Source organism: Anguilla rostrata, chromosome 16 (assembly GCF_018555375.3).
Source record: "Anguilla rostrata isolate EN2019 chromosome 16, ASM1855537v3, whole genome shotgun sequence".
Classification (NCBI taxonomy): domain Eukaryota; kingdom Metazoa; phylum Chordata; class Actinopteri; order Anguilliformes; family Anguillidae; genus Anguilla; species Anguilla rostrata.
Window position 1 is genome coordinate 7,695,287 of NC_057948.1, and position 142,536 is coordinate 7,837,822.

General features: G+C 44.7%; 6 protein-coding genes, 1 long non-coding RNA gene and 2 other non-coding genes across 11 annotated transcripts in view; all 9 read left to right on the top strand.

The window, feature by feature from the left end:
* Positions 1–19,777: 19,777 nt before the first annotated feature.
* On the top strand, positions 19,778–27,379 carry rcn1 (reticulocalbin 1, EF-hand calcium binding domain). Its single transcript, XM_064312685.1, has 6 exons — positions 19,778–20,675; positions 21,658–21,851; positions 22,203–22,381; positions 23,877–23,937; positions 25,752–25,951; positions 26,905–27,379. Exons 1-6 carry the CDS (start codon positions 20,455–20,457, stop codon positions 27,010–27,012), a joined length of 963 nt encoding a protein of 320 aa, XP_064168755.1. The 5' UTR covers positions 19,778–20,454; the 3' UTR covers positions 27,013–27,379.
* A 36,657-nt stretch (positions 27,380–64,036) lies between these two features.
* Positions 64,037–65,593, top strand: LOC135241981 (uncharacterized). Its single transcript, XR_010326188.1, has 2 exons — positions 64,037–64,269; positions 64,893–65,593. It is a non-coding gene; the product is annotated as an uncharacterized LOC135241981 (long non-coding RNA).
* Positions 64,585–64,725, top strand: LOC135242780 (U4 spliceosomal RNA). The gene has a single exon (XR_010326460.1). It is a non-coding gene; the product is annotated as a U4 spliceosomal RNA (small nuclear RNA).
* Positions 65,446–65,586, top strand: LOC135242781 (U4 spliceosomal RNA). Its single transcript, XR_010326461.1, has one exon. It is a non-coding gene; the product is annotated as a U4 spliceosomal RNA (small nuclear RNA).
* A 5,554-nt stretch (positions 65,594–71,147) lies between the features above and the next one.
* fbxo3 (F-box protein 3) lies at positions 71,148–83,869 on the top strand. Of its 2 annotated transcripts, none has more exons than XM_064312360.1 (11): positions 71,148–71,307; positions 72,107–72,196; positions 73,935–74,098; positions 76,046–76,160; positions 76,479–76,683; positions 76,965–77,010; positions 77,491–77,575; positions 78,401–78,523; positions 79,232–79,347; positions 79,745–79,935; positions 81,013–83,869. In XM_064312360.1, exons 1-11 carry the CDS (start codon positions 71,216–71,218, stop codon positions 81,142–81,144), a joined length of 1,359 nt encoding a protein of 452 aa, XP_064168430.1. In that variant the 5' UTR covers positions 71,148–71,215; the 3' UTR covers positions 81,145–83,869. The 2 variants fall into 2 exon arrangements, with proteins under 2 accessions (XP_064168430.1, XP_064168431.1); XM_064312361.1 differs by having other exon boundaries at positions 81,016–83,869.
* Positions 83,870–85,436: 1,567 nt separating this feature from the next.
* Positions 85,437–114,115, top strand: nup160 (nucleoporin 160). The gene is made up of 36 exons (XM_064312555.1): positions 85,437–85,540; positions 85,979–86,092; positions 86,683–86,791; positions 88,147–88,357; positions 88,964–89,186; positions 89,956–90,031; positions 90,568–90,682; positions 91,551–91,787; positions 92,871–92,968; positions 93,931–94,015; positions 94,365–94,433; positions 95,049–95,132; positions 95,439–95,609; positions 96,444–96,543; positions 97,429–97,594; positions 98,472–98,605; positions 99,305–99,465; positions 99,954–100,090; positions 101,104–101,174; positions 102,750–102,909; positions 103,485–103,554; positions 103,887–103,985; positions 104,498–104,617; positions 105,288–105,383; positions 106,126–106,220; positions 106,540–106,636; positions 107,334–107,439; positions 107,622–107,782; positions 108,640–108,700; positions 109,344–109,454; positions 109,840–109,963; positions 110,321–110,422; positions 110,520–110,661; positions 111,404–111,529; positions 113,008–113,112; positions 113,464–114,115. The coding sequence occupies exons 2-36, from the start codon at positions 86,002–86,004 to the stop codon at positions 113,545–113,547; spliced, it is 4,197 nt and encodes a 1,398-aa protein (XP_064168625.1). The 5' UTR covers positions 85,437–85,540; positions 85,979–86,001; the 3' UTR covers positions 113,548–114,115.
* Positions 114,116–115,723: 1,608 nt separating this feature from the next.
* Positions 115,724–128,287, top strand: agbl2 (AGBL carboxypeptidase 2). Of its 2 annotated transcripts, none has more exons than XM_064313189.1 (18): positions 115,724–115,894; positions 116,118–116,154; positions 116,311–116,374; positions 116,907–117,062; positions 117,529–117,714; positions 118,733–118,840; positions 119,643–119,784; positions 120,089–120,544; positions 121,107–121,436; positions 122,044–122,203; positions 122,943–123,069; positions 123,447–123,547; positions 124,020–124,132; positions 124,562–124,628; positions 125,198–125,311; positions 126,216–126,290; positions 126,595–126,667; positions 127,754–128,287. In XM_064313189.1, exons 1-18 carry the CDS (start codon positions 115,869–115,871, stop codon positions 128,164–128,166), a joined length of 2,748 nt encoding a protein of 915 aa, XP_064169259.1. In that variant the 5' UTR covers positions 115,724–115,868; the 3' UTR covers positions 128,167–128,287. The 2 variants fall into 2 exon arrangements, with proteins under 2 accessions (XP_064169259.1, XP_064169260.1); XM_064313190.1 differs by having other exon boundaries at positions 126,216–126,294; positions 126,598–126,667; positions 127,754–127,893.
* A 423-nt stretch (positions 128,288–128,710) lies between these two features.
* LOC135242614 (uncharacterized) lies at positions 128,711–132,744 on the top strand. Its single transcript, XM_064313764.1, has 4 exons — positions 128,711–128,725; positions 129,029–129,236; positions 129,944–130,079; positions 130,486–132,744. The coding sequence occupies exons 1-4, from the start codon at positions 128,711–128,713 to the stop codon at positions 130,778–130,780; spliced, it is 654 nt and encodes a 217-aa protein (XP_064169834.1). The 3' UTR covers positions 130,781–132,744.
* A 375-nt stretch (positions 132,745–133,119) lies between these two features.
* Positions 133,120–142,536, top strand: part of mtch2 (mitochondrial carrier homolog 2) — a 15,169-nt gene continuing 5,752 nt past the window's right edge. Inside the window, exons 1-7 of the mRNA XM_064312347.1 lie at positions 133,120–133,278; positions 136,087–136,171; positions 139,242–139,348; positions 139,713–139,739; positions 140,017–140,073; positions 141,036–141,093; positions 141,403–141,454. Coding sequence (XP_064168417.1) covers positions 133,192–133,278; positions 136,087–136,171; positions 139,242–139,348; positions 139,713–139,739; positions 140,017–140,073; positions 141,036–141,093; positions 141,403–141,454 — 473 coding nt within the window. The 5' untranslated portion in view covers positions 133,120–133,191. The remainder of the gene's footprint in view (positions 133,279–136,086; positions 136,172–139,241; positions 139,349–139,712; positions 139,740–140,016; positions 140,074–141,035; positions 141,094–141,402; positions 141,455–142,536) is intronic.

Genomic DNA, 142,536 nt, shown 5'->3' on the forward strand with positions numbered 1-142,536 from the left:
GTGACTGTTTGTGTGTATGCATATGTGTATGTGTGTGTGTGGGTGTATGTGTGTGTGTGCACGTGCACGTTTGTGTGTATGCATATGCACACATGTTTGTGCGTGTGTGTGTGTGTGTCTGCATATGCATCCGTGTGCGTATTGCAGCTGTGTTTAATTCCACGCCACAGAACTCATCTGTCTGCCTGTATCTAACCCCCATTCCACAACGAGGAAGTTTTAGTACGGGCAGTCTCTCTCTCTCTCTCTCTCACTGTCTCTCTCCCTTTCTCTCTGTCTCTCACTCTCCTTGAGTCTCTCATTCAATTCTCAATCTCTTCATCATTGCATGTATCCTTTACTTATGCCAAGCCTCTAGGAACTTCCTTGTCGCCATCATCCAGTGTCTGCTCTCTCTCTCTCTCTCTGTCTCCCTCTCCCTCTGTCTCTCTCCCTCTCTGTCTCTCTCTCTTTCTCTCTCGCAGTTTGTTCTGCCCTGCTCTTAAGTGCTGAAAGCTCAGGGTCGATGCTGCTGATGAATTAAAGGCAGTGTTGGAAGAGAAGGCTTCCCTGCCCGAGGCTCTTCCGTGGGAGTCGTTTGGTTTGGAGATAATTAGAAGAACAAAGTGAGATCAGTTCTGATGAAACACGATTGCTGCCTTTCATTTAATTGAATTTAATCTAATTAACTTCTCATTAATGCTGGAAACATCAAATAAACAAAGCCCGTGCTTGGTTGTACATAGAATTCCAACCACATTTACATCTTGAAAGAACATGAAATAGTTCGAATGCAAGTAAACTCCATATATATTTTTTATTGGTCATATTTTATTTGCAGTGAATATTCCCTACAGTCATGGAAACATCGGGATCCAAATTAGAAATTTAGTACCTTTCAGGGACCTGTAAAAGTTCTGTAAATCACTCTAGATAAGACCATATGTTAAATGCTCGTAATTTACATTTACATTACACACTAGCGTAGCCTTGAGGCCTACAGACCCAAGATTCCAGGACCCACCTCATACACTCCCATGACCCATTTTGCATCCCGACCCATATTGCCCTGTTCTATGGTCTATGCAGGGACTGGGTCATGTTGGTTTAAGATTACTGTGTGGTCTGTCTGGTAGCGATTGGTCGCTGCAGCCAATTGCAGGCTTTTTTAGCAATATGTACGGTCCATCTTAGATAAAATTTTAAAAAAATGAATTCCATAAACATTTTTTGTATGGTATGTTTAACACTGTCATAAAGGCACTTCACAGAATAACAGGAAATAAGAAAAATTTAGGGAAGACAAAGCCTGAACCCCTCACCTATCCAACATGTGAGGTAAAATCGTCCCCCGTGGGAAGTAAAAAAAGAAAAGAAAGAAACAGCTACCTGGTGGGAGGAAATCTCAGGAGGAACCCAAATATTAGAGGGGGAGCCCAACCTCTGCTGGCCGACCCAGTGCCAGTAATTAAGGACAAGCTAAACGGTAATAGACGGGTGAAAGTTTTTCTCACAACTCCATGCCTTTGGTCATTACACACTGTACCATTGACCTCTAATGAAGTTCCTGGGTTGAGGATAAAACTTAACACTAGTCATTGTTAAAGCCTTGTTAAAACTGGCATGGTATCGTACAGCTATCTGTAACCATGGTGTCTTTGCCGTTTGAGTTTCCTCTCGTGGTCGCCGCGGCGCCGTGACCTCTGGAGAAAGTTTTCTCCGGGTCTTTCCTGACTCTAAAGGTCACGGCGGTGTTATTGTGCCTGCGTGCCAGAGCCATATGCAGAGAGAGCGAAAGCGCAACTTGGAACAAAAGTCGATTCACCCGCTAGGCAGCATATGCCGCGCCGCCGCCAACCCCAACGGGCGCGGTGCAGAATCGCGGGCAGATGTGCTCCCTGCCCACTGTCTACTTTCCAACCACCCCCCCGCCCCACCGCCCCCCCTCCCTACGCACCTTTTAATGCCCGAGCCGATTCCGGAACCGTCCAGCTGTGACTCCTGCACATAGTCGTTGGGTTCCCATGAAGGGTTTCCTCGTCGCTCGAATTTGGCGGGGCCTTTCGAAGCTTGACTGTGTTCGTTTCTGAATGGGGCATGTGGGCGTGTTGGGACGGGTGGGAGGGGGGGCGGGACGGGGGCAGGGACGAGCGTAGCAACCCAGCTTTCGGCGGAGAGGTTTCCGGAGGGACGCGGTGGCAGGGGTGGGGGCGGAAGGCCACATCTGGAAGGACCGGGGGGGTCTGGGTAATGAGCCGAAGGGAGCGCGAGCCCTGCCGTCCCGGTCCGGCGCACGGGGCGCGGCCTTCGCTTCGCGTGCGGGGGGCGGAGCCAAGGCAGAGACGCCCGCCCTCCTCCGCCGCCGCTTCCCCCCTCCGCACACTCTGATGGAGAGATGGATGGAGAGAGGGGGAAAAGAGAGGTGTGCAGACATGGCAGGTAGATGGGCCTCTAGAAGCCCTTCTGTGGAGCAGGGTGCGGTATTTGGAGGGAGGCGTACGTGACTAACGAGCTCTCGCCATAGCAGCAGCCTGAACTTACGTCGGTCGAGTGAGCGACCTGTTCCCACGTCAACGGTGACCGTAAAATTTTCAGATCAGAGTTTATGGGGTGGCAGTGACCTTCCGGGGAAGTGGCTCAGCTTGATTCGCACGCACTTTGACCTTTGAACTTTGCGGCTGATCCAAGTGATATTTTCCCGACAAACTTTCTCGCTTTGTAGCACAATGTGAGAACAGTGAGTTTCTCTGAGGTTATTGTTCTAAAGTCAAATCTGATTGGCTATGCCATCCCCTTTCATTCCCTACGAACTATCCACTAAATTCCCTATCTGGTTAAATAAACATCACATAAAATAATGTTTTATTTTATAATAGTTTTTGCTCTGTGGTGTGTGTGTGGGCAGGGGCGTGTGTGACGTGGTGCTCTGTGCAGTGTGTGTGTAGTTCTCTGTGGTGTGTGTGTGTGGTGTGGTGCTCTGTGGTGTGTGTGTGGGCGGGGGCGTGTGTATCGTGGTGCTCTGTGGTGTGTGTGTATGTAGTGCTCTGTGGAGTGTGTGTGCCGTGGTGCTCTACAGTGTGTGTGTGAAGAGTGTGTGTGTGGAGTGCTCTGTGGTGTGTGTGTGTGTATGTCGTGGTGCTCTGTGGAGTGTGTGTGAAGCGTGTGTGTACAGTGCTCTGTGGTGTGTATATGTTGTGGTGCTCCGTGGAGTGTGTGTGTGTGTGTGTGTGTGGTGTGGGATGTGTGTGTGTGTGCGTGTGTGTGTGGTGTGGGATGTGTGTGGTGTGTGTGTGTGTGTGTGTGTGTGTGTATGTTGTGGTACTCCATGGAGTGTATGTGTGTGTGTGTGTGGTGTGTGTGCGTGTGTGTGCGTGTGTGTGTGTGTGGTGTGTGTATGTTGTGGTGCTCTGTGGTGTGTGTGTGTGTGTGTGTGTAGTGTTCTGTAGTGTGTGTGTGTGGTGTGTGTGTGTGTGTGTGTGTGTGGTGTGGGATGTGTGTGTTGTGTGTGTGTATGTTGTGGCGCTCCAGTGAGCCGCAGTGAGCATGTGCAGGCTGCTCCTGTTGTAGGTGGGCGGAGTCACTGGGGCTGTGCTTGCCACAGCTGTACCTGCCCCACTCTCATCACCATGCCAGCCATCCCCTATGCCAGTCTGTTCTGTCCCCACACCTGCCCCTCGCCCATCTGTCCACCCGCTTATACACGTACGCAAGCATACACACACACACACATACATATTTACACACATATATACACACACACTCACACACACATACATATTTACACACATATATACACACACACTCACACACGTACATATTTACACACACACACACACACACACACACGTACATATTTATACACATATACACACACACACACATGCATACATATACACACACATACACATACAGTACACACGCACACATACATACACACACGTATGCACATACAATCACACATAAGCACACACACTCACGCACATAAGCACTCACACATACGTGCACACACACACATACTTATTTTATTATTATTTAACCATTATTTAACCAGGAAAACCCCACTGAGGTTCAAATCTTTTTTGCAAGGGGGACCTGGCATGAAACACAAAGTTACCCAACAAGTCTTACACCTAACAAAATGTACAAACATTGGGGAATGAGACAGAGTGTAACAATAATTAGAAGTACAGAAGAGGTTAAAAGCAGGAGCATACTTCGGTCACTGAGTCATGAATTGCATACGCACCTGTGCACAGGTACAAAACACAAATTTACACACAAAAATAAACGCTAATCTCAGAGTCCCTCGCTCATAGTTGACGTGTCTCAGTTAAAGGGTCAGCGGTAAAAGTCACACTCCAAAGTTGGAACAGAGAATGCTCGTGTGCCACCCATCCAATGCGGGTGGGTGTGTGGTGGCGAGTAGCCTTGCTTCCCTCCCCAGGTTTTTCTTGGAAGCGGGTCTGTCGTGAGGGGAGGGGGGACGGCGGGCTCACAAGGCTTGCCGAGCATCTGTCCCTGATATTTCCAGCTGCACGGAAAAGGAAACAACAGTCCCACCCGGGGGAAGGTTCCAGAAACGGCAGCCAAGTCCGAGCGGACCGGCTGACAGACGGCGGTGAGAACAGGGAGGGGAGGATGGGCACGGAAAAACACGAGGAGGGGTCCCCGTAAGGAAGGCGACACGGGAAAAAAGTCTCCGTGTTGTGCAAGTGTCCAACAAACCAGTGCATACAGCAATCACTCTTAGCCAGAACGGGTAACGCAGATTACATTTTTACACACAACTCAGGTACACAGCTCGATATTCACACGTATTGTACTTTGCTCAAAAGGAAAATATCTGAAAAGTGCTTTGCACACATTCAGGTGAAGCAGTGAAGAAAAAATGTTATTATAATTACAACAGCGGTACAAGCCACACTTGGGAATTGAACTGCATTAATTGTACCTGAGTTACATAGTCCCAGCATTTCAGGGCTTTATAACGTTTGGGACATATTAATGTTACGTAAATGAAAGTAGTTATGTTTCGTACTTACTTGAATAATCTTTGCATGCAATGACTGCTTGAAGTCGCTGAGAATCTTTTGTGGTGACGCTCTGCTCGGCCTGTATGCAGCCATCTTCAGCTCCTGCTTGTTTCAGGGGGTAGTTTCCTTTTGTTTTTTCTTCAGATTATGAAACGCATGTTCAATTGGAATCTGATTCGGTAATTGACATGGCCAGGCAAGAATTGTCCAGGTTTTGACTTTGAAAAACTTAATTGTTGCTTTATCAGTATGTTTGGTATCATTGTCTTGCTGTAGGATGAAGCACCATCCAATGAATTTGGGGGCATTTGATTAACTTGAGCAGATAAGATGCTTCTATACACTTCTGAATTAATTCTGCTGCTGCTATCAGCTGTTACATCATCAATGAAGACAGGTGAGCCAGTACCTGTGGCAGCCATACATGCCCAAACCATTACTTTGGATCTTGGGCAGTTCCTTATGGCCTCCACACTTTGCTCTTTCTATCACTCCGATACAAATCAATCTTGGTCTCATCAAGACTTTTTTTCCCCAGAACTCTGCAGGCTATATTTATTTGCAGACTGAAACCTGGGCATGATGTTTTGGCACCTAACTAGTGGTTTGCATTTGGTTTGCGTTTTGCGTTTTACCTCTGTATTTCTGTTTGTGAAGTCTTCTGTGGACAGTAGACTCTGACACATCCGCTACTGCCTCCTGAAGAGTGTTTCCCATTCTGTCAGACAGGTATTTGGGCGTTTTTTACTCTCCCATGAATCCCACTTTTGCTCGGTCTCTTTCTTATTGTGGAGTCATGAATACTGACCTTAGCTAAGGCTAGAGAGGCCTGCAGTTCTTTGAATGTTCTTCTGGAATCCTTTTTGACTTCCTGGATAAATTGTCGCTTCAGGCTGGCCACTTCTAGGAAGTTTCACTACCGTTCCGAGTGTTCTTCATTTGGAGATAATGGCTCACTGTGGTTCGGTGGAGTCCCGGAGCCTTAGAAATGGCTTTGTAACCCTTTCTGCACTTTTTTTCTTCCTCATCTCTTCTGGAATTTTCTTTGATCATGGCAGAGTGTGGTTGTAGAAACTTTGTGGTGACTACTTCACTCTAGGGGTAAGGTTCAATATGAGTCAGGTTTAGATACAGAAGGGCTGGCTGGAATCAAGCCTGTCTGTGTTCAATCAGCTGAATCTAATTATCAATTAAATTGGGTTCATTGGTAGATTGAGTAACTAGGGGGAAGCATATCTATGGGGAAAGTGACCACCGGAACCCCATGAACGCTGTGCACATTCGCCTCACGGAGGTTGCAACGGATATGACTAATAATGGCCATTTGAAATGGATATTTGCACATTTTGTGTCATTCCAGCTGCGTTTTAATCATTAAGACTTCTTTGCTGAAAGTGAAAATTGGTTCCGTTTGTACGTAAAGACTCCGCTTGACCCCATGTTATCAGAAGGCGCGTCTTGACCTCATTAGTCCAGTGGCTGTTTCGACAGCGTTTTTCATGCTGTCATCTGTCCGTACGCATCAGTCCACGGGACGGGGACCGTTCTCCCTCGCCGAACGCCGCCATCTGTCAGCGCGCCCCGTGGTACGCGCCAGTGTGGTCTCCCTTCCCACACCACAGGCCTCTGAATTCACCCTCTTCGGCTGGGGACTGCGGTGTTGCAGGGCTTTGGTCCGCGGCTGTGCTTTTCTGGTATTTTAGCCGCCGTGCGCTAAACATAAAAAAGGGTTTGTAAAGCGTCATTTCTTCAAATATTTTCTGTTCGATTTCTGAAGTCAACAGCATTAAAATAAATGACACCCCTCTTCTTTTTCTTTTTCTATGCTGAAAGTAATAGGAAGTAATCTGAAGTATTCATTTTTTTAATCGTTATTTTTAGGGAAGGCATTTATCCATTTGTCTATGCGCCCCAAAGCGATCTGCATTTTTTCGCACCACATCTTCTGAGTGGCCGTTCTCCTCGTGCTGAATTTTGAAGCGGCCTTCTTAAAAAAAAAAGATCTGAAAGAAAGCGCGCCTCTGTGCTCGTACGTGCTTTAAGCGGTGGAAGAACGAAGGGCGCGGCAGCGTGCCGGGGAGGGCCGGGGACTCCTGAAGCCCCTCCGCTGCGCGCCGCAGCTCTGCCAGTCAGCATATGGGGCTCGCGATGCCATCACTCACGCTCACCTGAAACACCCGCGGCACAGCTGCTCCCGCCATGTTGGATGAGGGTTTTTTTTAGCTGAGCTCGCCGAACCCAGATGTGCTCGCGCGCTCGGACGACAGGCCACGGGCCGGGAATATTATGCGTCTATGTTGCACACAACAACAACGGGGGAAAAAAAAAACAGAAAAAAAAAACACCAGGCCTCTGGTTAAAAAAATAAATGAGATAAAATTAATTAAACTTTGCGTGGTCGGACGAAGCATAACAGCATACAGGGCTGTAGCGTAACAGCATGGCCGTGCGGAGCGGCGTGGAGGCTTCATGCTTGTCTGTGCGTGCCATTCGTGTCACACAGAGGCCTCGTATCTCCAAAATAATAATAATAACAAATACTTTAATAAACTGTTGCTATTTTCTAATTGAAAATGTTCATCTAACTCCATGTACTGTAAAGAACTTTACTAATCAATTAGTAAATTTGGTTCAAACAACCATGTTACTGAATTGTAGTGCGGTGTTATTCAGTTTGTATATACCGACAGGGACGATACAGATTTCTAACTGCTTATATGAACTTTTGACAAGCTGGTTGGTCTGCAGGTTGGCCCTGAATTGGTGTAGTCCCCTTCACCAAGAGTGTTTTGAGATTGGGAAAGATGCTCTATAAACCTTAAACACATCGTTAAGTGTGGTCATGTTTGTTTAGAGTGTGGTACCTTCTTGTCGCCAGGGGTATTCAGGTGGCATTCAGGATTTTCTTTGTTTCTGAAAACTTTAATGAAAAGGGTTTACAGTCCCCACAGGAACTGAATGAACCTAAGCAGCTCAGATGAGTAGTCTCCTCGCAGCTTGATTTCTGGGCATCTGTACTCTGTGTGTAAAACTCGATGCATCCAGACCGTTGAGATGTGAGCATAGTGGGGACCAGCATCGTGGGGACCAACGTAATGGGGACCAGCATAATGGGGGCCAGCATCGTGGGAACCAGCATAGTGGGGACCAGTATAGTGGGGACCAGCACAATGGGGGCCAGCATCGTGGGAACCAGCATAGTGGGGACCAGCATAATGTGGACCAGGATAGTGGGGACGCCTCTGTCTGCGTCGTGCTCCCTGTATGAGACGCGTTTTTAACTGAAGAGCTCGTGCGGCGCCGGGCCGGGAGGTAGCCGGGCTCAGCGGTAACGCTCCACTGGCTGGTGATCACGGCTGCCGAGCGTTTGAAGGTGAACATGATGGGCTTGGGATGGCGCATATGGCGCCCGCACCCAGCCTGCCAGCTGCACCGCTCCCTCACTCCCTCTCTCTATCTCTCTCTCTCGCTCTCTCTCACTCCCTCTGTCTCGCTCTGTCTCGCTCTCTCTCGCTCTCTCTCTCTCTATCTCTCTCTCTCACTCCCTCTGTCTCGCTCCCTCTCTCTCTCTATCTCTCTGCTTCACTCCCTCTTTCTCGCTCTCTCTCTCCTCAAGCAGTCACATGCGATGATCACCCACACACACACACACACCCACACACAGATGCCTGCATGCACACACATACACACGCACACACATACACACACCCACGCACACACATACACATGCACACACACATTCACACACCCACGCACAAACATACACATGCACACACACATACACACACACACAGATGCATGCATGCACACACATACACATGCATACACACATACACACACCCACGCACGCACATACACATGCACACACACATACACACACCCACGCACACACATACACATGCATACACACATACACACACCCACGAACACACACACACACACACACACGCACAAAAATGTTGTCTACAAACTTCTTGCCAAAGAGTTGTTGAGGAACTTATTTGTGCCTGTGTATGTGCATGTGCATGTGTAATTGTGTCTGCTCTTCAGTATTATAAATACAGTTGTCTGCCTGTAATTGGGTTGCTGGGGCTGTTGCAGAGGGGAGTGCTCAGCCTTGTCTGGCCTGGCTGGATACAGTGGTCTGTGCGCTGGATGGAGGTTCCAACGTGTAGCCGCATGCAGTGAAGCACTGAGTGGTGACCACACAGCTCTTTCCCAGAGTTCGTCAGAATCATTAGGTCAGGGATGCTCAGATCTGACCTTTGAGGCCAGTAGTGCTGCTGGTTTTCATTCTTACCATCTAATTACAGCTGATGTAAACCTGGGGCACCAGGTCAGTTAAATTTCTGGCCAATCAGAGGCATTAATTGATCAATTAACCATCGGGTAGTGGTGGTACTACTGGCCCAGAGAGCCAGATTTCAGTTTCCCTGAATTGGAACCTAAGTTCCTTGGTTTCTCAGGCCTCAAAGCCTCAAGCATAAAGAATCCTCACTCCTCATTTTCCATGTGTCCACTCACCTGTCTCACCCTTCATCTCACAGGTCTGTGTGTCCCTGTGTACATGACTCTGTCCAACTTTACAGCTATCCCGTAAAATCAAAGGCAGCTCCTCTGTCCAACTTTACCACTATCCCGTGGAACCAAAGACAGTTCAGTTTAATTGAAATGTCTTTCTCGAAGTTTGCGCTCTCTTTAGGGTCAAAACTTACATTCAATTCTGTCTACATGATGAAGTATTTTAGTGGCAGCCTAAAGTAAATGCAAAAATATTTAATACAATAAATGCAAAGTGTTCTAAAAAATGAATAAAATGCGATTATTATATTTTTTTGTAAGTGCAAAAAATGGCAAAAATGTTCACCAAAAATAAAGTTTAAGGAGATATGAAGACGTTAAGAAATGACACATTAAACATTTGAAAAGATTTTTGAAAAGATTTGGCTCTTTTTTTGGCAGGGCAGTTTGGGACTGTATTTTATTCCTCTGCGAGTGTTCTGTGGCACTCTTTGGCGGTTTGGCAGTGGTGGCGTGTGGCACGGGAGTTCGGCCAGGCTTCCCTGGCGCGTGACCATTTCTGCAGCCGCGAATCAGGCTCACCTCGCCGCGTGGTGCCCCTGCCAGGCGGTGGAACGCCACTCACAGATATGGCTGCCATTTCACCCCTTCCAAACACACTTCACACAAATAAACATCCCATGCAATTACGCCGTTTGCCAGGGAACCCCAGCCAAAAATATATTACGGCCACTACACCTCAATCCTCTCTCTCTCTCTCTTTCTCTCTCTCTCTCTGTGAGTAAAAACAACAAAAAAAAGGTTCATAATTAATTAAGCAAACATTTGGGGGCTGGATCAAAATGACCAGTCTTTAATTTGTTAGCCACAAGATAAAACTGGCTTCCTGGCTCTATCAGTTCTCCAGGAGACAGACATGGAGACAGTAAATCAACCCTGCTAGCCAGGTGCTGCGAGTGCGATGGCTAGCAGATGTAGCCCCGCTAACTTGCAAGAAGTAGGTTCTTAATCACAGGTGTTCTAAACTAGCTAACATTTGGTAACACGGGTAATGTCCCAACCGCAGACTAAATTTAACAACGTGTCGGTGTTTTCAACAACTTCATTGAATTCTATTGATCCGTTCTATGAGTGCCATTTCCTTTTGAGTGTCTCCTCCTTTCTTTGGTTTGTCCTTTGTATCATACAGTGCTTGCCGTGATGTAGCATAACTTGAGTGTTCTTTGCTAATGCAACTTGTACTTATCCCGTAAAGTATTTCTGTTCATTAAGTGATTGTTGTGGTTAGTTTTCAGTCCACGCTTTAGCACTGTTTTTTTGTGTCCTGGGATGCTTCACCTCCCTCAGACAGACACTTTTTGTTCACCTCCTGATTTAGAAATGAAGCACTGGGGACAGGTGTTTTGGAAGGTGAAATCTGCATTTGGCACAACTGTTCATTATATCTTAATTTATATATGTAGGCTAAATAACTTGCTCTACTGTTTTGTGAACACGTGTGATTTTGTAATGCACTAATGCACAAAAATCTGATAATCAGCATTTAACAGAGTGGAAAAACAGATCAATCCAAAAACTGATCGAGGACTTCTCGTGAAGAAGAAGGCAAAATCATACGGGCAGATATTTGTTCTCGCACAGCGATTGAACAAAATGCAGCCCCTACAGACACAAGCCTGCGATTAGCACCACACATCACAAAACATTCTTTTAATTCCCTTAATGAAGTGTCTGGAACGTGCCACGTTTGGTTACGAAGATCCACTCCGGAAAACATATTCATGTAGTCTACTGAATGTCATGTTCCCAGAGGCTAACAAAATGTAGAATTAACACTCCTCCAGCTGGGCGATTATGCAGCCATCTAATGACACTTACAAGCACAGGGTAAAATAGGGCCCAGGGAGATGCTTTTAAAAAAGAGAATCCCCCCCCACACACACACACAGTCCCTATGATCACTGGGTAATGTGGAACACAGAGGCTAGTTAACACACACACACACACACACACACACACACACAGTCCCTGTGATCACTGGGTAACATGGAACGCAGAGGTAGTTAAATAATACGCTAAAGCCGTACGGATGCACCCTCTCTGCTGGTCCAAAACTTTACTTCATCTCCCTCGCGCGGCCTGCATTACTCAGCAGCCGGGAATAAATTACCGATGAAATGGCATCATATGTTTATAAATACACTAACATTATCATTTAGCTCCCCCATAAATCTCAGCCCCAACAACGGTTATTAAGGGCGGGGGAGGGGCGGGGGGGATTCCAAAGCACCCCCCTCCCCACACTTCCCAACCCCCCCATTCTCCCCCATTTCAACAATGATTTATACTCCCATGCATTCTCCCATGATGTGTTCCGGAGCCATCCATCTCCCCACTGCAGTTCTTCAAACATTATTCCCTCCGTTGATGCCCCTAATTTAAAATACATTTTAATTTAAAGATGGCTGGCACGGGGCAGAGCGGTACATTGACTAATCCCGGTTATACATCACGGCGCAAAAGGGGGGTCGGGGAGAAGGGTTTAATCTGGGGGGGGTGGCGGGTTCACCGATGGTCACCGGCGAACGGCGGTGTAATTACCAGATCAGCTCTACTAAAAATGCACTCAGAATGTTCCGTGACCTATCAGCCGCTAATCTCCACCGTGAAGTATGGCTTCATAACTATAAATTGCTGACTTAATTAAAACCGGGACCTTTCTGTCATTTAATTACGGGGAGAAAGGTTATTGCTTAAATGCAATTTTCCAAATGTGATTTCTTAACAGTTATTAACTGCTTCGCCATCATTTATTGTTTCAGATTTTTCAATTTGGAAATGGTCCCGGTGACAGAAGTAATGACTTTATGAAAAACTCAATCTCGATTTGCGCCCGCCTCGGCCATTTGTTTCCCACAAGTGGAGCAGACAGGCCGCCTGAAAATGTCACAGGAAGGATTCCTCTGATTGCATCCATTTTACAGTAGTAATTAAAAAAGAACTCGTTTTTTTTTTTTACACTTCCGCCCCCTTTGAGGTGATGAGAAGTTTATTAACATTTCTCAACTGGTCGGGCACGGAGTTAGCCGTTCGACAGAACGCGTGTCAGAGGGGACTGGGGTAGTGCTCTCTTGCGGGGGTCTTTTTTTCTGGTTTTCACTTTCCTGGTAGCAGAGCGCTCTTGCTTCGCGAGGTAGGGTCTAGTAAGAGATCTGGGTGGGAGTGTCCAAAGAAACAGGATTGGCTGGTTAACAGTGAATCTCCACTGAGACACCAATCCTGTTAATGGCTCCTCTTGGTCCAGGTTTCTAATAGGGGAGCCTAGTTTTCTGATATGGTGTGAATTTATAAGGGGCCATAAACATGCTAGCCCTCGTTGACCTCCGCTGCATGCTCCAATGTGCATTATTAACACTTTTACTGCATGGCTTATATTGAGTTTATTCCATTTAATCATTGCTCATGTACTTTGAAAATATTAGCACCAGAAATCACGTGGGATTTATGCGGTAAGAGTAAATTATTTTCTGTAAGGTACTTGAGGTTAGTTACTAATTGCCAAGTCTCTAGGAAAGGAAAACAAGGTTATCGTCTATGTGTGTGTGCGCGCGCGTATGTGTGTGTGTGTGTGTGTGTGTGTGCACATGTGTGTGTGTGTGTGTATGGGTGTGTGTGTGTGCGCGTATGCATGTGTGCGTATGTGTATTTTCATGCATTTTGCAAAAAATGGTTCACTGCTTAGAATTTTGCAAATGCGGCTCCTGACTACAGGTCCGAGTCAGCCTCCACTCCACATATCACAGAACCACATTTATATATAGCTGCAATTTCTGGAGCAATTAAAGGACACTTTAGCTCTCAGGAGAGCAGAGCGACACTCTGTTTATATCATTCGCAATTAATTACACACACGCCATTATGTAAAAGGATGAATGCAATGAGCAATTTCCTGTTTTGCGGCTGAAACGCATACCTGTCTTTGAAACCTTTAAAAGAACAGAAACCCGGGTATCTTATTGTATTGTGTCTTATTGCACGTCTCTTTGGATAAAAGCGCCTGCCAGATAAATGTAATGTATTCTCATTAACTAAGACACGTGAGTGTGTATGAGACAAAGAGACAAGGAGAGAGAGATTTTGAAACATTGTTTAAATCTGCAAGCACACATCGGCTTGATGAAAAGGCGATATTAAAAGCTTGGCATGGTGATGTCACTGTGCTTAAGGAATTAGGCTTGTGTCACTCCTTAAATGGAGAGCAGTGAGGAGTACCTATTGAGCTTTAGGCTGGGTGATAAGGTCTGCCCCTCTAAATGCTGAATATACTTTCTAGGAAATAGACCTTCTGCTGCCCCCACTTGAACACAAGTGCAGCTCAATCAGCCTCTCACAACATAGTACAGGCCTAGTACACGCACACACATGCACACACCCCCTCAAACTAACATGTGGGCTCAACCCCCTCCCCTGCAAACACGCACATATAAACACTCTCACACTTACACAGACACGCACACCCACACAAATCTTCAGCCATGCAGATATGCGTACATTCACATGCCCACAAGCACACCCACTCACACAAACACACAGAGACTAAGATTACATTACATTACAGGCATTTAGCAGACGCTCTTATCCAGAGGGACTTACACAACTTTTTACATAGCATTTAGATTGTGTCCATTTATACAGCTGGATATATACTGAAGCAATGCAGGTTAAGAACCTTGCTCAAGGGTACAACGGCAGTGTCCTACCCAGGAACCGAACCGATTACGTTTTGGTTACAAGACCAGTTCCTTACCCACTATGCTACACTGCCGCCCCGATAAACACGTCAATCAAGAACAACACTTTCTATACTATCTTCTGTCAAACACATATTTCTTTCTCTCTCCCTGTGTCTCACAAACACACACACACACACACACACACACACACACACTTTATAGCGCAGTGTCTGACGCGCCATTCCATTCCACAAAAAATTAATAGTTTACAGCAAGTCTGTAAACGTAGTCAGTACTCTCAACCCTCTACTCTTAGCACACCGACACAAGTGATCGTCAACAATTTCTGACGGAAATAATCATGTTGAACAACAAATTTAATCTCTCTTTTTTAATTATAAGATTTCCGAGGACCTATATAGTGTGTGGTTATCTTTTTTTATTTGGCAAACCCTCAAAAACTGTGCTGAGCAGGCTAACGTTAATGCAGGGGTCTCAAACTCCAGTCCTGGAAGGTCGCGGTCTCTGCTGGTTTTTGTGATTATCGTTCAATCAGCAGTTAATTTTGGCCTTGGAAACAAAGGTGTGCAGACTCTTTAGCCAATCAGAGACTTAAATTAAGCTCTTATTAAGTGCAGGAATACATAAAAAACCGGCAGACACAGGAATTTGAGTTTGAGGTGCCTTTGTAAATGGATCGCTGTGGAAATGTCCGCTGGGCTAAGCAGTGTTCAGGTACATATCTGTACAGACAGAGCCTACCGCAGGGCCAACATTCAACATAAGCTTTTGTTAATTGAACTAACTAAATGAATTTTATGCTTATGTATGTAGTCACCCACTATCCCCCCCTCACACACCACCCCCACCCCCAACACACACACACACGCACGCACACACGCACACACACACACACACGCGCACACATCCCTTCTTCCCGGCTCACGTTGGAAAGAATGCGTTAATCCAGCATGCTGACACCGTGTCACCCCAGCCATTGTCTCATGTCAAAGTCTTAATTACAGGTTTTGCTCTTAATATTTCCGTCATCTCTCTTCATCGCTCACTCTATTTTTGAAGCGCCGTCCGCGGCTAGAGCGATTAGCGACACTATGTGTCGTATCATTTGTCTGTTTGACAGCGAGAGCGAGTGAGCAGAATTAAAAAACTGGAATGAGGGGGGACGGGGGGAAGGGGGGAAGGAAGGGGGGGGTTGGGTGAGAGAAAAATCAGGCATGTTCAAATGAAATGAAAACAAGTCTTCATTATACAGTGTTTTAATTACTGGAATATCCGCAGAGCGTATGTTTAAATTGAAAATGACTGTTTTTTTTTCTTAAACTGTCCTCAGCATGCTGATTCAAATTGACCACCTAAAACTTATTAAAATAAATTAACAATTCGTTCATGATATTAAAGGCCAGCATTGTAGCTCCGAGCACAATTTTTCCAGTAAAATGTGTTGTATAGCCTATAGTAGGCTATATGTGGAAAAAAAACCCAAGTGGCTAACTCATTATGCTAATGATCTATGACTAACTTCATATTTTGTTGCATTTGAAGCATGATTGGAGGTGGCAGTCAAGGAAAGTCATTTGTGGGTTTTATGAACAATCTTTTCCCGGACAGTTCTTTAAACGTGAGGTATATTTAGAATAATTAAATTAGTAAAATGTTTTCTTACAGAAATGTGGGCCCTGGTTACTAAGGCATGGCATAATCCCTCTGAAAGGATACTTGCTGTTTCACTGGAAAATTCTTGTAGCACTTCAGCATGTTGTCCTGTAGATTTGGGTTTAAAGTCTACTCACTGACACCATTGCATAAGTATTTTTATTTTTTAATGTTGTGATTCTTTCTCACATTAAATCAAACCAAATGCTTTTGTGTAGCGCATTTTACAAGCTTTATGGGGGATCTGGGCCCAAACCCTCACAAGAGCAAGCCTAGGGCGACGGTGGCAAGGAAAAACTCCCTAGGTGGGACAGATAGGAAGAAACTATTCTGGACCAAGACCTTTTAAAGCCTTATAAGGTCGAAGAAGAACTTTGAAGTTAATTCGAAATTGAACAGGCAAGCAATTAAAAGACGCAATCACCAAATTAATATATTCATATTTCTTGGTACTTGTAAGAACCCTAGCCATTGAATTCTGCACCAGCTTGAGACTTTTCAAGGTCAGATTAGTACTACCAGACAACAAGATTCCACAGTAGCCTTAAAAAAGCATTAACTTTATTGATTGCATTAAAAGTAAGAGGGCGATGAACACCTAATAGGCAACTGTGTTGTTTTGCAGTTTTTGTGGTGACCTTGTATTATCTGTAGCCCTACTGTACAATGATAATACCTGTGGGGACAAAAAGCGCTGCTAGAATGCCAAGAAGTAATTCAGTATAGAAGATGTTTTGAAAATGGTCCTATATCTTGCTTGATATAAAAAAAAACAGTTCTGTAGCACTGTTCTTTATGAAGTTTATTAATATGGTGGTATATCCATAGAGGAAGGTAAAAGCATGTAGGCCACCTCTGTTTCAGTTTAGCCTACGAGGTTTCCTAATCCCCCAAGGGATGCTGACAGGACAAGTTAATTAAATAAATCACTTATTCATTCATCAACACAGGTGACCTCTGCCCGCGATTTAATTATGGCAGGACGCAGCACATGCAGTTGGCCTAACGCGTTTCTTCTTTCTACCTGATTTTCATCCGCATTATCAAGTATAACGGCAATTCCACACTTATTGCCATCACTGGCATTATTAGCCTTAGAAGGCCAGGGCTAGGCTAGGCTAGGCTAATCTGGCCCTTGAGGCCAGTGGTACTGCTGGATTTCGTTCTTATGATTTTTAACCTGGGAAACCAGGTGAGTTAAATCTCTGGCCATTCAGGTGTATCAATCAATCAATTAACTATCAGGTATGAAAGAAAACCCTAAAGTACTACTGGCCTTGAGGACCAGATGTGAGGATCCCTGATATAGGCGGATTGACTAATTAAGTAACCTAATCACCAAAATATTCCACCATCTTCAGTTTAATGACTCATAAAGTAGCCAACTCACAAAAATATTCCACCACCTTGAATTTAATCACATATAGGCTAATAGACCAATTAAGTAACCCAATCACCAAAATATTATAATATAATATTCCATCTTCAATTTAATCACATATAGGCTAATACATTCATACACTCGTTGCTAAATTACCAAAATTTTCTACTGAAACTGTCTACAATATTACGCTTGTTCTGTGGATTTGAAAATGAGGACTCATTCAATTCTGCTAAAAATCACAACATGGAAATGAATAAATGGTCTTTAATAATGCAACAGTAAATAAATAAATCATGACCAAATGGTTAATTTCAGTTTATTTAAATATTTTTAATCTCAATGGCATAATGTACATGTTCTTGTAATTTCCCTACCATAAACGCACCTTTGAAATGAAGTTTGGCTTCTGTAGCCTTGACCCTGCGCATCATGTCATTTGGGTCTCGGAACTGTATTATGTGATTAACCAATTCAGGCACACGCGCTGGCCAACTAGGGGGTGAATATATAACATCAGTCTAATAGAAATTAAACCGGCGGTCAACCTGCTGATTAAGAACATTGTGGTGTTTGTTTTTTTTCAGAAATATGTTCTAATGAAATGAAAAAGGATAAACACAAATTATAGAAACTGAATATTTTATTATTCATATTCTATATCCTTGGCCTAGCTACTAATACAAGCATGAGGATATTGTGTATTTAAAAACTGCATTCATTAAGCAAGCTAGAAAACTAATGAGCCAGCTTGCTATAACTGTTTGGAAGCATATACGTTTGTTCATACCAGGTTAAATATGGCAGCGTACAATAGTTCTTATTTCGATAAGCTAGTATGATGGAACCATGATGGTAGCTAGCTAATCAGTACAAGAAACAAGATTGTTAGCCAGCTGTAGTACGCACAGGAAACCTTATAAGGGAGTGAAGAAGCCAACCAGAACCATGTTCTCAGTGCCTATGGTGTTAGTGAGTAAGCTACCTAATAAACATAGGAAGCCAGCTTGGTATGACCTAATTCGCTATGTCACAAACAATTCACTCTGAGTTTGATGATAAAAGGCAAACCATTAATTTCTGGTGGCTGCTGCATCAGTGGAGATGGTCACATGATCAGTTTTGACCGATAGCATTTTGAGTCAGCATAGATACAGACAACGCAATGTGAACATATGAGACCCATATGGGACTTCTGTTATCATAAATGTATTAAAATTTTCTATTTTCCCAAATCATCTAGACCAAAAATAAATAATTTGTTTTACTGCTACATATTATGAAATTATGCCTGATGATGTTTTATTAAGCGTTTATTAAAGAGCTGAGTTGAGCTCTTTAATAAATGTTAGTGAAATCTGCAATGGAGAAAATGGGCAGATGTCCTTCTTTTTGAATTTATCAGATAATTTACTGAAATGCATTCATGTTGATGTGGAAAACACCCATATAAACTCCCCTATGAGTCAATAATTACCATTCCCATTGTGCAAACCATGGACGCATTAGACTGACAAACTTGTTATAATTTGTTGTCTCTCGGCTGTTATTACTTGCTTAAGTTAACTATGGCATTGTGCTTCGCTCACTATTAGCTCTATGTTTAGATCCAATGCCAACATTTAGGTCACATTTCATCTTACGTCAGACATTTTGTTTTGACCATTCCTCTCAAAAGGCTGCTACTGCTGGGAACAACATTGTATCAGCCAGGAGATCATCAAGGTAATGGACTAGCTAACACTTGTTCATTATGACCATACCAAACACTAATGAAAACTGGCTCTGTTGGCCTGACCCACCAAACCAGTTAGCTAAGAAATGTAGCCAAAACTGCTCATTTACAAAGGATTGGTAGCCTGGGGCTAACATTATAGGGTCAAACCCCATAATGTTTGTGTATTTATGATATGACCATGCTGCCAATAGGCATTGCATGAAGCATGATTGTAAGCTTGCTATTGTAAAACCAGTAAACTTTAAAAGCTAGCAATGAAGCAATGTGCTTACGTTGACTGCCTTCGTTCATAGGAAGTAACTTCTAATAATGAGCTATTTCACAAACCATTCATTCAATACCAGTAGAAATTCACTTCACTGAGGCTGTTGCATCAGTGGAGTCACTTGATCAGTACAGACTAACGGCATTCTGAAGCACTGGGGTATAGATATAGACAGCATATTTTTGACAGGGCTCTGTAGATTTTCTGTATAAAAAGATATTTAAATTTTCTGTTTTCCCAAAACTTCTGGACTAAAAAAATCATTGTTTCATAAACTGCTACACATAATGAAATGTATGATTCCAAAATGAAATGATGAGGTCTTCTTTGGTTGTGAAAGATTTTTTCAGAATTTAGTCCAATGGGCAGCAAACTATTTTGCACTGAACATGCGCAGTAATGGCTGTTTAACGTTACTTCCGGGTGCTTCCTTGCCTGGCCCACATAACAGTTCTGTGGCCTGCTCCCTCCTGAGGGTCCGTCCATTTTTGGGGGAATCCTTTTAGAATCCGGAAGTTCTGCGTTACGTCTTCTGCCAGCAAGCTCACTTGCTTGTCAGCTTGCAACGTGGCGCTCAAAGGCATCTCACGTTACAGACATTCCCCGACCAATGGCAGGCAGTTTAACATGAAACTCCGAGATATGAGAAACGTTATCGCTAAAGTGAATGGCTGTGTGGGAAACGCTGTAGGATGCGTAGGCTCTGCGACCAAGTACTGAATTTGGATCAGTATACGCCTCTTGATTGAAAAGCCTATCGTTTATAATTCAAGACAGACAAACTGATCCTGGATCGGTTGTTGGGCGAGAAGTTACAGTGCAACCTTCGAAAAAAATTGAAGCGCTAGGTTGTAATCTGTGGTCATTGATAGCAGTCAACCGGGTATGTTTGAAACGTAGAAGCAGGTTACAGCGTGAGCAAAGTGCAGTAAGTCAGGAAAATTGTAGCCTAATGTAGCTGGCTCGGGCACTGTTGCGATTCGGAATTGCAACACAATCGATACTGCCGTTACGCTTGGGTTGAATTGTATCGAGTTCTCAGTCTCCGCAGCCTTCGTTTCCTCTTGAGTGTGTTTGGTCGCCAAGTTTTTTGCACCCTGACATTTACTACAGCACAGGTATAATTTAAGATGGGGGTGTGGAGCTGTATGTACCTTATAGTGATGTGTACGTGGATGGTGTTCGGCAAACCCACTGTAAAGAAAGACCGGATTCACCACGACCCCGAACTGAGCAAACAGCAACACGAGGATAATCAGAGCTACCAATATGATCACGAGGCCTTTTTAGGAAGAGAAGAAGCCACTACATTTGATCAGTTGACCCCAGAGGAGAGCAAGGAGAGGCTTGGGTAAGACCATTTTATCTGGGTGTTTCGGATACCATAACGGTAATGTAAGGTCTCCGGATAAAGGGTCCTTATTTTAAGCAATGACACAATATTTTGCATATTTTGGATGTCAGAACTAATGTAGCCTATGTAGGCGACAGTATGACGGCTGTAGCGCGGTTCTACTGGCATAGGCTATTGGAAAATTATTAGTAATTCGAGTTAGAAATCAACAGTGCAATTCAGCCTACGTATGTTGCAACTTTATGAAACAGTCCAGCAAGTAGCGCGCTAAACTGTGTCATGCTCAAATCATGCTGCATTCCTGCACTGCAAAGACCAGAGTGGCACGTAACTTTGGTTCCCGCAAATGGCTCCTGAATACGATAGTTTCACTGAATTCTTTAAATAGCCTATTAAAAGGCATATAACGTCTTTTGTAAAAGTAAGCAATAGAATTATATTAAGATCGTACGGGGAATTGAATTGCCACCCAGTGTTTTTTCTTTCTTAAATAATGACTTGACAATGGCAGATAAACTGTTTTATTAGTATTATGGACTCCAACATTTACACGGACGGCTTTTATTCAACTATGTTCTCACATTACCACGGCCTGCTTGTCATACGGCCTTTAAACTCACCGTGTTTTGCTCAAATGGGTGGCTATGGAACTCCCTGAAACGCCTCAAATAGGACGGTCCCAGTAAACTTCTCAACGTGGCATAAATGTAAGGAGAAATCCAGACCCAGTTAGCCAGGGGTAGCGCACCAAGTACACACTTAGTAATTTGGTGCTATCACTTGACATTTCAAACATGTTATTAAATATTTTTTAAACCAACCGCCCACATTTTAGATCTTCTGATCTACACTGCAAGTGCTCTTGCAAATTAATATACCATTGACATTTGAACCTTGAAGGTTGTGATTGCCTCGTGCATTTATAAAACTGTTTGACGTGAACGATTAATTATAAATTCATACATTTATTTTCTTGCAGGAAAATCGTGAACCGCATAGATGGCGATAATGATGGGTACGTTACGACCGCTGAACTTAAGGCTTGGATCAAACGGGTGCAGAAGCGCTACGTTTACGAAAACGTCGCTAAGGTCTGGTCTGACTATGACCTGAACAAGGACAACCACATCTCATGGGACGAGTACAAAAAGGCAACATACGGCTACTATCTTGGTAAGACACTGACCAGTAAAATACTGCTTAACATGCATCTATTATTTTCTTCTTGTTCTCAAACAATATAGTGCAAAGAGATTGAAAGGAAACATGATCCTTTGTTTAACTGTGGACATATGAGATTAGTACAAAGTGTTGTGCGGGAGGGATCTTGATTGATGTTGGCAAACTTGGCAACCCTGAAGTCAACCAACAGACCGGCATAAATGGCAGGCGGCGCGAGTCTTCTGAGTTGATCGGCTCGATGCTCGAGAGCTTTTGGCTAGGCCAGGCCGGCGTTATCGTGGAAACACAGCTAACGACACGGTCCAAGTCTGAGCGTCGTGTTCTCGCCCCCCGCCCACGCAGCCAATCCGGAGGAGTTTGAGGACTCCAACGACCAGTTCAGCTTTAAGAAGATGCTGCCCCGGGACGAGCGGAGGTTCAAGGCGGCCGACCTCGACGGGGATCTGACGGCCAGCCGCGACGAATTCACCGCCTTCCTGCACCCGGAGGAGTTCGAGCACATGAAGGACATCGTGGTCCTCGTGAGTCACAGCTTTTACAGTCAGAGCTCCTGCCGAATGGGGGTGGGGGGGTTATCTCAAGTGTTTCTCCAGTAGACCTTGAATGGGTTTGAGTTGGTGGGGTTGGTGGGGGGTTGTTGAGGTTCTCGAAAGGTACAGTTTCTCCTGCAATGAGTCATGTTGAAAGAAGGTTGGGGGGTGGGGTTTGAGGTTGCGGTTGGGGCGGAGGGTTTAGGTCATTGGTTATCTTTCCAAATTAGTCTAATTTTAATTTACCTTGTAAATTGTTGGTTTTCTCTCTAAGTTTGAAGCATGCCACGTGGGACACCCTACCATGCTACTTCTTTTCTTAAAATATTATTTTAGTACTGTAGCAGAACAAAAAATTTGCATGGCAACTAGGAAAACAAATGCACTAGGCTAGTCAAAAAAAGTTGTAATACCATTACAGATTGTTCCTTTTTAATGTTTACTGAAAGTACGTTACTGTTCAGTTCCGTCTTGGACAAAACCACTCACGTGCTCGATTAAATCTAAACTCAACTTTCAAAAGAAAAAAAATCAAACTGCTGAAATGAACTTACATTTTGTGCTCCAATGCATTGTTCAGAACTGATTTTGTTGAATGATACATCCTCCTTTGCACAATAGTGTTATGTTTTTCTACACACTGGCGTTCAGTGAAATGTTTTGATTTACAATATGTACTACACATCAAAGTTCTTGGTTACTGCATACAGGATTTGGACAAAATAACTGTTTTCTCTGTCTAATTGACATCAGCACCAGGTAGCTATAGGATTTGTTAAACCTCCCTCCCCAGCAGAGGCAGAACAGAGGTGTGAAAAGCAAACTGTGTTTAGAGAGGCAGAACACTGCCACTTCCTTTCATACAACACAGAGTCTGCCGTCTTCCCTTTCTGTGCAACGGGAAGCTTTCTCTCTCATTTCCCCATTTCAAGAGACGGTCCTCAATGGATCCTCAATTTGACTACGGCGACGGCGTACGAAGTGCAGGAAGCATCTTGCACAGAGGTCGTACGATTGTGCTTCCTCATTTAACATTACTTAACAGCCATTTAGCAGACGCTCTTATCCAGAGCGACTTACACAACTTTTACACAGCATTTTTACATTGTATCCATTTATACAGCTGGATATATACTGGAGCAGTGCAGGTTAAGCACTTTGCTCAAGGGTACACCAGCAGTGTCCTACCCAGGAATTGAACCTATGACCTTTCGGTTACAAGCTCAGTTCCTTACCCGCTGTGCCACACTGCTGCCCATATTTTGTGTGGATTGATTCAGTTATGAGCTGTGAGCACGATCGAACCGTGCAGGTTCCGCTAGCTTTTCTGTCATAGCGTATGGCTAGTTTTGCCTAGTCTTGCATGCCTGTGCATGAAGCGTAGACTACACACGGAACAGCATGACTGGACACACCGGGCCGCTTCTCCTTTTTTTCCGCGCGCTTCCTGGCGCTTCGTTTAAGCTGACCTTGTCTCCGTGTTCAGGAAACGCTGGAAGACATCGACAAGAACGGCGACGGATTCGTGGACGAGGACGAGTACATAGGTGGGTTCAGGGCGCCGGCTCTGCTCTGCTCTGGTCTAAATGGGTACGGGATGGCCCCCTTGCCCTGACTGTGGGGGCACTGCTTACCAGCAGACTGGTTGGTAAGAGGAAAATGAAGGGAGTGATTTTTTTTTTTTTTTTTTTTTTTTTAATGCCTCAATTACCCTATGTGAACGCAGTGTGGTAAAGGGGGGGGGGGGCTGTAACCCTCCTCCTCTGTGTTATCAGTAATGGCGTCTGTGAGTCCCACACTGCGCCGCGGATGCCTCTGCCTCGTCGCGTCTCCCAGCCGCGTCAACCCCCGAGAGTTATTCCCCCGGCTTCCAGCTAATTAGAATTATCTTAATTCACAGGAATACAATTAATAGCTTACTGCAGGTCAGTGATTAAGAATTACCTGATAATGACCCTTAGTATCTAACTGCAGAAGGAGAAAAAATGATGACAGCTCCCCTTCCCCGCGGCTGCTTTCCATTTAGGACGCCCAATTGGAATGCTCTCCGTGCGCCGGCGACACAATGGAGAAGTACTATTTCCCCCTGTAATTAAAGTCCATTCAGCAAAATTACCTTCCTATAATTACTAGGTAGTTGTCAGCATTTGTTATAGGCTGAAAAAGTGTTGTCTCCCGGCTTGAAGCCTGGACACGGCGGACGAGCCGCTCCGAGAGCCCCGTTGTTGACACTTTCTGAAATCAGCCGTCGCGAGGTCGAGCCCCTTTGTTTTGTGCGGCGGCTGCCCTTCCTGTCAATATGTCCGCCGCGCCCGGACGTCTCTGGGGGTGGGTAGGGTGGTGGGGGGGGGTGGGGGGGGGGGAGACAGAGATGGAGGAGGAGGGGAGATGGAGGAGGAGGGATGGGCAAAAAAAAAAAAAAATAACACAGCAACACGTTTGATTAAATTAAGTTCCGGTGTCGGAAAACGTGTTTGCGTCTTGGCCTCGGACCTCTCGAAAGGCTAGGAATCGCGCAAGCTTTCTCTGAGCGGGTCAATCCCACTGCTCCCCGGGCAAAGAAATCGCCCGCTGGGAGTTTATTTATCAATATTTCAGCATGTCCTGATTTGTAATGATTTATGTTGGTTTGTTTAAGGTTGGTGTAAATGTTTGTTTTAACCGTGGCTTTATTTGAGTAACCCCTCAGCCCTGGACGTTTTGTTTGCTTGTGTCCTAATAATTCATTAGTGCTTTGTTTGTTTTCCACATGGATATGCTTTCAAAACGGATGTGATACTGTAGTGTAGAGTCTCAAACGAACTATACAGATATTCCAATTACATGGTTCTTCTGAATATATTCTTTCTTTCTTCTGAAAATATGGTGCAGTTTCAGTGGATGTTCAGAGCCAGTGAACATTTTTTCCGGTGAAACGTTGTCGAGGCATTCAGGTGAAAACCTGGCTAGATTTGGTTTGAAAACAAACAACGAACGATTTTCTAGCTGGCTTGGACATACCTAGTTACCTAGACCTAGGTGGGTCAACCTAGTCCCTTTATGTCAAAACATCTCTCAGCTTAGATTTCCACCCCTATCGACATCTAGATTTCAGCTTTTGCTCACTGGGGAAACAACCGGAAACTCCCGTTACCAACTAGAACTTCTTGTAGTTGAGAGAAAGGGAAAATGGCCCCTGGTGTAAGAGTTGATCTGGTTAGTCTAAAATCTGTTATGGTCTCCTTTACTATTACAGAGAATGATAAGCAAGCAATAGCTGTCCAGTCAGTTTCTTTGACCAGAATTAGGGTGTTGTTGGTGAAGCTTTGGGTGACGGCATAAATACCTAACCGATCTGTCCTCCCCCTTGCTCACGCCGCAGCGGACATGTTTGCACACGAAGAGGGGGGTCCGGAACCAGACTGGGTCGGGACCGAGCGGGACCAGTTCTCGGACTTCCGGGACCTGAACAAGGACGGGAAGATGGACAAGGAGGAGATCCGGCGCTGGATCCTCCCGGAGGACTACGACCACGCCCAGGCCGAGGCCCGGCACCTGGTGTACGAGTCCGACGTGGACAAGGTGCGTGCCGCTACCCGCTCTGCCAACCACGCCGGATTCCGGCTCCTCCTCCCCCCTCGCGGTCGCCGCCGGCGCCAGATTTTCCTGCCAAATGTCGGCCGGTGGCCGGTAAAGCCACCTGCTTCTCGGTGCGTGACCTGTATTTTAACACAAATCGCATCAGTGCAGTGAAGGTGACTGAGGTGAATGCAGCGATTCTAACCGGGAGAATACCTCCGTGAACTAACCCTAACCCTAACCCTAACCTCTCTCTGAAAATCTGACCAATTGGAAGCTGGCGCATCACCGGCATGCCTTGCGCCGCGATAGTAAGTGCGGTCTCCAGACAGTGCAAGCGGGAGTTTGGGCCCGCTGAGATCGGACCGTCGGGCTTCTGAGATGAGGCGCATCCCAGCTGCACATTTAACTGCAGTTCCCTTCCAATGGCGGTGATGGTGTTTGTTTTTGGTGATGAAGGTGCGCACATCTTAGACCCTGCAGCTAATTGCAGAGCCGTTAGTCCCCATTAGATCAACTGCAGCTACAGTGCTGTCAAAGCGTTCTGCAGGCTTGTGCAAAAGCAACTGGATGAGGGTTAAAGCGTCCAGTCCTTATGGAGAGCATAGGCAGGTGTCTGCTTTACTCTGGTGGGAAAAGCACTGAGTTAAAAGGAGTTCAGCATGTTCCGGGCTGTAGATCATATTACAGTCAAAAAGTTAGGGACCATTCAAGCTATTGTTCATCATAAATCTGACACCTAATGATTTGGGTCATCTTGCTGGTAATGTACAAATTGTTCTGAAACCTGAAACATGGGTGTTGCAGACTGATTCCACTTAAAGTCTCAAGCCAGAATTTCCACCTTTTATCTGTGAAACGGAGGATTGCACTCAAACTCGTGTGCACTGCCTGTGTAAAAGTGTGCACGTGGCACTTGTGTGGTTCATCTGGGGTTGAACCTCTTGGTTTTTTAGGACCAGATGTTGACCAAAGAGGAGATCCTGGACAACTGGAACATGTTTGTGGGGAGCCAGGCCACCAACTACGGGGAGGACCTGACCAGGGACCACGACGAGCTGTGAGGCGGGAAACCCGCTGCCCGACGAAGGAATCCTCGCGTCTCCGGGCGGGAAACGACGGCGCAGGCGGCGGCGGCGGCTAACCCGAACCCTCCCGCCGCTACCTCACCTGCCGAGCAGGGGCCACGTTGCCTCCCCCACCACCCGCCGTGTGGCCGCAGCTACACATTAGGGTTCCCATCGCCGACCTTCCACTCCGCGGAGGGGACTCGTCCCACGAGCAGAGCCACCGCGTGCCACTGGAACTCGTTTAAAGCGCTCGGGGACGGGTGCTGCTGTTAGCGAGCCACTTTGTTTATTCGTTTTAGGCCTGTGTGTTTGTGCGCTTTTACAAACCCGGTTCGCTATTGTGATTTGTTTAGATTTTTTTTTTTTTTAAATGTTATTTTTTTAGGCACATTAAGAATGTCAGGAGATTACTGTGTTCTGTCTTGTCTGAGCACAGCGAGAAAAGGTCATTTTATTTATTTGGTTGTATAACTTGAAGCGGCGTGTTGTGGAAATTATTCCAGATTGGATTCAGAGGTTTTTAATACTTTCACTCGTGTGTTTTATAATTACAGCAATTGTCAGTGCTTCACTTGAGTATCAAATATTATATATTTATACATACTGAAGAGTTGAAATGGTTTGTAATGAGTGCACTATCTGCTCTATTGGTCATTGGTTTGTTTCATTCGCATTTTATAGTTTTATGTTGTATACAGTTGTTTTATATTTCAGGAATGCATGTGTAATTGATATGTTTTACTTTCATGTAGATAACACGCCTTGTGGATACCCTTAAATGGTGAAATGTTGTTTTTATTTCAGGTAGGTATGTATAGTGAAATATCCCTTTAAGTACCTGTTCTGGTGCGTGGATGAGCAACATAGATACCCGGGCATGGTCTGGTATCAAATTCAGGCCATGACCGGTGTCAACAGTGGCCAGTAGGTCTGCAGGGCGATGCACGATTAGCTCTGTTGTCGCCTGAGAATGGCAGGGTTTCTGTCTGGCCTGACAGTGTCACAAGTGACTCACTAGTGACCCCCGCAGTTCAATCAGGTACCCGTAAGCCCGTCTGTCAAGCTGCACACGAAGCGTCTTCCTCCGACTCACGTCTGTGCGAGCCTGACTTACTAACTGCAACGTGGTGAGAAGCGGCAGCATTGCATGCTTTGGAGGAGAACTCGCGCTTGTCTGCGCTCTCCAGAAATAAGAGGAAGTTGCAGGAATGGGTGCTTATATGCGTGCCCAGTTGGGCACTCCAAACTGGGGAGAAGAAAGGCATAAAATAAAAAGTTCCCCCGTGTGGTGCTATTCTCAGGCTTTGTAGTCTAGCACCCTCATAACGAGCTTCCTGTCAAATGCTACTTGACATCACTAGTACATTATGGTATAGTCAGGTAGCAATATTGTGATGAGCAGTGCTTAAAATTGTGTAATATTGGAGAAGCGGCAGCTTCACTCTCTCGCATCCTGTGTTTCATGCTGGTCTTTGGATGGGTTTGTCATTATGTAGGGCTTTCTGGAGTGGCGGACCAGCTGTTATAATGCGTTCGCCTTCAAAGTTATTTTTGGCACCAGAACAAAACAGTCAATTGTAAAATGCAAAATTATTTGTAAAGAGAGTAAATTCGTCAGCACCTGAGCACTCTGCAGTGTATTTACACCGATGGAAAAGTCTTCCTCTCCAAGAACCTCTTCCAGCTCCGGCTCATTGAACGCAGCAGGGGACGTGCTAAATTTGGAAAGGCTAAGATCTGAAGATCTGCTGTCCTAGGGGACAGTCCTGGAGGGCTGATGACAGTTAGATCTTTCAAACAGCCCCTGTAGAAACGCCCTCCTCGTTCTCAAATAGCCACGCACCTCAGCTGCTGAACACTGCTCCGCGTCAGCCCGCAATTGTTCGACGTTGATGGATTGCCTGTAAATTGCCTGCAAACGACCATCATTACACCTTGGGCTTAAAGGACTTGACCAGAGTAATCCGTCTGTTACTCTGAAGGCCCTGTATTTTGCTGGCACTGTGTTTCAATGTAAGTTTACAGGGAACCATAGCAGCCTTCACAAATGTATGTGTAGGAACGGGTCAAGAGGCCTGAGTGTATCCTACTTTAGCCTATGCTCATTTTAAGTAGCCTCGCTCACTTTAAATACAACCAAAGGGCTGTACTTCTGTCCGCACACACGCACTGTGACAGTGTACTCCACGTTAAATGCATTTCCAGGCTACAGGGGTTGGACAAAATGATGGTAACACGACAAGAGAAAGGTCTTTATCTTTGAAGTAACTAAATCATAAGTACAAAGGTAGTTACGTAGGTGAGTTATCTTAAGTTGAATGGCAGTAGCAGAATGCCAGCTGTAAGCACTCTAACAATCTCCTTATGTGTCTGTTTCCAAAGCAACATGAGGCAACTTACAGGGTTCCATGAAGCTGGGTGTTCAGTGCCTGAATTGTGGTTACATTGGTCACAAAAACCTATGACAACATATGAATGTGAACAAACTGCATTGGCAGACAGTGGTTGCAAGGTTAAGCTCATTAACAGGGATAGTAGGCCCTTAACAGAATAGCTCCAGTGGGTCCCGAAATGACCCTGTACTGTATGTAGTTCATTAGGCTACGCTAGCATGTGTATTTCATGGGCTCCTGAAGGTTAACGCACAAAGGTGCACCAGATCTAAACCCCATTGTTTCTTTATGGGAAGTTCTGGAACACAGAGTCTGAAGTAGATTTCCACCTTTTTCATCCCTCAAAGAACTGTAGACTTTCCTTCTTGAAGAATGGTCCTACATCAATATTTTGGGATTCAATTTAAAAGGGCTAGTAGAATTTGGGGCATCACAATTGAAGCCACATTATCTGATGACATATGTTTCTGTTATATTGCAAAAAAAAATACACTGCATGAAGATATTAGAATATTTTTAAAATAAAAAACCCTAAAAAGAAACCATAAATTTCCAGAGAGATGGTGTGTTTTGCTGTTTGTTGACAGACTGGACGATCTGTGCTCGTCCTGTCTGTTAAAGTACGAAGCTGGAGAGGAAGAAAGCTAGTGGCTTTTGCGTGGCTAGCTGTGTGGTTATTTTTAAATGCGTTTCTTGGTTTAAGATGAGTATCAAATTATTCAGGCTAGGCTAATTTAATGACCACAGACAGGTCTTATATGAATGCCTATGTAAATCACATAGCTGCGCCCATAAAAACGAGAGAGTCAGTCTGAGAAGCGAGATAATGTAATAAATTATATTTTAATTTGAATATTAATATCGGACGTGGCAGCCTCCGCACAGGATCCACTCCTCTTGTAATCAGGATATTGGGATAATTTTGTTGATGGGATTTTAAACCTGGGAGAGAGGAAGAGGAGGAATTGTGCCTCTATGACTACACTGGCACAGTCAAGGTCAATTGACTAAATTGGGGAAAAGGGGAGGGAAAAAAACCCACAAAGCAGTTTTTAGTAGGCCCGAAAATGAAACACACATGTTTACACACATTGGTACCCAGGGCTTCATAATTACACTTCGGTTCACTGTATGGTCACATTAATCCTGCATTTGCTGAGGGTCCTGAAAGTGTAATGGGGAAAGAAAATGCTGTCGTTGGCACAAGCGCAGCTGGCGAATCTTTCAGCAAATGACCCTTATATCTGATGGCAACAGAGAAGCGTGGAGGAGCTCCTTTGTGGAAATGCAAGTTGCATATCCGTACACAATGCTGGTAGAAAAAAATAAATATCCCCCAGCACATTAGCTTTAACAGGATGCGGTATTGAAATTAAGATGGAAAGTAAAATAACTACAAATAATGTTCCTTCATTTTTTAGAACTCATTTAGAAGCTGTTTGTTTTTACTTTTATGTGGAAGGTTACATTACATTACATTACAGGCATTTATATTCCATCCATTTATGTGGTTGGATACATACTGCAGCAATGCAGGTTAAGTACCTTGCTCAAGAATACAAACAGCAGTGTGTTACCCAGGAATTGAACCTGAAAACTTTAGGCTACAAGACCAGCTCCTTACCCATTATAGTACAGTGCTGCCCAAGGTCGCACATATTCTTGCACACCAGTGATCTGATTGGAACAAATGAGTTTATACTTACCACAGGCTGTGTAAGAATACTCACCTGTTCTCCATTCACAATAAGCAGGGTCACCATTTTTTTCCCAAAGCAGTTGCATCTCACCTGCATTTCAGTCAAACCTCAGCATGAGGTGAGTAGAGCCTGATTGCATGTTTGGCAATCATCACTTTACCCCTCCTGAGTCATTCATGCTGAACCACAGAGGTGGCAATAGTATTTTTTTATATCATTGTTTTTAATATGTAGGAAGTAGCCTACAGAAAAAAAACAAAGCTATGATAAATCAGCTGTACAAGAAATGATAAATAGGAGGCGAGGGTGACTTTCTCACCTTTGACCTGGAACTTGTCATAATGCTGTTCTGTTTTCTTATGCAAATAACCAGTAATTGGTGAGTTCAGAAAACTAGAACTTGTAAAATCCTTGACTCTGGTTCCAGAGGGAGTTTTTCAAGGTAAGTGTGCATACTTGCTTGAGGTCAGAAACCCTAACAGTCTCAACTGAAAGAAATGTAGTTTCTTTAGGAGTGAAATCAGGGTTGAACTATGTTGTCATTTTTCTCTGAAACTGCTTTGGATGACCGTTTGGGTATGTATTGTTTTGACTGTCTACTGAGCCGGTTGCCTGCTTGTTAACAGGAGCTATGCCCCAAAACCCTTGTTGTGTAACAACTGAACATGGCGTTATTGATCGCTGAAAGCTACGATTGAACTTGAACAGTAGGCTAAGTCCCGCGGTGCAATTGGACTGCGATGCTTGTGATATGGCATCTAACAGAACTTTGGGACAAGAGAAGAGAAAACGTAAGAAAACCAAGGAATAGAAACTCCACAGATCAAAGGTAAGACATATTCATTCTCCCTATGACCTGTTTATATGGAGAATGTATTTCTGTCAGTCAGCAACCGCTAACTAGCGAACGTTTAGCTATGACCAAATGCGAGGGTTAGTGATTTGTAGATGTTTTCCGAGCCGGCTATTAGGCTAGCATCCTGACTAGCTCACACAAGACGACTGTATAATCACAGAAAAAGCCATGTTGCCCCCCAGCACCCAAGTAACATGTATTTAGCCTACATGTTAATTCTGAACGGCAAGAAAACATTTAATGGACAGGACTGCCATTAACCAACTGCATTTATCAGAAAATTCTAAGCAACATTATGATTTTGAAGAGAAGTATTGTCAAATATTCAGATAACAATATGACGTTTGTTGGTATTCTTTCCCGCCTATAATGTTGAGTGGTTTGCATCGTTAACGCCGCTCTATCGTTCAGTCACGATAGAACGGCCTTCAGCTGTAGGCCACTGAAGGCACAGTAATAAAAACACTGTTCAGTGCAAAATATGAGCTGCCAAATTTGCATAAGACATGCCAACAACTACTGTATCGTGTTAACCCACCCAAGAATCAAATATCCAAGGCAAAGGAATCGCAGCAAACAAGCACCCAACTTCGTAGTGAGACCTCATCAGTGTGACAGCTATCCATCTGAAACCAAGAAAGGATTAATAGCTAAAATGGTAATGACAGACATGGTAGAGGGTGCAGTGTTTTGGGAATGAACAGTTGCGCAAAACCATCACAGCTGCCTCTCTTCATACCATTCCATCCAAGCCTGACAATGTACCATCAATGTGTGGGCAGGACTGAATACTGAGTCTTATGTAACTGTAACTTGCCACTTCATTGAAGATTGGGTCGTGTGTTAACCTGTGCAGTGAGCGAAGAAGCATACAATCATTCTGGGAAAAATATAGCAATGCCTATGTTTTAACTTTTTTAAACATTTATATCTTGTGATCCACACTGATTCAAGTTGTGGCATGTTTTATTTGTGATATCCTACATCGGACAGTTAAAATAAAAATTAGTTAGTAATTGCCCTTTTCAAACAAATTGAATGCATTCTTTAATCTCCGTAACGCAATGTGAAACAAGAAGCTGTATGTTTACCTGCCAGCGAATTATACAGATCAGTGTGATGAACATTAGTGAGCACTTTTTGAAGATATTAATCTTGTGGTAGGCTATCAAGATAAATTACATACCCACAACTAACACAAAGCGGTGGATATTTAGCACAAGTAGGGAGATATTGTAGGTTTCTTCACGGCCATGGTTCTGAATCCTTTAAGGAGGACTCAGTTGTTTTGAATGAAGGCTGTGTAAATTTGTGGTTTGTACGTGCTCGTTTGGAACGGTGCTGTTTCTGTCTTGATGGGGTGCCTTGTCAAAATAAGTATCATGGTTGTATGCTATTGGCCCATATATGTCTATTTTGCTTGAATATGAGCACAACATTTTTGCGAGCTCAGTCACCTTAATAGCTGCTTAGCTTCATGTTGAAACTAGCCTGTTATAGGTCTGTGGTTAGGACAGGCCGTGTAAGCAAAAAAAAAAAAAAAGAAAGAAAAAAAGCAGTTTACTCTGCGTGTCTGTGTGTGTGCATGCGCGAAATTGCCTGTACCTACCTCACAATATGGGTTTAATCCAGGCCTGATTGCTGGAGTATGCCTCCCAGCAGACCCTTACTAAATCAGGTGTCATTTTGTCAATTGATGGTGATATAACAAACAAGCATAACTCCTGTACCGTTTGACTTGGATGCATGAAACAAATGTTGCTAAATCCTGTTCTCACACAGAACAAAAGTCAGTCAAGAAACCATAAGGCCACCCAATTTTATTATCTGTCATTTTGCATTTTCTGAAAACACTTATACTGGCCTCCTCCTCCATTGGTTTGTGTTCCACATGCACCCTCTTTAGCCTAAGCTCAATAAAATTCTTTACAGAATAGATATAACAGATAAATCTAAATATAACCAAATTATTATCCAATGAAATAACTTTTGAGCATGTCCTTACACTAATATGGACTCCCTATACCATCCTCCCAAACCATCTGACGTAAGTCATGAAAACATAAAGTGATGAAGCGTGGTATGCATATTGACAACCACGATTGGTCATTTTAGATTTAGTGTGTGAACACATTAAAGTTTAGGTAAAAGCATTAGGGATTAATAAATGAAAAGTTCATTGGTTTGTCAGTCAGTCATTCAACACAATGAGTCGAACTTTGTGCAAACTAGACATCTTTTTGTTGGGGAAGAAGCATTTTGTGTGTTTGAAAACGCGAAATGGTATAAAATCCAATATGGCAGTCCAATAAAATCCAATAAGTCATTGAACAGATTTGTTAATGAGGAGAAGTGCGATATTTTAAAGTAGGTTTCTAGTCTCTACATCAACTGTTATGACCGTTTTAATCTTGAAATTTCAAACGACAGTTATAGCTTCACCATCGGGCCACTCTGTTCAAAGATTACCGTGCCCTCTATCAGGGGCCAGGTTTTGTTAGAATTGGCCATGTGATCTGGGCAAAAGTAAGAAAACAGGAAAACTGGGCTGAATCCAAATGGCCGGTCTTCCCCGCGCTTGCAGGCCGGAGGATTTAACGGGTGCGTTCCCACGAAGTCCAGAGCGGCTAGGGCTGCCCAATTCCACTACTCATGCAGACTTCCAGAGAGTCCGTTTCGGTGCGGAACTTCGCCAGTGGGATTACCCAAAATTCACAGCAATAATAATGATGAGGACGGAGTGTAGCACAGTGGGTAAGGAACTAGACTTGTAACCGAAAGGTCGCAGGTTCGATTCCCGGGTAAGGACACTGCCGTTGTACCCTTGAGCAAGGTACTTAACCTGCATTGCTTCAGCATATATCCAGCTGTATAAATGGATGCAATGTAAAAATGCTTTGTAAAAAGTTGTGTAAGTCGCTCTGGATAAGAGCGTCTGCTAAATGCCTATAATGTAATGTAATGTAATGATGTGACGATTTAAAAAGACGAGAAGGAAGCAACGCCAAAAAAAGAGAAAATAATAATTAAAGCAAGGTGGGAAAAGAACCAAGGGAGGTTTTCCAATGCAAGGAATACAAAATTCATATTCATTCATGATTCATCTATTATTAATTTCAAATTTATTAGCGGCCATATCCACAACGAGTGACTTCCGAAGTCCAGTCTCGTTAGCGCATTTTATACCCTCCAAGCTCTGTGCTCTTGCATACTTCATGTAACGACACTGAACAGACAACTTCAGACAACGTCACAGTACGTAAGGCTGAAGTCTGCGAGGGCCGAGTCCGCTAGTTTGGAGTGCGGACATTTGCATTCAGTCTCTAGGTAATGATATGGCTGCCAGTTCAAGATGGTGGCAACCCTTGGGAGTCGGGACACGTATATATTTTTTGTAAACTGTGCAGCCAAATCTCTTTTTGAGATGAGGACTAGGCTATATCGATTCATTCAACTAATTGATTATTCTCAAACAAAGTCAATGCCATTTATGTGCCCATACAATGAACGTGTCGAAATAATGAACCAAGTATTTTTGTCCCATTGTCACTTTTAAGTGTATTGATCTTAGGGGCTTTGGGAGGGAGGGGTGTAATATGTCTAATTTCCCTTTAGTCTCTGTGGCTAATAAAGGAGTTCTGACAGGTCTGGACTCCTCCATATTGTCTGTGTTTCTCCAGATCACGCTCACACACTGCGGGAGTATCGGGAGGTCAGAGGCAGTGCAGGCAGACGTCTCCACGGTTACTCCCTCCTGCCCATCATGCCTTAGTCCGGAGGCCACGTTACATCATCCACTCCGGCAAGGTTCACCACAACCCAGTGCCTGCACCGCACAAATAAACATCTTCCCGAGAGGGATAGGGGAGGGGGAGAGAGAGAGATATGGCATGAGTGGATGACTGTGTGTCATGCAGGCATGTATTTGTTTCTATCTCTAAAGTCCTTAAATCTAATGGTTAGGCTGACTGAGTTCATTAAAAATATAATGATAACGTTAAGGTACTATCAGATAGAAATAACACTGAGCACACACTTTTTCAAAAGCCACAGTTAAAAAGGACAGAGAACCTGTTTCTTAAAAGCAAGCATCAGGTTTTAGAAGTGTGGGATGATGTTCTAGAACTGGTCTACATCTCAGGGCGTGTGGCTAAAGGGATTGCCCCAAAATAATTCAACAGGAATTATCATTGGAAGGGGGGAATGGTAGTAAGAAAGAGGGTCCCATTTGCATTATTTTCTTAAGGCCCTTTTGAAGAGTAGGTTTTTTGGAATGTTTATTTTCCCCTTCAAAATTCAGCGTTCTAGAACTCTGTTGCTTTCAGTTACCAGTAGTGATTGTTACATCAGCATTAGAATGTTCAGTGATGACCATTCTCATACATGTTTGTGGTCTTACATCTTAAACAGCTAGAGAAATGCAGTGCTTTCATCTGAACTCACTGCTACCATGCGAGAAGGACACCCCTTTGTGTATTACCACTGTGCATAGACCCTATTAAGAGCAGAGGAGGAGGGGAGGTTGTCAGGACTAACTGGACTGTATCTTAAGATCTTTTTCATTTCATTTTCCCTTCCTAATTCATGGACAACAAAATAGCTGATGAATTAAAGACAAGATATCATGCCATTACAGACTATATATTAAAACATTAATAATGTTAATAGGAAGGTAGGGGTTATTAAGACGTACACATAATATGCGTTCGGAGGCTTGATAATACATTAACCTATCTTGTTGATTTGCATTTCCCTGAGCTTGTGAAAAATGACCAGTTAGGAATGAGTCCAATTTTATTTTACAGGCTTGCGCTGCAAAATATTAACATGAACACACACACACACCACGATTATATTTTTATCTGGGAATTGCTTATGGCAATTCTCCCTGTTTGTAAGTGTCAAAATTAGCATTTTTTATTTATTCATTTATTTTTTAGCACCAGAAAACCTCCAATTAACATCTGGGAAACAATTACACAGTACGTACAGTATTAAATGGTGGAGATTTTTCTTTTCAGTGTACTAAAATTTAATGTCTAATGACCAAAAAAATATTAAGATTTTTTGAATTTGATTTTTAAAAACCGTTACTGTTTTGATTAGTCTAAACAGCTACTGTTTGCTTATTCTAGTGTGCAATTTTATTTTTGAAGGAAATTGGTTCATGTTAACAGAAATTGTGGCGTACTGCTGCATATGCCAGCAGTCGTTTCACATGCACCTTCCCAAACATGGGCATCATGATAATATTTCCTGTTTCATTCCCCAAATATGTCAGTGCAGAACAATGACACTGGCACCCACAATCGATTCCCAGACCAATTCAAGATCTGTTACTTAATCAAGCATCCTAGACGATTAGTCAATCATTCCAAAAGACAATTCCACGTTTGTTTTTTCCGACATCACTGCATTACGTTGCCTGGATATAGCAACGTATAGTGTTTAATTTTTTTGGATTACTAAAACCAGGCTTGAGTTAATAATGAATCTTTACCACTGATTAAAACATGAAGAAATTATTTCATTTTTTAAAGTAACTATCATACACAAATTGAAATGATCAATACCATATATTCTCAATGAATAATAAGAACAACAACAACAACAATAACAGAAACCATAATAATGGAGTTTCCCCCCGGACAATAGAGGACGAAGGAAGAGGGTAAACATTAGTGGTGTGAAGTGGGCTGTGGGATATGTGTGTGTATAACCGACACCTGACCTGCTGAGGACATCACTACACCATGCCAATTTAAAAATGTTTCACACATTTATTTAATGGTGCAACATAAGATTATGGAGATTTGAGCAGGGCTGTGACCCTTTTTTTTCCAGTACCAGTAGTAAGGCCAAAAATATTGCAGCATAGAGAAAAAAGTTGCAGCACAGACCTTTAGGATTCTTATGACAAATTACATGGTATGCTTTTTTATAAAAGAAACATTTGTGAGTGAATGGCAAGCATCATGTATCAAACCATTTCATTACAAATCATAACTGCCTGAAAATTCTTCTATGAAAATATTTTACCCACAGTTTATACTGTATTGTTGCATCTAGTTACATCTGGGCCATCAGTATCCAAGCATTATAGAAACTAGGCTCTGTGGCCCTCTTTGGTAGAATTTAAACATGTACAAATTCTGCTGTCCCCTCTTTGTAAGTGTATCAAGTTTTTAAGAGAAGTGTCAGGTTTTTCTTGCAGTTTTATCCTCTAAGGAACAAATAAATCATGCCCATTTTAGGTGAATAATAAAACGAAAGATTTTTGCGCATTTTAAAAATCATTGCTATGATTATAATCTTAAGACTTGTGATTTTTAATTATGAAAACTTTTTTTTAAAACTTAATTTCAAAAAGCAAAATTTCAAAAACTTATTTTTTTAAGAGAGGGCAAAATTTCCAATTTACCCTGGGTAAACACTCTGATATCTCAAATCTCGCTAGACATTGCTCTTCCGCTTGAAAGCTGCTCTCTCACAGTATGAGGCAGGAATTAGAGTTCTAAAGTGCCACTGCTCATGGGCATGCTAAGGAATGCTAGAGCCCATTTGAAATACGTCTCCCATAATTCAGGCAATTGTCAATTCCTATAAGGAAAATCCCATTGAACTTTGAGTCCTGCAGATCTGACATTAATAACAATAAAACTCAATTGAATCAAACAACTTGTTGCATAGGTGTGATAGGATAGGAATATTTATTTATGTCCACATTGGGGTTGGTCTATGGTTAGGGTTAAGAAAATGTAAGTGTTAGGGTTGAGCCAAGATTAGGGTTGTGATTAGGAGCTTGGGAAAGGTTTAGGACAAGAGTTAATCTTTGGTTTTGGATGAACCATGTTCTTTCACCAGTAGGATGTCACACTTTAGCCTAATATATTTGGATATTTTTTCACAGTGTCAACATTGTTTTAAAACACTGTTGTAACAACTTTGACACTGCACCTCAGAATAATGGCTTGCTTTGGCTTGAGACTTTGTGCGGATGTAAGCAGTTGGTGTACTTCACTAGAAAGTTGTTTTCAATGATACTGTGCACAACAATGTCTGTGGATGTTGACGAGTAACCATGTGGTTATATTTAGAATGAGACATTGCTATTGAGTTTTTCAAATGTATAGTTTTGGCACTTTGAGTGCCATAAAACATGGTCTTGTTGAGGTTGATTGCATCAGGCTGAACTGCAGCGAATATCTAGAAATCTTGTCAAATCTCAGCAAAAGTAGCTGGATGGATAGACATCACTCTGGGTAAGTTGGAAAATAATTTTTGGGTGAACTGCCCCTTTAATCAACAACCTATTAATAAATAAAAAACATACTGCACACATTTTATTTGAACCAAATTGTAGTAAAAATGAGAGGTGTTCTTGAACCTACAGCAAGTTTTTCCCACCACACCATTTTATCCTCCCATTTCAAGCACAAGATTATGGAAGACAAAATAATATTTTTGTGACTACTACCCTTCTTGGGTGACATATCTGTCACGTTAGGGAAAGTTCGCACCGCTTAAGTGCAAAAGGCTTGAAAGGTGCGCGTACTTGACATAAACACGGGAACCCGCCAACATCAATCTTTCACGAGGCTTCTGGAAAGGTCGCCGCAGAGAGAGAGAGAGCACCGCGCGCAGCCTCCTTTTCAGCAGAGCTCTACTCCCCCTGCTGGTGAACCAAGGGAAGACACCGCAGCGTGCCTTTTGAATAACCGAGAGGTTCGACATTGTTTCCAGGTCCACCGCCGCAAATGCGCCAAACGCCGTGAATTTTTATATTCCCATTAACCCACCACAGAGCCAGGAGGAGGATGCCTCTCCTGCTTGATGACTACACAATGAGGAGCAATATATTTTAATTTAAATACTATAAACCTATTGAGTGCTTAATTAACTTTAACCGTCTTTAGGGGAATGGAGCCAATTTGGAGAGGGTCACGAGGACTTGAATCAATATCAAGCAGTTTTACATAGTCAATCCATTCATGAGGCCTTCAGCAGCTGATTAACACGCAGAATTAACATGTTGGTAAAATTCATATTCGCCTCCCCGGGGAAATTAATATGCACGTGTGCCGAGCGTGATTAGCACAACTATTGTCTTACTTCAACAGTATCGTATAATTGAGTTTATACTGGTAAAATAAAGGAGCAGCAGTTGGATTAATTAGATTTAATTTTAGCCTAAGCATTTTGTAATTTAGTATGATACGTAAACAATGCGTTAAATTATCATTTCTAACGGGTAAAAAAAATGCTACACTAGAAAAAAAGTCAAACTAGAAGAACTAAGAATATACAGTGGGGATACTCAACATTTCTGTACGTCCAAATTTGTAAGCATCACGATCTTGTTTAAAAGGCAGAACAATTGACAGTTAAAACATCAGTATCGTATTTGGTAAAAATCTAAATGCCTCAATCTACACCAGATATCATCTCTCTTCAAGGGTTTAATGCAGAGAATTGGTAAGGGAGAAACCATCTACAGTGATACGCACCACCATTTTTATATTCATGTTTTTGTGTCTTATGCAAAGTGCAGAAAAAATATTAATCTAGTTCCTACATGCCATACACTTTATATAGCACAGGAAAATAACTGAAGTGTAAAATATGCAGATGCCTATGAGGTCTGAATGAGATGATCATATTTCAGATATCACTTTTAAAGTGAGTGAGTTTTAAGATAACAAGGCCCCAACAGTGCCACAAAAAACGGCTGTATAAACGTGTAAATTCTGAAACGGTACGAATTGCACGTAACCTGGAAAAGGGGCACCCACTAATTAAATTTAAGAAGTAAAATGAACTTACAGTTTTACACTCAAAATACGAAGGGATGTCATGCTCCCACATTGGCTCATTAACATCAGCCAGGTCTGGAGGTTCGTTTAATTTAGCAGTTTACACTCAAGTGAAGGTGCTTTTCGAAAGCTGTTAGCCGAAAAGCATTTGCACTGACTAATCTAAGTCAAACACCTATTTTGTGATTTCAGTAGGAGGAAGATGAGAAAATGTAAAGTCTTTTACGTATCTGGAGACATATATTTTTGTATAATTGGCACAGAAATTGTAATTTAGGTCTGTACAGCCCCTTCACTGTTTTGAATAGGGACAAACAATCATTCAGTTATAATATTGTCAGATTCATTTTTGCGTGCTCTGTGTGAATTTCAGCAATGAATGCACATGTGGGGGGGGGGGGGGGAAATATGCTGATAACAGTGCAGGTCAAACATTTGCATTAGGTCACTGATAAAACGAGGTCTGGGAACCAGAGTAGCCCAAGACTACAGGCTGAGCCCCCCTCCACTCAAACGCACACACACGCACACACACGCACATCTCATTCCCATGGGAATGGAGGGGGTGAGGGGGCGGGGGGTCCCCCCCCCACCTCAGCTCCAGACCCCAGCTCTCTCAGCTCCCAAACACTAATCTTGTCTCTCACATGATGTTAACAGATGTAATCCTATTAGGGCCGAGATCTGTCTGTCTCACCTTACTCACACAGAGCCCCTCGCCTGCCACGAACATCGGAGATCAGGAAAAACCTTACTTCAACTGCGCTAGACACCAGCTCGAAACTGCAACCTTTCCTTCAGGCCTAGAATAAAAGAACCCCCCTTTTTTTTTGCTATTCCTAACAATTCCAGGATTTCTTTTATTTAATTTTTTAAGATACAAGGTTCTTGACTCAGTACCCATACAGAGAGACTAAGGCTGCAGTTGAGCACTTTAAAAATGCATCCTTCATTCCCTGTACCCTTGTCTTTTTGTGACCCGGAAGCGGTTCATTGGCTGACATGCCTAGCCAAGTTCTGATTGCTTCATGATGTAACATGATGGGTGACAGGGAAGTTGGTGCATAAATATAACTAAGGTGGGAAGGAATTAAGGAACTACACATTTTGTAAATCGCAATGACAGATCACAGAGTACAGACGTACAGACACTGAACAGAAATACGTGATAACGTGAAGAAATAGCTTGTAGTTATGGGGAAATAATGTCAAATATATTCATTAAAGAGGCAGAATAAATCAATTATAAAACATTTTATTGATTTTTTTGAAAATTGAAAATTTTCTGTAGCACTTTTATTTACAGTATATAATAGAATTCTTACGAAGCGCTATTTCTAAAAGTCAGGTGAAAACATAACAGGATAAAAGCACGCATATGCTGGGGGTTTCATCGTCGCGCCTGAAAATAATTGCGAAGATGACGCTGGAACGAATGAGGACGTCGGAATTCTTTCACACGCTTTCCCATCTTCTCGCTTGATCTGTTCTCATCCTTCCAAGTCTTGTTTCCTTGTGCTGTGTTCCGTAGGTATTCAAAACAGAAACAAGGAAAGGATTTCCACGCGGCCAGCCTTTTTTGTTTTCGGCCCTGCCATGCCCAGGAAGTAACAGGTGCCCATTTGTGGACAAGTAGGCGTGGCCCCTCATTCACCCCCCATTAGGTAATGAGCAAATTGAGCCGGTGCTAATCGGTCCCCGCTGTAGCTGCCAATCATGAGCTCGATACCATGGCAATGGCGACACAAACAACGTCCCGCCCAGGCTAAACCACAGACGTGGCCGAGACTGTCATAGAGGACGTCAAGGTCACGAGGTCATGCTGTTCATTTAAAAAAAATGTAAATATGTCAGTAGTAGTATAATTACAAAATAAATCATTAACTATGGGGAAAATGTCCAGATGATCTGCTTCACACATTCCAACATTCAGAGAGAAATTGCTTTACATCCATGCCATAGAATGTACAAAGGTTCAGAAGCATATGTTCCATACAGGACTCTTGTTCCATGTGTGCCTCGTCTCTACTGGTAACTTAACTCAATTTCTCCATAGTCATGTCAGTCATCTTTATCTACTTCATATCATTGGAGGTTTTTTCAAATATATTCGCTATTTATACTGTAAGGAAGCAGTTAAAATGTTATTTATCTACCATTATTCAGTGACGTGTTTAAACCATGCCGTTCACCATATATGCTGTAGAGGTTAGCCAACCCCACAAGGGGGTGTCTCCGATTCTGAATACCGTATTCAAAAGTTAACCGATAATACATTGTATACAGACATTTGTTTTTCCCGAAGTTAACCAATGATACCAGCAAATATTTCAAAAATGTGAAGGGAAGTAGTACATACTGTATCTTAAAGTGTTGTTACATTTATTTATTTGGCCGACGCTTTTCTCCAAAGCGATGTACAAGAAGTGTATACCAAAGGTCATTGGAACAGCTACAAAACACAGGTCCGATAAGGTACAATACTCATTATGTAACAGTTATTCAGTCCAGTCCACACAGTAAGCATAGTTGTGTGACGAGGTAGCTAGACAAAAGGGACATTGGCTGCATCAGATCACAAAATCACGTTCGCCTCAGTTTCCATCTGATTGGCCTGCTGGTTTTGTTTCCATGTTGACAGTTTAAATTTGGGACTTGAGATCAGCTTGCCGCTGCCAGACAATATATTTGGGAAATCTGGCCACCTAAAACAGTAGCATGGTCTACTTTGCGTGTGTTTATTTTTTTTAATTTAGGATGAGTTAATGTTAGCTATTCATCTGTTTCTCAGCCTCAGAATATTTTCAGGCTTTTGAAAATCAATGACATCCCTCAACTCAAACCTGACTTGAATGTCATGATCAATAAACCTTCATTCTCAGAAGCACAAATTTTCTTTATGCCAACACCAAGAGTCAAGATGCATTTTGTCATCATGCTAGTCAAACTGAGAATTGATTTGACCATTACTATGAAGTAATAATAAAATAACCGATCCATTAAATGCTAGTGTCTTGGTTTCCATAGTAACCATGTTCATCATGTCACCAGAGCTTCTGATGACCTTAGTGATGAGGTCATGGCACTGTGCGCAAGTAAACATTGTCAATTACATTTCTGGCTGCCATCATATTGTTTTGGCTGATTTTTTGTGATTATGTTGATTAAATGTTGCACGTGAGGTTTTTCTTTCAATAACTGGCCTTCAGACTATTGTGTAAAGCAGGCCATTGCCCTCACCAGATTCATCTGCAGCTAAGATTGAGTTGTAGGAGTCAAAATGGGCTCTCTAAAATTTTAAATTAAGCACACATTAACACATGTGAAGGGAATTAAATTTTAATATAGCTATGAATCTTAATATAGTACAACCGCATTATAGTGCATTTTTCTCTTTTCTTAGTTTTGCTTAAATCTCATGGGCAATTCTATAAAAAAAAATTAAAGAAATACTTTTTAAAAACCCTGATAGAAGTTCTATTTGAGTGGCTACTACTTTTGGAAAAGATTGGCTGCTTGATGGCACTGCCACTGTATTGATGTTGTAATATTTATTAAATACTTGTAACTCTGGTCAAAGTTGACCAAGAGTCTTGAAACCAACCTCAAGATACCCACTCTTCCTCATCAACAAATCTGCTTAATGTCTGCCATATTCGATTTTCTGCCATTTTGCATTTTCTGAAAAACACTTAAAGTGCTTCTCCTACAGAAATGTCACTCTCACGGTTGTGTACACCCCCATTGCGTCACATCTTTTAGATATGCTGTCGTAGCGTAGCCCCCTGTGGCTCTTCCATTGCACTCAGGCCTCTGCGAACGCAACAGTTAATCTCATAATTATACAGCCCCTAACCTTCTCCTTCTCTGTTTTCTTCCCTGGGGCTTCTGCCCCGTCCCTCTCCTGGTTCAAGCCTAGGCTGTGATGCAACCTGGAGGCCTGGATGCATCCCCTCTCCCCTCTGAACTGTATACTAATACACATTTCTTTCCTTGGACTGCTATTTTATCAGCTAGACTAATACCTCAGACAGTAACCAGCAGGCCCGTTTGAATATTTGCTTCCTCACAGATCCCTCATTACGTTTGTTTGTACAAATCAGCCTTCACCATCCTTACCATTTGTACACCGGGCCGGGCAGTGGAGGACGCGCTCCACCTCTATAGTTGGGTTCCTCCCAAGATTCCTTCCCAATTGGGGAGTTTTTACTCACCTGTTTTTAATGTTTTTCTTCTGGCTGGGGAGTTATTTTTATGTCACTTTTTTTTTTTGGGAAAGGGGCTGGTCAGGCCTGGTTTTACTGTGTTCTCAGGAACGGGTCCTTGTGACAGTGTCTTTTGACAAAGCGCTAAACAAATAAAATTGAATTCGGGAAAAAAAAAAAAAAAAGTCGCACAAAAATGTGCATCCCATTTGTAACTGAGCCACGGTCAAGACAACAGCATAAACAATATACATTATTTTATACATTATTTTTTTTGTGCACTAAAAATACATTGCACAAAATACACCCCGAAATCAACATACACAGCCTCAATGTAGTTACAGAGCGAGTGGATTGTTTGTCCCGAGTTGAGACACAACAGCGGCTATATTTAGAGGCAATCGTGTTTTAATACCTGCAGGCAACATTATCCGCCCGGGATGGGCTGAGTCAACTTATCGCGACCTTCAGATTAACCCCGACCGATGTTATTAAACAAATGGCAAACGCAGACGTGCCGTCTGATATACTCGGCGCGCGCCAGGGAAACGCTCCAAATTCCCCTGCCAGTGAAGCTCGGCATCGCCCTGACAGCTACAGTTGTACCTGTCAGCTATCGTGTAAACTCGCAGCCCCGTCAGGCCGAGATGTTTCTCGCGAGGAAACAACACGGGCATATCTTCCCTCTGAATTACGACCGGAATGTGAAAGTGTACATCTTGTGTGCGGGCGTGTTTACAGGAGAGGGACCCGCGTAGGCTGTAGGCAAGGATATGAGAGCACACGTCAGCAAAAACTCCCACCGCTCATTTCTCCTCAAACAAACACTGTCATCTTTGAATCGTGTAACTTGTGTAACTGGCATTTAGCGGACGTTCTTATGTGGAGACCGGCCGCAGAAATGGCGAGAGAGAGGGGTGGTCATTTCAAGTGGCCCTCGTCTTTTTTTGTTGCAGTATTTTCTGAAATGAGAGAGAGTTGGAGGAGAGCGGCTGAGGGATGCGCGGGTTTCTCTGTGAAAGACATATTTGCAGATCTGCCCCACCCCACTCTACTCCACTCTGCCCCACCCCACTCTACTCCACTCTGCCCCACCCCACTCTACTCCACCCCACTCTACTCCACTCTGCCCCACCCCACTCTACTCCACCCCACTCTACTCCACTCTGCCCCACTCCACTCGACTCTGCCCCACTCTACTCTGCTCCACTCTACTCCACTCTGCCCCACTCCACTCTACTCTGCCCCACTCCACTCTACTCTGCCCCACTCTACTCTACTCCACCCCACTCTACTCTACTCCACCCCACTCTACTCTGCTCCACTCTACTCCACTCTGCCCCACTCCACTCTACTCTGCCCCACTCCACTCTACTCTGCCCCACTCTACTCTACTCCACCCCACTCTACTCTACTCCACCCCACTCTACTCTGCTCCACTCTACTCCACTCTGCCCCACTCCACTCTACTCTGCCCCACTCTACTCTACTCTACCCCACTCCACTCTACTCCAATCTACTCTACTCCACTCTACTCCACCCCACTCTGCCCCACCCCACTCTACTCCACTCTACTCCACCCCACTCTACTCTGCTCCACTCTACTCCACTCTGCCCCACTCCACTCTACTCTGCCCCACTCTACACTACTCTGCCCCAATCCAATCTACTCCACTCTACTCTACTCCAATCTACCCCACTCCACTCTGCCCCACTCCACTCTACTCCACCCCACTCTGCCCCACTCCACTCTACTCCACCCCACTCTGCCCCACTCCACTCTACTCTGCCCCACTCTACTCTACTCTACTCTACTCTGCCCCACTCTACTCCACTCCACTCTACTCTGCTCCACTCTGTCCTGCTCTGCCAGGGAGATAGAGCAGGATTCACACGGCACAGTGTCCTGCAGGGGAGCAGCAGTTTTAGCTGACAGCAGCGGGAGAGGCGAGATTAATGTAGTTTAAAAGCGTGTGCCGAGTGGCCCGCCGCCAGTCAGGGCCCTGTGAGCGAAGAGGATCCCTCTCCTTCCCGCTGTCTGTGTCTGTGCCTTGCCCGTCACACGGGGGAAGCGCGCTCTCTAAAGAGGGGCAGAGAGGAACCGCGCACGCACGCGAAACCAGCGCCCAGACCGAGACCAACCGGGGGTCCCGGCCGCCGGAGGTAATTAAAAATGTATTTTCCATACCTTAGTAATTGAATTGTGTACAAGCTGCGAGTTAATGAGGTCATCTACCCTCCAGTGATGTCAGGGAATCATGAATAATTATCTCTCAATTTTTCCTTATGTAGCAATTAATTTAAACTATTGGTGTGCGCCCCTCCAACACGCGCCCTCTATGCCCCCCCTCCCCCCCCTCATGGACCCTGCACCTGCCCTCCCCCCCCCCCCCACACCCCCGCCCCGCCCCCTCCGCGGGTTTCCCTGGCCGAGTCGGTGGCGATCAGAGCTAAGCGGAATTGACAGGCAATTGATACGGCGGCTGGCGAGGCGGCCGAGGCAATCAAGGGGCTGCAGCTGTCGCGGGCTAAAGCGCTTCCAGGTGACTGTCACCTGAGATTTCGCGTGCCGCCACTCCGAGGACGCGGGGCCCGGGGCCCGGCGTCTGATTGTGCATCTGGCGCGAGGCGGAGGCGGGGGCGAGGGAGGGGCCGAGCTGCCGCCGTCTTTGGGAGGGGGGGTGGGGGAGAGGAGATCGCAATGGAGGCGGCGGCGGCGGCATTGGGGGTGGGGCTAAGGTTGGGTCCTGGCCAGCTGTCGCTGCTCCCCGCGTCAGTCTACAGGAACAAGCCCTCGGAGCTGCGGGGGCAGCGTGGGGCTCAGGAAGGGGGCAGGAGCCCCCGGAGTCGCCCCCCACCCCATACTCTCAAACGCCCCCCCCCACCCCTCTCCGCAGCTGTAATCAAATCAGGAGCAACGCAGACAAACCACTGCTGTCGGTAACTGTGAGCGCGAACATACGGGGGCGGGGCAAACGAGCGCCCCCATTTGGACTGTACCACACCGGGCCAGCAGGTGGCACTGTTGTGATCAAATATGCATTTCAGGTGGAACGGTCCAAAAAATGAGCGCACATGCAAAATTTATCTAAAAAGGAAAGCTCGGCAGGCCAATACATTCACACAAATGTGGAAATGCGCTCACTCTGTGTGGAAAAAAATATTATTTCTGTTTTAGTGTATATTATTAGTTGTCGCCTCACAGCAAGAAGGTCTTGCTTTCGAATCTGGCTTGGGCCTTTCTGTGTGGAGCTTCGTGTTCTCCCTGTGTCCGCGTGGGTTTCCTCCAGGTACTTCGGTTTCCTTCCACAGTCCAAAGACATGCAAGTAGGCTAATTGGAGACTCTAAATTGCCCATAGGTATGAGTGTGTGTGAGTGAATGGTGTGTGTGCCCTGCGACCTGTCCAGGGTGTATTCCTGCCTCTCGCCCCAATGCACACTGGGATAGGGTCCGGCACCCCTCGCGACCCTGCCCAGGATCAGTGGGTGTAGATAATGGATGGATGTACATTTTTGATTGGTTCAGAGTTTTTCTGTGCAGTGAATGATATTTTAGACATTTACAGAAGTTTTGAATGACTTGCCAGATTACAATGGAGGTATCAGTGCATTTGGTGCTTGAGGTCTAAAACAAGAAAATGTGTTTCAAGGAATTCCAAAGCAGTGAGCACAGTCACATTATGCCTCCATGACTCACCATGTACATGCGTGTATGATCCAGGTATTCGTCAGGAATACTGTTTAATCTTCAGTTCCTTCACTCTCCAGGATTTCCGTCACAAGTTCCAGGATTCAAACTCAGTGATGGATCTTTACATTCTTACTTCTGTTGAACTGTTGTGATAAAAGTGATACTTCGTTACTTGAGCCCAGCTGTTATCTATCTTGCTGGAGCTCAGAGATGCACATTCTTCTGGTGTTGCGATTGTGATTAGACCCCAGTAGTTGCTGTTTCTGGCTACATGTTTATGCTTACTGAACAAATACTCAAACATGTATCTGTTCATACATACAGCTTTAGGAAGCATGTCATTATACAAGCTGCTTTAGTTACAGTACATGAAATGTATTTCTTTTCTTAAGACCAAAAACCCAGATTGCCTCTATAAAAACCAATGTAAACCCACAGAAACTTCTGAAAATATAAGAAAATATCCTTTATCCTATTCAGATACTGTTTGGGCCAATCAAAAACATACACTAAAAACTGAAATAACATTTTTCTTTAAACACTTGAAATGAACTACCACTAAAAACGTATTTAAACACGTCTGTGGATCAAACAGTGGAATTTTAGAGTGTATATACCTGCCAGGCCTCCAACCACTGTCAGCTACCTGAGATCAACAGTCGTAAAGAATGAGAGAGCGAGGCAGAGCTAATCTTAGAGTGGGAGAGAGCACACAGAGACCCTTTACAGCCAGGAACCAAGCATCCTGCCACTCATCCCACGTTTCCATGGCGCGCAGTTAACAAGACCCTCCCTGATTGGTCCTGTAGGCCTGTCGGCACTGCCCTGCCAGGTTGAGGCAGCTAGCGTCATGTCTGAAGAACAAGGGGTTAATGAGCTCTGTAATCCTGCCAGCCTCGTACATGCAGTAATTTGGTTCAGCGAGGTAATGGAGCTGTAACCTTATCTTAACCGATAGCCTCAATTAAATCCCCCCCCCCCCCCCTTGTCAAGGCAAGGCCCCCGATCCACAGACGGTTGACCCCTGTACTCCTCCTCCTCACGCGGGGTCGTGAATCCGCTTTCTTCGCAAATTGGGCTTTAATGCGTCTTCATTTGTTCCCACTGACCCCCGAAACCCCCCCACCCCACCACATTCTTATTTTTATGGTATCCCTTCGCCGGATTGCGCGGCGCACAGTTAGGGCACACCTCACCTCTCGCTCTTACGTTCCCCAGCGGTCCCGAACGCCGTGCTCTCTTTCTGCTGAGCCCGCAGAAACGCCGGGGCTCATGAATTATTCAGCGGCCAAAATGAATAGTGTTTTCGTCAATGAGCCTAACAAAAAGAAAACGTGTTCTCGCTCTGCATTAAATTACGGACTAAACAGGATTACCGCTGTGCTTCAGCGATATTCTAATGCAGTCCAGGCCAATTTGCCTGCTTGCCAAAGGAGGGTGGGTGCAGGCAAAGTCATTATGCTAATGGATGCGCAAAAATGTATTTAAGATGGATGCAAAAGTGAGCATTTTTGTTCATTTGCGTAACCGAGTCGACGTGAACGGTGTAGCATGAGTTAATTTTTAGATGTGGCAGATCTAATTTGAACCGGCTAAACTACAGCCAACTCCTGAAAATAAGCAGTTCATTCATCGCAAATCTCACTGCAATTACAATTTACAATATCTAAGAAAGAAAATGCATCCCCCTCCCCACAGACTCCAAGCTATCATTCTGTTCATCCATAAAAGATATCTTGTGCTTATGTGTATTGGGGTGTTTGTAGTAAAATATTCCCAATTCAAATTAGCTTCCCGTGGCCCATGGATAAACTCCCCTCCCTTGGCAGTGAGCAGCATGCGTTGGCATTTTTAATCAAAGTAAATGAATGTTCAGCTGAGCTAAACCTGTGCTGGGTTAAGCTGGGGTAGGCCTTTTTTGGTACCTTTAATTTAGTCATTTAATTGGGGATGCATTTCGGGGTGTACATACTGCACATATGCCTGCCCTGTAGGCTTAAATTTGAGAAAGTATTAAAGATCATTCAATATTTCATTAGAAGAATTCCATTCTAAAATAATTGCAACGGAGGTTCTCAGTAAAGAATCAAATTAAATATTAGCTTTGGAAATGGGTGTGGAAAGTAAGAAGAGGGCCTTGGTGTCCTCGGTGTCAGTTACGGCCCTGAATGTAAGAGAACACACACAGGGCAAAGGGGCAGGTAGTGAGGCACTCTGGATCTTCAGCTGTAGGTGGGTGTTTATTCACAGCGGGTGGAATGAAAGTGATGGTAGGAAACATTTTCAGTCATAAAAATATATAAATGAGATATATACAGTATAAATATACATAATATTGTAATTTAGGATTTAACTGCAGTGTGGGCTTCTGGGTGGGTTATATGTGGGATGAGCTCATGGTGTCGGTTCGAATCCGGAGTGTGCCAGTGCCGACTGGCTGGTAGCCCCGCAGGGTAACGTGCAATTGTGTCGCCCAGGTTGTGGAAGGGTTCAGCCGGTTAGGTGTCACCTTTTCATTGCTCTTCAGTGACCCCCGCTGAGGGATCGGGCACCCGTGGACTGCAAGTGAACGCTGTACAGAAAAGGTCTTCCTCTGACTCCACTCTGTGCGAGCTTAGCTGTCGTCTGCGGTGTGAAAAGAAGCAGTTGGTGACACTATGGATTTTGTAGGAGAACAGCGGATGTCTCAAGGAGGTTCAAAAAAATTCCACTAAAATATGGATAAAATGGAGGTCAGAACCCTAATGTGTTCTCACAAAGTGTTTTATATGGCAAGTGTCAGGACATACTTTGTAATAAAAAACCCATGGCAATGTTGCTTTTCTGGCACCAGCTGCAATATCGCAGCCAGCCACTGGGTAGGGATGAGCTCCAGAACTCATTTTGAACGCTGGGGGCCTGGGATGTCTACAATATTCCAAAAATTGGCAGTGGGGTTTGTGCATGAACGCGGATGCGGATTGGACATTCCAAATTAGGGTGGGAATTGGATATGGTCCACCCCACATTGGGTCCCAGATTTATAATAGATAATAGAACAGAAGTTTGGTTCCCAAACCTTCTCAAGGCGCCCTACCCATTCCCCAGACACAAATGTATTAAATTCTGCCACCAGCAGATTCAACTTTATGGGATATTGATAAGCTGAAGCAGGTGTGCTGGGGGTGGAGTTTTACAGATACATAAAATAGCTGGGAGGCTAAGAGGAGAGGATTCGAAATGGCTAAATTAACACAGTTTGACAGATGTAAAATCATAAAATTAAAAAAATTCAATTAAATTCTCAGTGAGCAATAGCCAGATTTTCAAAAAGGGGTGTTCAAGCTGTCATAAAAAGAAATCTGAAGAAACTGTTGAAAGTTGAGTCATCTGGCAGCAAAGTGCATCGACTGCGAGAAGTCTCACATGAAATGGTCTTGTGGGGCACGTTTCGGCTCAGAAACCACTCGTGCTAAAGGCAACAAGCAGAAGAGATTGCAGGATGCAACAGACCATAAAACATGGGGCGACCACCAGTGGCAGAAACTCTTATGGAGCGATGAGTCCAAATTAGAAATTGTTTGTTCACAAAGACGCCCGTTTGTCAGAAGAGTTGGCGAGAAGGACACTGATGCCCGTCTGGAGCCTTTAGCCAACAGCTTAGGGGATCTGATCAAAGTCAATGGAATTCTGAATGCTGAGGAAAATAAACTGTATCATGCTGTACCTTTGGGGAAATGACCAATTGGCAAAAACGTAATCTTTCAGCATGATGATGACCCCAAACACGCTGTGAACATGATGAAGAACGACTAATATTTTTAAAATTTGTCATTTTTTTTGCAGTGTCACCATCACTTCATATTCCTCTAAGATGTAAGATCACAAATGTGTGATTACAATGTTCTTAACTTAACATTCTAAAGCTGATGTCACAACCACTACAAGGTAATTGAATGCAATGGAGTTCTAGAACACTGAAACACATTCCAAAAACCCACACTTCAAATGGCTAACCTGGGTGTGGCCAGCCTTTCTGGTTGAGTCTTTGCCAGGAGACGGGAGGTGACTACCGCTCCCTGTCCTGTGGGAAGCTGGCAGGCCGTGGATGGGTCTAAGCCCCGCCCTGGATCTAGAGAGGCAGACGTCAGTTATCTGCCCGCCTCTCTTCTTAATCTAGTGCAATCAGTGCGCATTTCAGAGGACTTTTCCCGCCACTAAGGTGATAATTAGATAATGGGCAGAAATCAAGGCAATTACACCCAGGCAGCTGGCAGGCTGGAGCAGACCATGGCGAATACACAGCGTGCTGGCAAGTTAGTGGAGGGTGAAAATGTGGTGACATCACAAGGCCTAAAAAATTAAAGCAAAGCTGAAGGGTTGTATTAACTCAAGCACAAATCCATGGTAAATTAATCGACTCGGGCTTTGAATTAGGGTTATTCTTAAATGTTATTGCCCGTACTATACACCCATTGTTACATCAGGTGAAGTTAGTATCGTCCTGTGGTCTTAAAATATATCACATAGAATTTTCAGCACTAAACTGAAAATGGGGGTGGGGGACATTGGTCCCCTGATCCCACCTTGGTTTCCTGCACTCCTGTTTGGAGAAGTAAGTCTGAATATCAGAGAGTAGAGTTTAAGCACTAATTGCAGTGTCACCCCGTGCAGTAGGGTGGAGCAGGGTCAGGGTGGGGTACGAATGCATCAGAAAATGGAGGCGAATAAGAAGTACACTAGTCGCTGATTTATGAACCTAATGAAGGGCAAACGAGTGGCCTGAGCACTCACGGACGAGTTGCACATGTATAGCTCTAGAAACGCAGAAATGAAGCACTTTCCATAGCACGTCCTCCCTTGGCCTATCACGGTTTCTCGGGTGAGAGGAATCCGCAGGTTTGGTTACATGATAATCCGCATTGCCAAATTGTCCCTCGGGGTTGTTGGGGATGCGGGGCTGGGTGAGAGAAACTTCCAGATTTCCCATTCTTATCTCGTCTCTCGCTGCACCTGACGGACTGTCTGTACTTTTGGAAGGAAGCCGAGTACGCTAATAGCCGAGCTAAAAGCGCATCGGCTGTGCAAGCAAGACTTGACTTCCCCTTTCCGTTTCACGTACTTTCTACCCGCGTACGTTCTGCCATCTGATCCGCGCGGCATTATTTTGCTCCGAATCTCACGCCCGTTTTCCCCCGGCTGCCATTACTGCGTGCCCGGCGCGTAATAGACCCAGGCTGGAGTTCTGACGGATAACTTACACATGAGCGTCCGTGTGCGCGCGGCTCGCTGAGTGACACTCCCCGCCACGCAAAATGACAAAGCAAGGTGACAACGGGACTAAATGACTGGTCTTTTGTTCCATGTAATTTCAGCGCCCCCGACGACTCCTCTCTGTAGGCTAAAAGCGGCTGCGCTCTCCCGGTTCCAGCGAGGTGGAACGAAACGCAATTATAAATTAGGACATACAAGGAAGGACCACCTCAGAGAGTGGAAGAACACAGTTTGTGAAACATGCCTGGGTTATATAATGGCTTTTGTTTATTTTCTGTTCTGAGGCAAGTTGGCTTAGCGAGAGGTGTTTCTGTACATATATATTTTTTGTTGTTTTTTGGTCGGTTGAACAAACGATGAAAAAATATATTTATGCGTTAGTTGGATGTAAAAAATCATTTTTGAGCTGGCGCTGGTTGGTGACCTTAAATGTCCTGAAAAATAGTGTCTCACCAATGACTTCATGCAGGGAAAGTAGATGATTTCATTGGTGAGTTTTCAGCCAGGCTTTTGTCTGTACTCACCTGTAATATCTGGTCCAAACAGCATTAGTGCATATTAATCACATTTGATGTTAAATAAATTGAAATTCTGTCAGTCAGGTCCAAATTGCTCTGTTTAAATTAAATTCTGGCTTTAGTCAACAAGCTTGTGTTTGAGGGAAAAGGGAATTTGAAGTGAATAAACATCAGGTGGCTTGGCCTGTGATAATACCATACAGGTTTAATTAATTCATCTGCGTAGAAATAAATGTAGAAATGTGTATTGGTCGGCCTCGAAAAAAAAGAGTGTCAATGGGGTTTTTCCTGATTAAATAAAGGCAAATGAAGGTAATATTGATTCGCATTTCCAAGATTCAGAGGTTGCAAATAATTTACTTACATGCATGCAAAGTGTGGAGATTTAATTCAATGATGCATACATTCCATTTCCATGTCTCTTTTGTACTGGAGAGGCTGTTTTGACACATTCTCTACATGTAACTTAATTGCTCAGTGAGCATGTAAGCAACCTTTAGTTACTTAATGTGAAAAGATATTATGCAAGTTCTCTATTTACTCTGTAAACTGTAGAGTAAGTTTATAATGTTATATATCTACTGGTATTCTAAGGGTTGTTTTAGCCATGTTACTTGCTCTATACATTGTAGGTGCAAGTTAACATTAAATTAAGTAAGTTGCTATATAGCCACTGTTTTTGTATGCTAGCTAACATATGTTTATTGGCTAACAATGACAGTACAAAGCTTGAAATGGCCTTCAGAAATCTGCGTTTTAAAAATGCAGACAGTGAAAATTGCAGAGTTTTTACCTCTTTCATCTGTCTACTAAACAAAATGGCAAGTTTGCTGATCAATGAAGAAACTGTATTTTCACCAATACAGTTCGCCATATTAGTTTTCATTATGGAGTTTATGAATTAGCTTGCAAGCCACTTCAGCTAACTGTCATTCCTTGCTAATTTTACAGAATGGGTGAGAACAGTACCCATTTAGGCCTACTCATTTTTGCGCTGGCAATATAAGGTAACAGTGTAAGATTTAAACAATGGCAGTGATATGGAAGCCTATATTTTGGACAGTTAAGTGGTAAATTAATTAGCTTGCGAAGTATTCTGTGATGAGTTGCTTAGCTAACTGTCGTATAGATGTTGCCAGCATCAGATCACAAAATCACGGTCTCCCTGGTGCAGGCCAAATCTTTAGCTTTCTTATGATCGGCTGCATCTGTAATCTCTTCTCCCGTGTCCTTCCTGATCATGGCTTGTTGTATATTTACTTCAAAACTCTAATAGAGTATATTAGTGAAGTGGGTGATTAATGATTAGCAGGGTGAATATGTATTAGCGTGCTTATGTGTGTGCGCATGTGTGTGTATGTGTGTGAGGAAGATGGTTGGTACCTTTTCTCTCCCCCTATCCTGCACTTGTGTGTGTGAAGGAATGCATGGAACATGAGGAAAGAGTTGAACATCATACATTTAAATTCAGACATTACCTGTGTTAATGTGTGCCATTCATAGGCATGCTACGAGATGTTTAATACGAACACCTGTAAGTGGTGGATAGACGTTTCAGAACACAGTGATTAGTCAGAACGAGTATACAGGGGAGATAGATGTTAGCATTCCAATCATAGGGAAAATCACATACCCACAGTAGTGCACATTTACGAAAACATTCTCTGCTTACTGAAATTATTGAAAGAAGGTGTGTATTTAAGAACCAATGGAATAACTGACTAGATCAATGGGTTGCTTGAGTCAGTGGAAAGATGGCCCTGAAAGATGTTGGCGCAACATGGCCACAGCATAGTGGCAAAGCAGTCGGAATACTGTAGTGATGTTACTGTATTCTGATGTTATTTTCTTGCTGGCAACTGCTGACAAACACCAGGGTACGGTACGCGCAAGCGACGTAACGACACAGTAAAGACAAACTTTAGCGTCCCACGTGATCTGGGAACGAAACTTGCTTCAAAAAGCTTAAAGACTGCTGCGATTTAAATGTTCTAGAAGCACCTAATAGCTGGCCATGAACCTCAGGGTTTGACAAAGGCTTTTTACGCCTTAATTTGCTTTGAACCCAGTGCCTGATGAAGGCCATGATAATGCAAGACGGTAATGCAGCTTTCAGAAGCCGCTGTCACATTCCACATTCACTTATGAGAGGTGGGGGGGAAGTACCCCCTCCCATCATTATCACTTGACAACATTAATTCACTTGGAACAGAGGAAGAGTTCATGTGGACTATACTTAGAACTCAAATGGAGACCTGCTAGATTCTCCTCAAGCCAGGAAGTCAGCATTGAAAATCGTAGCTGACACTTAACATAATTGCGCTTCAGTGTAAAAGAAAGCAGATCGTCAGCGTCCTTGAGCGTCTCACCTTACCTCTGTCCTATCCTATTTTCCCATTCAGCTGGACCTGAAAGGCAAACACAAAGGACCGAAGGCTCGGTTGACGCTGAATGATAAATATGACATCTTAATGCGTCCGTGTTTTCACGCGACTACAATACGCCTTCGCTCGTTGGCGTGGGGGGGCGGTGGGGGGAAGGGGAAGAGGGGCGGGTTACGCGTTAAAAGGGCGAGGCCTTTCCTCTCTCCCAACGAGCCCTCGTCTTCAATCTTCTAGAATTCACCACCGAGCTCTTCTGCCATCCACAGGTTCCCACGTATCCACCATCAAAGCTGTCTCCTTGAAGCTTGTGAGCTTGTTCCCCGATGGCAAAAAACGAACAAAGCCAACATTTTTCTTCGTAGGTTCAGGTGTGGGTGAAAGCTCCAGTTAACTTGTTCTCTGCCTTCGCCCCTCCTGAGGAGAATGAAGTTGTAGCCAAGGTGCTTAATCCATCTCCCTAATCCATCATACCTCTATGGGTCCTTGCCGCCCTCCAGCCAACCACGCCTCCCTCCAGCCAACCACGCCGCCCTCCAGCCAACCATGCCACCCTCCAGCCAACCGCGCCGCCCTCCAGCCAACCGTGTGGCCTCCCATGCCGCCGCCGCCTCCTGCCATGTTGTTTGGGCGCCAGCCCGGTGCGGCGGGCACTCACCCCATTAACCTCTCTCACTTTGGGCCCGCTTCCTTCGCTCGGCCGGCTGGGAGACCCCGCTGGACTTTGAGCCCGGTCTCAGCAGGCGCCTCTGGGATCTGGGTCTGGAGCCTGGCCACGTCGCCGCGTCAACCTCCTCACGAGGGTTCCAGTCGCACCGCACGGCCGTCGGGAGAATGGCGCAAGGCTTGGTCAATTGGGGGCGGAGTTTCCCAAAGGTGCGGAATGTGATCAAAGGCCATTTAGACCAGTCCAGGGGAGGAATTGTTGGACGTATCATGTGACTAACACACCTGGTTGAGTGGACAAAGTTCTTGTTCTGAAGGTTTTGTAGGCATTTTAATATGTAATATGTAACTCTTTTTTTTCAGCTTCAGTTTAGGATCATGCTGAAGTGGAAAAAAAAAAGCCACATTAAATATAAGCATACCTCCGTGTAGACATACCGCACACAGCCCAGTGTGCAGACATACTGCACACTACCCAGTGTACAGACACACCGCACACAGCCCAGTGTGCAGACATACCGCATGCTACCCAGTGTACAGACATACCGCACACAGCCCAGTGTGCAGACATACCGCACTCTGCCCAATGTACAGACACACCGCACGCTGCCCAGTGTACAGACATACCGCACTCTGCCCAGTGTACAGACATACCACACACTACCCAGTGTGCAGACACGCCGCACACTGCCCAGTGTACAGACACATCGCACGCTGTCAAGTGTACAGACATACCGCACACTACGCAGTGTACAGACATACCACACACTACCCAGTGTACAGACATACCGCACACAGCCCAGTGTGCAGACATAACGCACACAGCCCAGTGTACTGACATACCACACACTACCCAGTGTACAGACACACAAGCACACTGCCCATTGTACAGACACACCGCACACTGCCCAGTGTACAGACACACCACACTCTGCCCAGTGAGAGTTGAGCTCTCCTCTCCTCAACACTTTCCCAGCCAAAGAGGCAGCCTTATTCTGCAGAGGGGGGACACAGTCAATGGGATTACATTTGACAAATTGTCTTCTAATTGAGGTTTACAGCACAGATCAGCCTTGACCCCACTGCTTCAGAGGAATCAATCAGATTTAAGGATCAGTTGGATAAACAAATCCGGCACAGAGAAAGGTGCCAACACACACACATGCATGCACACACACGCACACACACACTCATACACACACACACACACACACACACACACAATTCCTCCATCTGTAGTTGGAGACAGAGAAAAAAGGCTGGAGGCACAGGGAAGCTGTTGGAGCGCCCCCAAATCTGCCTCCCCCACCCCCCACCCCCATCCCCCCGAGGGACTGGGATCCCATCTGTTCTTCTCCACTCCTGATCTTTAAGTAGCACTCCACCAGGCCCTCTCCAGAGCCTCCAGTGAAGCACAACAGATGGACCCCTGACTCCGTGCACCTCCGCCACGCTTGTTTAATACCTTTTAATTATTGCCCAAAACTACATATGGAACATGCCCAAACCAGGGGCCACAGAGGAGGATCTCTGTCCCCCCGGTCTTTTCCCCCACGGGTCCCACTTTTCTCTTGTTAGATCACCCCTGTCCTCTTTAGACGTATCAGCACTGTGCCGTTGTACGCAAAGGTCGAGAAAATGGTGCCCAAGGGTCAGTAGTGATTGATTCTTCATTTGTAGTGTAGTATAATGGCTAAGGAGTTGGCCTTGTAGCCTAAAGGTCGCAGGTTTGATTCCCCGGTAGGACACTGCCGTTGTACCCTTGAGCAAGGTACTTAACCTGCATTGCTCCAGTATATATTCAGCTGTATAACTGGATACAGTGTAAGTCCGTCTGGATAAGAGCTTCTGCTAAATGCCTGTAAACTAAACTAAAGTAAGAATCAGTGAGCGAAGTGGAGGTTCCACGTGCCTCTCATAATGCCGGATGCGTTAATCACGGTGCACTGACTGGGAGGAGATGACACCTCTGGCCAGTTCAGGTTATTATAAATGTGACGCTCTTGAGTCCTGCATTATTGCCAGTGTTCATTAAACTCTCCACCTCCCAACCCCCTCTGACCTCCTAGAAGTGGGACTGAGATGCCGTTTCGTGCAACCAGTGGGACCTCTTCACAGGCCAGCCCAGGCTGTGAGTTTCCCCCGGCCTTGTAAATTTGACTACAGGCCTTGACCTAGAATCTTGCCAAAAGCCCGAAGCTGTTTGGGGGCACCTAGTCTCGGACCCAGGGGTGCAGCTGTCTTTGACCCTTCAAGGTAGGCATCTTGGCAGAATCAGACATCTTTATAATGTTGGATGGTGTGCGTTTGACTTATTGGAAAATTTTGTTGGAGACCCGAAGGCCAGGCAGAGTCACTTAACTTTTTTTCACAGAAGAGACGTTGGACTACCGTGGACCACGAGGACTCATGTTGGACAGCGTGATCATCTGAGAGGTGGGCAGATTTTGGCACCTCTGGGGTGGGTGCTTTGGCTCTCCTGGCCGAGTCGGTGCATTTCTGTAGACAGGTTAATCACACTGCCAAGACGATCCAGGCCAGGGGTGCCCAGTCTTATCCAAAAATGGTCGGAGTGGGTGCAGGTTTTAGCCTGGTACTGCTACACCTTTTTCCGCTAAACAAAATCTTGATTGAAGACCGTGATTACTTCATTACTTCCTTAAATCAGGTGTCGTAGTGCTGGGCTAAAACAAAAAACCTGCGCCCACTTTGGCCCTTTTCAGGTAATATTCCCTTGATCGAGATAGCCTGGTGTGTCTCCTCTCTTGACACTGAGCTAAATCGCTGAACGCTACAGCTGTAGGGAGACTCCACCTCTAAATGGGGACTGAAGTGCTCTTCGGCATGAGGTCATTAACCTGGGCAGTTCTTGGGGGTTTGCATTTCCACAGTCTCATTTCCCCTGTATGTGCAGTAGAACAGAAGCTCACCTCATAGAAAACCGCTGTGACAATCACAGTCTGCTGTCTGATGATCACAATCATGCTAACAAGTCAAGTCAAATTTATTTGTAAAGCACGTTTAAATGCAACCCACGTTGACTAAAGTGCTGTACAAACCATAACATGCTATTTTTTTTGGGGGGGGGGGGGGCAGGAGGTACAAGGCTAACAGCCAATTAGAAGTAGGTGGACTACAAATCGGCACGACATGTCTCCCCTCGTGCCTAGGGAGACACGGCCATCAGCATACCGAGCACACAGGCTGGATAAATTCAGCGTCGTGTGAAGCCATTAGCATTAGCATCGCCGTTTCTTTTTTTTAAAGGGGGGGGAGGGTTGTTCCTTCATATGTCATCTCCTGTGAATTAGGCTGCGTGACACATTTTCTTATCGGAGCTCAACTGAAGGCCAGATACGCCCGTGGCAGCCGATGGCACTCGACTGAACGACCGTCGGCTTGGCTGCGTTTATTACAAAAAATACACAGAGAGCCACTTCCTGTGCTCATCAACATTAAAAAAAACGACACAAGCGTTGCTTAATGATACCATGTCTTTGTACTGCGATCTTTTTCAGTTCTTTATGAGCAGGTGACCTGGTCAGCCGCTGTTGAATGATCGGACGGTCGGGCACGTTGGCTGCTCCCCGTTTACGGTTCTCGGCGTCCGGCTCCACCGGGTTTGCGTGCGTGCGTTAAAACCAGTCCTTCATTACTGAGCGTCGGAGACAGACAGCGCTCTCGCAGAAACAACCCTCAGCGCCAAACAGGGCTTCAGCTGCATTGTTTTCCCGTTTAATGGACTGTGCGCTGCGGAGACAGAACCTCTAACCACATCATGCGGTTTTTGTAATCCCGCTCTCGGGTTGTGCTCCTTTTACATTACATTACATTACAGGCATTTAGCAGACGCTCTTATCCAGAGCGACTTACACAACTTTTTTTACATAGCATTTTACATTGTATCCATTTATACAGCTGGATATATACTGAAGTAATTTTTGGTTAAGTACCTTGGCTCAAGGGTTCAACGGCAGTGTCCTACCCGGGAATCGAACCTGCGACCTTTCAGTTACAAGTCCAGTTCCTTACCCACTGTGCCACACTCCGTCCTCTTATGGACGCTTATGACGCGCTGTCACAGAGATGCATTAAACGTGCTGCCGCCCCTCTTTACCGCTCTACCCTCTCATTCTCATTTCGCCTCTCCGTGTTCTCACGCCTCTGCACCAAGTCACCCAGACGGGAGAGACGGCCTTAGCATCGAGGCTCACAATGGTAGACAAACAGCTCCCCCATGTGGCCAGAAGGGGTGTAACTGGCCACCCACACCTCTTGGTTCTTTCAGGAGACTGTTGGAATGTGGGGGGGTGGGGGGTGGGGGGGTGGGGGGGAGTCGAGCTGTTACAAGGAGCTGCTTCAGTGCATGATGGGGCTCTCACCAAAGAGCTGCAGGGGTGTGTGTGTGTGTGTGTGTGTGTGTTTGCATGCGTGTTTGTGTGCGTGAGAGTGCATGCATGTGTATGTGCAAATGCGTGTAAGTGTGCTTGCGTGTGTGTGTGTGAGTATGTATACATGCGTGTGTGTGTGTGTGTGTGTGTGTGTGTGGCAGACTTTCAGGAAGACACAAAGGGAGTTTTCCTGTGACGTTACTAGGTCAGGTCTGCCAGACGCCCAGCCAGGCATCTTGATTCCCTCCAGGGCTCTTGGCTCATGTGGAGGAGGCAGCTGATGCTCCTTGGTGAGGGGTTGAGTGGGCGTGGGGGAGGGGGGCATGGTGAACAGGGGGTCAGGGGGAGGGGGTTAGAGGGAGGGGGGTGAGGGGGTATGGGAGGGGGGGGGTGGAGGGGGTGGATGGGGATGAGGTGGCTGGAGGAGGGTGGCCATGGGATTTCCATTCACTGTTCTCCTGGCACTGGAAGTGGGAGCCGCAGTGCTCCCCACACAGCCACAGAGCTCACACACACTGTATCCCACACTGCGCAGCTCTGGTCGACACATGGTCCTCCATCCCTCCACACACACACCACCACCAGCACACTACATACACACATGCGCGCACTCATGCACTCACACACACACAATACTCCATACACAAACTCACACACACACACACACACTCATGCATTCACACACACACAAACACATGTGCACTCACGTCGTGGTCCTGTACAGCTTCATTGTAAAACTGTACCATGACCACCTTGTTTTCTGTGTCGGACAGGGGCTCTACGTCAAGATTACTGAGGGGAGCCTTACCCTTCCCCTCTCTATAGAGGTTCCAGAACCTCTCCAGGATGTTTGCAGTGCTGAAACGAATTCCAAAAATGTCAGCGTTTCCAGGAACCTTCACCAGGCAGTTCAGGTCGCCAGGCACAAAGCCCATGGCTCGCTGAAGCACTGCCCGGCTAAATTTAAGGCGGGTCAAACCTGTCACTCTCCTATTTGTGCTTGGGGCAGCGGCATTGCTTGCCCCCCCAGTAGCTGCTGGCTCAGCGGCGCCCCCTACGGCTGCGCCCTTCGCCCCTTGTGCCACCTGGGGGGGGGGGGGGCACTAGCATCGCTGCCCCCTTCTCCGCTGTTCTGGAGTGTCATCCTGGCGGCGTTGTGGCGTCGGACACCTGGCTGCACTCCTGAGGCCATCCTCTCTCCCACTCAGGCCAGACCTAGGCAGGTAGAAAAGAATGAAGCACAGGAACAGCGCTTAAAGGTTGATGGTCCGTCCCAGGGGGACCAAGCTATGCAGCAACAAGGGAGCTGATCTGAGGTCAAAGGGGGTGAAATGTTTCATTAACCTGAAATGTTCACAACTCAAATGAAATATGCCTGTAGTACATGGGGATTGACTTTTGTATAAAATGGGACTGACTGCTTAAGGTTCACACACATGTCGAACCTCAAGTGACCGTTTCTTTGTAACACTTGGGGCGGTGCTGAGCCATACTGCATGTTCTGCATTACCAAAATGCCTTTGTGTCTGCTTTGTAAAACTCATTACTTTTAATTGAAAGTTCATTAACTGAATGTCCACTCAAATGAAAATGTGTAGTACATGGTATTGACTTTGTATAAAATGGGACTGGCAATCCTTAGGTTCCACACACACAGTCGGAACCCTCACAAGTGACCGTTTCTTGTCTGTAACACTTGGGGCGATGCTGAGTCCCAGTACTGCACTTGCATACCATGCCCGTGTGTCTCTTTGAAAACTCATTCAACTTCGATAAAATGTTCTTACCTAAATCATTACGTAACGCATACCTAAGTATTTGTCACAACTCAATGAATGTTGATTTTTTGCAAACCATGTTGTAAAGTGTATGTTGCTGCGCCTTACTTGCGGTGGAATTATCTTTGCCAGTGCTTCGTAGCCGAGTACATCCAGGCTGATATTCTGGTGAAACTACCAATACCGCAACTGCTGAAATATTTGCTTTGGCATTTTGACAGTCTCTATGGACTGTATTGGTTTAATATAGATCACATGTGGATTGCTTTATAAAAGTTGTGGGTTGGATGCAGTGTTTTGCTATCATTTTTCAAGAAACGACATGGAGATGATGATGTTCATAAATGGACTGCAACCTAAGGTACACACAGTCGGAACCCTCACAAGTGACCGTTTCTTGTCTGTAACACTTGGGGGCGGTGCTGAGCCCAATACTGCATGTTCTGCATTACCAAAAAATGCCCTTTGTGTCCTGCTTTGTAAAAACTCATTGAACTTTTTATTGAAATGTTTCATTAACCTGAAATGTTCACAACTCAAATGAAAAATGCCTGTAGTACATGGGGATTGACTTTTGTATAAAATGGGACTGGCGTGCCCTTGAGGTTCCACACACAACTGTCACTGTCGGAACCCTCACAAGTGACCGTTTCTTGTCTGTAACACTTTGGGGCGATGCTGAGTCCCAGTACTGCATGCTTTGCATTACCCAACATGCCCGTTGTGTCCTAATTTGAAAATACTCATTCAACTTCTGATTAAAATGTTTCATTAACCTGAAATCAATTACGTAAAACAGCATACAGCTAAAGTATTTTGTCACAACTCAAATGGAAATGTGTGATTTTTTGCCCAAACGTACCATGTTGGTAAAGTGTATGTGTTCGGCTGCGCCTTTCACTTGCGGGTTGGGCAAACTTATCTTTGCGCAGTGGCAGTATCGTAGCCCATGAGGTACATCCGAGGCGTGATTATTGCTGGTTGAAAACTTAACCCAATACCCCGCCAAATCTGCTTGAAATATTAGCGGGTTTGGCAATTTTTGACAGTCTCATATGGGACTGATTATTTGGTTTAAATATAGAATACACATTGTAAGGGAATTGCTTTATAAAATAATAGTTGTTGGGTTGGGTATTGCAAGTGTTTTGCATATCATTTTTCAAGGGAAACGACATGTGTAGATGGTATGTATGTATGTATAAAATGGGACTGGCAACTTCTTAAGGTTCCACACACAGTCGGAACCCTCACAAGTGACCGTTTCTTGTCTGTAACACTTGGGGGCGGTGCTGAGCCCGATACTGCATGTTCTGCATTACCAAAAAATGCCCTTTGTGTCCTGCTTTGTAAAAACTCATTGAACTTTTTATTGAAATGTTTCATTAACCTGAAATGTTCACAACTCAAATGAAAAATGCCTGTAGTACATGGGGATTGACTTTTGTATAAAATGGGACTGGCAACTCCTTAAGGTTCCACACACAGTCGGAACCCTCACAAGTGACCGTTTCTTGTCTGTAACACTTTGGGGCGATGCTGAGTCCCAGTACTGCATGCTTTGCATTACCCAACATGCCCGTTGTGTCCTGCTTTGTAAAAACTCATTCAACTTCTGATTAAAATGTTTCATTAACCTGAAATCAATTACGTAAAACAGCATACAGCTAAAGTATTTTGTCCCAACTCAAATGGAAATGTGTGATTTTTTGCCCAAACGTACCATGTTGGTAAAGTGTATGTGTTCGGCTGCGCCTTTCACTTGCGGGTTGGGCAAACTTATCTTTGCGCAGTGGCAGTATCGTAGCCCATGAGGTACATCCGAGGCGTGATTATTGCTGGTTGAAAACTTAACCCAATACCCCGCCAAATCTGCTTGAAATATTAGCGGGTTTGGCAATTTTTGACAGTCTCATATGGGACTGATTATTTGGTTTAAATATAGAATACACATTGTAAGGGAATTGCTTTATTTTATAAATAGTTGTTGGGTTGGAGCACACCCAGTCGGAACCCTCACAAGTGACCGTTTCTTGTCTGTAACACTTGGGGGCGATGCTGAGCCCAATACTGCATGTTCTGCATTACCAAAAAATGCCCTTTGTGTCCTGCTTTGTAAAAACTCATTCATCTTTAATTGAAATACAATTAAATATGTTTAAAAATAGAAAACACATCGTAATATATTTGGTTACTTTTAAAACTTACCATTTTGGAAATATTCATGCATTACTGTCTCTTAATCCCATATTTTCCTGTTTCTTCCTCTGGAGTCCTCTAGTGCAGGACAGGGAGTTTGTATTTTACAGCCCCTGTGAAGACTGTACAACCACCGAGCCCCAGCTTCAGTGGAGGATAGTCAACACCATGAAGCAGGTCCAGTGGGAGGTGAGGAACATCAGTGCCTGCCAACAAACCTCAGTGGACCTGATCTCTCCCCCGAGAAGGATTCAGAACCTCCTCCAAGATGGCATTTCGGCAGGCATGCAATAATAAACAAAATGGTAGGACACTTAGCAGCAGCATGCACGGTGGCGATGTGGTGAAAATTGTGGAGATCACCACAACAATAACTAATGCGCAGAAGAACACAAGGTGCATCCTTTGTGGTAAGCAGGGAAATATCAACAAGGACTGCCCCGCCTCGGTACGCCGACAAACACACTACACACTCAGAGGGCTCATTCTAATCGCTTATTTTATCTGTCCTCTTCTACTCGGTCCTCACCTGACCCAGAAATTGAGTTTGGTCACCATCTTTAAGGACATTTGAGTCCATTAAATGTACATAAAATGCAACTGTACTGTGTATTTCACACAATTCACATGAGCTAGCATCTAAAATATACCAGTCCATTAAATGCTCCTTAGAGGAGCGAGGTGGTACCTGGAGCATCCTTCAGTGAGCACACACAAGTGCAACCTTTGTGGAACATGTATTCTAATGGAAGGTGTGATGTATAATTGACCTGTGGAACCACCTCTCCACATCTGTAATTGACATGGCTTAAAACTGACACTTGACTGGACAAGGATGTTCCATTTGCTTAATACATATTGCCTCCATTCCTTGGTCCTCACATCTCTGCCTCACTTCATTTCCTTGTGTCCTCCACTGCAACTATTGAAAATAAATGATTGGAATGAGCCCGCAGACACACAAGGTCTGGACAACAATGAGCACCAGAAAGAGACCAATCACTGCAGAGTACAGCTGACACAGGTACACATACCAAAATAGACCCAGTTCCACTCCCATGACAGTCTACTGCAGAAGAGACTGTAGTACCCTAGCAGGCCCCACTGCCAATGACCAAACACTCCTAAAACCCCTCCCACTAAGAGGCAAAGGAACCAAAGACAGAGACTGACACAACCTCAGATTCAGATGATAGCTTGCTTCATTGTGGGAACTCAGGAACATGCGTTTCATCGAACAGTATTAATAATAAACTGAACCTTGCATCCAGGACCAACAGACCCACAAATGTTAAAAATGAAGATGAGAAGCGGTATCAGCAGCACAGTGTCCAGATGATGATGACACAGCAGACACCTTATCTCCTGACATTACAAGGAAACGAAAAAGGGAGGCAAAGGATGTAGAGAGGAAAAGGACCACCAACGGCACAACAGCACCGCTATCAGAACAACAAGCGTCACATCCGGAAACACAATTACTAGAGCCAGAAAAAACAGTTACTACAGCCAGAGGCACTACAGTCACAAGCATACACTTCCAACAGCCAAACTCCCGAAAACCCACATCTGCCCCCAGAACCCAATGTACATTAGCTAGACCACAACCAGCACAAGCACAACCAGAAGCACAAACACAATCAGCACCTCAACAGACTAAAACAAATAAACGCAGGTTGATACACAGCACACCAGATGAAGACTATACACTGGAGATAGACCAAATTTGGGGAAAGGCTTTAAAACAAAGACACTTAGTCAGAGGTCATATTAGTTACTACCGGTCCCAAAAGCACAAGTGTCAAATGAGAACCTAAGACTGTACGTTGTCACCAGAAGGATCTTGCAGGACCAGCCCAGGTTTTTCAGGCAGCTACCAGTGTGGTTAGAGCAGGTAAAACATCAGGTAAGCCAGCCAGTTCCACCCAGCCTGACAGGCTGAAATACGTGCGTTAGCTGGCAGGAATCATAACTGAAAACTAAAATGAGTTCAGGCTGAGCATGCTTTGCTGTTGCTAACGTTACTGCTGTGAAGGTCCCCCACCTATTGCCAGGGAATTTGTCTGTTAGAAGCTCTGCAAAAGAGAGAGAGATGGTCTGTACCTATGGCAGCAGCAGCGACTGATTGTAGCTCAAATCTGCAAGTGTATTGTTCACATTGCAAAAGTGTTAATCAATAGGGAATTATCAGATGTGAAATCGTACGCATCTTTAAAAAAAACTGCATTATTTGCACGAAAAGCACAAGCAATTAGGTGAACTATTAGCCAAACTTGGTAGATCTTGCTGAAAAGCTGTTGGATGGGTGACGTACAGCATTGATGAGGAATAAGACATAAGGAGAACACTAAACTCGCTTTTTCACTGAAAAATATGACATTTATTTACATGGAAAAATAAACATGACTGGGTAACCGTAATAAGTACAAAAAAAGTTTTATGATGTGGGTTCCTGTGTAAGTGATTAGGGGATGGAGAGGCTTCTTTTATTTTACTGTCATTTATTGCCATGAGCACTGATAAGGGAACGGTGTTGTTAGCCAGAAAGGAATCAGTTGCAGGTGCTGACCTTGAATTTGAGGTGTGTTTTTGGCCCATTTTTAAAAATAAATTGCAGATTACCATTCTATGGGCACAGGTGCCCATACCACTAGGGGACAGGAGGGGTAGGTCTACACAGAGTTTAATAAAGGATTTATACAGCATATATAATGGCTTCATAAACTTGATATAATGGCTTCATAGATCCTACATAAGCAAATGTCATGCTTCATAAAGGGTGACATAACACTTTCGTATTCAGCATATTATGCCACCCAACAATGTCACCTGGCTAATGGCTAAACATTATAAAGGGTGACATAAAACATGCTTATGTAGAATGCTAGGCTAACTGTGACATACTCATGATGTCACTTGATGTCATGAAGCAATCCAAATCAAAGCAAGGGAAGTTAGTCCCTACCCCCAAGAGGTAGTACTAAATAGTTCATGGAAGAGGAAGAAACACATGGCAGGACTTATACTTTCTAACCTCTGGACTTACCACCTCTACTTCACAGATAGTCTTCTTCTCCAGTGCACACAGGAAAGGGATTACAGAAATGAAACATTTCACTACGGCAGAACGCAGCAATCAGAGCAGCATATGCACGTAGATTGGAAGAATGGAAGAAACCATGGGAATGGCACAGTTCACCAATAGAATGGTGGGAAATAATCAGGATATGCAAAAAAAAGTGAATTAGCTAGTTGTGGTGTCAACAGTAATGTTATCACATTCCTTAGCCTGGTGATGAGAGGCTCTATTTGGCCTCTCTCCTGTAGCCAGCTGGGTTGTTCTTGCCAGATGTATACTTGGCTATGAAGCTGTGAGGTCACGGAACACCATGCCAGGGGTGTGGCTTCATTACATGGGTCTTCAGCTTATCATCTGTGACTGGTGCTGTGGCACCCACAACCAGGTGTGATAGTCCTGATAAGCTTTCGGATGCCAAGTTGTTGCGGATTCTGGAACAAAATGTGAGCACTGTACCAGCATTTTTAGCAGGCTGTAGGCTTCTGTGATATTACAGGGAGGTGGGGGGTCCCGGACATAATCAAAATCATTATGGTGCAAGGTCTGGCCATCCTGGTCCAGAACGCTGGGAAGGTGGGAAAGGCCTCTGGTGCCTTTGCCAGGTACTATGCCACCCCCTTCCTATGGGCTATGGGCCTGGGTGTGCTGGACCTTACCATACCGTACAGCTGGGACTCCCCCCATGTCTATCTGGCCCTGAAGGACTTTGCTTTCGGGACGGGATTGCCCAGGGCTGGCCTGACCTTGTGGAGCTATAAAATCATTATGGCTCATTTAACATCCAAAGAAATAGCCACGCTCCCGAGGTCAGGGCCAGCCCGGGATCCGCAAGTCATCTGGGCAAATGTGACACACGAGTGTCTTACTAACAAGCAGAAAGACATTGCCTGGATGACAGCTCACAGGTGTCTCCCCACAAGAGTTTTCATGTACCGCAGGCACTTAGCCCTGTTCTGATACAGAACCTCCTCCAGGACAGCGTTTTGGTGGACTTTCGTAAGAACAAGGACCTGGCGAGAGAGAAATGGGGGGTGGACCACTGGAAAGAACTAATCATATAGTCCACCCCCCTAGGAGGGGCACCCGCTCTTCACCCCATCCCGAGCATACGTATTTCTGTTTATTTTTATAGAAAATAGTATTTATTGTAAATATTCTTAAAATAATTTTGTCTTGTGATTATTAGTTAAATATATATGCATGGTTGTTTGTGTTAGGTTTCCTTTTTTTGAGTGTTTTTTATGTTCTTGTAATTTAGTGAATGTCTACGTCTAAATGTATTTTTTGTTCCTTTTGACTTTTTAAAGGAATATGTTTTAAATATGTAAAATGTAAAAAAAAAACCAATAAAGACACATTACAGGGAGGTGGTAGGTTTTGAATGGCAGAAACTTTTTTTTTGGAAAGGATGTTGCAAAAAAGAAAAAAAAAATAGGTTGTCAATGACTGTTCTCGCACTTTCTTAATTCAAAGGAGATTCTTCTCACTGAGTCTCTGTTGCGCAGCTTCAAGACTCCAGCTGTGCTCCTCTTGAGTCTTTCCATTCATTAAAATGTTATGACTGAATCTTCACATTGAGATTCCTTCTAACACTGGTTGAATTAAATTTAAAAAACGCTTCAGCAGTACACATCTAGCATAGCTGCGTCCAGCTATGCTAGATGTGTACTGTAAGCCAGTGGTTCTCAAATTGGGGTCCACGGACATCAATGTAGCCAGGGGCTCTGTGAAAAATTCAAGGCTACATAGTTCTGATAGATTTGAAAAAAAAAAAAAAAAAAAAAGTTAATATATCATATATATTTATTAAAATCATTTAAAATAGCCTATACAGCAGTGTGAGAAATAGGCCTAATATGAATTTATTTGTTTGATACATATGTGAGGGGATCCTTGAAAAATGTTCTCCCATGAAAGGGTCCTTGGTGAAAAAAAGTTTGAGAACCCCTGCTGTAGGCGATTCAAGCGCCTATGAAAGCAACAGTGCTTACAAACGTTTCTATCTTTCTATCTGAATATAGAAAACTCCGAACAGGCTATTTTTGTCTATTTGTCCTGCTTTAAAAAGAACCTCCCCTCCCGTTTAATCAACAAAACTTTGCCAGTCTGCGTGATGACGACTGTGGGTCACCTCATGTCTACACGGGTTGCTTAGTTCCCTATCTGCTGTTTCACCCCATGTGCGGGCTATTTGATAACAAAGCAGCATGGGGCCCCGCCCGCTTGTCACTTCGGGAGGAGGAGGGATCCTACTCTAACCGACAGGTTCCAAGATGGCGGCGTCCATGGAGCTTAACTTGGAGTTATTACCTTCAGATCCTTTGCTGTTGATTTTGTCTTTCCTCGATTTTAGAGATTTTGTCAGGTAACTTTAACTACGATTAGTTTTGATGGTGACACCTACTCTCACGCCGCGCAAATAGTTTGCAAGCTAGCTAAATAACGGAAGAAAACACCAAAGAAGTAGCATTAGCTTCCCAGCTTCCATTATTGTTTCGTGATGCTAGCTTCCTACCTGGTAGTTAAGTTGTTTGCTGCTGCGGCACGGTTTGGAGTATTTCAAGTTGTTCGAGACATATTTCTTAACGACTTGCGTTCCCCTTTTACTTAGTTAACTGAATCAGTAAATAATTTAAACAGAAATAGTTCATAGTGTTAATTCTTCCAATCGAATTAGCTGCTTATAGTTAGCTGCCAAGCTAATTGTACGGTAAATTGGTCGATTAGCGGTTGTTTTGCCAGTTGGTAAACAGACGTGTAAAGACAAGTGTATGATATAGGCTAGCTATATCATCAGCTGGTTATGTTGCTGAATGTCAGGGGTTACAACGGTGGTTTCACTGTTGTAACAGAGCTTACGCCTAGACACAAGTCATTTCTGGGTTGCTAACTAGCTTAAATGTTGCATTATCTTGCTTTCCTTGTCTTTCTTATTACTTTTTAAAATGCTTTAATATTTACAATATTACTGGCAATACTGTAGAGGGCTTGTTAATGAGATTGCGTCAACCATCTCGTGCAAGTTTATTTCTGTTTTACGTGTCAGTCCGTTTGATTATTGATCATTTGCCGTGGCCAGTGAATACTCTTGCCACCAAGCAATTGTTTATTTGAAGTGGTTAAATCGGTGCAAATGGTTTTGTTAACTAAGCCTACTTTTTCAGCTGCAGTTACGTGAGCCGTCGACTTCATGAGCTGTGCAATCACAACCCACTCTGGAAGGGACTCTGCCAGAAGTACTGGCTTTTATCTGAGTACGTAGTTTCTTAATCATTAAAATGTGAAGTGTTTTATGCTTTAGACATTTGTGGTAATTATACCCTTTGGTGTGTGGTTAATGTATGCAGCGCTAGTGTTAGCTGGGGCCGGTACTCTGAGTGCTTGTGTTATGGTTATGTATTCAAGTTACACAATATGCTATTTCTTTGAAAGCAACACATTTTTTAGCATTTCCTCATCGGAAATCAAACATGACTGTGTTACGACCTGATGTAACTTGCAAATAAACAGTGGGTTCATAACACTGATTCACCATGACATTTGAAAATGAACATGTCAGTTGTTAGTTAAAACTAAAAGCTAGTTTATCAAATAGTGACACTTAATGCAAAAAACCTTGTCGTGAGTTTCAATATTTTTTATATTTCGGTTGGGATTGGTTATAGATTATGTACCAGTGTTCATTTGTGCAAAACATACCTTACCATTGAACCGGTAACTGAGATCGTTTCTGTTTTCCTCTATTAAGTTAGAAACAAATAAACATGGTAAACATGGAATCACGCAGAACTTAAAAACAATTTAAAAGTCTTTCTTTACAGGCATGGAGGAATACTTGCTAAGTATGATCTTTATACCAGGGTGTTTACCTATTAAGCTTGTGATGGTACCCAATGTTTTACCTAGTCCATCATCTCTCTTGTCCATCAATTGATGAATTGAGCCCTTACTTCACCATTTAAACTTGAACCAAGCTGGTCCAAACAGTACACAAATGGGTCTGTGAGCTCATCAATAAAAACAGAATGACAGTATTGAAGGACAAAGTGTGACTGAAGTAGTATTTTGAATGATCTGGTGTCATAAGCCAGATCTGTGATAATTTGAAACTAATTCACATGAATTCACAGTCATGCCTACAGGATTATAAGGCATGACTGCTATATTTCCTATTTAAATGTCATAAGTTTTGTCAACATATAGGGCGTGGCTGTGGTAGTGTGTTAACTGCCATGTATGTTGGTCAAAGCCAGTAGATTCAATAGTAGATAACAAGGCTGATCTGAGTTGGTCAATTTCATTATCCATGAGAATATTAAAATCCCCTACTATTATAACCTTGTCTGTATTAACAACCAGGTTAGGTAAGTCATAAGCAAAGTTGAGAAAACCCACATTCAGAGGTTTCTATGTAGACACTATTTCAAGGATAAATGGTTGAACGTTATTGTGAGTATGTGCAGCATTAAGAACAAGCACATCTAATTAATTAAATTTGAAGCCAGATTTCAAGACTTTAGAATTACATATAGCGGCAACATCTCCACCACAACCTGTCAAATGGGAAACCTGAGTATTACTGTAACCAGGAGGGGTAGATTCATTTAAGGCAATATATTCAGCAAATTTCTTCCATGTTTCATTCAAGCATAAGATATAATTTTGGTGATTAGTAATGAGTTACTTTACAAGAGTTGCCTCATGCCTTTGTTGGATCTCATTAAGAAGCTTAATTTAGAGGCTCAGGATGCAGACACTTTCTCAATAGGATGAACTGAAATATGTATAGGAATACATTTTAGAAAAAGTTAAATCTTCTGTGTTTTTGTGGATTTAAAGATTTTCTCTTTTTTGCTATATGTATTTTGTTTTCTGCGTGTAAGGTGAAGTCTCAGCTTTCTTATCCCCATTGTAATCCCTCCCTGAGGTCAGGAAGCCACTTGGATCCTCACGATGACGCTTGTGGTGACGAGGCGCCTTTTCTTTGATCAGGTCGGACAAATCCGAGAGGGGGCAGACGTGGAAAGATCTGTTCCGGGAATACTACGGCGACATGGGCCGTTACATCGACCACTACAGTACACTGAAGAAGGCCTGGGATGACCTGAAGAGATACCTTGAGCAGAAATGCCCCAGGATGATCGCCTCTTTGAAAGGTCGGTACCATGTTGATCTCCGTGAACTAAGGCTTGTGATACAGTGGGTCACCTTACAGCAAGAAGGTCCTGGGTTTGAATCCCGGCCTGGGCCTTTCTGTATGGAGCTTGCATGTTCTTTCAGCAAGGAAATGCAAAGCTTTTGTGTATTTGCAATTTTGGATCTTTTTTAAAATGAGGACGAAACCCTGAAACGCCATATTAGCTAAATTAATGTTACAGATTAGAATGTTGGCGCTTAAGAGTGCGTGTGACCTGTATCTTTACTCTGATTGGCTTCTGCATTAAATCGGTTCCATGAGGTAGAGCTACTCAGAACTGGTTGCAACTAAATTGCAGGTGAGTTGATAGTGGTTGTATACTAAGTGCTCCTCAAGCAATTTAGTTGCACGCAACGAAAGTTGCGTGGAAATTGCTTCATGTATCAAGATCCTAAGACGTCTCCCTGAGTAGATTAGTCATATTAAGTTGAATGCCAATTATCTGTATGTGTCTGCTATAAAATAGGCTAGCTCTAACAATCAGCACTTTTTTCCAAAGCACCATGAGGTAACTAACAGAGTTCCAATGACAACAAATAGTGCAGAATTGCATGTGCATTGCTCCTAAAAACTGTAAAATTATTTAATATTCCAAGGGGAACAGTGTAAAAAATTTTGATATTATGACAACATATGCCAAGCACAAACAAACTGCATCAGCAAAGAGGAACCGTAGTCGAAAGTTGAAGCTCACCAACAGGAGCAGATGAACACACTTATTAACCGGATAGCGACTACTCACCCCAAATCTATGCCCTCAAAAATGGTCATGGCTGGATTTGAATTGAACCAATACCGATGTAACATAGCCTGAAAAAAACTGTACGTCATGAGATTTTTTTTGTTTAATTTTTGCATCCCACGTGGGGCTGAGCATCTCCAGTTACTATTTATAGCTTCGTTCATGCACAGTACCTCACTACCGATTCGTGAGAGTGAAGACATCCGCAGTTCTCCTCTGGAACGTGAAGTGTCACCAGCATGCTTGCTCTCCATTACAGGCATTTAGCAGACGCTCTTATCCAGAGCGAATTACACAACTTTTACATGGAATTTACATTGTAAATTATACAGCTGGATGTGTACTGAAGCAATACAGGTTAAGTACCTTGCTCAAGTGTACAGCGGCAGTGTCATACTGGGGAATCAGACCTGTTTAGGTTACAAGACCAACTCCTTACCCATTAATCCACACTGCGCCCCACCAGCCCCACCCCACCACAGCGCAGGGTAGTGCTGCGCAGTGCTTGCCAGTGGGGAGGGTGAACATGTGCCGTCTGACGCTCCGCCTTGGCATGCATCGCAAAATTATGTGTTGCTCTATGGTTGAGATAATAACAGGTGCTTTGTGCTGCGACATAAATTGCGTCCGTCGTTATTTCAGCCACAAATTTCGAAGCTGTTATGTGCTTTAATTGACCTAAGTTGCCGTATTGAAACTACAGAAAACTGTCACATTCTGCCAATGTTACGTGAACGTTACCGCTCAAGTTTGATACAAGTCCGGCTTCGCAAGACTTTGCTCTGGTATGGCGCACTTCGGTAGAACAAGTCGCTCTCGATGAAAGGTGCACAAATTAAGCTCTATGGTTGTTCTTGAGTAACCATAGCATTGTATTTGGATTAGAGTCTTTTTAAATGTGCATTTTCGGTGCATTGAGCACCACACAAATATAGTCTTTAGGGTCATAGGTGGAAACATACTTTAATTTCATTTTTGGGTGAACTGCCCCTTTAAAAATGGTGGTGGATCTGTAACAGTATGTGCAGCCATCTTATGGCAGTCATTGATCGCTCTGCATGGCCATATAGCGGTCAAGGGATATGAAGCGCCTTGATGCTCTCCATAGTATGCATATTTATGTATTATTGTGTTTTTAATGTATTCATTTTCCTTTTGGAACAGAGGGAGCGAAGGAGGAGGATCTGAATGCCATCGAGGCCCAGATTGGCTGCGGGCTGCCCAGCGACTACCGCTGCTCTTTCCGGATACACAACGGCCAGAAGCTGGTGGTGCCGGGGTATGACTATCCCAACTCGTCTTAAAATTTTTTTTTTAAAAAGGGCGGGAGAACCTCAGATTTATGAGCCCTTCAGCAATTATGGGTTGTTTCAAACTTAGGAAGTGAAGTAAAAATACGTCTACTAGAATAGTTGCTCTTGCCTTATTTTTTTAACTGGCTGTTGTTGTGTTGTAACTATAGCCTAAATCTTGTGCCAGGAAAGAACCAATAATCAAACAGGTTGTTTGGAGGTATCATATGAATGTTTTTTGTGGGAGCACCTCTGACACAGTTCTGTCCAATCACTGATTGTACGGGGCGCCTCTCTTCCTGCAGGTTGATGGGCAGCATGGCCCTGTCCAACCACTACCGCTCCGAGGACCTGCTGGACATCGAGACGGCGGCAGGAGGCTTCCAGCACCGGAAGGGCATGAAGCAGTGCCTGCCCCTCACCTTCTGCTTCCACACGGGCCTCAGCCAGTACATGGCCTTGGAGAGCCTGGAGGGGCGTGCCTGCAGCGAGATCTTCTACCACTGCCCAGTGAGAGAGCCCCACCCTGCCTAGCCTCCCCCCGCCATGCCTGACCTCCCCACGCCCTGCCCCACCCTGCTTAACCTCCCCCCACCCTGCCCCAACCTGCCCCACAGTTACAGGGCAACAGCACCGTGAATGCAGCAGTTTCTTTGACCATTGCTCAGAGGGAGAGCCGTGTCAGTGGGACCTGACAAGTCACAGCGTTTTGTTTTGTGTTCTTCGGCTAGCTAATCTTCAGCGCTCTCCTAAAATGTATTTCTCTTTTCTTTTGTTCCTCCAAATGATAGGATCAAATGGCACAAGATCCCTCTGCAATTGACATGTTCATTACAGGTTGGTTTGTGTGTTTGATTTTTACTTTCTGCTGCTGAATATCGCAAGATTATGCGATATTAACACTACGAATTTAATAGACCTTCAGGAACACAGTGGACATCCGACCATGTGTGTCTTTTTACAATTAATGGGAGAACGCCAGCCAAAAAAATCTTGTTAAAAATTATTTTGTCTGATTTATAATGTGTCACATAAAAAAAGGAAATGTAAAGAATCCAGGCCCAAACAATAAAGTCACCCGGGTATAACAAATATTTAGCAGAAGCTACAGTTCAGATCTTGAATGTTGTGTCTGAGGTTTCAGAAACATAGAGAAAAAACTTTCCCTGCCTTTCCCTATCATTAAAAGGCATTTCTTTTCAGCGTCCTTTCAGTCGATATGAAAACGGCTAGTTTTAGCAATGCTATGTGTTTCAGAGGTTCTGCATTGGAGCCGGTTGTTAACCCCCTGTTGTCTGTGCCCACTCTTTGTTTCAGGCTCTAACTTCACAGAGTGGTTTACCTCATACGTGCACAATGTGGTGACAGGCGAGTATCCCATAATCCGGGACCAGATCTTCAGGTATGGTGTCCGTGAGCGCTTAGCCCTTTGAGCTCTTAGCTCGTTAGCCATGCTAATAGATATGCAAATACAACGTGAATGTGCTGTGCGATAGTATGTTGTGCAGAATTTCCATTGTGTGGGGAGTGTATGGTCTGATAGTTTCTGGAGTTTTTTTCTGACTGTGTGTTGAAGTTTATAAATATTTGACATATTATCTACCCACACAATTGTGCAAATGCCACCCTTGTGCCTTCGATGGACAGTTTGGATATTTGATGTAACAGCCCGTTTTGTGCCACTCCACGTTTTACATTTTAAGATTTGTGCTGTCCTCTTCTGAGAGTAGCTCAAATTGGTTAGCATTTAGCGTAGCAGCCATAGAGCAGTCGTGGGAAACTTAGACATCACAGGTTCTGTACCTGGATTGGGAGCTGCGGTTGTCCGTTTGAGCAAGATTCTTAACTTGAATCTCTTGAGTGAAATATCCACCTTTGTAAATGGTTAATTTATAGAAGCTCTTGAGTACTCTCTGGATGAGAGATAAATGCCTAAAATGAGAGAGGTAAATGCTCAAAAAACTTGGATGTGTTCTCTGTCCTGTACATCAGGGGTTCCCAACCCTGTTCCTGGAGATCTACCGGCCTGTACCTTTTCACGCGAACCCTAGCAAAGCACACCTAATTCAGCCGTTAGAGATCTCATTGAGCTGTAAATTGGCAGAATCAGGTGTGCCAAATTAGGGTTGAAATGGAAGCCTACAGGACGGTAGATCTCCAAGAACAGAGTTGGGAACCATGTTGTGCATGAAACGTCGGTTTTCTCACTGTCATTTCCCTCCTCAAGGTATGTCCACGACAAGGAGTGCGTAGCCACCACCGGAGACATCAAAGTGTCCGTGTCTACCTCGTTCTTACCTGAGCTGAGCTCCGTCCATCCTCCGCACTTCTTCTTCACATATCGGATCAGGTACAGCGCTCTCTCTCTCCGTCAGCGGGGTTTCCAAACCTGACACGCCACGATTGTACTTCCTGTGTAAATGCGATTTAGATAAGACCTGGGTCAAATACTTTGTTCTTATTTTTTATATAGTCAAGGCTGGATGAACGGCCAATGCTGATTGGCTAATAAACATCTATATATCATGTAAACTAAATCCATATTAATACGCCAAAACATACATATAGTATAAACAAGGATCAAGGTTGTGTCCCTGGTAAAAATTCTTCTGATTTCTTAAACCATGATTCCGGATATAGTCCTTGGTGAAGTTCATTGGAAGTAGGATAAATGTTGTGGACTCGATGTCGAGGCACAGTCATGGTTACAGGGGTGTTGTTAGGCACGATGCAAAGCAGTGCGCTAGCAACCTCCTGTAGCTGTAACTGTTTTCACGATACAGCGCGGTCTCTAGTGCTGTATTGCTTTCATAAAACGGTTACAGCATATAGAAACAATTGATGACACAATGTAATCAATTGTTTAATATTATTTGTACGGTTTGTGCACGGAGTGATACTGTTTTCAAACAGGTTGATTAATAATTACTGTATCAGATTTACAATCACTGTATAACGCTGTCTCAGCCAATCAGCATCCAGGTCTGAAACAACTCGTTTTATAATTTGTGTTTATGCCTGGCCTGTGACCTCTGCCCTGTGACTGTGCCGTATGTAGGATCGAGATGTCAAAGGACGCTCTGCCGGAGAATGCCTGCCAGCTGGACAGCAGATATTGGAAGATCACAAACGCCAACGGAAATGTGGAGGAAGTACGGGGCCCTGGCGTCGTAGGTGAGGGACAATTCAGATCCTCTTTGATCAAGATAAGGCCCATAGCAGAGCTAGCCAACCAGTAGCTTCATAACAAGGCTAACCACTCAGCTGCTCCATAACAAAGCTAACCAATTAGGAACCCCATAGCAAAGCTAACCAGATAGCAGCCCCATAACAAAGCTAACCACACAGCAGCTCCATAACAAAGCTAACCAATTAGGAGCCCCATAACAAAACTAACCACTCAGAAGCCTCATAACAAAGCTAATCAGCAGGTCCATGACAAAGCTAACCTACGATGGCAGTTCATAAGCAGAGTTAGCCAACTATGGTTAACAAATACTTCCATGCTAAAGCTAACCACCCATGGCTGCCCAATCAGAAGCTGAGCCGTTGCTGTGGTTTCTCTCGCTAGGAGAGTTTCCGGTGATGTCGCCTGGGAAGGTGCACGAGTACGCCAGCTGCACCACCTTCTCCACCACCTCCGAGCAGATGGAGGGCCACTACACCTTCCACCGCCTCAAGAACAAGGAGGAGGTGTTCAGCGTCTCCATTCCCCGATTCCACATGGTCTGCCCCCCCTTCCGCGAGTCGGCCGTGCGGGCTGTAAGTACCCTGGGGAGGTTGGGTTGGGGTGTGGGTTGCCATGACCTATTCTTGAGCTTGAGAAGCCTCCAAAAGATCAGTTAGACTTGGGTGTCTTGCCATTGTATGAGCCCTTCACTTGTGCACATATCGCCGGTTTATATGAAATCATATCGATACAGATGGTAATATTATTATAGCTGTGATATTATTATAGACCGTGATGCACCACAGCACATTCGCCCAGTCCCCACACCGACAATGTTCTGCAACTGGGTGTTCATTTCAGTCCCGTTTCTGTTCTAAAACATACACTTAACTTTTGGTGTATTTCAATATGCCCCTCAGTATCACCTTACTCAGAGAAAGCAAAAGACCTCCTCCTCCATGGAGTCCATTGGTAGCAACTTATGGAAGAATTTGTCATGACATCAGAAGTCATGGAATTTCCTTAGCAACGAAAGATGATGGGGCAGTTACTCCATTGACTTTAAAATGAAAAATATTTTAACAAAAAATGATCATTTTTAATTCATCACCGGCATTAAAATTTGTTTAAAAGTTAAATTAGTATTTTGGCAGTCTTTTGGGGTTAGTCATTGGCAAGGCAATTCTAAATGAAAACTTTTTGGGCTTTTCAAAATGTCCATACAGTAGTCAGTAGAAAAAGTTAGTAGAAAAAGTGATCAGTAATCCTGAACATTGGACGTTGTCATTACCTCATCAAGTGTTCATGTAATTTAAAGAGCTTATTAAAGTCTTGAGTGTAGCCTAAAGCCTATATTAAAATAATACTTGATACTTGTGACCATTACGAAATTTAAAATATAAATTTTATATTATTAATATTAACTTTGAATAATATTTAATATTAACAGACCAGCCCCAGTCACATGACCTCCTCAGACCAGTCACGTGACCTCCCCCTCAGACTAGCCCAAGTCACATGACCTCCCCCTCAGACCAGCCCCAGTATCATGACCTCCCCCTCAGACCAGCCCCAGTATCATGACCTCCCCCTCAGACCAAGCCCTAGTCACATGACCTCCCCCTCAGACCAAGCCCTAGTCACATGACTTGCTTTGTCCCGTTCCTCAGCAGGGCTCAGCGAACGACGTCACCGGCGCACCTTTCAACGAGAACTCTTCGGACACAGACGATTACGACGAGGGCGAGCACCACGGCCTGAACATCCCCGCCCCGAGCGGCCGCTGCCCGCGCCACATCTAACGGACTTTTCCATCGCCGGGCTTCCCAGCTCAACGGGACATGGGAGCGGGTGGGATTTTAAACCTAGCAGCTTGGTTGGTTTGTTTTGTTTTGTTTGTTTGTTTTTATATGGTTTATTTTCTCGACGGGTCTTTGCTTTCGGGTGAGAAGCCTACCCCCTTTGCAAGCCGCGGCAGATTCGGTGTTGTGCCTCGCTCTGTCCCCCTGGCCCAACAGCCATTTGCCCTCCCAAGAGCTCTGCTTTTTAATTTCAGTGCTCCCTTTTTTTCTGAGGGAGCCGTTGTGGGCTCCTGAGTTGCAGGCCCTGTTGAGTTAGCTCCCTTGTTAGTTCTGATCGGAAATTCCAAATTCTGAATAGGATTTAAAAAATGAAGGGTGGGGAGGTTCATTTGGAACGAGAGTTCAACCTTGAGCACAAACAGTTGTTTTCTATTGTAACCGATGATCTGAAATGAGGGTCTTCAGACCCACCCACATGTATATGCTGGTTTTCCTTCGAGCTGCGATTACAGCCTCTGAATCAGAGGTCACAGCTGATGAATACGGCCAATGAAGCTCAACCATTCTTGGAAAAAATGAAGTTTCACGGCAGAAGAATAGAACAAACGGCAACAGGCCAAGCCTGAATGGTTTTAGTTGAAGCTTTGTGGGGAAAAAAAAAATAATGTATGAATTGAAACATGCGTTTTCAGCAACTTTCATGGATCAAGAGTTTGGCGGTAATGCAAACCAGCCTAAACGGTGGTCCCCCAGTCCAAGTGTGAAACCCCCCCCCCGAGTTCAGCGATTGTGTCGTGAATTCCTGGCTGTGTTTATTGGATCCACACAACGCGTGGACTGTAGATTGTTGCTCTTCAAAACTATTTCTGAATACGGCTTTCTCAGAATCTTGTCCCGTCAGGGAGTGTAACAAGCTTTATAAAAGAGTATTTGGGCACAGGATGGTGTCCCCTGTTTTTATGTCTATCTGTTGTGGCATTGCTGCAGTCGCCGGTGGACTTACCTTTTGCTCAACCAGGTTTGCCCCTCCCCTTTTTTTGTGTGTGAGCTGTGCGTGGTGGTGATCTCTTGTGACCAGGACAGACTGGGAGTCCATGTGTCAGATGAAAGCAAGTATATACAAGATCTATAATAAAATGTATAAAAGATGTTATATTCTTGTTCTCTTCCCACCTGACCCCCCCTCGGATTGATGTACAGAATTAATTTCATTTTTTGAGGTTTTGAGATGGCGTGCAGATCAGAAAACATTGGAGTAGAGTAAAATTTAATTTGGAGAAGCAGTGGGCGTCAAATTTAAATGTTCGTAGGCCGAGGCTCTCCGCGTTCACATTGGATGTTGTTGGACTTGTTTGAAGTGCACAGTAAGCTCAAAACTATTTCAGATTCAAATTTTCCCAGTATGCATTACCTGAGTTATTTTCATTTCCTGCCATGTTTTCACACTGAATCAACCCTATTGGTATAATTTGACACCTTTTTAAGATATCTGTACAGGAGCAGGAGTAATGATTTTCTGCACTTTTAATTTGTCTAATGCCAGACGACCAAGACGTCTTATACGGCAGAACCTTGTCGATATGAACGTCTCGGAAATGGAAAATGACATATTTTTCTTGCTGTCTTTCAGTTGCAACTTCTTCTGCAGTATTATGTATGTAACTAATTCTCCAAGGTTGTTTTTTTGGAAAAGTTGTTGGTGAAATTCTACCAGGATCTGGTGGACAGACTAGAATTAGAATTGTTTGCCGTTGTACTGTCTGAAACGTGCCAAAACACTGCAGGCTCAGCTAGAACCAGCAACAATCTATTTACTCAAATTAAGCAAAATAACTTGGGAGTACTGGTTACATTTAATTGCATTGTATTTCTATGGCCCATTTCATTCTGCTGACCAGGGCACTGTCCCATTAACTTGTATTGACCGTTGCTGATACTGATGGTGAAACCGATTGGTGAGTTCCTCGGCTCTGTGATCTCACAATGGGTGTTCTTGGGCTCTCTGACCTCACAGTCAGTTATCTATTGCTGTATGACCTCACAGTAAGTAATCATCAGCAAAAAAAAAGCGTGGCTCATATTCATAGCAGGAATTGTTGAATGTGATCTACAACTGTCCTCTTCCCTCCCATGAGCAGGGCTGCTCTATTGAAATTGGGAGCCAGATTGGAAATGTATTTAGCACATAGTCCGACTTTCTGGGAAGGCAGGGGAAGAGGGAATTGTGAATATGGTGTACAAGTTTCAAGGGGTGGGCATCAATGTCCCTGGATTAAATCTTAGTGCTCCCATCGGACAAGTACATATTCTCCTTTTCATTTTTATAAAGATGGCTGTTTGCATAAAATTAACATTGAAGTGCGAAAATGAGACTTTAGTTTTAGCAAACCTATGGATGTTTCTCCTCCTGATTTGCCAAGCCGAGGTACAGACTCCTCCCCCTTTGTGATTTAATGAGCACTTCCATGTATATGGCTTCTCTTTAAAAGTCAATTTGGCTAATAGCAGATAACACTACTTTGAAGTTCTTTTGAATACTTTTTTAAATTTTATCTTTGTAAAAGCTGTGAAATGGATCTTTAGGTTAATCTGGATGATTACTTTAACGTCCCTCCGATTTACATTGGGGTATTGTTCAATATCACCATTTTTATAAATGTATGTTTTCGTTTTTCTATGTTTGGGGAAAGGGGGGTGGATAAACAATAAATGCTGTATGTTTAAATCTTTAAATGTTTTCCTTTACACAAAGACGTCAGAAACACAAAGACATAAGTTTGCCAGTGTCCACTTGTTTCACTCGATGTCACTTCCTGTACATGCCCACATGGGAGGTCAAATAATGAGGATCTGTCATTTCAGGGTAAATAACACTGTGCTGCTAATGTACTGTTAATTTTTATGATTTTTTTTCTAACTTTGATGTTTATTTTTTTATTTTTTTTTGTATTTTAAGAAACTGACATTCACACATTTCCCTGTTGGTTGTCACAGTCACACAAAAGTAAATTAAGACATTTCCTTTGATGTCCAACATATGGCTTAAACCCCAAGACCAAACTCTTTGACATTATTGCTGGAGCTGCCCTCCTTGTCCATGTAGTGAACAGGTTGTCAGATCAGTGATGTCATCATGCCAACATTTTTAACAGTGCTGTGGAAAAAGTAATTTCCTGCCCCCTACTAATTCTTTGTTTTTTTGGCACATTGTGAATGAAAATGATATTTCATCATCACTGAAGTCCTATTATATTTGTAGGATGTAGCAAATCACACAAAAAATGACAACTTCTCCATTCTCTACTCAAAGAAGAAGAAAAGAAACACACACACAGACACACATCTGGCATTTTAAACTTCCTTTAGCAAAACTGACTAAATGTTTCAGTGGTCAGTTTCTCACATTTCCTGGGAGAAGTTGTGGATTTCCCTGTCTTGTAGAATTTTTTCAAAAACTCTGGCTTCCCTGCATGCAGTGCTTATATAAGGCCATTCAAATGCATCTCAACAGACTTCCAGCTGTGCAGTGCATTCTGCTCTGGAATACTCTGGTACAGGATGGAATACGGAATGGTGGGCTTGGTGAGTATTTCATCAATGGGGTTCCCCCAAGCTAAATCTCCCATTGATCTCGACAGGGAAATTACAATGGATGAACCCTACTGCTTAAGTTTAAGCAAGGTTGTTACTGCTAAACAAGGAGGCTTTACCAGTTGGGAGCATTTACCTTTTCCCTACAATGATAACACATGTTGAAAGTTTTTTTGGTGGAGTCAACAGTGGAAATATAACTTTTGTGTTATTTGTTGTCATTACATTACATGCATTTAGTGTGGGGTGGGGGCTCATTTTCACAGCACTGTACACATCTAGCTAACATCTGCTACCATCAGTAATCAACAATAATCAACTATGGTGCACATTGTACTCAGGTGGATCAGTATGAATAAAAGAAACCTGGAGTGATGGAAGCATGCAGTTTAAAGGTTAACAAAAAAATCAGAACATCACAGAAAGAAAATGTCAAGAATAGCACGTGTGGGTGCAGCTGTGTCCGATTAATGAGAGAGTAATCAAATCTAATCAAATAACCAATTACAGGTTAGGTTGAAACTCGACAGATTAAAAAAAAAAAATCGTAGTATTTCACAGGCAAAGACGGCAAACTCGGATGTGTTCTCTGCCTTGTTCATCAGGGATCCCCGTCCCTGTTCCTGGAGATCCACCGTCCTGTAGGTTTTCATTTCATAACCCTAATTTGGCACACCTGCTAATTGGCAGTTCAACGAGATCTCGAGCTGATAAAGGGTGCTTTGTTAGGGTCGGAGTGAAAACGTACAGGGTAGATCTCCAGGAACAGGGTTGGGAACACATCCAAGTCCAAATTTTCTTACAGGTGTTTAGCTCTCTCTATTCTCTCATTCAGAGAAACATAAACAACTTACAGCTTCTATACATTATCATTTTACAATGGTAGATATTGTACTGTCCTAAACTGACGGCAGTGCCGAACTCCAGGAACAGGGTTGGGCACCCGTTAAAAGTTAACAAAAATATGTAATAAATGACCAAATAGGGTACATTTCTCAAAAATAGTATTTTCCCTTGTATTTATACTTCATTAAAAACATCTGTTGATTGTATCTACTTCTTTATGGTTTCCATATTTATTTTTTAACGCACAAAACGTAGCCTACAGGAGTGATTCACAAGACCGCAATAGCTTGTGTGCACATTTTGGGATTCTATCATAGAACTGCAAAAGAACTGAGGATGCTATTGCTTTAAATATTTGAAAGGCGTTCGAGGCGGTCTTTTTTCCTTTCGTTTTCAGTCCCAGAATTCATCGCGGTAAAGATGGCGGCGGTTCTGGAAAGGAGTTTTATAGAAATCTGTGGATTTGAGAGGGAAACCCTTCCAAAATTCCGAGACATTACAGTTAATTTAGGTAAGTCCTCCAAAATACCCTACTCTGTGTAGAATATAATGTATTTGGACTGATATATTTTAATAAGTGGCAAGAAAACAAGGTCGGTATTTGCGCCGGGTTTCCTTCGCTAGCAAGTTAGAATAGCTTGTCCGCTAATCACCATCCTTAGGACCATGTGCCTTTTTATACAGGTGTAGTATAAGACAATAAATCCACTAAGTCGTGACAACAATTCATTTTCATTTAAGAACACAGCTTTGTCCTCTTACCACTGTATCCGGATTATACAATGTGGTTTCTCAGCTGTCACCAAATACGTCTTAATTACAGCTATAACGTGGTCTTTGTGTAGTGTAGCCTGTAAGATAAACGTTTAAAGTTGACTGGCTGTTTAGTCAGATTTCAAGTTTGGCTACCTAACGCTACATCGCAAAAAGAACTGACATTGGCTAACTGTTTAACTGAGAGTCAATGCAAGTGTTTTACGTTGTCTAGCAAAAAAGCCACTGCTATCCGGTTGAGCCAAGGCTATGGGTCAGGGCCACTGAACACACCAGGGTGTGTGTAGCAATGTTTGTGCCGTCCTGACCGTAATGATCTCGTCAAAGGGTTGACTGCTCTACCCGGAGGTGTCAAATACCCAGACAGCGCCGGAGGATTCCACTATGAAGAAAGCGGGAAACTGCTGTCCGTGACGAGCAACAGATTCATACACTGGTGAGAAACTTGCTTTGACAGTCGGTGACAGTTGTGTGAAAACTGTTCCTTGTGCATTTCAGCATTGGTGTGCTGCAGACTAACTTTGTGGGCTTTGTATATGCGTGTTTGTGGGTTTTCATAATCATGTTGGATACGGTGGGAAGTTCTGGGAACTCTCTAGTATTATGATGACGGAGGCTTCATTCAGAGTGACACGAAATTCGGTTTGTTTAGGCGTGAAGTGCTTAACTCTGCAGGATTAAACAAATACAGGTGTGTCCTAAAACTAATTAGACATGTATCAGCCCAGGGCCATAATCTACCATCTGAAGAAAAACAAAAGGAAGTAAAGGAAGGACATACACATTTGGTTAAAATAAACTTTTGAAACTGACATGGGCAATTCCACAGCACAAGAATGAACAGGACAATTTGTTCAGCTTGTTTAACATTGCAGTCAAGTCTTGGTTGTGCACATTTTTGAATGTTTAAAACATGCCTTTGAGTGTCTTTCCATTACCGTGGAATTACCCACATCTCACCATCTCCAGGAAGTTGGTAGCGAAGTGTTTTCGAATCACCAGATTCTTAGCTCCTGTGTTCCTTCTGAACTGCAGAAGGTTCAGCTTCGCGTTCTACAGTGCAGTCCATTTGTAAGAATAGCATTCATTCTAGAATATTTTATTCTTACAAGCACAGACTGCTTGCTTGCTTCAAAGAAGTGAGGTGAATCCAAACAAATTTGCATTCAATCACATTTGGTAAATGGTAAATGGTAAATGGACTGCATTTATATAGCGCTTTTATCCAAAGCGCTTTACAATTGATGCCTCTCATTCGCCAGAGCAGTTGGGGGTTAGGTGTCTTGCTCAAGGACACTTCGACACGCCCAGGGCGGGGTTTGAACCAGCAACCCTCCGACTGCCAGACACTCGGTCTTACCTCCTGAGCTATGTCACCCCTGTGTTAAAAAATATATTAATTATAAATAAAAGCCATGTTCTTGTAACATGTAATTGGAAAACCTTCTACATACCTGTTAAATGTAGTGCTTGTAGTACAGTACAGGAACTGCCCTCATGCCAAGTTTTTAGAATGAGGATTTCCAGCACAGGACCCACAATGCAATGGTATATCTGAGCTTCACTAAAGGTATCAGCCACGTGGCTGCACAGTCTGTTCAACTAACAAAATGAGTGCATTTTATTTTGACTTTAATTGCTAAGAATGGAAAGCAATTTGGCTGGCTTTTCCAACTGTTTGGGCATTTATTTTTGAAAATGATATTCATTGCCCTTCTGCTGAAATTTGTCCAGTACGTGTGAAAGCGCGCGCGCACACGTACACGAGTCATGTTCTTCTGTCTCACGCAGGTCGACCAGCGGGGACACGGTGCAGCTGGTGGAGCAGTCCCTGGACACCAACCTCCTGAACGGTGCCGTGCGCCTGAAGTTCCTGCACTGCCCCCTGCTGCCCGGAGGCGTACACATCCAGGAGACCCTCAGCAATGTCGTCATCTTCATCGTCACCAACCAGACCGTGCACCACCTGTTGCTGCCCCACCCGACCTGCATGTACCGCAGCGTGAGTTGGGCGACGGGCGCAAGTCGTATGAACGCGATAATTCACGACGTGCAAATTACGGGGTTTTAAGTGACATTTTTGTCAAATGAGTTGTATACAAACAGATGCTATCATTCTTTACGTGTGTGGTAACGCAATGTAAAAAGTTTAAAGTCTGCGTGTGAATCCAGTTTTTTAGGAAGTTCTAAGTCAGTGGTAATCAACCCTGTTCCTGGAGATCTGCCATCCTGTAGGTTTTGCACTCTAACCCTTTCAAAGCACACTTGGTTGAACAGCTAGGGGTCTTGTTGAGCTGCTGATTATTACAATCTGGTGTGCCAAATTGGGGTTGAAATGAAAACCTACACAATGCTAGATCTCCAGGAACAAAGTTGGTTACCGCTGTTCTTAGCAGTTAAAGAAAGTACGCAATATCTCATAATCGTGTAACTGACAGAACCTTGTAATTATCAGGTCTCGAGCTGTCCTCGCAGTTGAAGTATTAATTAAGCCACAGGATGGATATGTATGCACGGTTTTCTCGCAGACCTGTAGTGGTCGAAATGACGCTTCCTTTCGACGCGGCGTGCGTTCGTAAAAAAACGCACGGGTCTGTTTTGTGCGCAGGAGCTGGCGGTGGAGGTGCAGATGCAGTCCATCTTCACGGACATCGGCAAGCTGAACCTGCGGGACCCCGCCCACAGCCACATCCTGCCCGTCCTCCCCAGCCAGCTGGGCGGGCACGGGGCGTCCGCCGCCTGGATCAGCGCCGAGGGCGACGCCCACATCGCCCTGGCGTCCGTCACCGGGGGCATCCTGGTGGTCAGGCTGCCCCCGTACGACACTGAAGGTAACCTTTTGCCTGCACGTTATTTATTATCCCCCCCCCCCCCCCCCAAATGTGTTTTTGTAAAATACACAGCACGATAAGAAGGAGCCTTGTAATAACCTTTCTGTAGTTAGCAGCTACTAGCAAAAAACAAGCTTGCGTTCTCCAAATCTAGAATATTAAAAATGAATGTGAGTTCGGGTCATAAAGAACCTAGCCGTGTTGTGTCGATTGCAGACTCATTGAAAGCTGTTGATGGGGGGGGGGGGAAGCTAGGCAGGTACACGGGGCGAACTGCGAGTCGAGGCGAGCAACGTGGCGGTTTTCGCGATATCGTCTAAGGGTGTGCTGTCTGAGGGAGCGTCGGAAGGGCAGCCGAGATCTTCGGACGTGCGGGCGGCTCCTGGCTGCCCTTGACTGCTTCTAAAGCTGCTCGTTAACGAATGCCTCTGTCAACGTGTTGGGAAACATTGAACGCAGTGCGTTTTATCGCTTTCTAGAAGTTCTCCTTTTTTCTGTTCAATTACGCCGCTCCTTCGGAAATTTTCTTCAGTGTTTACATTTGTGTGTGTGTGTGTGTCTCTCTCTCGCATAGGTCTATTCTTATGACATGATTGGCTCTCTGTGTTGTATGTCTTTGCGTGCAATTGATGCTGGTTGAGGAAAACACTTCAGAAGTTACTGTGACTGATTTTATCAGGATAATTGCTGAGTTTTATTGCCCAACTCACCCCTGTCCTTGGTAATACAGTGTGGAAGAGAAGAGTTGACTGGCTCTGCTTTTCCTCAGGGTGCGTGTCTGTTCTGGAGCTGAAGCAGAGCTCTGTGATGCAGCGGCTAACAGGCTGGATGCCCACTGCTATCAGGTGAGTGATGGGGAGAGAGTGTGAGTGTGATGGGGAGAGAGTGTGTGTGTGATGGGGAGAGAGTGTGAGTGTGATGGGGGGAGAGTGAGTGTGTGATGGGGAGTGAGTGTGTGTGTGATGGGAGAGTGTGAGTGTGATGGGAGAGATGGGTGATGGGAGTGAGTGTGGTGTGATGGGGAGAGGGAGTGTGATGGAGAGGTGTGTGGATGGGAGAGTGAGAGAGTGATGGGAGTGAGTGTGATGGGGAGAGTGTTGTGTGTGGAGTGAGGGTGTGATGGGGAGAGTGAGGTGAGAGGGGTGGTGTTGATGTAAAGTTGGTGTGTTTGAGGGGGTAAGGGAGGCTGAAAGCTGGAGGGTACTAAACTTGAGGGCTGTGAGAGTAGTTTTTTGGTTCTGAAATGCATGTGAAATCCTCTGACCTTCACACCAGTCAACTCAAAACACCGCACAGAATGATCCCAGTACGGGATGTGAATGGTTTTTGGTTAGCGGTTTTGAAGGAGCTCGGCCTGACTCTGGTTCCCGCTGTCCCCCAGGGGGGACCAGAGCCCGTCGAACCTGCCCGTCAGCCTGGCCGTGAGGCAGCTGGAGGACGACACCTTCATCTTCGCCCTCTGCCAGGACCACAAACTGCGCATGTGGTCCTACAAGGTCAGTGTTCGCGGATCACCCAAACCGCTTGAACTGGGTACATCTCCACTGTGGAATTGAAATTTGCGCTCTCCACTGGCGTGGAGTGTCGCTAACTGTGCAGTCTGAAGTCGTCATGGCTATACACGTGTTTGAATGCGGCACCGTGTCTGGCTGTGGTTTGATTTTGGCTGAGTTTGCCTGCGTGTGAAGTATACACCCAGCTTAAGGCTAGCTATCTGAAATGTGTCAGTTAACTTCTTAGCTTTTTTAAATTGCCTGTATGAGCCAGTATTGCTCTACTGTGTTAGCGCTATGCCCTGTTAAAGCTCTGACCCTGTGTTGTGTTAGCGCTGTGCTCTGTTAAACCTGTGATGCTCTGCTGCATTAGCGTTGTGCTATATTTAAACTCTTCTCTGCCGAGTTAGCGCTATGCTCTGTTCAACCCTGATGCTCTGTTGTGTTGGCCCTGTGCTCTGTTATGCTAGCACTGTGCTCTGTAATGCTAGCACTGTGCTCTGCTGCATTAGCACTGCGCTCTGTTATGCTAGCACTGTGCTCTGCTATGTTAGCACTGCGCTCTGTTATGCTAGCACTGTGCTCTGCTGCATTAGCACTGCGCTCTGTTATGCTAGCACTGTGCTCTGCTATGCTAGCACTGCGCTCTGTTATGCTAGCACTGTGCTCTGTTATGCTAGCACTGTGCTCTGCTATGCTAGCACTGCGCTCTGTTATGCTAGCACTGTGCTCTGCTGCATTAGCACTGCGCTCTGTTATGCTAGCACTGCGCTCTGCTATGCTAGTGCTGTGCTCTATTAAAGCTCTTATGTTAGCACTCTGCTGTTTTATGTTAGCGCTGCGCTCTGTTAAAGCTCTGATTCTCCCACAGGACCAGATGTGCCTCATGGTGGCCGACATGCTGGACTACATGCCAGGAGGCCGGGACGTGCGGCTGATGGTGGGACAGACCCACAGGCTGCGCCTCTCCTTCTCCTCCTCCACCGGCCTGTGCCTGGGGGTCTACCTCAGCGTGCCGAAACGCGGCCAGTTCTGCATCCTGCAGCTCGTCTGCCCCGAACGCAACCGCTACGGCCTGGACCACATCTCCACGCTGTTCAGCACACAGGTGAGCTCTACCACATCTCCACACTGTTCAGCACACAGGTGAGCTCCACCACATCTCCACACTGTTCAGCACACAGGTGAGCTCTACCACATCTCCACACTGTTCAGCACACAGGTGAGCTCCACCACATCTCCACACTGTTCCACACACACAGGTGAGCTCTACCACATCTCCACACTGTTCAGCACACAGGTGAGCTCTACCACATCTCCACACTGTTCAGCACACAGGTGAGCTTCACCACATCTCCACACTGTTCAGCACACAGGTGAGCTCTACCACATCTCCACACTGTTCAGCACACAGGTGAGCTCTACCACATCTCCACACTGTTTAGCACACAGGTGAGCTTCACCACATCTCCACACTGTTCAGCACACAGGTGAGCTCTACCACATCTCCACACTGTTCAGCACACAGGTGAGCTCCACCACATCTCCACACTGTTCAGCACACAGGTGAGCTATACCACATCTCCACACTGTTCCACACACACGGGTGAGCTATACCACATCTCCACACTGTTCCACACACACAGGTGAGCTCTACCACATCTCCACACTGTTTAGCACACAGGTGAGCTATACCACATCTCCACACTGTTCAGCACACAGGTGAGCTCTACCACATCTCCACACTGTTTAGTACACAGATGAGCCTTACCCCCTACCTGTTCTTTTCAATAGCCAAGAGCCACGCCTGGGGAAATCTTTATTTACTTTTAAATTAATAATTTGTCTTCTGAATTACTGCTGTTAATTTGTGCATTGGCATATTGGGTATATCACTTCTGCACTTTGATTATTGGTGTACTTGAAGCTCTGCTATGTTGTCTCGTGCTGTTTTTGTGTTTTGTTCTGTGTTTATATGTTTTTAATTCAACCATGGCGAAGCCGAAGTCAAAGTTCCGAAAATGCATTATAAAGTTTTCTAATCTAATCGAATCTAATCTAAGTAACGGGTGCAGATTTGTGTGAGTTCAGGACATACACCCACCCATTTTAGCCTTTTGTTGAAGTGTGGATATTCACATGCTAAAGCCGTTAGCAGTGTTTCTCACGGGTGTATTTTTATCATGAACAGGAGACTCTGGTGGACTTTGCCCTGACCTCCACTGATGTGTGGGGCCTCTGGCTGGATCACAACAACCAGACAATAGTGAAGTACATCAACTTTGAGCAGTAAGTCCTGACCTGAACCGTTTGTGACAGTGCTGGCTGTTGCCTTGTGTGGAACAGGGCTGCCCAACCCTCCTCCTTGAGATATACCATCCTGTAGGTTTTCATTCCAATCATAATTCACCTCAGTGAGACGTGTGCTTTGTTCCTGTTTGATTGGGTGAGTGGGGGGGGGGGTGATTACACTGTTCTATAAATACAGATACTCTGAAGTTTTTTTTTATTTTTTAAGACTAGACTACAACGGGTTGACGACCCAGACTTGACCCAAAACAAAAGAAATTCCTCCTGTTTCTTTGAGCCAACTGTTTTTCGGTGTCTGCCATTTGTATTTATGGACCATAACATTTAGATTGCCATTGGTAACAAAGAGAGCACTTAATTTGAATGAAAGTAAAAAACGAGATCATTCTCTAGTTGGCTTGCTCAACATGAGTAAATTAGAACAGAAATGGCTCCTTGGTTTTTTTTATTTTAATTTTTTAATAAATATTATTAGCCTGCGTGGCAAAAAATAATTTTGATCAGCATGTCAAAATATTATTTGTAGCTTATTTCATCCCACTTATCTTCCATCCCTCCATCCCTCCATCCCACCCCCCCCCCCTGCTGGGGAGGTTTTTTCGGTCCAGTTGACAGCCCAATGTTTAATGTGTCTCTGTATGGTTAATGCAGCCTGTAGCCTAATATTAAATGCATTGACGTTTGGAAAATGCAGTGTGCGATTCTGTTTGCGTTTGGAATATGTGGTCTGCGATGTTGGATATATTGGTGTGTTTGGTAAATGTGGTCTGATGTTGGATATATTGGTGTGTTTGGTAAATGAGTGTAATGTGGGATATATCGGTGTGTTTGGTATGTGTGGTCTGATGTTGGATATATTGGCGTGTGTTTGGTATATGTGGTCTGTGATGTTGGATATATTAGCGTGTTTGGTAAATGAGTGCACTGCGTGTCCCCTGCAGTAATTTGGCTGGCCAGTGGAACCAGGTGTTCGTTCAGCCCCCTCCTGAGGAAGAAGTCAACATCGGATTGGATCAGGACCCCAGGGTGGGTACCGGCCATTTCGGGGAAAATAAAAATCTGCAGTATATAATATTAACAGATTTCCTTGCTTTCAGTTTGATTTTAAACTGGGTGTGCAAAACTGCATGTACAGGTTTTTCTAAGCAACAGGCAAGCTGACATGGGTTCAGTCTGTTTTTCACAAGTCTCTTGAGAATAATAAATTGGTTCACAAATAAATTAGCATGTAATGTTGAGACATGAATATGACTTTTGGTAGGACGGAGCAATTTGTTACAGAGCTATTAGCGTGGTTGTTATTTCTGACTGTCCAAAGTTTTATTTATTTATTTATTTATTTATTTATCCCTTGTTCTCTGCATTTTCCAAACAGGAGACGTATTTGGAGCAAATCTTCTCTCCTGTGCGATTCACTTCTGCGGCCATTTTGAAGGCCCTGCAGGTAAGGAATGCAGAATGGCAGCTCTGTGACAAAGGTATTGGGTGCTGCTTACTGACAATAGAACTGATACTGAAGCTGTCATATTGGTTTTGACCCACTTTTATGAGTTCCTTTACTAGAGACCTGATACAATTCACAGTTGAATGTGGGTTTACCACCAAGGAATAGGATTTTTTTGCCCCTCCCCCTCCAACTTCAGGGGTCGGGGTCAAATTTATTGCAGTTTTATCTATACGTATATTTATTTTATATCAACCTGCCACTGCCAGGGCGTTTGGCTAGCTAGCTATCTGTGCATTTATCTGGTTCTGTAATTGTTGTTTATATTTCAGATTTGTTCAGACTTAAAAGTCGGTCGCTTTGTTTGGTAGCTATTTAACTGGACTCTTCCCCCGGTTCATTAGGTATCTGTCCCCAAACTGTGTGCTTGGAGGAATGTGTTCCAGCTGTCTGAGTAATTAATATGTAACTGTATAGTCCTTGTCTATTGTAATTCATCTGTAACTGTATGGTCCTTGGCCTTATGATGAATAGCAGTCGCACATCATGTGACCGAGACCGATACCCTAATTTCTCCCTCCTGGGTTTGCCCCGATCACCCTTCCCTCCGTCCAGATCTACCGGCGGGGCACTGACCGAATCTCAGAGCTGTCCTGGGAATCTCTGAAGAAGGAGGTGACCATCGCGGTGGAAAATGAAGTGAGCAAATGTTCTCTCTCTTCTCTTCCCTCCATACTCCTCTGCCTTTTAAAACAAGCTCTGCACGGTGCTAATATGGTGGACGTGGTTATTTCCGGTGTTTATATTACAATTTTAGCTATTTAGCGAATTCTGGTAAGCAAGTGGATTTGAGAAGTGCAGACTGAGCTGTGCTAAGAGCAGAGCTTATGAGGTCCTGGGCTGATGGGAGTGTTCACAATGTAAACCTACAAGCAGGTTTAACTGCGAGTGTGCGTTTTTGACGCGACCTTATCCCCCGTATTTCCCCCCAACCCCCCCAATCAGCTCCAGAGCAGCGTGACGGAGTACGAGTTCTCCCAGGAGGAGTACCGCCAGCTGCAGGTGGAGTTCTGGTCCAGGTTCTACGCCTGCTGCCTGCAATACCAGGAGGCGCTGTCCACCCCCCTCGCCCTGCACGTCAACACCTCCACCTCCATGGTCTGCCTGCTCAAGAAGGTAGACCCCCCGCCCCGCCCTCAACAACGTCCTTCTCAGAGTCACGCTCGTTTTCGCAGTCGACGGTAAACTCTCAGGAAGATGGCTAAACCATTCTGTGCTCCAGCTCTAATTCATCAGACTAGTCTTTTTTTTCTTTTCTTTTTTTTAAAGGTTATTATTATTATTATTATTATTTTATTTTTGCGAAGCACCTGTGTACTAGGTATGTATATTTTTAAACTGTGTATCCTCTGTGCCACCATATACTATTGGGGATGGTGATTTTCAATTTTTTCACAGATTGAGTGATCGCATAATGTGCTTGAATCTAAATCGATTCCTAGCATGGGGGACAATCTAATTTTATAACTAATTTTGGCCGGGGAGGACCGCTGGTTGTATATAAAATGCACGCACATCAATATCCTCTATTTTAATGTGTTTCTCCTTTTACATACAGTAGGATAAATTAATCATTGGCACCAAGTTCCAACACATGTTGTGCATGCAGAGCCTTGATGAGAAACAAAATGGAGGAGGCACGTAATCTGACGAGCAATCGATCGATCCATTACGCGTACCCATCCTTATTTACCAGATACGGTGTTTAGTTTGGTATCACGTTCATATGGTCAACTAGAGAAAAATAGCTTTATGGCTAATTTGTCATGAACGCATGTAATTGGACAGTGTCCTTCAAGTCCACGTGCATTTAATATCAACAAGGAAATGTGAAAACATGCTATCCTAGCAGGCCTCTTTTTTGGTTATGGCCTTGTTAGGATTATGCTTCATGGACTTCAGGGAAAGGGCAAAGAGCATAATTTGTTTCTTTTTTTTTTTTACCCTCAGGGTTTTGTGTCCTTCCTCTTGCCTTGTTTTGCTGTGGACCACCTCTACCTGTCCTCCGATGACTACCTGTCTTCTGAGGACGAGACGCCGGTTACCGAAGGTGGGTTCCGTCTTTCAATCAGAGGCCCGTTACCCCAAAGTGACCATTTTTGATGGCGGCATCCCTTCATATAAAGGCGTTTAGTACACACTTCCTCATGTACGAGCGACGGAACTGCTGTCTGTGCTCATGACTGTGACAGCCCTACTGGTTCACTTCTGCATTTACACCACGAGTCAGGGCGATGGTTGTTTGCTTTAGACCTAGAGGTGGTCCGTGATGGTGATATGCTGAGAGTTGTTGGCTTGACATCTGGAGGTGGTGGATGGTGGTGATGTTGGTTGTTGGTTTTTTGTGTTGATTTAGAGTGTGGCCCAGAGGTAGGGCGTGATATCTTGCCGGTTGTTGGCTTTAGATATTGACCTGGAGGCGGTGCATGGTGAGGTAGTGTTAGTTGTTGGTCTTTAGGCCACATATGAGGTGTGTTATCTTGTATTCGTTGATAAGACCAGAGGTTGTGCTTAATGGTGGTTTTGTATTGATTGATAAGACTGGAAGTGGTGTGTACTGGTTGTGTTGTATTGGTTGTTAAGACCGGATGTGTTGTGTAATGGTAGTTTTGTGTTGGTAAGACTGGAGGTGCAGTTTAATGGTGGTTTTGTGTTGGTAAGACTGGATGTGTTGTGTAATGGTGGTTTTGTGTTGGTTGTTAAGACCCGGAGGTGGAGTGTAATGGTGCTTTTGTATTGGTTGATTAGCTGTCATTGCTGTGTAATGGTGGTTTTGTGCTGGTTCTTGGCTTTTAGACCCGGATGTGTTGTGTAATGGTGGTTCTGTGCTGGTTCTTGGCTTGTAGACCGGATGTGTTGTGTAATGGTGGTTCTGTGCTGGTTCTTGGCTTTTAGACCGGATGGGTTGTGTAATGTGCTGGTTCTTGGCTTGTAGACCCGGACGTGGCGCGGGACGTGCTGCAGCTGGTGCAGTGCCTGCGGCTACTGAACATGTCTGTGATTGGGGACATGGCCTACATGATGGAGAAAGCCCTGGAGCACCAGCATTCTCCCGAGAGGGCTGCGGAGCAGGTGCTGGAGAGCCTGCTGGCCAATGACAGGTCAGTACAGCCGTCACGTGACCCGTGCATACCCAAGCTCCACCCACTCTTGAATTTACTGCAGAACCTCAGGTATAACAGCACATCTGGAATGGAGGCACTTTGAATGTGCTTAACATTCAAAGAAAAAATAATGTGCATATTTTAAGAAATTGTTTATTGATTGGAATCATTGCATTACCATCATCTTATTTAAAAGATAAGCTTCTTGAATTCTGTAGTTACTCGTCAAGCTAATGGTAGTTGGGATCTCATTAGAACGTCCTTCATTGATACAACTGCTTTACAAGAAGTCCTGCGACCGGTTAAATCAGACTTTGAATCAGAGTTTGTGTTTTCCACAGTGGGATCTTTAGCAGTAGCACTATGACATGCAACTTTAGAAAACAGAAATAATAAGTGCAGCGCATGGCTTTCAGTTTCTGTATAAAGACTGCCTTTTTGTTCCTATCAGGGACAGTTCAGAGACTCATAGTGCACCTTTATGGGCTGCTTGAAGTAATGAGTTCCTGTCTCGGTTGTAATGAGTTCCTCTTACAGAAGAAGCAGTTTCGTGGTTTCACCTCCTCTTTTGCTCAGTTGCAAGTTCAAAATTAATTTTAATGGGAGTTTTTTAAAACTGTACAAGTAACTCTAATGTCAAAATGAAATAAATATTTTATAGGTCTTTGGAACTTTGAAAAGTAAATACTTGAACATGATTTAATTGATAAGTATATTCCTCCCTTTGTATTGATAACTTGGGGCAAGTGTATTCCATTTTCTCAAGAGGGTCACCCAAAGTGCATTCAGTGCCAGTCCGTTAAAAGCCCGTATGTAGGTTGAGTGAGTGCCCTGTGTGTTTTAATGACCGGCGGCGGTGCTCTCGCCCTGACAGCGACAGCGTCATCGAGGACATCCAGAACAAGCTGCAGGACGTCCGGAACCCCGTCGGGGCGATGGGCGTCCTGCTGAGGGAGATGGACCTGGAGACGGACGGGGAGATGGAGGGGGAGGCCCCCCTCGCCGCAGGTGGGTACCACAAGACAAATAGCAGATACAAATCTGCTTTAAATTTGGTGTTAGTTGCGTTGGTTTGCGCAGTTTAAAAACAAAGAAAAGGACATAAGGAAAATGGCAGTATTCAGTATGCGGGAAAACCCCAAGGGGTTAAATCAGGTATGAGGTCACAAATATGTTATTAGAGTGCTTTTAACTGAACAATCTGCTAACTGAACTGAACATTCTAATGCTGATGTGGGGGCGACATAGCTCAGGAGGTAAGACCGATTGTCTGGCAGTCGGAGGGTTGCCGGTTCAAACTCCGCCCTGGGCGTGTCGAAGTGTCCTTGAGCAAGACACCTAACCCCTAACTGCTCTGGCGAATGAGGGGCATCAATTGTAAAGCGCTTTGGATAAAAGCGCTATATAAATGCAGTCCATTTACCATTTACCATGATGTAACAATCACTACTGAATGAAAGCAGTGGAGTTCTAGAAGACTGACGTAGAATTTTGTTAAAACAAAAATTTGTCTTGCGGTCCATAAGCTGATAAATAGGCAGCAGTGCAGCATAATGGTGGTGAAATTGAGCTTATGACTTGGGTTCAAAGTCTGCAGTTTAGAATCCCAAAGGGCAGCACTTGAGCAAGTTGCGAAGCGCACAACTCCCAGCAGTAGTACGTAAATATGCCCTAGCGCTGTGTGTTTGCTGGTGCTGCCCCCTGCAGGCCAGCCCCTCAGCGTGCGGGTGAGCCTGTCCCAGCTGTACGGCAGCAGCGTGGCCGTGTCGGTGGTGTGCCAGGCCGTGTGTCAGGTGGCCATGACGCGAGTGCTGCTCTGCAGGGACCTGCTGATCCTGGAGCAGCTCTACCTGAGAGTGGGAGACAATGTGAGAGTGCGCACGCACACACATACACACACACACACACGTGCACACACACACCCCAAATCTGCAGCAGCTCTACCTGAGAGTGGGACACAATGTGAGATTGTGCGCGCGCACACACACACACACACACACACACACACACACACACACCCTGCAGCAGCTCTACCTGAGAGTGGGAGACAATGTGAGATTGTGCACGCACACACACACATGTGCGCATGCACACACCCACACACACACATGCACACACCCAATCTGCAGCAGCTCTATCTGAGAGTGGGAGACAATGTGACAATGCACACGACGCACGTGCACTCGCGCACACACACACACACACGCACACACACACACACACACACACATCCTGCTGTAGGTCTACTTGATTGTGTCAGTGATTACTTGCCCACCCTGTGGCACATGATCCTGTTTGTGAGTGTACGTTAGCGAGCCCCCCCCCCCCTCACCTGTCCCCTGCACCTGGCCCGCAGGTGTTCCTCGGAGGAGGGGGGCAGCTTCTGCAGCTCCAGCAGGACCTGATCCCTCGCACCTCCCACCTGCTCTGCTCCTACTTCCTGCTGAAGAGCGCCAGCCAGCGCCTGTCCAGCACCGTAGCCCTGGACACACTGTGAGTGCAGGAACCGCTCCCCCCCTCTCCTGCAGGAACCCACTTCCCCCTCCCCTGCAGAAACCCACTTCCCCCTCCTGCAGGAACCTGAAGTGTGTTCAAGTTCAGCGAACAAGGCGAACGTTTGCAAACTATTTCAAACTTTTTTCCGTTAGCTTTGTGTTCGCCGTGAACGTTTGCAAACATAAGCGAACGGTCTGAAAAGGTAGTTTGCGGTGAACAAAAATGGGTGCTGGACTGAGGGAAATGTTCCCAGATGGGTATTTCAATTGAAGATGCCGTTAAGTGTGATCAGTTTTTTCAATAATGTTATTGCTAACGCTAGCCAATGTTATTATTGTTCGCTAGCTAGCTATTGTTCTCTTATCATCGATGATCACAGAAGCGGCTGTGAGTACAAACGCTCTCGTCGCCATGTCTGTTTATGTTTAATGCAAACAATTTGGAATGTTCGTAAAAAGCCGTTCAAATTGAACTGTTCGAAGAAAACATGTTCGCCGCGAACACTCGCCTCTGTTCGCTGAACTTGAACGCACCTCTTCATCCAAACCCAGCAGCATGGAGGAGCAATGCAGGGATACTCATCCACACTGAATATGGCACAGCTAACTGAGAGGAACTGCAGGACGAGTTCTTTTAATAGTGAAAGACTAAAAGAACTGGGGGAACAAAAGAAAGCTACCCTGTCAGGATGGGTGGGCGGCGGTCTGACCTTTGTAATACACTGTTCTAGTGGGCATTCCAAATTCGGTGAAAAGGTGGAAGAAAGAATTTTCCAGAAGAAAGAAAACTGGCCTCTTAGACAAACGGCTGCAGGCTGTCCCCATACATTACTATTAGAACTGCTGGAAAGTTCCGGAACCCCAGATGCTTGAGCTCTTACAGACAGCCAATCGGCACAGGCCTAAGCCCAGTTGTTTTCATACCTAAGGGGCTTGGTCTGCATTTGGTTTTACCTCGCAGATTCCTCTGTAGTCTAGTCCCGCCACTGATGTTTCTTCCCTTTCTCCCAGAGATGCCAACCTGCAGCACCTGTCTGTACTGGAGCTGTCTGACTCGCCTGCCCTGACACCCAACAAATCAGGTGAGCAAAATTGTATCATAAATGTATATTTTTGCCATTAATGTAGAGCTGACCTGGGTCAAATACGTATTTGTTTTGGACTCAGATACTTTTCTACGCTTTACTGATCTTGTCTGGAGTATTGGAACCAATTAAATACTCTCAAAGTACAAACCCCGCCTTCTGGTCATATTGGCAGGTTCCATTACACCAGGCAAGATCAATAGAGCACAGAAAAGTATTTGAATCCAAAAGCTACGTATTTGACCCAGGTCTGATGTACAGCACGCTGGTCTGTAGCTGATCAAAACAAGCTAAGGTTTTGTTTTATATGTGGGGAAAAAATTGATACTGGTTTAAGAACTCCTTTTGCTGAAGTTTAGTTTTAGGATTAAAATACGATTTGGCTAATGGTAATTGCTGGGGCCAGATTAGGTTTGTGTTCAGGAGCTTGGCAAGAGTTTAGGACTCAAAGGTTAGTCTTTGATTTCGGATTATTCATATTTTTTCATTAGTGGGATATCCAGGGCTCCCTTGAAAAAGAGATTTTTAATCTCAATGGGACCTTCCCTGGTTAAATACAGGTTTATTATTAATAATAATAATAATAATAATAATAATAATAATAATAATAAATATATTTTGATGTATCTTCAGTGAAATGCTTTTTTTTTCCTAAATGGGTTCAAACTGGTTTCTTTGTATTGCAGTTGTTTTCCAAAAATTATATCTGAAAAATAGGGTGAGATTAGATTTGTGTATTGGAGCTTTGAGGAAAAAAGTTTTGGCACAAGGGTTAGTCTGGTTTTGGATTATCCAAAATTTTCCTTGAAATTTGGATGAATGTGAATTTGCTTTTTTCAGTTTATTAGCATTGGCAAGCAAATGCCAGCTCAAACGTCTTTGTCAGCCTTAATATTAAAATGCAAGTCCTGCTTAGAAACGGTAGATGGTAGTTTTTTTCCTATAATATTGCCTTGCGTATTTACCATAAAACCAGAATCTACTATTTCCTTGTACAGGTCTTATACTCCATTTTACTGTTGTCAGCAACCTGTTGCTCAGGCTGAGTGTCAACAACAGTTTCAGAAGATCAGATCTTTATACCTGAATTATCTTAATTTTAAAACATAATATTATTTACAACTATAGTACATTATTCAAATGTTGTAGTATTTGGTGATATTGGATTTAGAAGCATACTGCCTTAGTGTGTGACATAATGTGTGTTAATGACTGAGTTAGGTGTGTGTGTGTGAACTTATAATACTATCTTTGTGGGGACCTTTTGCTGGTCCCCACAAGGTGAAGAGGCTGTTTTAAGATTAGGATTTAGGGTTATGGTTACAATTAGGTTAAGGTTAGGCATGAAGTGGTTGGGGTTAGGATTAGGGTTAGAGGTTACAGAATGAATGTAGTCAATGGGAAGCCCTCATAAGGATAGCAGTACGGGACTGTGTGTGCGCGTGCGTATTGGAGTAATGATTAGGTTTCATGTGTTGGGTGTGTGGTAATGACTGAGCTTCATGTGGTATTGTACACAAGGTATTTTTATGTATATTCTGGTGTTGAGTTTTAACGTGTCCCTGCGCCCAGTGCTCAGCCCTCAGACGGTGGTGGAGCTGTTCTACCAGAACGTGGGCCGGAAGGCCATCATCGGCCAGATCCACTCCCAGCAGGGCGAGCTGCTGAGCCAGGCCGCGCTGCACTGGCCCCAGATGGTGTCCACCATGGTGCTCCTGCTGTCCCAGCACCTGTATCCTCCTCACCCTGGGGGGGTGCTTTTCAGATGCCTCCCCCCTATTTGAATCTGTAAAATGTTTTTGCAAATGTTGACAACTGACCAATTTTTGTTCTTCTGCTATTTAATTTTCATGTTTTTTTTATTTTATTTTATACATTTTTTAATCCCCAATTTGTAATCTGCAGTTATCAGAGTTGTGATTTGTTTTATTTTTTTCCCCTAATCAGGAAGTATGGATTTTCAGACAGCAATATTCAGTGTTTGGCAATGAAGCCAGATAGCGATGGTCTTGGAGACATTTTTTTTGTTTTTGTAAATATTTTACCTCATCAAATTGTAGTAAAATTTTTGCTGATTACTAACAATTTAAAAAAGAAACTTCAGCTATTTTAAGATCAAAATGCTTTTCTCATATCATTATATTTTTTGTTGGCATTGTGTTTTGTTATAAAATTTTACCAGCATCTAAAGAGTTGGTGTTTCTGATTTTGGTCAGATTTTTATTTTATTTTATTTTTGTTATTATTATTATTTTTCCTCTTTGTGCTCTGTTACATCAGTGTTTAGCCCTTACATCCGTTCTCTAGCTGGCCGAGCAACCCAGGTTTCCTCTTTCCTGAGTGTCTGATGGGAAACTGCCAGTACACGCAGTTACAGGTGCGTTATTCCACACGGGCAGATTCCCTGCCAACGTTACATTAAGCTCATTTCCGACACTTCCATCAGAACTGATTACAATGCAAGAGAAAATTAATTCACTTGTATTATACCGCCAACAGTAACCGCCATCTTAGACCAGATACTGTGTAGGTGCTACATTGTGAACGCCCTGACCTGGGTTCATTTTGCCGACCCGCGAACATGCACAAAGCAGCCTCATGCAGGAGGTTCATGTGTGGAAGCAGGACTGAATGTGGTGTGTGCGTGTGAAGCGTGTTTGTGTGTGTGTGCGTGTGTGGTTCTCACGTCCCTCCGCCCCCTCTGCCCAGGAGTACGTGCGGCTGATCGCCCCCTGGTGCCAGGTGAACATGGGCTCCTGCCGCTTCGTTCTGGGGCAGTGCTACCTGGCAGCCGGCGAGGGGCACAAGGTACGCGACTTTCAACACCCCCCACCACCACAGGCCTTCCCAGTTACATTTATTTGGCGTCCATTTTGTCGCTCGTGATGAGATTGTGATGTTTCACCACCGGCTGCCTGCCTTGGACATTCTTGGGTTTCTATGGAGGAATTCTGGTGGGTGGTGAATGGGACATCTTGACCCAGAATGGCACTGTCTGTTATGGGCGTTTTTTTGTCGAGAGGATATGGGTGTGTCCCAGTACTCGAAAAATGTATCCGCCTTTCCTCCGCTTCCTCCTCGTCTCCTCCGTACCCCAGAAACAATCTTTGTTCCCTTCCTTCCTCCCTCAAGTGTCCCAACATTGGAGGAGACGAGTGAAGCGCGCAAAACTGTATCTGTGAAGCGGTTTCACACTCCCTTCCTTTCCTCCGCACACTTCCGGGTAGGAGACGAGTGGAGGAAAGGAGGTGCGGGGTGAAGAGTAATGGGACGCCTCCCCATTCCCCCCCACCTCATCCCATGGCTGTTGTGTTCCCCAGGCCCTGCAGTGCTTCAAGGAGGCGGCGGTCGAGGTGGAGAAGGAGGAGTTCCTGATGAGGCTGGTGGGGACTGAGGACGAGGAGGTGGGGACCGCACCGCGACTGCAGTACTACAACAAGGTAGGCCTCCGTACCCGCAGCGGCCTGTGTCAACCATGCTGCCCATCCCACTGCAGACCCAGTGGCTTCATACTTCCTTCAATTTAATGCCCATTGACGGAATGCCCTGAGTTAAGCCTTGTGTTCAGTTTGGGTCAAATTTACCCATTTTAAACTTGTAGTAAAAGTATTAAAAGGAGTCGAAAGGAATTGCTCTTGAGAGATGAATTTCATAACCGATGACTAAGCCAGTGTCAATTTGGTTCTTGTTTTGGGTTTCTATTTTTTCAACTTCTGTGTGCATGGTTTCCTTTAATATAATGAGATGTATATGAAAAATAATTAAGACCGATGCACCGAATGAAAACCTAACTCGATTAATGACCCCCATGTGTTCATTGTCAGATGTGAAATGGCTGAGGTACATTTCAACCATTAATCACATGTATTGTTTGGAATTGAGATGAAGATACAGATACATAGATTATTTTTGCATATGTTTTGTTCCTGCATTGCTTTAAAATCCCAGTAATGTGCTGGGTATATTTGACCCGAGCTAATGGTTTCACGGGGGCTAGTAAGTGAACGGACCGTAATGGCCTGTTGAAGCCACATTGCCGAGATGTTGTTGCGGCTGAAGGACATGCGGGTCACTCCGGGGCGTTAAAGTTGCGGTTTGGGTTTGTTGCAGGTGCTGAGGCTGCTGGAAGACGTGGGCTTGCCTGAGCTGGTTATACAGCTCGCTACCGTGGCGATTTCAGAAGCCACCAACGATGTCCGGAGTCAGGTGGGACATTCTGCCTCCGTCATTTAATCCAATCAGTGTTTATTAAGGAAATGTTACTGTAAGATTTGTCATTATTCAGCAGCCTCTTGCTTTCTGATGTAGTTTTTGCCTAACACATGCCTAGTACAATATTTTTCATTCATGTTTGAAGACCATGATATGCAGGCAATCATTTTAGGCAGTGTAGGACATATGCAAATGGGACAAAAATCTGTCAGAAATTTGTCAGAAATCAGAAGTCTAAGAAATGTGTTTATGGGCAAAATTGCCCTTCTGTATCAGCTCAGATTATTGCCTGTGTATCATGGCCTTAAAGGCTACAGTGTGCACCCCATAGCATGTTAAGTACTACATTGTGCGCCCATAGCATGCTAAGGGCTACAGCCTGCACCCATAGCATGCTAACTGCACCATCGTGCACCCATAGCATGCTAACTGCTTCAGTATGCACCCATAGCATGCTAACTGCACCATCGTGCACCCATAGCATGCTAACAGCACCAATGTGCACCCATAGCATGCTAACTGTATCAGCATGCACCCATAGCATTCTATCTGCTACAGCATGCACCCATAGCATGCTAACTGCTTCATCATGCACCCATAGCATGCTAACTGCTTCAGTGTGCCCCCATCGCATGCTAACTGCTACAGCGTGCACCTATAGCATGCTAACTGCTACAGCGTGTACCCGTAGCATGCTAATGCTTGCTGTACTCTCTCTCTCCCTGTTCTTCCACAGGCCGCCCTCAGAACTCGCATTTTCAAACACCACCTGGACCTGGGCCACAACAGCCAGGCGTATGAGGCCCTGACCCAGAATCCTGACCCCAGCAGGTACGACCGGGCCGGAGTAGTGGACGAATCAGGGCTCTCTTCATTACTGCTGCAGACCTCATTTGCAGAATTAGTTAACCTGACTGCTTTTACTGGCTGTAGCTCAGATTTGACTCGGAGTATAACTTTAGCCTGGCTATTCTGAGTATAATAAGTTTGGGTTGATTGTGGTGTAACCCGAATTGATTGTGTTTAATAGGCTACAGCTCTTGAGTTGAACGTGTTGACCAGACTGACGGAGCTGCCCGTGTTAAGTGGACCTTAGCTCTGGGGTTGACTGCGCTGAGACTAACTGTGCCTTGGTCCCTGTGTTCCACAGGCAGCTGGACTGCCTGAGGCAGCTGGTGGTGGTTCTGTGCGACCGCGCCCAACTGCGGGACCTGGTGCAGTTCCCCTACGTCAACCTGCACGATGAGGTGAGCCCCCCTCCCCGTCCCCCGTCCCGTCTGTGCCTCTGTGCTCACCAGCACCAAAGACATTTCAGCAGCTGCCGACCACAGGTGGAGAGTCAAGGGGTCACAAAGCAAAAATCCTCCCATGTGTTTGTTCCATTCCATTGCATTTTATTTGGCAGACGCTTTTATTCAAAGCAACATGCAATAAGTGCATATACTGAAGGTCGTTGGAACACAGGTCTGATAAGATAGAATGCTCATTAAGTATCAGTTATCTATAGCCATGAACGATAAGTCTAGTTCATGCAGTAAGCGTAGTCATTCCACTAATGAACCCAGTCAGCTGATTTCACTAATTAGGTCTACCTCCTCACTGAGGAATTGTGATGATTAGCAAATCCAGGCGATTGGAACAAAATACTGGGGAGGACTTTTACTTTCTGAACCTGGATTTTCCTCTTCTGCTGCAGACTTCTTCTTTAGGACTTCTTTAGGAATTTCGAAATCCACACGTGAAGTTTTTGATGAAACTGTTATTGGCTTTTTGGGTTTTCAGCTGCAAAAATACATAGTTTGGGCTAATTGTGTCCATATTCTCAGAATTGGTGCTAGTGTGCTGTGAAACACAAAATCCACATGTCTATGGAACTCTCATCCCTGGTCTGCGTGCGTTCTTGTGCATGATTGAATTACAGACTTCCTGACCGTTGCGTTTCAGGTGGTGGGCATCATCGAGTCTCGAGCGCGAGCAGTGGACCTCATGGCCCATAACTACTACGAGCTACTGTACGCTTTCCACATCAATCGGCACAACTACAGAAAAGGTGGGCTGCTGATTGGCCAGCTTTCCTCGTCGCTCAATGTACTTGCTGGAATTGGCCAATAGACTGACTGGATTTGCGCTCGTGTACTGTTCCTCTTCCTGAAGACCGATTTTATCCCTGAAGCGCCTGGCAAACCTGGTTTTACTGAGTGCTGTACCCGTTGCGTCCCTGTGTTGTTTCAGCCGGTACCGTGATGTTCGAGTTCGGCATGCGCCTGGGCCGCGAGGTCCGGACGCTCCAGGGCCTGCAGAAGCAGGTCAACTGCTACCTGGCCGCCATGAACTGCCTGCGCCTCATCCGGCCCGACTACGCCTGGATCGTCCAGCCCGTGTCCGGCGGAGTGGTAGGCATGGCGACTCGATCCCGGCCTGTGTCTGGGGGAGTGGTTAGCATTACATCACAATCCGGCCTGTGTGTCCGGGGGAGTGGTTAGCATGACATCACAACCCGGCCTGTGTGTCTGGCGGAGTGGTTAGCATTACATCACAATCCGGCCTGTGTGTCCGGGGGAGTGGTTAGCATGACATCACAACCCGGCCTGTGTGTCTGGGGGAGTGGTTAGCATGACATCACAATCCCACCTGTGTTCTGTAGTTAGCGTGAAAATGGCCATAGAAACAGTTGGATGGAAACCCCACTTGTGTCGCAGTCTGGTCCATATCTGGAGGAGTGGTTGGCATGACATCACAGTCCATCTTGGATTCAGTTGGAGTAGTTGGAATTATGTAGTCAGAACAGTACATCCCCTGCTCATCTTTTTATGCAGACTAAAGACTCCCCTCTTCTAATCCCCTTACACAATCCTTTCTTTTTCTTTTTCTATTTTGAGTTTCCTTATGGATAATATCACAGTTATAGCTGTGTAAAATATTATCTGTCTAGTGGTACTTTCTTTAGAATATTCGGTTGTACACTATATATACAGTATTTACAATTTCCTCAAATAAATAACATTATCATAAAGACTGCCGCAGTTCAGGCTGCTTGTAAATTACGAGGGGGATTAGGTGGGCCCCCTCCCCATATTTTTAGCTCATACCAATGTGGTCCTCAGACAGATTGTCCAGGGTGGTTAGGTCTGTGAGTCCTGTCGCTGTTGCAGGTGTGTTTGTAGTGCATTGCTGTGCACGCCCACGCGGCTTTTGGTTTGAGCTGAGGCTGTCTGTCTGAGAAATGACTGGAGCCATTTCTGTCCCGCAGTACGAACGGCCCGGCACGTCGCCGAAGAGGAACTACGATGGAGAGTCGGCTCCTGGTCCAGGTAGTCCCTTACGACTACACGCACGCGTATGGAGGTCGCGTTAGCGCAGTATGCTGCGTTGTTTATTCAGAGAAAAGAGCCAAAATGCAGGGGGGAAAAAATACACTGCGTTCTATAAACGGTGATATTTCGACATTGTCTTTTGTTTAAAGATTACAACGGTCGACGACCCAGACTTGAACCACAACAGAATGACTCCTGTTGTGTTCTTTGAGCCAATCAGCTGACAGTTGTTTGGTTTATGTATCATAATATTTACACAGCCGTTGGTAGCTTTGCGAGATTCCTAGAGAAAGCACTTCATCTGAATGAAAAGTGAGATGTCTAGCTTTCTGTATTTGCAACCGAATGGCTGGACCTAACACACGTGATCCAGCCGACCAGTGGTGTAACTTCATAACTCGGCTGACCAATGGTGTAACTTTCGTCACTCACTCAGTCACAGACATTTGCGTTTGTAGGGCTGGCCCTGCTGTTGTGGTCCAGCCAAAAATAATATTTAAACTGTAGAGAAGAATTCTGTTAAAATGTATTTAATAACAAACCAAAGTATAAACATTTTGTGTAGCACTAACACTTTTATTATTTTTTTTGTCGGTATGTTTTGTTAGACATTCTTCTGTTTTCCGTTTGCGTTTGGCAGTGAACCGTCAGATTGAGATCCTGGAACTGAAGGACCTGGAAAAGGAGTACATCCTCGCCCGCAACCGCCTCACCCTGGCCCAGCACGACCCCTCTTCTGCAGGTAACACAGGTAAGGAGTCACTGTCCGCACCCAGCACGACCCCTCTTCTGCAGGTAACACAGGTAAGGAGTCACTGTCCACGCCCAGCACAATGTCAACACTGGTTTTACACACCACTGTGCTTTTCCAGAAATGTTCTCAAAAAAGACTTTGGTCAGGTTTTATTGTAATTTCCGTATTCGTGTGCTATAAACGTTTTTTTAATTGCTGCTATAAACGTTTTTTAATTGGTCGGAATTTTACGGAATTTAATTCGTATTAAAATTCCATGCCAGTTCCATATTTGCATCCTCAATGGTTCCCCCCCCCATTCCAATTCAATTTTATACTGAAGCGCTTTGTGAACTCTTGGTGAACTTTTGGGGAAATCCCCCCCCGGCCCCTCGTTTTTCAGGCAGCGCCCCCGCAGGGGAGATGGTGACCCTCCTGGTGCAGGCCGGTCTGTTCGACGCCGCCCTGGCCCTCTGCAAGACCTTCAAGCTCCCGCTCACTCCCGTCTTCGAGGGGCTGACTTTCAAGTAAGTCTGAGAACCCGGCTGCCCAGAATAGCGTCATGTCCTCTCAGCCTGAGAGAAGGAAGGGTGGGACAACATTAAACCCTTCATCTGTTAGCATGAAAGCATCGATATCAGTTCAACAGGTGTGTGTCGTACATAGAGTATCACCAACGCCTGTGCTCATTTTATACATTTGAAGAGGAAAAAGTATTAATGTCACATTGAATTTAATTCATTCATTCATTCATTCATTCTTTTTGTTATGGGTCGTGTAATTAATGTATCCAGCTAATAGTGTGTGGTTTAAAATGCAAATCTGTTAGGCACATATTTCTTGTGAATGGACCTGTGCTTCCTTGATTTGTACATCCTGTTCAGGTGCATTCAGTTACAATGCGGGGGAGAGGCGAGCCAGAACGAAGCCTGGAACTGGCTGGCAGCCAATCAGCTGTCGACTGTCATCACAACCAAAGAGTCCAGGTTAGTGCACAGTGTTAAAAAAAATAAAATAAAAATTTTTTTTGGGGTGTGGTGAAATGACCTTCACTGACCTTCACCTCATCTTTTTCTCCCACAGCGCTACCGATGAGGCGTGGCACCTGCTGGCCTCCTACCTGGAGAAGCACCCTTCCCAGAATGCTCAGCACCACCGCTGCGTCATCAACGTGCTGCTGTCACACGGGGTGCCCTTGCCCGATTGGCTGGTCAACAGCTATAAGGTGGGGGAGGGGGTGGGGGATATATGTGCTGAGTGACATCAGTTTTACTGTCTTTCCTTGGTCTCATACAGTGACTTACATTTCGTATATTATCCACCTTAACGACTCCGTATTCAGAATCATCTAGGGTGAGCAGTTCACATCTGCTGAGGGATGCACAAGCTTTGTCCTTTTCAGGAATGTACAACCTATGCAGCTGCCATGACATCTCGTCTCTTCATGCCTATTCCACTGTGATTATTTTCTGGTTAAACCCCCCAAGAGCGACCTATTTTAAGGCTTTTTGCCATTGGCACCGTTTGAAATCACTTGGGCGGGAGAGTTTCCATGAAGACGGCCTGGCAGAAAATAATCCCCGGTGCCTTAATATTGCAACGTAAACTTTCACATCGTAGTTCGGCTTGCTTACGCAGCAGATTTTCAAGCCTAGAAATGCACTGCAGTGTTGAGGTGCGGCGTAAAGATGCTCTGCAGCGTTGATTTGCGGTGTGGAAAAAGCAGTTTGCTGTTGAACTTTCCGTGTAAAATGTGCGGTGTTGAGCGCGTGGTGCGGTGTATAAATGGCGTGCGGTGTGTAAATGGCGTGCGGTGTATAAATGGCGTGCGGTGTGTAAATGGCGTGTGGTGTATAAATGGCGTGCGGTGTGTAAATGGCGTGTGGTGTATAAATGCAGTGTTGAGCGTGTGGTGCGGTGTATAAATGGCGTGTGGTGACGGCTGTGGGGCGGCGCTGTGTTTGCAGCTGGTGGACGCCGCGGCTCTGCTCCGCCTCTATCTGAACTACGACCTGCTGGAGCCCGCCGTGGACCTGGTGCTGGAGTACGTGGACGCTGTGCTGGGGAAGGGGCACCAGTACTTTGGAATAGAGGTACAGAGGACCAGCGCTCCACGCCACGCTCTCTGAACTACATTTTAAACCTGGTGTTCATAAACCCGGTCCTGAGGACCCCTGCGTATGCTGGGTTTTGCTTCCGGTCTGAATTTGCAACAAGATGTTATTTTTTTTCAGAGGTCTTATTTTTTTAAATTATTCTTGTGTTTTCCAATTTTGCTCCCCATTTTCAAATGCCCAATCCTGTTCATTACAACTTATTGCTGCAACCTCCAATGTTTATTCAGCTGAGCACTGACAAGTGCGATTTGTCTTCCGAAGCATGTATAGCCAGTCCAATTAATAGTTATTAATAGTGGTAATTAAAAATGTATAGTATTACTTTACTGGCATTTAGGCATTTAGTCGATACTCTAATCCAGCGCAACTTGTTGCAGACACAAGTGCGGAGATCAGGGATCAAGGTGCAGTAATGCCCTGGGGGGATTTTGTAATCCCGAAAGCAACAGCAAGTGCAAGTAATGCAGACTCGATTGACAACTTATAAAATACTCTATTGTACATTTAAATTAACTTGTATGTAATTTGCTAAGAAACAGTTAACAAAATGCAGTATTGTCACATGACCTTCCTGGAGCCTATCCCAGCATGCATTGGGCGAGAGGCAGGATTACGCCCTGGACAGGTCGCCAATGTATCGCAGGGCACACACACCATTCACTCACACATTCGTACATATGGGCAATTTATGGTCTCGAACCCACAACCTTCTTGCTGTGAGGCGACAGTGCTACCCACTGCACCGCCCATGCTTGGTTACTTTTGCTTCGTCCACCAAGCTTTCCGAAAAACGGCCAAAGTCATTCAGCTCAGCCAACTACCACAAAAAAAAGATTGGCAAGACCTTCAGTATGCTTCAGGATGAAGTGAAATTACATCAATATCTGACTGTAGCCTGTGTAAAGGTTGACTGTCACCATCCAGAACTTCCGAAAAATTGTAGAAAGCACTTAAATCTGGGGAAATTGTGGAAATAGCAAAAAGAAGATGGTTTTTGTGTGTGTTTTAGACCTCACCATCTACTGAAGTAATTTTGATTTTGGTATAGTATTTTGTGTTTAAAAAAAAAGCAACACTATGTACACTATCAGGGTATTGGGTGTTGTTTTCAACCATGTTCGGAGGCTTAAAATACAAAATCTGCCTGTAGGAAACAATGCTTGCCCTGGCATTGGCTGCTGAAGTGCTGAAAGCTTGGCCGAGGTTATGGCGGATAGCAACGGTTGCCAAGCTGTGATTGGAGGGCCAAGAAAGACAGGGCTTCTTTGGATTAGTCCGTTCCTGGCCTCTGCTTATAGTGTTTGTCACACACTTATTTGTTGTCAAGTGTTAAAACCCCTTTTCCCAGCAGCATTCTGACATGTAAATGGCTCCCTGTCCGCACCTCTGACGCGAGGGTACTCTTTCTCTCTCTCTCTCGCTCTCTCTCTCTGTATCTGCCTCTGATGTTGCAGAGGCCCCTCTCTGCTACCGCACCCCAGGTGTGGCTGCCCTACACCTCCATAGACCAGCTGCTGCAGGCGCTTAGCGAGAACCAGTCCGACGCCAACAACGTCACCGTAAGTAGGCGTCCCTGCTCGTCTGCTCTTCCCTTTCCCCCTCTCTCTCCACTGGCTACTTGTTCGCAGCCTATCGGGCGGCTAAACGGACGGCTGTCTTATATACGCTCAAAAGATGGTAAGGCCCTGCACAACAGACCTCTTCATCCCACTGGGAAACATTACCCCCCACCCCCCCCCTCCATGGTATGGGATCTGCGTTGTTCCTTATGAATACATTTATTGCGCGGCTTGTGTCCCTTATGTTTATGACTGTCCCTAACCCATACTGATTCCTGGTTGCCGCTGAGAATCGAGTTGGTTAACCTACCCGGTTAAATGAATACATTTTTTTCTTTTTCTTCTCCCCAGCTGCACAGCAGGCTACAGGAGAAGCTGCGAGAGTACCACAGGCTGGTGGATCAGGCCACGCACCACCGGCTAACGGCCCACTAGGACCGGGCTTCCGGAAGGGCCTTTACGGGAGAGCGCAGCACCGCACTGTCGAAGCACTGCCTTTGCACACACCGCTCGCCATCCCTCCCGTCGATCGTTTCTACGACAAAACTCAGTTTGTTTAACAAAGCCAAACGTTTATTTTTCTATTGTAAAATGAAATGGAACGCGTATTTATAAACGAAGAAAGGGTCGTTTTCCTCAGCGTGTCGTACTGTAACGCGACTGAACTGCCATCTGGGAAATGTTTGTGGCCGCTGCCGTGGAGACGTCAGAGATATGTAATTGCGTCTTTATGAGGAGAAAAACGTCTGTTGAAATGTACAGTTATGTATTTGTGTGTATGTGTGTTTGAAATGTGCTTGCAAACCTTGGTTCTGTTCTAAGTGAGAATGATTCGAGAATTTTCTTCGGCGCTTGTCGAGAGTAAATGTGTATTTTTTTATAGAAATACATTTGTAATAATCATACCATATTTTGTTCTTTTGTACTACGCCTTTTCAAGTTTCTTGTAAAGTCTGTGCTCTTAGTAGTTTTGCTTGTATTACAATAAATAGATTAACTTTCAGTACTTGAGACATCAATTCGATTTTTCCAAGACCGTCTAATACAGTTTTTCTTGATTGCTAACACATTAAAACTGGTTACTTTAGCAAAAACTCCCAAATTATTACTTCAGCTTTCAGAGGACCGACACATCTCTCAAAACTAAAAACACTTCACTTGTTTTAACACATGCTGCAAATTGTCGAACTTTTTCTACAAATCTTTACAAACAAATGCTCATGAATCACTGGTTACACACTGTGCTCATGCAACAAACACTAGTAGTCAAAACAGTTAACTCAAGTCATCACAACCTAAACTCAGGTAACACACCTTTCTCTAGGTGCAAAAATTTGCAGCAAAATTAACACATCAGTCACAATCTCAGGATCCATAAATAGGGCCACAGTTTGCATCTGTGTGCTTTTGAACAATGGATCCTCAAAATGGACAAGCTGTCCAAAGATCAGGAAGACAAAGAAGACGACGAAGAGGCAGGAGACAATTTGTCCCAGACGAAATACGTTCCACCTTGATTGACCATGTGCTGGTGCATGGTATGACGATGAGGGAAGTTGGACAGAGAGTTCAGCCAAACTTCAGTCGTTTCACAGTGGCATCCATTGTCCATACTTTCAGACAAGAAAACAGGTACTATAATTTACTGTAATGGTACATATTGTATCTGCTGTACTACTGTGAGGGGATATGCTGCCTATGTAATGTTGAACTGTATTTACAGACTATATATTCTTTAGATTTTATTGCTGTTTTTGTTTATAGTGCTGCATATACTGAGTTCCTTTTATGAATGCTACTCTCCTTTGAAAATACATTTTTGTTCCTTCAACTGTGTTGTGGTTACTGTACAGTACTTTTCACTCAGCATCACTTTTCAGTACTACAAATAAAATATTTGGAAATTTGCACACTCCCTCATTTGTTAGTAGTGTAATATTGCAAAGATCAAAATCTGAAAACCAGAAAATAAGTAGAATAGCCAGGAGAAAATAACTCCTGACACACTGCTATAAAAGGTTTTTACAGTAGTGCTTTGAATTTCTCACTGGTGTGTTATGGGTAATCTACATTGTCTGTGTTTTTGATGGCTTGTGTGTGCCATATGAAGGCAAAGTTTAATTTTGATGGAAGAGTATATGTTTTTGAGAAGATAATTTGAGTTTGGCATGGATGTTTGAGGTTTGTACTGATTGATGTGTAGTTTTGCGATTGTGATAATAGTTCTGAGAAAAAGGAATTGTTTCATTAAATGTGTCTTAGCAATCAAAAAAAAAAAAAAAATGTAAATGTCTGCTCTGTGAACGCCCCGGATTGGCTTTTGCACAGATGGAACAAGTGATCATTCTTTGCTGACAAATCGAGGTACTTGAAGAAATTACAAAATTCAAAGTAATTTTCCCAAGGCTGACTCAACGTCAGGTTAATAAACCAATTGAAAAAAAATGTATCCTTGCAACTTTCATTTCACATTTGGATTTGTTAAATTTGTGCATATTCAGTTTATGTAAGGGCACAGTGGTTGATATAATTGGGCTTATTGTGTATTTGCTTTGCTGTGCCGCCTGTATATGATCTCAATACTTAAATGTTCTCAATCGCAGACAGGGAGGTCGGGTCCCTCTTCAGCTCCTTGGTAACGGTGTTGTAGATGACGTCAGTTGCCAAGGAGCGCCTAGTTGTTGAAGTTGTAAGCGGATATTGGTAACATAGAGGAATTTTCACCTGTGCTTTCTTGTTTGTGGAATTACCTATAGATGCCCAAATACCCAGAACATTTACAGTGAGTATTACGCTTTCCGTCGCGTTAACTGTTCGCATAAACGGTTTATTGTGAAACAATGCAATCTCTGCTACTAAAGGATTCAATCTGAAATTGAGAGTTCGCTGGCATGGGAGACGGACAGAGAAGAGTTCGTAAAGTGAATTTTCTTGTCGCCGACAAAAGCTGTGCTCAGGGAAAACTGAGTAGCCTATACGTGACGTTCAGAACTTGTTTCCTACAGACTGCGTCCTGCTGTGAAGACGGACACCGAGATGCAGGTTGGTCGCCGTTCGCAATCTCTTCACGTTGGCTACATTTGCAGCGAGACAACCCTTTCAAATGAGTTTTGTGCATATTTTATCAAAGCATCTTTTCTAGATGTACGTGTATAACTTTTTTAAAAAGCTTTTCTTATTTGTCGATTTAAAATTAAGATTTTTGTGGACCCCTATGAGAACTTCATGTTGCATCATCTCCGGCACTATGGACTGTTTACGGGTAAGCAGGCTACGGATTGTCTGAAATTAAGTTGCATGGTCATTCTTTACCGCGTCAGCTGACCAGCTTCGAGCTAGTTTTGTTTCCAAGCGTGGGACACGTTCTGTGAAAGCCAAAAAAAGTTAATCGGAGACTCGAGTGGGGCGGCATCACTTATCGTTTTGTAAACATGACTGGTCTTTATTAGGCTATGCGCGTAATAGGCTACGGCACCCATTAACGTTGAAATACAGTGAAGAAGGGGGAACAAAAGTCAAATCATGAGAACTTTAGTGAAGTCTGTTAACACTGATCCAGGATCCAGTTTTTTTTCTGTCTTTACAATATGGATATTATCCTATGTTTATTGCTCTCAATGTAAAAGGTCAAGTTGTCAATTCTGGAAGACAAGTGTGAATTTGCTCACATACTGGGAATGTGTGGGTATGAGGCGGGCGATAAAAGTGCTTTATGGCGTGTATAATTTTGGCACATTACCTCGGCCTGGTTGTTGAACTGCTGTAACCTGTCTTACGCCGATTTTATTTCTCAGACCAGAGAGACCGCGTAAAAAACAGCGTTACTCTCAGCCAGACGTGGGAACGGGACCGTGATATCGCCCTCCCCCCGAGACGAGACAAGAACTCCCCGAGCAGCAGCGATTCGGACTCTGACTTGCGGGAAGAGTGCATAGTCAGTCGGAGGCCATGTAAGTCCCCCGCGTGCACTTTGCCATTAAATGGAGTATTCGTACCTACTTGTAATAGCAGAAACGTAATTTTTCCCGATTCGTCTGGAAATGCTGAACCCATAAATGTCTCAACCGTTGGCAGATGATTTGGGTAAGGGTGACCTTAGCTTACTGGCGGAGACTTAAGTGCTTGAAAGGGACATACCTTCTGAAGAAGTATAAAGATTGGGAAGATGTGTGTGTAACCATGATCCCAGGTAAAGCTGTGTGTGCAACTGTGATCTCCAGGTGTAAAGCTGTGTGTGTATAACTGTGATCCCCAGGTGTAAAGCTGTGTGTGTGACTGATCCCCAGCTGTAAAGTTGTGTGTTTCTAACTGTTACCCAGGTGTAAAGCTGTGTGTGTGACTGATCCCCAGCTGTAAAGTTGTGTGTTTCTAACTGTTACCCAGGTGTAAAGCTGTATGCGTGCCTGTGATCCCCAGGCTCCCTTCCAGTAGAGCCGGTCCCCAGGTCCAGGCAGCTGGTGTTCGATCCAGACCAGGGCTTCTCCATCCCGAGGCTCCGGGAGCCACAGGGCCTCTTTGCCTCGCTGTCCCTGGCCAACCTGCCCCAGGGAGTCCGCTGGCCCGTCGAGTGCCAGGTCATCAAGGAGGAGGTCCAGCACATCGGTACCGCGGCAACTATCAGACAATTATATTCTGAACAGCTCTGACACTGTTGAGCTGCTGGTTCCACATTGCCTTGCTTAAGAGCTGATGTTCTGTCTGTGCTTGTTCTATAAAGAGTTTTCTGACATGCATATCACTGAAACCATGTCTGTCTCATTGATTACATGACACGCATTGAAGTAAATGGCGAAAATGAAACTATTCATTCTTCTGTTTCCGCATATTTGAGGAATGTGCAAAAGAACATGTTTGAGCTTTTTCTGGAGACTTTATTTTTGTTCCATATGAAAATGTGAGAATCCCTTCAGGTACTTCCACTGTTTGGTGTATCTGAGTGGCGAAGGAACGCATGTAGTCTTACTTGATGCTACTGGAACATGATTAATTTAATGATATCTCAATAATCTGACTCTAAAATGATGCTTTAACCTTTCCTCTGTGTTAACAGTTATACGTAGCAGGCTGCAAATTATAGCATTGTGCCTCTGTATGAATCCCTATATATTTTTGTAGACGTGGACATGCCTTTGGTGTGTGTAGCCTGCATAGATACAGTTCTGTATCTTGCTACAGCACTAGTGTATAGACGAGTGACTACAGGGTACATAAAAGTGTTAGGTGTGCAGTGGTAAGAGTTAAAGAGGAATGCCAGGTTAAAGTGAATGCGTTTTATTGTAAAGTGTGTTCGACGACGGCATACGATGGTGCAAAATGTGTGTAGTGGAATAGCTATACACCTCCTCAAACCATTATACTTTTCAAGTCATAATTATTCAGCGTGCCTGTGGAGAAACGAGCCAAGGAAAGAAAAGCTGCTGAAGGAAGTCGAAATCTTTGAGCAATTATCAAGGAAACGGACTGAATTGTTAGCTTGGGGCTTTGTATCTATGGTTAGTTTTCATTTTGGGCAATTATGCGGTATTCTACGCCTTCTGTGGTAAAGCCAGCGATTCAGTGCTTTTTGGTGCTTTCCAGATGTTCCATGCTGCTAATACCTGGTGCCGTGTCTCTGTTTCAGAATGGGAGCCACCGCAACCAGAGCCGTTTTACCAGCCCACGGGCCACGAGAGGACTCCCCTGCCTGTCGGAGAGGAGAAAGGCAAGGTCGTGTACCACATCGAGCCAGGTGGGCTGATCCCCCTCTGCGTTTCCAGTGCTAGCAGTGCCTCGTCCAACATGGCGGAGACATCCTAGCGCCATGTCTCCGAATAGAGGAAAAACTGTGTGTTGCCCCACTTTTGGTAGCAGACCTCTAAGGGCCTCTTGGCGCACTGTGCCACAGATTTTTTTAAAGTCTTGCGCGATACTCTGTATTCGTGGGAAAATCTGTTACAAGTGTTCCAGTTTGATGCCTTTTTTGAAAATTTGAATGTGCTCTAAATACTTTCATGAGGCCTAACTGAAAAAAATAAATTTTTATGACATGGTACGAATGTCAAACAAGACATTTTTATTGTCCCTTGTAGTGTAAGTTTGAACATAATAGAATATACAGATGTGGAAAAAGCTGAGACCACCCCATATTTTTTGAAGAATAATCAGTGTACTCCACCAAATATTGATTGTTGTTTCCTAAGCAAAGATGTTATTTTTCTTATTTATTGGAATAAACATGTTTGCATTATTGAATGTATAGCAACACCATGTATTTTTTGTATTTTAACAGTTGTCATTTTCTGCAAGTAAATGTTCTGAATGACAATAAAAAAGAAGTTTTTAAAAAATAAAATTGTACACAAAAAAAGATTTTGCCCAAATACATACCCATAAGTCTGTGAAACTGGAAATTGTATGTCGTCTCAATATTTTTCAGAGCTGTATGTTTCTTCAGATTGAGGCCAGAGACTCAAGTCCATTATAGAGGACAAAAAAGAATGACGGGGTGTTGGGAGTTTAAGAAATCTGTGACTGCTTCTCTCCCCTCGCAGCCACGAAGACCTCCTACTTCACCTACGCCCGTGTGGGCGGCAGCCGAGGGCCAATCAGGGACCCCACCGGCGGGTGGAGGGACTCCGCCTTGGAGTTCGAGTCCCGGTTTGAGAGCGGGAACCTGCAAAAAGCCGTGCAGACGTACGTGAGTCTCCGCGGCTCTCCTCCTCCAATCAGAGAATCAGATTAAGACGGATGCGTTTCTAAATCCAAAATGGAGGAAGGAAGGTTTTCTTTTCTCTAACGACAGCATTTATGCCTGTGCCATTAACTGGTGGACTGTGTAGGGAAAGAAGCAGGGGTTTTATGTCACGTTTCAGCTGAGAGTGATTCTGGGCTTTGAATAGCCTGAGGAGAGAGAGTGCGTTTGGTGCGATGATGAGCTGAAGTTATAAGTCCCTTAAAATTTAAGTCCCTTAAATTTCTTCCTCTGTTTTTCTTCAAGCGGTCTCCACGACTACGAGCTGACGCTCCGCACGGACCTCTACACCGACAAGCACACCCAGTGGTTCTACTTCCGGGTGAGGAACATGAAGGCGGGAGCGACGTATCGCTTCACCATCGTGAACCTGATGAAGCCCAGCAGCCTGTACGGCCTGGGCATGAGGCCGCTGCTCTACTCCGAGCGGGCCGCCGCCGCGGCCGGCGGCGCGGGCTGGCGGCGGGCCGGCGCCGACATCAGGTACTACGGCAACCAGACGGAGCGCGAGGGCCACGCCCTCTACTCGCTCACCTGGACCTGCCAGTTCCCCTACGAGGGCGACACCTGCTACTTCGCCCACTGCTACCCGTACACCTACTCGGACCTGCGGCGCTTCCTGGCCTCGGTGACCTCCGACCCCGTCGCCGCCGCGCTCTGCAAAGTGCGCGTGCTCTGCCGCAGCCTTGCCGGAAACGCCGTGTACGTTCGTCCGTCCGTCTGTCCGTTCTTGGCCATACGCAAGTTTGTCTGTCTTGTTTGTGGTGTTTGTGATTGATTAGAACAGACAGGTTGACCCATTGCATTAACACATCTTCCGGTGCCCTGCACCATAGTGTATTCAGCTTGTTCTGATTTTCAATAGCTGGGTTTTCTGGAAAAAATACATGACTGATTGCTTTATTGTTAACATTGACGTGCACATATTTATGCATGATTGAAGATGGAGTAATTATGCAACAATGGGAAATATTCTCAGCATCAGCAGGTGGCAGTGTAGTATAATGGGTAAGAAACTGGTCTTGTAACCGTTGTACCCTTGAACAAGGTACTTAACCTGCACTGCTTCAGTACATATCCAGCTGTGTAAATGAACGCAATGTAAATGTTATGCAAAAAGCTCTGAATAAGAGCCTCTGCGAAATGCCTGTAATGAATGAATTGTTACATTTTTAGCTGTTTATGTATGACTCCTCAATTACTGCTTGCAGCTGTATTACTGATAAAAATCCGCCCTGAGAGTGATGGCGCGTTTGGTACGCAGGTACGTTCTGACCGTGACCTCGCCCTCGGCCAGCCGCGAGGCGGCGCGGGCCAAGCGGGCGGTGGTGCTGACGGCGCGGGTGCACCCGGGGGAGACGGTGGGCTCGTGGGCCATGCAGGGCCTCCTGGGATACCTGCTGGGGGACTCGGCGGACGCGAGGCTCCTGCGCGACGCCTTCGTCTTCAAGCTGGTGCCCATGCTCAACCCCGACGGCGTGGTGGTGGGCAACTACCGCTGCTCGCTGGCGGGCCGTGACCCCAACCGCAACTACCGCACGGTGCTGCGCGAGGCCTTCCCCTGCGTCTGGCACACGCGCAACATGGTGAAGAGGTGAGGGGCGGGGCCAGGCTGGGCGGGGCCAGGGGGCGGGACTGGGCAAGGCCTTCCCCTGCGTCTGGCACACGCGCAACATGGTGAAGAGGTGAGGGGCGGGGCGGGGCGGGGCTAAGGGCAGGGGTGGGGCCAGGGGGCGGGACTGGGCAAGGCCTTCCCCTGCGTCTGGTACACGCGCAACATGGTGAAGAGGTGAGGGGCGGGGCTAAGGGCAGGGGCGTGGCCAGGCTGGGCAGGGCGGGGCCAGGGGATCAGGGGAGATGGTAAATGGACTGCATTTATATAGCGCTTTTATCCAAAGCGCTTTACAATTGATGCCTCTCATTCGCCAGAGCAGTTAGGGGTTAGGGGTTAGGGGTTAGGTGTCTTGCTCAAGGACACTTCGACACGCCCAGGGCGTGGTTTGAACCGGCAACCCTCCGACTGCCAGACAATCGGTCTTACCTCCTGAGCTATGTCGCCCCTTGGAGGGGTCGGGGGCAGGGCTGAGTGAGGAGGGGCAAGGCCAGGGGGCAGGAGCGGGGCCAGGGGTGGGGCCAGGGGTCAAGCTGTTACCAGCTGTGCTGTGCAGAAGGCCCCAGGCTTATGCGGTCCCGTTCCCCAGGGTGCTGGCCGAGAGGGAGGTGGTGCTGTTCTGTGACTTCCACGGGCACAGCCGGAAGAACAACGTCTTCATGTACGGCTGCGAGAACCGCGGCGGAGCCCAGCCCCGCTTCTGCGAGCGCGTCTTCCCCCTGATGATGAGCAAGAACGCCGGCAGCAAGGTCAGACCCTATTGGCTATCGGCACGGCCGATACACATGCGCCGCCCAGTCAGCATGGCCGATATACAGACGGCTCCCAATCAGCTCTGTCAAAAGCACTTAGTGCCCAATAAGTATGTCCCATATACAAGCTCAACATGGCCCAGTAATGCTCATCTTCCCCATTAAGCATGATCTGTACATGCTGACAACATGGCCCATAAACACACACACGCATACACACACACAATGCCCATTAAGCATGAACCATACACACACGCAGCATGCCCCATACTCACACGGTACCCAATCACAATGAACCATACACGCAATGTCCAATCAGAATGGTAGTTGCACACGCTGCACCCAATCAGCATGTCAGCATTTACAGCTTGTTCTCCTCGCTCAGGAGCATAAGACCGTAGGATTTTAGGATCGTAGGGTTGCGCATGCTTAGGTACTATGGTTGCCAAGCCGAAAGATGTGAACATAGCTAGGTAGAGGCTGTTCTGAATTGCATGCTGGGAAAACTGGTGTAAAAGGAGGAAAAGAGGGAGCAAGACGTGCAGCTGACTCTCCTGGCCTTGCAGGTTGGAGGCTTCAAACCCTCCTACCCCCCTAAATAAATAAATGCAGAAGGAGGGTGGACTGTGGACTGCTCACTTTTTTAAAAGAAAAATGTGTAGATTGTGCGCCATCTGTACACTGTTTTACGCAGTAAGAGGGAAGTTGAAGATTGCATTATTTATTTTTGTCTCAGTTCTCTTACAGGAGCTGCAAGTTCAGGGTTCAGAAAAGTAAGGAAGGAACGGGACGTGTGGTGATGTGGAAGCTGGGGGTCGCTAACAGCTACACCATGGAGTCCACCTTTGGGGGGTCTACCTTAGGTGAGGAGCATGAGGCTAATAAAACCTCACACACATACTGGCTTTCATGCCTCAAGTGCGGATTAGAGAGGCTCCAACAGTAGCTAGCTCTTTAATTTAGCTTTTAACTGATCATCGTTCTTTGTTTTGTTGCTTTAGTCTTACTTCATCTTTGATCCAGTCTTTTTGATCCTGATCCCTTTTTTAATTTATCATTCTTTAATCTTTTTATCGTTTTCTGTGAAGCACTGTGGACTGCACGAGTCGCACGAAAGGTGCTACTTAAATAAAGTTTTTATTTTGAATCATTATTATTCTTACGTTTTCATGGGGCGTGTGCTGTGAGCGCTGTCCGTTTGCCTGCAGCTGAGCTGAAAATGAGTGGGCTTTCCTGACAGGGAACAGAAAAGGAACGCATTTCTCCACCCAGGACCTGAAATCGCTGGGGTACCACTTCTGCGACACTCTCCTGGACTTCTGCGACCCCGATCCAACCAAGGTCCCACACTTTTTTGTACTTTAACGTGCACCGCCCTGTGTTGAGGCAGGCCGTGGACGGCCCTGCGGTTATGATTGGATGTTCAAAATTTGGGACTAAAAAGTAAAATGTGGGTGTAAAAGTTTTTGACAGAATGTTTAAAGGATTGAAATTATTTAAAAAGGTGTTCAAACTGTTTAAATGTGTGTTGAACTATTCGATGCTTGAACACTGCACCTGGGTGTGTGTTTGCATGCGCATATTTGTGTTTACTTGTTTTGAGGGAAGTAAGCATTGATGTAAGCACTTTTGGCTGAATTGCGTGATGACTCTCTGGGGTGCGCGTGTGCGTGTGTGTGTGTGTGTGCATGTGTACGCGTGTGTGTGTGTGCGTGCATGCGTGTGTGCGTGTGTGTATGTGTGCGTGTATGTGTGTGCGCGTGTGTGCGTGTATGTGTGCGTGTATGTGCGTGCGTGCGTGTGTGTGACTCAGGTGACCGCGTGCTTGGCGGAGCTGGCCGCCATGCGGCGGGAGGCCCGTCTCAGGCTGGGCGGGGGCTATGACGCGTCCCTCAGCGACGCCTCCGCCTCTGACCTGGAGTCCAGGTAACCCTCCCTCAGATGTGCTCGCCTTATGTGACTGCTCAAAGGCTGTCAAATACAGGAAGCGCTCACTTTCAGACCCTGCGTGTCTCTGTCACAGAGTTCAGAAGGTCTTGTGCATGTGATTATGACAAACCCAAGGCCTCTGATTGAGACAATTAGAGTCTGCAATTAGAGTCTGCAAATCACTTCCCTCATTAATTAGGGAAGTTGCATTCCAGTGTCAATGTGAGCACACCTTTATGGATAAACGGTTACCCTAATTATGCCAAATGTACCCTAATTATTATAAGATCAAGGGCCCAGCGGAACAGACCAGTTGGGCAGCTGGTGTTATGGCATAAGCCTCAAAGACGCATTTTTCGTGTGGGTATAGATCCCCGTTAACAGAACTGTAAAAAGTGAGTCTCTAACTCTTGTTGTCCTTCCCAGCACGAGTGGTTCAAACAGCACGGACTCCAATGACTTGCCTGCTCATCTGCTTAACATCATCGACAAGGTACGTAGTGGCACTGGTATGAGTGTATACTTTCTCCTCAGTCAGGTGACATCGTCCCCCTTGTTATTGCTGATCTAGTTTGCCACCCTTGACTGAGTAACATTCTGTCCACTGGGTTCAAGTGATATTTTACCACCATCTTTTATAAACCTTTGTCCTTAATGTAAATTATAATGTATACCAATTCCTGATGGAGACATGAACACTGCAGTTGAGAGAGGCTGTTCAGGGACATGTCAGTAGAGGGTGCTACTGACTACACAACGCGTAGTATTCACTGTGTTTTAAACTGCTAACATCTGATTGATTTTTTACACATGGGAGATGCAAAATGCATGTAAAAATTGTTGAGGAAGTTTACAGAAGTTAATTTAAAAAATACAGCGGAACTTTTCCTACCTCTCTCCCAATGCATGCTGGGATAGGCTTCAGCACCCCCCGCGACCCTGCCCAGGATAAGCGGGTATAGATGATGGATGGGTGGATGGACAGCTGAACTTTGGGGAGAGTTACCCACAGGCCACTGGGTTTTTTTAGCATGGCTGTTTTTTTTTAAATTTTTTGTCCAGGAAATCTCGTGCAAGAAGAAGCGGCTGAAGACCCGGAAGGAGCGGACCCGCCTGCGGCAGGAGAGAGCGCTGAGCAACAAGGCCAAAATCAGCCCCCTCGCCCTCAAGCACAACGTACGAAAACACCCCCATTTCAGGAAAACACCCCATTTCAGGGTGGCAACAGCTCAGGGAGATGAGTCACTTTTCCCCACAGGTGGTAGCTACCCGCATGCTCAAAATTTGCTAAATGATGCCGTATGCTAATTTACGTGTCATTACCTTCATATGAAAACGCGTTTCGCACTGATTGGACGGTTCCGTCTGCAGTCGATATCGATTTGCTGTCGTGTGAGCTGTAGAGTGATAGCGAGCGCAGGAAAGACTGCATCGAGCAGTTTTGGCGCCTTTTTTCCAAGGAAACTAATGCCTGCTCAGAAGTGCTAACATACATATGATCACCGCACCACATACTGCACAATACGTCACGCACGCACGCACACACACACGTCAGTACTGCAGCACACACACACACACGCACACGCACACATGCACACACGCGCACCCCAGAGACTCAATAAAGGGGTCTGAAAAATCAACAAATCTTGCGACTAAATTGGTAACAGTGCGCATACTGGCTCGGTTGAGTTAAGTGTTTTTACTTCAGCCTGACTGCCAAATGACGTAATTATAAATTAGCAATTGTTCATGTGAAACATTTGGAATGGGATGTATTACTGCAATGAAACCATCTTCAGCTTACAAACTATCTGTATACAGACCGTAAATTAACTAATGTAGAGATAGGAATGTACTGTAATATGTCTTAATGTTCACTCAGGCAGAAACCGAGGACATTCCCCTTTGATTTTCTCCTGGGCCTGGGAAATAGTGTTTTTGGAATATTAAGTGTGCTTTTAAATAGAACGTGCTTTAGGTAGTGAGCTTTGGTAGTGTGAGGTTGGGGGGTTGGGGGTTTTGAGTGGTGTATAACAGTCTTATCGTTCTCATTCTTGCCACTCAACACTGATGATGTCAGGCCTCAGTGGTGCCTGGAGAAGGGAAGACAGAAAACCAAGTAGCAGCAGTGAATGACAGCAAAAGAGAAAAAAGGGTATGTGGTGCAACACTGTCCACTGGCCCCACATCCACCCTATGATCCCCAACCCACATCCACCCTCTAACCCCAAACCACATCCACCTTCTGACCCCAAACCCACATCCACCATATGAAAAAAACCCACATCCACCCTATGATTCCAAACCCAAACCCACATCCACCTTCTGACCCCAAAACCACATCCACTCTATAACCCCAAACCCACATCCACTCTCTGACCCCAAACCCACATCCATCCTATGACCCCGAACCCACATCTACCCTCTTGCCTCACATACACTCCTCACCTTTATTTCAGGAGTTTCACCTGGAGGCAGTGACAGCTACCTACTTGCATTTCGAGGGTCCAGTAGACACCACTCAGCCTCCTGGTAAATTTAACATTTAACAATGTGGCTTTCTAATAGAAATGGGAAATGTGTTTTATGGCAGCCAAGCATCATTTTTATGACACATTGCTTATCTATCTGAAGAATGTGCCTCTTGGTTAGCTTGATATATTAGTGAGGGTTAGCCAGATAGCTGTCTTGCTGATTGGCTAGCATTGCCAGTGTCCTAAGGTTATATACAGAATATAGCTCACCCTCAAAATCATGCTATTAATTGAGACATGGTCTTTAGCCAAACAACTTTCCACTTTCTGTCAGATGGCAAAACATCATGAGTATCTAATTTATTCCACTTGTGCAGACAAGGCAGCTTTACCAACATATTCCTTGGTCCTGCCAAATGGCAGAAGCTTGTGTAGTAGGTAGTAGGTGTGGGTTTGGTTCATACTCTGACATCTTTTGGGATGAGGTGTCGTTGAGCCAGTAGGGGGTGAACCAAATGGAAGGCCAGTTCCCCAGCACAGCGATGGCCTGTCCTGCAGTACTGCTGGTTTTCATTCCCCCCCTCCAATCAGGGACTGATTTAAACCTGCCGCTCCTCTTGACTGTAATTTGGCCAATCAGGGCCCATTGGGCTGTGGACAATCAGGCAGAAGAGAGAACCAGCAGTACTGCTGACCTTGAGAGCCAGACTTGAGTGTCCCTGCCTTAGACCTTTGTGTTTTCCGGTGGTAGGATTCCGGCCATGTCTCTGTCTGGTGTGGAAAGAAATGTTTGATAAGGAATTTCAAGGAATTAAAAGGATTTTTAAAAAAAATTAAAGCGTTCTTCGGATTGAAAAAAGTTCTTTTGGTGCTTTTTAAATGTGAGTGTGTAAGCATGTACAAGGATGACTGTTGAGTGACTAGTAAAATTTAATTTTACAAATTTTGCTAGGTTTAAGAAAGACATAAGAGAAAATAATTTAATAAAAAAATTTTCCTGAGGAAAAAAAAACTAATATTTGAAAACGAGGACATTGTTGAAGCAGGATATTAGTTGTAGAAAGGACTGAGAAAAGGTTGCCATCATTTTTACTCGCGAGAAACCGGCAGTTGCCGGCCGGCTAACGCTAACCCTGGTGTGCAGACGGCAGGGCGGAGCTGGAGGGCCGGGCGTGCCGGAAGTTCCCGCTGCGCTCCGTCTCTTCCCAGCCCCGGCAGCCGTACCTGCACCGCCAGCTGCTTCCCTCGCCCTGCGGCCTGGACCACGAGCCCAACTCCACCGCCAGGGGTAGGCCACGCCCGCCTGCCCGCCCGCCTCTTCACGCGTCCGGGGTCCGCAGATTCACTGTTCTCAGCTATTTGTTTTTTAACACCTTGTTCGGTCAGCAGCCTGTGCACGCACAAGATAATTGGCGCTGTATATCAGTTATCATAAAACTACCATTCAACTGTGTTGTGTTGGTAGGATTTACATCTCTGCCAAAACTTTTATTCAGTTTTTGTAGACATCCTGCCTTGCCTAATCTTTCCGGAACGGTCATGTCATGTGTGACCTGAGCAATGTTGTGGGTTTCATGTGTGAAAGGGGCTTATTATCATAATTGTACAGTCTTGGATGATACTATGGTGTCACAGTGTTATTATAAAGGGTTAGCGATGGGCGGCAACCAAAGAATTCATCATTTCAGACATTAAATCAAATCAAATCAAATCATGAGGGGCCTAACTCTGTTATGAAGTACACATTGTCTGCAATTGCTGTCCACAGAATTCTCAAGTTGTATGGTTGTAAACCCATATTTAATATCTCATACATCTTCCTTCAGGACTCTCTCCCACCAGCATGGTCACCAGGTACAACCTAAGCAATTTTTCAATAGAACTTGAGGCAATCATTGGTTCTGTGAGAGATTATGGTGGCATGTGTTCATAGTTAGGAGCCAGATGGTGCCACCGTTTTTCTTGCAGACCATTACTCAGTTCGACATCTGTGGCCTAATCTGTATGAAGTCTGTATTGTCTGCATTCTCATTCTCACAGAGTTCTCATGTTTGTATGTTGTTCCATTATTTATTTCATTTTGCTTCTGGACCCGCCACCCATGCTTGGCACGCAGGTACATCGAACAATTCAATAACGTTTGCATGTTGTTTCTGTGAGAGCCATTATGTTGCATTGTTGCTTCTGTGAGAGCCATTATGTTGCATGTGTTCTGTGAACTATGTTGCATGCTGCTCTGGAGCATTTTGCAGTTGTCGTGAGCCTATGTGCATGTTGCTTCTGTGAGACTAGTGCATGTTGTTCGTGAGCCTATGTGCATGTGTCTGGTGCATTATGTTGCGATTTGTGAGCCATAGTCGCGTTGTTCTGATGTCGTTTTCGAATGTGAGTGCTTGTGTCTCCGGTCTACGGGTGGCAGCGTCAGTGCACCCTGTCCCAGTTTGTCACCGAGGCAGCCGCAGGCCAGTATCCCGCCACAAGGCTGGCTCACAGGCCCAAGGCCTTCCAGGAAGCCAGGGTTGAGCTCGCGCGAGTGTCCATCACGTTCGACATCCCCGAGGCCTCCAGCACCAGCACAGACTTGATGGAAACTGTCAGGAAGAGACGGGACAAAGAGGGCACCGCAGGTGAGCTCGCTCCGCCAGATTCTGCTGAAAAGGTGGATTTTCACTGTTGTGACGTGGAGGAATTGCAGTTTAAACTGGACTTGAAACTTAGAGGTTACAGGTTCAATGCCCAGATGGGACAACGCCAAAATAAAGGCCAAAATAATAAAAAAGTGAACTGAATTACCGGCAGAGATGGAGAAGGAGACATAATGCCTACCTTCAGTACAGAAAAAAATGGCTCAGCATGAATTTGGGGAGGTACTGAACAGAACTTCCTTTAAAAAGTAAAACCTCAGATACGGAGCTGGTCAGTTGAGTTCATAGAGAAGAAGCCTCTCTCTCGATTCTTAGAATTTCAGCGGTGCATATGGCAATAATTAAGAAACCACAAATGATAAATCACAGGATAAAGGGATGCAGGACTGACCCAAACCTTCACCTACTAAAATTAAACGTAACAAATTATCTGAAGGATTAAAGAAGCTGAACGCGGTCTTCAAAAAGCTGTTAAACCTATTAAATCAGTCGCCAGTAGCAAAGCCCCAGGAGAAGATGATTTCTTAGCAAACCCTGATTAATGTATTACTAGACAAACTTTCATGAGACCAAAGTGGAAACCGTATTCCAAAAATCAACGAGCTCATTAATCATAACCTCTTTTTTTCCTAATTAACGGCCCTAATTTTTTTTGAACTGTTTTTTTCTTCTTTTTCTGTGCTCTACAGGAGCGGTGTTGGCGAGAGAGCTGGACAGCAGCCATGGAGGGCCTGACAGCGCTGCCATTAAGCAGGCCATGGACACAGACCCCTTCCTGCCAAATTTGAGGAAACAGGATCTGAGCACAGAATCACGCAGTAGAAGGTTCTGGAAAATCTTATTCTATAGAAGATGATATGCTGATTTTCATTACCTATTTTTAAATATTTTTTTATACCTATATATATGTATAAAAACTGCCTGGTGAATCAAAATTTGTGTACAGAGCTACAGCAAGAAAAAATATTTCTTTGTCTCAGGGCAGGGCCCTGTACATGTATTTGAGATATGTATTTGCAGGCATGTCATATGTGGTATTCTTGATTTTGAGTTCTTGCATCTTTTTTTTGTACGGCTGGTACCTGTGTGCCACCTGCGAAGCAACCTGCAGCTCCAGCTTTTTGGTTGTAATTTCTAGATATTTTGTGTGGTATTTTTTTCATTTAAAAATCTTGCTGTGTTTCAGGCACTCACAGTCTCGATTTGTTTTTAATCTCTCGTAAATCCTCAGGTTGTCCCCGCTGGCCTCGGCGAAAGCAGGTGAGGCGGCCCACGGTTTCCCGAAGGTGCCCGCCGCCGGGCCTGCCCAAGCCCCGGACCCGCTCTTCCCCCAGCGGTCCAGGCTGCAGAGGCTGCAGAACCTCACCCTGGCCAAGACCACCAGGCTCCCGCTACCCAGCAGCACGGAGAACATCCCTGCTGACCCAGACCGCAGCGAGACCGCAGCGAGACTCGGCTTTCGCAATGCTGAGGAACGCTGCTCCGTGGAATCGGAGCACCAAGACCACCTTCCCATTCTGCAGTAGCCCCCTTTTCCACCGCGTCGGAACCTGAACACTGAGAAACCTGGCCTACGGGCTGGCCTACCTGTTCCTCTGTCTGTTTCAGGCTTTAGTGGGACTGTAGGTGGGGCTGACTGGGGGACTTGTGGCTTGGTGATGGCCCTGAGCCAAGACATGCCTGAGTGGCTCAGGGTCCAGTTATTACATCATACAACACTTTTTTTTAAGGGAATCACGAAGCAGATTTTTAAAAAATCGTTTATTTTTGAAGATAGGTTAGCTAGTAAAGCTGTGAGAAATGACCAAAGTCAGACTGACAGAAAAACCAACCATGTAAATACAAAGAAGCGGGTTGTTTACAGTCCAACTGGTGTAATGCATCTGTTACAAGTTGATTGGTCCGGTTTCAATTATATCAATATCTCAGGAAAATTGGCATCTGTAATGAAACTTCTGGAGGACAAGGTGACTCTTGTTAATACTGGCTAGCTGTTATTATCAAATACTATCAAATATTTATTTTTTAGGGGTCGTTATTTGAATATTGAAGAGGAGTATTTGCTGCAGTTGAATATGTTTGTTTGAATTCTATTTGGATCGGTTTGTGTTAATAAAGTATCAATTAATAGAACCTGAGATACTACCCTCTGTTTTCCCCTTTTTTCTTCCTTTCCTCACTTTTAAGTGACAGATTCAAGACCTTTAAATGGAAAATTTTCAGACCCCAAACTTTGTATTAGTTGTATAAATACACATTTATTTTCTGCTTACACTGTTTAAAGAATGATTACCCTGGAGAAGGGAAGGTAATACAAAATCGGATTAAATTTGGGAGCTGATCCGGGTGATCTTACCATAAGCTGTCAAACTGTTCTGTTTCCAAGGCAACAAAATTGTAACTGTTTGAATTAGTTCATAGTTTTAAATTAATTGGAAAAGAGCTAATCTCTGTTGTTGGGGGATACCACCACTGAATCTATCCATAAAGTGAATTCTGAATCTTTCACAGAAACTTTAGTATTGTGCATTTGTTATAATTTGGCTTGAGACCAGATAAAGGGGGAAAAATGGTCTAGGGTCTTCATTAAAACATTTCAGTAGTGAAGGTTGTGGGCTCAGCAGGAAACGTATATCATCAGCATATACTGAGACCATTTTTAACCCCTGAATTTCTAATGTCTGCATATTTGATCATACATTACAGTATGTAAAAACAGCAATATTGGGAAGTCTTGTTTTACACCCCTTTATGACCATTATTTATAACTTTACATGTGGGATTGCTGCGTGTAACATTTACCCATATTATGACAGATTACCCGAAGTTGAAGAATTCTGGGTATTTTTAGACAAGGTCCAGTTCAACTTTATCAGAAGCTTTCAAATGTTGATATTTTGTAATTATTTCAATTCCCTATTCCCCAACCTGATTTCAGTAAAAGCCCAGACTGATCATGGTGGATTATATAAGGCAAATTCCTTTTGATATGAGAATGTGTACATTTTTGCCTGTAATTTGGCTTCACAGGACTAGATTAGATTAGTTTATATTCATAATTTAGGTGGAAATAAAGTGCAACAAATGCAATTATGTTGGGGAAAATGCACAAATGATGTTAAATGTTCTCCTTTAGGTTGTAATGAAATACTGAGAGATCACATATATAAAACAGGCAAACACACTCCCTGGTTCATAAACTCCTTGACCACAAGTGTGCAATATCTGAGGGTGAAGTATGGAACTACTAAAGATCTATTAAGCAAAAAGTAAGCAGTGTAGGCTACTCTGGTGTCCCCACGTGTCTCCAAATCTATCCTAAAGGTATAAATTGTGCAATGCTGTAAATCATAGCATAATCATGTATTTCATTACTTATCCATTGTTGTGACTCGTGAAACTCCCTTTTCCATCATTGTCAAGTGGGAATTACTTATATTTATCTGAACGACAGTCTTCTGTCTGATAAACAATAAACGTGCCAATATTCTCTGTTTTAACATTTTTATTTTTTGACTCAGAATTTTCTTCATATTATGAACATTGTGTGCATCATTTGGTAATATTCGGGTTTTTACGAGTTTCTGGTCACGTTAATCTATGATCAATTTCCAAGACCGTCTTTATACCACAAGCCTTTGGGAAACACGTCACAAATCAAAGATGCTTTTATGACTTTTGCTATCAATTTAGGCTTAAGGTGGTTTTGGAAACGAGGCCATGATCTTCTGCTACCGGGAGAAGTCAGCCATACCCAGTTCAGGGCACTGGACTGTGGTAGCCTACTGTAGTTCATTGGTGGTGTTGAATCAAGACAACATAGTATCTATGGTGATCGACAGTCACGGGATCGCATAACGACTCACGTGACATCTCAATATCTTATGCCCTTTCCGCCTTCTACAGCTTTGAAGGAGGTTGCCTATTTTCCCCCATCATGGCGGACACGCGTGTCCAGGTGCTGCTGGGAACAGGACTTACTGTCCTTTCCCACCCGCTTATGTATGTGAAGGTGCTAGTTCAGGTAAGCGACTAACTGGACTCTTTGGTCATCTTACATGCAGCCTGAAAAGCACATAGACTACCGACTTTTTTGTGTGTAACATGCGCCATTTTATTTCTGTGTCGCTAGTTTGCAAGCTTAGCTTCTAGTCGCACAGTCAGTGCTCGTTTATAATACCTTCAGTTTCACATTCACATTTTGTCAAACAGGGAGCAGTTTCCTCTCTGGCTCCTTCCATTTCCTATCGTTAGTTTTGTTTGACAGAAATTTACTTATTTCCTTAACAACCTAGCTACTATGTATCCGTATGGATCAATCGAGTGGTCTTTTGACGCTCTTGATCAAATACGGAACTCGCTGCTCTAGTAATGCAAAGTTCATATAACCATCTAGCTAGCCAGTTTTTATCCAAGGCGAGGGCGACATCAAGGTGTTCCGGATAACCCGGAACGCTATTCTAGAAGGTTTTCTAGCTAAACTAATTTGTCAGCATGTGTCTGAAAAGACGACGATTCGGCCAAATCGGTTGTGTTCAATGAGACCATGTAAGTTCCTCTGACAGAAGATGTAACTAGCTATTTATCGTTAGCAAAGTTAATTGCTATAAGGTATGACTTGATTTACCGTGATTTAGCTGTCAGTGTCATCGAGATCGAGTGTCACCTGTCTTGCTAATGTGGCTTCTTTTCTGGTTCACTATACCAACTCAGTACTTGCAGTGAAGGCAATTAAGCTTTACTGACTACCTACGAAAGTGAAAGTGTACAATAGTCTTTGTCCATTAAAATATCAAATAGTAAAATAAACAATGGGTAGTCGAGGTAACAATGGGTAGTCGAGGTACCCGAACAGTTGAAGTTTGTTTGCAAAAGCATCTTTAAAGCGTCAGTGAAAGGAACTGGTAGTATACATTTCTTGAGAGTTCTGCCCCTTTCAACAGCATTTAGTCTCTTAAGTTATGAATCTCGTGAATGTCGTTGTTGAACCATTCTGAACCCTTTATTGCACCATAGTAACACTGCTTATTATGAACCCACCAATACTCCATGGCGGCATCTTGTAGAAATGCGAAGCTGTAACTGTTAGTCGGGTCATCCCTAGCGTTGTCGCAGAGATGGCGTTACTTGAAGCACTGTCACCAGAAGAATATATCTGTGATATAACCAGTAACTTGTATGCAATTTGCATTGATTATTACGAGAGCTCTGCTTCTTAAATTAAAAAGTTTCAAGTTAAAGTAACATGACATGAAATAACATCAAAAAGTTCATTTTATACATGTACCTAAACGTCATCACTTCGAATGCGGCACCAGTGCGTGGAGCGGGCCTTGAGCGCGTTTATTAATCTGATACCAGTTTGTTGCTTTTGACTCATGCCCTATATTCTGCTATCAGAGGTCAACCTGAAATACCTTCTGGAATCCAATAGCTTTTAAATATGTAAACTCAAATCCCCCTTTAGTCTCTCTTCACTGTGCCTGAAGAGATTAAGTGTTTTAATTATTTATTCATAATGTTTAATTACATTTGACCTCTACAACCAAGTAGGCTATGTTGCACTTTTTGTACCTTTTCCTAACGCTTCCATCTTTCTTATCGTGTGTTGCTCAGAACTGGACACAGTGCTCAGAATACAAAGTCAAGCATTTATTAAGACATGTATAACAACAGTGATAGCTAAAATTACAAATTAATTTTAAGTACATTTTTTCTGCAGTTGTCCGTAAGGCTGTGTACTTTTGCCACCAAGTGAAGGTTTTTGCATTTTGGCTTGTTGGATATTTTAGCTTTTATGAGGTCCGGGTGCTTCCTTAATTTTTTAAAGGAAGTTCCCAGCACATTTTCCCAGCACCAGCTTTTGTCATAACCTCTACAACATACTGTCCATGAAGTGTTGATGGTCTCATGAGAAGTAGGGGTACTAGGCTCTGAAAAGACCCATGTTTTGAGAGCCTTCTCCCCCCGGTTGTTCTAAAGGGCAGAACTCTGGAGATATTCACGAAGAGCACAGTTGTGTTTAGGACAACGACAATTGTGTTTGGCTCTGTACTCTGCAATTTTATATTTATAATAAAACAATTCACACATAGTTGATGTGCACATTCTCAGCTTTTATTTAAGAGTATTTTTTAATACATTTTGGTTTAATCAGAGCCTGGCAAGTTGAGAATGTGCACTTTAACCACGTGTCAATTGCTTGATTACAAATCTAAAATTGTGGAGTACTGGGCCAAATCAGGAAGAAAAAAAAGTCTTTGTCCCAAACATTATGACACTCACTGTATATAAGAACCGTGAAATACTGCAATACATCTTCCAGCTAATGTATACAGAAATTAAAAAGGAGCCTGTGTGTGACGTACTGATTGATTGGTGTAGGATGACCCATACATAAATAGGGATTTTCAAATAGGCCCATAGAAGAAAGAAAAATGTAACTTAATGTTGTGCAACAAATATTCAAAAGTGTTAGTTATTTCCCCTGATTAATAAGGAAATTCAGTTTTTTTTTAAAGCCAGTAATGTGTGTATAGTGATACAAGTATTGACTTGATGTCTGAGAATTCTCCTACTATGATGTCAGAGTGGAAAAGCTTCCAATTTGTGCATGCTTATAAGCTGTAGACATGTTTAGGTGTTTAGGGTCTGAAAATCAGTAGTTTCTGATTAAAGAAAAATGTGTACAAAATCATATCTCTGATTATTCGATGTTTTGCCATTTCAATTAACCCTATCAAGCCAGGCCTGTCGTTCGTTTCTGATGTTTGTAGATGTAAGGAATCCCCTGGATTTGGGTTTCCTCCTTTACCAGTTTGTTCCTTTCCAGATTGGACATGAACCTCTGCCTCCTACTGTAGGAAGAAATATATTTGGTAGACAGATCTACCAGCTGCCAGGACTTTTTTCATATGGTAAGACCTTAACGAATAAATTGTAACTTTCTTCTTCTCCTCCAGGGGGGAGGAGGGGGCCTAGTCCTCTGAGGTAAAACTGGGACTGCATTCAAAGCCCCCCTTTATCTCCACTCTCCCATACTTTGGGAGTGTAGCACCACAGCATAGTATTGTATTTGGGAGTATAGCATCACAGTATAGTATTTTGGAGTCTAACACTGCAAAAGCTGGGCACAAGTGCATTAAGTGAGGGAGGCACTGTTTGACTTGAGATGTAGTTATTAGCATCTGCACTTGGAAGTTTGCCTGAAGAAGAGCATTGATCTTCTGATGTTTTTAATATAAACTTGGGGACACCTCAAAGTTTCTTGTTTTATACCTTTAGCAGTTTCTGTGGATTGCATTATATGATGTAGTCTTCATGAAGACATTCTGGTCATATCTAAATAACTAACAAATAGAAATGGCTAGGTACCTAACTAACGAACGGGTATGAACTAGTGAGTATTACTGCTAGCAGCAAGTTAGCCACCAATGCTATAGACCTGCACCATTAATAAACGTATACTTGCTTACTTGGGTCGGGGGCATTTTTGCTTGGAAACAAATGTAACAAGAGAGCACTAAATTAACTATTATAACTAGCAAGTTGGTGCATGTTCCCAATAAAGTGAGAGTAAGTCTTACTTTTGAGTTTGGTTTAGTATACTAAGCATATTAGTGATGGAGGTAAAGGAAAACTAAGCTCTATCTAGCTCTTAACATTGCCTGAATTTATATGCGTCTTTTCCATTTCCTGTGAACCTGTATGCTGATTTTGTCAGCGTATAGCACCGTGCAGCCCTCACGAGTGAAGGGGCAGTGAAACATATTGCACTCGGTCTGTGAACAGATGGGGCCCGCTCTTAGGATGCCGGTGGGAAATCAGCATCTGAAAGAGGCGTACCCCTTCGTGGAGTTTGTGTGGGCGGAGCCGAGAGGGGACTGGAACAGGCCCTTGGGTCCCCCCGTCACATGATCGAATCGTTTTGTGCTTGCCTGCGGAATGGCAGCTGCGTGAATCTGGGCTCGTCCGCGTTCTGAACAGAAGGGACTTTAATGGGGCAGCCAGTACAGTGTTAAAATGGCGGAGCTCCTTGATGCTGCTGTATTTTGAAGAATGCGAAGGAGTTGTAAGGAAGTAATCAGATCATTTTTATACATTGCATTGGCTGTGTTGTGAAATCACCGTCCATTAATAATACAGTCACAGATCTGTGAACGTATGCAGGTGGTGGGGGGAAAAAAAGGAAACTCATGAGTAAGTTTGGTGGGGTGGAGTATGTGGCAACACTGGTGTTTCTCATCCATTAATTCAGCCAATGACATCGCAGGCCTGGTCGCCTGTTATGGTCTGCATGTGTCCAAGTGGAGGCCTGGGTGACTTTGAAAGAGGGCACATTGCCTGGACATTTTTGCTAGAAGTATTAGTGAACAGAAAGGCTCGACTTACTGGTGTTTCATGCGCAGCGGTGTCCAAGGTGACGTCGTCATTGGGTCTCCAGGGTAATTGCATCATCGAGAAAGGGCAGCAGTGGGTGAAAGTGCATTCTGCACGACTGTGCGGTCTTGCAGGGCAAAGTAGGTGGGCGGGTTACCACGGAGCTGCTGACCACTTTGGGAAAACTACAAGTAAATTTTTCACACAGAAACTAGATCGGGGAACTTCACCCGCCAAAGTGGCTGGCGGTTTTGACAGAGTTGCCCGCCATGGCCGGATTTTCCCCGCGCTTGGCGGGTGTTCATTTCAAAACCCTGATCTCTCTGCAGTTTCAGGACCGCCATTTCCGTGCAGTGTTAGCCCGTTATATTCGGCGTTGTTGGTATCCGTTTATTGACAAGTTGAAATGTAGTCTTTCTCAAGTACAACACGCAAGGAAAATAGCCTATATTTCGCACAAATGTGTATCATTTGTCCCTGTTAGTTCTAGAATTGTGACCCCCAACTTGACACAATGAAGCATCTTTGGCCAGGCGCTTCTTGTCTGCTGATGGACATATGATAACAGATTGCTCATTTGCCACTTAATTCTTGAGCAAGGGTTGGCTCAGCCATTCTGATGACAAATACGAGACGTCTGATGACGGCTTCTATCGCAGTAGCCTCCTCCAGAAAGTTATCTTTATTCCATTCCTCCTTGCTAGGATCCAAATGCCAATGAATATGGCGCCACCTCAATGCGTCAGTCGATATGAAAGTGAAGGAGCAGTTATGTTCCCTTGCTTCCTTGTTTTCTCCTCTGCCAGGTAACGCAGCCGCAGAGATCCACATGATGCTCGGAAATGAGATGTGCTGCCAGCTGTTGAATGTCTAATTCAGTGTAAAACTGAGTATTCAGTTCCCTTGTTGCGGGTCACAAATTTTGTCACAAAATTGCTTGCTCGAGGGAACAGGGCAAGGGAAGGGAACGTGTTAAAAATGGAACCAAATCCAGCCTAAGCGCTTGTATTATTGGCCGCGAGGAGCCCCACGGGCCAGCTAATCATTGACCACGTGCGAGCTGATTGGCCGTTAGTGGGGCGATATCATTGGCCGCTTTTTATTGCCCGTGTGCGTAGGGCAGTGACACTGAAATCTGCCCCCCTGGGGCCAGCTTGTACTGCTGGCTTTCATTCTTCCCCTCCAATCAGGGGACTGATTTAATAAACCTGGGACACCTGGCAAGTTGTAATCTCTGGCCAGTCAGTGACATTATTGGACTCTGGCCTATCAGGCAGCAGAGAAGATCAGCAGTGGCGCGGCCCTCGAGGGCCCCGGGTTTGGGTACCGCTGACCCAGGGCTTCAGTTGGCCGGACGCTGCGCGGCCGTCGACTCCGCCGGTCGGTCGAGGACCCGAAGCCCCGGCCTGCAGCCGGGCTCAGCTCGCGGACCGGCGAGTTGGAAAAGGGAGTTTCCATCACAGAAAGCGGGAAGGGTGAAAAATGGGAGAAGGAAAAAAGCAGGAAAAAGAAATTTAAGTTCCGGCAGGATATTTTGCGCACGTTTGTTTGTTTGTTCCGCTGCATTGAAACGAGGATTATGTTTGTTTTTTTTTTTTCCTTGTCCAGCGAAACACATCGTGAAGATTGACGGGAAGGCGGGGCTGTTCAGCGGCCTGGTGCCCAGGCTCTGCGCCGGGACCATAGGCACCGTCGTCCACGGCTCCGTCCTGCAGGTGAGAGAGAGAGAGAGAGTGAGAGAGAGAGAGAGAGCACGCAGGGTCATTCCTGTGTTCCCAGGGTCCTATGTTCCCTAGATTTATATGGCAGATAATGGGAACATGTCAAAGGGTCCTGTGTTCCCAGGGTCCTATGACCAGCCTATTAGCTAATTTAGCCATCGTAATTGGTGGAAACAAAAAAAACCTGCATACACACTGGCCACTCCGGGACTGGAATTACCCCCCCCCCTCCATGTAGAACAAATATTGTCTTAATGTTTGTTGGCCAGGTGGTGTAAGGACACTGAAGTTTAGACTCCAGCGGCACTGGAGTTTTTATGGCTGCGTCTCAGTGCGTTTATCTTTCCGTCTTTTACAGAGATGCCAGGAAGGAGGCCAAGCTGAGGTAAATCATGTCCGCCCGTCCGCGCGGCTAGCTGCGCTGCAACCGTGTCAGTCTGTCCTCAATCACTGACTCTCCCGTTTGCTTTGTCACTTTGCGTGCTGTAGCGTCGCTTCGTTGCGAGCAACAGGGACCTCAAGACTTGGGCATCCACTGAACGTTAGCAAAGCAATTTCTCCATTGCAGTGAAGCTTTGCCTACTCATTTCTTGGATCGGCAGTTTGTTGCATTGTTGAAACTGCATCGGAAGTCTGACCCGTGTACACTTTTCCCCTTCCAGGAACATGGGATCTGTGAAAAGGCAGAAGAAGGATCTCTGAAGCATGTCGTAAATGAGGTGAAAATTTACTTTTGTGCAGCGTTTGAGTGAAGAAGTGATCGCATGATCTGAACATCACTGGAAATGTACTGGGGAAATAATATCCTGCAGTTAATAATACAGATGTAGTTAGGGAGTGTTTCATTCATGTTGGTCAGTAAGACCTTGTGTAAAACCGTGTTTATTAACAGACATCTGAATTCAGCTATGTCTTAGAACTACCTGAGCGGTATTTATGGTGCGCTAGTTCACTATTACACCTGTTTTGTACCTTTAAAATAAACCACAGCCTAAATTCGGCATTGCTTTTGCACGTCAGTGGATCAGTAGATGGAAGCCTCCTGGAAAAAGAGGAATTGAGGCTCAGGAGCAACCTTTAGTCAGGTGAATCGAGAATGGTTTGCCCGTCTAGCTGAGGACTTCTCAGCTTTATTATCTTTTGTCACCTATATTCTTTCAATGATTACTACAAAGCAAGTTTCTGTTTGTTACAAGAAAAGGGTCGACAGAGCAATTTGCAGTGTAATATAATGGGCGGCAGTGTAGTATAATGGGTAAGGAGCTGGTCTAGTAACCTAAAGGTCACAGGTTCGGTTAGGGCACTGCCGCTGTACCCTTGAGCAAGGTACTTAAGCTGCATTGCTTCAGTATATATCCCAACTGTATAAATGGATGCAATGTAAATGCTATGTAAAAAGTATAAGTTGCTCTGGATAAGATTTATTGAAGGTCCTAGGCTTACATGCTTGGCTACCTGTGAATTTATATTGGTAAGCAAAGGGCCAATCAGGTTTCTGATTTTATTATGCACAACAGCCGTATCCGTGTGATCTTGGGGGGAAAAAACTGAATGAAATTGTGGTCGAGTCTGTGAAGTATCTCTAAATTAGAACGGTAGTGTCTTTGAATTCAGAAGATGAATCGGGGATTCGTATAGAAACTGATCTGGCTCCGCCCCTCTCTTCCCCCCCCGGCTGCAGACCACCAAAGAGATGATTGCCCGCTCCTGTGCCACGATCGTCACGCACCCTTTCCACGGTAACCGCGCCGCCCCCCCTCCTGCCGAACCGCTGAAAGACCAGCGGTCTTTCTCTCCCCGTCCCTCTCGCTCACAGAGAGGTTGACCGTACGGTTTAGCACTGTGTCACTGTGTTGAGGGAGAGGTGAGAGCCCGCTTTGAATTTGCGTAAATTAACGAAGGTTTTTGCCGAAGATCTTCGAAACGGAAGCTTCTTCTGAAATGAATTTGCGGTCCGTGCGTACTCTTTGTTTCAGACCCATTGTTAGTGTGTGTGGGATTTGTAGTTTTACGATCTGAAATGCTAATGTTGTGTTCTTTATTTCCAGTGATCACTCTAAGATGTATGGTCCAGTTTGTAGGCCGAGAAACCAAATACAGGTGAGTGCTTTTATTGGTATCTGTGTCGCTCAAATGAATGAAAGATTATAACATAATCATTAATAGTCATTAATTCACAACAATGGCCTGGTTTAACGGAACCGAGTGGGATTTAAATACCTTTATTTTGATCATATATTTGACTTGTATTGCTTGCTCATAGACATTGCTATGTAAAACCTGATTTGCCCCTCACATGTGATTAGTAAGTGGCCAGCAAATGACGCAAGGCCTACAGAAAATCTAGGTTGGCTGAAAAAGGTGTTTAAAAAAAAAAAAAAAAAAGAATTTTATAACTCTTCCCTAGTGACATGTCTACATAGACAAAATAAGCAATAAGTACATTTAAACATGACAAACCCACAACTCATCCAGGCTTGCATACGTGCTGTTTTTATCAATAAACCAGAAAAAGAACACGACCTTCCTAATTGGTTGCTGGTTTAAACATCCATGCACTGTATGGTATTTGAGCCAGCTGTTCTGTCCTATAAATAGTGCAGATATTAACAATTTATTTATGCAGTTATTTTGATACCTCTTTCTGACTGTCCTGTGTTGATACGCTGTGGTCTTTGTTTGCCATGTGGTAAAATCTGTTGGTTGCCAACAGATGGCGACGCGTAGTCTTCGTCTTCGTATGAGTTGGCTCGACATACTGATTTGCATGGCATTGTGCCAGGGGGCCAGCTTTTGGCCCTCATCCCCCTATAGAGGCGCCCCCTGCTGGTAATTATAATTTGCACTCAAAAAGCCAGTTTTCCCATTGCGGTCTGTTTATTTAGATGGCAAAATAAACATCCTTTCAGCAGCAGCCAGGGGTGCGGTCGTTCCTGATTGGTCAGATTCAACCGGAGACGCTGACCTTCAGACCCGAAATGGCCTCTCCTGTTCAACTGCATTGCTGAACATCCCCTTCTGCTGTCAGCTGTCAGTATATGAAGGCCCCTGATGTGTGTATGCTCCCTCCAGTAGAGACATTAAGGGAAGGGGCGGGGACCTCGAGAAAGATCCGGAACAATCGCACCACTAAGTGGCACTCCTTAAGGGGGCTGAGTGCACTGGCTTCTATCACAGAGAAA

Coding starts and splice junctions, on each gene's coding strand:
- rcn1 (XM_064312685.1), top strand. CDS start 20,455: ATGGGGGTGTGGAGCTGTATGTACCTTATAGTGATGTGTACGTGGATG. Junction 20,676..21,657: donor GAGAGCAAGGAGAGGCTTGG/GTAAGACCATTT, acceptor ATTTTCTTGCAG/GAAAATCGTGAACCGCATAG. Junction 21,852..22,202: donor AACATACGGCTACTATCTTG/GTAAGACACTGA, acceptor CCGCCCACGCAG/CCAATCCGGAGGAGTTTGAG.
- LOC135242614 (XM_064313764.1), top strand. Junction 129,237..129,943: donor GGACAAAGAGGGCACCGCAG/GTGAGCTCGCTC, acceptor TGTGCTCTACAG/GAGCGGTGTTGGCGAGAGAG. Junction 130,080..130,485: donor ACAGAATCACGCAGTAGAAG/GTTCTGGAAAAT, acceptor GTAAATCCTCAG/GTTGTCCCCGCTGGCCTCGG.
- fbxo3 (XM_064312360.1), top strand. CDS start 71,216: ATGGCGGCGTCCATGGAGCTTAACTTGGAGTTATTACCTTCAGATCCT. Junction 76,161..76,478: donor CAGAAGCTGGTGGTGCCGGG/GTATGACTATCC, acceptor CTCTTCCTGCAG/GTTGATGGGCAGCATGGCCC. Junction 76,684..76,964: donor AGATCTTCTACCACTGCCCA/GTGAGAGAGCCC, acceptor TCCAAATGATAG/GATCAAATGGCACAAGATCC.
- nup160 (XM_064312555.1), top strand. CDS start 86,002: ATGGCGGCGGTTCTGGAAAGGAGTTTTATAGAAATCTGTGGATTTGAG. Junction 107,440..107,621: donor TCGGCACAACTACAGAAAAG/GTGGGCTGCTGA, acceptor GTGTTGTTTCAG/CCGGTACCGTGATGTTCGAG. Junction 109,964..110,320: donor TTCGAGGGGCTGACTTTCAA/GTAAGTCTGAGA, acceptor CATCCTGTTCAG/GTGCATTCAGTTACAATGCG.
- agbl2 (XM_064313189.1), top strand. CDS start 115,869: ATGCCCAAATACCCAGAACATTTACA. Junction 116,155..116,310: donor AGACGGACACCGAGATGCAG/GTTGGTCGCCGT, acceptor TTTAAAATTAAG/ATTTTTGTGGACCCCTATGA. Junction 120,545..121,106: donor AGCCTTGCCGGAAACGCCGT/GTACGTTCGTCC, acceptor TTTGGTACGCAG/GTACGTTCTGACCGTGACCT.